The sequence below is a fragment of the Anomaloglossus baeobatrachus genome, chromosome 2, assembly GCF_048569485.1.
Source record: "Anomaloglossus baeobatrachus isolate aAnoBae1 chromosome 2, aAnoBae1.hap1, whole genome shotgun sequence".
NCBI classification, from domain to species: domain Eukaryota; kingdom Metazoa; phylum Chordata; class Amphibia; order Anura; family Aromobatidae; genus Anomaloglossus; species Anomaloglossus baeobatrachus.
Genome location: NC_134354.1, coordinates 256,332,971 through 256,477,149, shown reverse-complemented (window position 1 = coordinate 256,477,149; position 144,179 = coordinate 256,332,971).

The window sequence follows — 144,179 nt, the reverse complement described above, 5'->3', positions numbered from 1 at the left end:
TTTTGAAAAAAGGGAGATTCCGCTTGGAGTAAACCTTGCTTGCTGTGTTTTTTAAAAGGAGCCAAGATTAACAAGTCATGGTTCAGCAAAGACTTTGCTACCTACCCCGGTGTCATCCTGGGGACGGTTAAGAATGGCGTATTTTTGATTGTGCTTGATGCAAATCTAGCTGTGAAGTGTACAACTAGGGCAGAAGTGCTGCCACTGAATGGGTGGGTGAGTGTGGGGCACAATTTTTGGAAAAAAGGGAGACTTCGCTTGGAGTAACCCTTGCTTGCTGTGTTTTTTAAAAGGAGCCAAGATGAACAAGTCATGGTTCAGCAAAGACTTTGCTACCTACCCCGGTGTCATCCTGGGGACGGTTAAGAATGGCGTATTTTTGAATGTGCTTGATGCAAATGAAAACATCCTGTTTGCAACTAGGGCACAAGTGCTGCCACTGATGGGGTGTCTGTGTGGCCCAATTTTTTGAAAAAAGGGAGACTCCGCTTGGAGTAACCCTTGCTTGCTGTGTTTTTTAAAAGGAGCCAAGATGAACAAGTTATGGTTCAGCAAAGACTTTGCTACCTACCTCGGTGTCATCCTGGGGACAGTTAAGAATGGCGTATTTTTGAAGGTGCTTGATGCAAATCTAGCTGTAAAGTGTACAACTAGGGCACAAGTGCTGCCACTGAATGGGTGGGTGTGTGTGGGGCCCAATTTTTTGAAAAAAGGGAGACTCCGCTTGGAGTCACCTTGCTGTGTTTTACATGATTTTAGAAGGGCGTGCCATGCCTATATCTGTGTCTCGTCCTCTTTTTCCTCGTTACGCTCTTTTGTTTTCGCATGAGAATTTGTTCTTGTCACTTTCCCATGTGTTTGTGTTGTGTTGTGAGTTGTTTGTCACCTTTTGGACACCTTTGAGGGTGTTTTCTAGGTGTTTTTATGTGTTTGTGAATGCCTGCCATTGTTTCCTATGTGGTTCGAGTTCGGTTCGTCGAACGTTCGACGAACCGAACTCGAACGGGACGTCCGTTCGGCGAACCGAACTCGAGCCGAACCGCGACCGGTTCGCTCATCTCTACTGGAGGGACGAGACAAAGCTCACCTTTCTGCTCTGGGGCTTGGGGTCTGTGAGCTAGAGCTTGGCCCAGGTTTCTTCTGCCAGTCGCTGGAAAAACAGGACATTTTCACTGACAGCGGTAACCACCTGGAACTTGCACCGAATAACCAGAGACATATCAGCAGTGAACCAGGACATTCTCAGGCAATCTCCTAACCAGTGAGTAAATACCTGAAGCGGCGCTCTTGCCTCATTTGCATTATTTACCGGCGACGCCGTCCCGCGCTCCGGCACCTATGACCCACTTCCAGCTAGCCGGCCATCCTCCCGGGGCACCCAGTCCGCCTGTAGGGAGTGACTCCATCTTGGCTGCAATATCAACATCCACCCCCCCGGTGAGAAGAACCCTGCAGCGGCAGCCCCCTTACCTGGCTGCACACCACAAGTGGCGTCACATATAAATTTTCATTTAATTCCCCTGTAAATATACCCCTTTTAAAAAGCACCTAGGGCACGGGACCAGGCAGTGGCTACCAAGTGACATTTCCCCAGTTGTACACTGCCCGGGACCGAGTACCCCATAACCCTGGGCGACACAGCTTTTTTCTGGCGCTGTGAACAGGATTGAACTGGACCCGGTTATACCGGGTGACGTGTGCCTTTATAGACTGTGTTTTACTGCTTGAAAAACTGCCGCCATTTTTGGTATAAAAAGTGACTGCTGTTGGGAATACATTTTCCAGTTTGGGGCTCCCTCTCGTGGTCAGTGCTGGCGGTGCCATTGATTTGTGGAATGAAAGACACACACCTGTGGAGGACTGGCAATCTGGCATTTCTGATTGGACTATATAACTGAGCAGTTTCCTCCTGTTACTTGCCGGTGCTCAATGGATATCCTGTGTGTTAAGGACATTTTGAAACCAGCCCTGCTCACTACCAGAACTCTTCTCAGATAAGTGGTCTTGTGCTTATTGTCTCCACTTTCTTGTTGTTTTTTTCTGCTTTAATACTATGCTTGATTCCTATTTTATGAGAAAAAACCTCCAGAGGGCAACCATATTTAATGTAATGGGCAGAAAAACAGTGTAAGTGCAGCCATCACCACCACTCGAATAAAATTATAAAGCAGGAGGAAAAGAGCCGAGTTTTAAAGGTGCAAAAATTAATTTATTATGGCATAAAAGTGACACACAAAGATAAAAACAGACAAGAGGGAAACAGATGATCATGCATAAGGGAATGGATGAACATATGAGCATAGGCACAATGGCACGATGGTATAAATGGCAGTGAATGTGGGAGAGGGGTATATAAAACAACCTCCAATATAGGTAGAAAGCTTGCCAAGTTATATTTATTATAGAGGAAAAAATCCCACCAACATCTCACAAAAGAAGGGGCAGTATAAGCCCAATTAAAGTGCCATGTGCAGACTAAATGCAAAGTGACAAGTGCACAATCAAGGGTTAACCTTCAAAGAATCCCCCCATCATCCTACCTACGTACATTTCGCAGTGTGTGGCCCAGGCCACAGCAGAGCTTCATCAGGGAAGGAGAGGGGTAGAGGAGCCTCTTCAAACCTCCTGCTATTTATATAGGATGTAATTAGTGAAATGTTCCTCCTCAGTGTATCGGCGCTTCCGCTGTCATCAGTAACAACCAGGTGGGACCGATCGTCAGGTGACGGCACATGGGGGCGGGGGCGCGCCACCCCGCCCACACACGCGCACGGGCACCACGGCGACGGAAACCACAACAGGAAGTAGGTGAGGCGGAAGCGGCGATAACAAAATGTAGCAACGTCACAGCGTAGGCGGAGCCAGTCGTCAGGTGACTGCACACGCGCAGGGGAGCAAGCAAAACAAGCCGCCCATACACAAGTGCAGGTACCATGGTGACAGCAGACGCTAACAAACGGACGGTACAAATGGTGGGAGTGCACAAGAGGGATCCTATTAGACTCAATTAAGTATGGAAAGGAAGAATAAATGCTAAAGGCATAATGTCAACATCATAAGACAATACATATGTATAAATAGGCCGCAACAAACAATTCTTCGTCTTTTTCTTCTTGTATCCATGCATCTCCACAATCAGGCTCCAATAAAGGGGAAGTCCACCCAGATGGAAGCGCATATAAAGGTATCCGCACGTGCAAAAACATGTGTACTGAAAAAGGAGAGAACAGTATAAAAATCCCAAAAGAGTCAAAACAGTACACATGTTTTTTCACGTGCAGATACCTTAATATGCACTTCCATCCGGGCGGACTTCCCCTTTATTGGAGCCTGATTGTGGAGATGCATGGATACAAGAAGAAAAAGACGAAGAATTGTTTGTTGCGGCCTATTTACACATATGTATTGTCTTATGATGTTGACATTATGCCTTTAGCATTTATTCTTCCCTTCCATACTTAATTGAGTCTAATAGGATCCCTCTTGTGCACTCCCACCATTTGTACCGTCCGTTTGTTAGCATCTGCTATCACCATGGTACCTGCACTTGTGTATGGGCGGCTTGTTTTGCTTGCTTCCCTGCGCATGTGCGGTCACCTGACGACTGGCTTCCCCTATGCAGTGACGTTGCTACATTTTGTTATCACCGCTTCCGCCTCACCTACTTCCTGTTGTGGTTTCCGTCGCCGTGGTGCCCATGTGCGTGTGTGGGCGGGGTGGCGCGCCCCCGCCCCCATGTGCCATCACCTGACGATCGGTCCCACCTGGTTGTTACTGATGACAGCGGAAGCGCAGATACACTGAGGAGGAACATTCCACTAATTACATCCCATATAAATAGCAGGAGGTTTGAAGAGGCTCCTCTACCCCTCTCCTTCCCTGATGAAGCTCTGCTGTGGCCTGGGCCACACACTGCGAAATGTACGTAGGTAGGATGATGGGGGGGATTCCTTGAAGGTTAACCCTTGATTGTGCACTTGTCACTTTGTATTTAGTCTGCACATGGCACTTTAATTGGGCTTATACTGCCCCTTCTTTTGTGAGATGTTGGTGGGATTTTTTCCTCTATAATAAATATAACTTGGCAAGTTTTCTACCTATATTGGAGGTTGTTTTTTATACCCCTCTCCCACATTCACTGCCATTTATACCATCGTGCCATTGTGCCTATGCTCATATGTTCATCCATTCCCTTATGCATGATCATCTGTTTCCCTCTTGTCTGTTTTTATCTTTGTGTGTCACTTTTATGCCATAATAAATGAATTTTTGCACCTTTAAAACTCGTCTCTTTTCCTCCTGCTTTATAATTGATTCCTATTTTGTCTGTGTGGAGTTCTTGGTGGAATTGGATCATTCCCTGCTGGGAGTGTCTGTATACGTAGCTCCATGAGTCTGCAATGTGTTTTGTCATGCTTGGTATTAATTCAGTCCCTCTTTTATATTAGTGTTTTTCGATCCCAGTAACATCTGAGTGCTGATCTAGTGGGGGAGAGGTCGTTTGGCCCCAGGGTTTTTCCATATCAGTCATGCTAAAAACCCTATTAATTAGGGTTTTTACTGCTGCAAATAGTGCTCCTTCCTATCCTTTCCTTTAAAGATAGTTTGGGCCTCACCTTTGCTGAATTTGTTTTTCTAGCTTTGTATTGTGTTTTCTTATATCACTGTAGTCTTTACATGTGGAGAGCTATCTATATCTTTGGGGCTTGCTCCAAGGCAGATTAGCTTTCTTACATCTCTATCTGTAAGAATACAGTTAGGTCCAGAAATATTTGGACAGTGACACAATTTTCGCGAGTTGGGCTCTGCATGCCACCACATTGGATTTGAAATGAAACCTCTACAACAGAATTCAAGTGCAGATTGTAACGTTTAATTTGAAGGTTTGAACAAAAATATCTGATAGAAATTGTAGGAATTGTACACATTTCTTTACAAACACTCCACATTTTAGGAGGTCAAAAGTAATTGGACAAATAAACCAAACCCAAACAAAATATTTTTATTTTCAATATTTTGTTACGAATCCTTTGGAGGCAATCACTGCCTTAAGTCTGGAACCCATGGACATCACCAAACGCTGGGTTTCCTCCTTCTAAATGCTTTGCCAGGCCTTTACAGCCGCAGCCTTCAGGTCTTGCTTGTTTGTGGGTCTTTCCGTCTTAAGTCTGGATTTGAGCAAGTGAAAGGCATGCTCAATTGGGTTAAGATCTGGTGATTGACTTGCCATTGCAGAATGTTCCACTTTTTTGCACTCATGAACTCCTGGGTAGCTTTGGCTGTATGCTTGTGGTCATTGTCCATCTGTACTATGAAGCGCCGTCCGATCAACTTTGCGGCATTTGGCTGAATCTGGGCTGAAAGTATATCCCTGTACACTTCAGAATTCATCCGGCTACTCTTGTCTGCTGTTATGTCATCAATAAACACAAGTGACCCAGTGTCATTGAAAGCCATGCATGCCCATGCCATCACGTTGCCTCCACCATGTTTTACAGAGGATGTGGTGTGCCTTGGATCATGTGCCGTTCCCTTTCTTCTCCAAACGTTTTTCTTCCCATCATTCTGGTACAGGTTGATCTTTATCTCATCTGTCCATAGAATACTTTTCCAGAACTGAGCTGGCTTCATGAGGTGTTTTTCAGCAAATTTAACTCTGGCCTGTCTATTTTTGGAATTGATGAATGGTTTGCATCTAGATGTAAACCCTTTGTATTTACTTTCATGGAGTCTTCTCTTTACTGTTGACTTAGAGACAGATACACCTACTTCACTGAGAGTGTTCTGGACTTCAGTTGATGTTGTGAACGGGTTCTTCTTCACCAAAGAAAGTATGCGGCGATCATCCACCACTGTTGTCATCCGTGGATGCCCAGGCCTTTTTGAGTTCCCAAGCTCACCAGTCAATTCCTTTTTTCTCAGAATGTACCCGACTGTTGATTTTGCTACTCCAAGCATGTCTGCTATCTCTCTGATGGATTTTTTCTTTTTTTTCAGCCTCAGGATGTTCTGCTTCACCTCAATTGAGAGTTCCTTAGACCGCATTTTGTCTGGTCACAGCAACAGCTTCCAAATGCAAAACCACACACCTGTAATCAACCCCAGACCTTTTAACTACTTCATTAATTACAGGTTAACGAGGGAGACACCTTCAGAGTTAATTGCAGCCCTTAGAGTCCCTTGTCCAATTACTTTTGGTCCCTTAAAAAGAGGAGGCTATGCATTACAGAGCTATGATTCCTAAACCCTTTCTCCGATTTGGATGTGAAAACTCTCATATTGCAGCTGGGAGTGTGCACTTTCAGCCCATATTATATATATAATTGTATTTCTGAAAATGTTTTTGTAAACAGCTAAAATAACAAAACTTGTGTCACTGTCCAAATATTTCTGGACCTAACTGTATTTAGTTCTCCGGCTGTGTCAATGCGACTAGGTCATCGTAGGCTCGTCCCACGGCTACTTCTAGTTGTGTGTCAGGATTAGGTCTGCAGTCCTTTAAGGTTCCAGCCACTCTGTTACCTTTTGGGTTTCCTCATTTTTTGATCCTCCTCGGTCTCTGAATCATAACAGACTGCGCCACAGCAGTGAAAAAGGCGGCGAAAAGAAAGCCATGCTCCCAGGGAGTGTCCAGAACGTAAAACGAAACCGTAAGCAGGGAGCGTGGAGGCCCTGCTCCAAAATACCTCCAGGACTGTTACCAGCAACACAATGTCTGCACCTGAGAATCGCGCAAGTGAACCAGGTTGCCCAGTACCCAGGGACCTGGACGGTGGAGAAGATGGAGGCAGATGTCCAACGGCTGTGCTGGTCCATGAGTGCGGAACAACTGCAGCGTATCGAGGAGTGGAGGGCAGAGATGATGGGAGTGGTGGCGATCATGCGGGTCCAGGAAAGTAGGGCACTGCTTGTCCAGGCCGCACCAACCCGTATGCCGGAGTCCATCCTCAACCAGGCCGCATCACCGCCAGATCCAGTGAGACCTGAACCGGTCACATCACATTCTCTGGAGGACAAGGACAAAGTGTCACAGACATCCCCGGCAAGATCAGACCTGGCCGCATCACCTTCTCCGAATGAGAAGAATCAAGCTGCACTACCGTCTGACCCAGCGGCGACAGACCAGGCTGCATGGCCTTTAGCACTTCCAGCTGCCAAGAAAAATTAAAGTCATGCATGCTGTATAAGTGTTTTTGTTTTGCAGGTTGCAATTGGACCTGAATACCAGCGTATTGAAATGTTGAAATCTTGATATTGCCTCCCGAAAGGGAAGAGTTTTCACAGTTATTAAGCATATTAAACATTTTCCGGTATGCACTGAGTTTTTGTATTTGCAGCCCGGGAGTGCTGCTGTTTGCTGTCGTTGAATGTACCGCCCTGAAGCTCTGGTCGCAATAGGGTACTGCAACTGAGTTAAGGAGCAGTATCTATCTAGGGTAAGTAACAGGTGGATTGCCGGTGCTTACACCAGACACACACATTTCACATGCAGATAGGTGCCTTCCCCACAGGGGGGAGTGGACTAGAGGGGGCAGGGAGAGTCAGTCATCCAGTAGCATGGGACTTCCCGGTCACCACTACAACTACTGGGAGGCGGATGCCACATGGGGTATAAGAGGAGGTAGGCATTACACATAGACAGTTTTCTTGAGGGACATCCCCTGAGACCAGACGGGGTGCAGGAGAGCACCAGTGTTGGAGGGACGAGACAAAGCTCACCTTTCTGCTGTGGGGCCTGGGGCCTGTGAGCTGGAGCTCGGCCCAGGTTCCTTCTGCCAGTCGCTGGACAAACAGGACATTTATGCTGGGACCGGTAAGGTAACCACCTGGAACTTGCACCGGATAACCAGAGACTTATCAGCAGTGAACTAGGGCACTCTCAGGCAATCTCCTAACTAGTGAGTAAACACCTGAACCATTTCCATTATTTACCGGTGACGCTGTCCCTCGCTCCGGCGCGTACGGCCCACTTGCAGCTAGCCGACCATCCTCCCGGGGCACCCACTCCGCCTGTGGGGAGTGACTCAAACTTGGCTGCAATCAACATCCACCCCCAATTAGAAAAACCCTGCAGCAGCGGCCCCCTTATCTGGCCGCACACCACAGGTGGCATCATGTATAAACTTTCCCCTGTAAATAACCTCCCTTTTTAAAAAGCACCCAGGGCACGCAACCGGGCAACGGCCACCAAGTGACATTTCCCCAGTTATACACCACCCGGGACAGAGTACCCCATAACCCTGGGCGACACATACATGTTTCAGTTCTGATATATATGTACCCCTTCTGATAAATATGCCACCATTCTGTCTCTAAGGCAAAAAACCCCCAAAAACATTGTACACACCGTCCCCTGCTCCCACGTCGACCAGTCTTATACTGTTTAGACAGTGCGCAGTGGCCACCAGGTTTCATCGGCGTCCATGCTATGGCAATGCATGACATCATTGTCATGCGTAGCCCTCAGTCACAGGGACGCCAATGAACACTGCCGGCCACTGCTTGGTTGGCAGCATATATCGCAGTACATGGAACTGACGGGTCTCTGAACCGTAATACATTTCAGCTGGATGTTCACTCTCTGATGCACATTCAGCTGAAGCAGGGGTCAGCGTCGTTGGGCCCCCTTTAACCCCAGGCCCGGTCATAGTCACAATCCCTGAGACAGCGATCGTTCTGCCCCTGGCCATACCTCAAGCCCTTAAGGTGAGTACCTTTTTCCTATTATTTTTAAAGTGAAGAGTAACTATACAAATGTAACCAATGTAAGCAAAGCTATATTCTGTATGTATAGATTAGCGTTTTCATATTTTTTTGTCTCTCACCCACTGCATATTTTTTTTTAAACCATGTGCCTCCCAAGGAGGCAAGAGGTAGCATCCAAGGTGGGTGCCACTGCCTACCCCATCTGCTGGGCCTGGATGGCGCCACATCCCCATACACACAGTATGTTAGCCCCCACACTATATAACCACACAAAGTTATTCTCACTAATTTAAAAAAACAAAAAGGCTTTTCTCACCTTTCCCCATTCATATGCTGCTCCATTCTTTGCAGCATGTGTTCTGAAGCTCAGCACAAAAGGGTGCTTTACATACTGCGACATCGCTAGCAATAGCTAGCTATGTCGAGCGCGATAGCACCCGCTCCTATCGTTCGTGAGACATTTCGTGCTCGCTGCCGTTGTAAACATTATCGCTACAGCAGCATCACGTGCACATACCTTGTCAGCGACGTCGCTGTGACTGCTGAACAATCCCTCCCTCAAGGGGGAGGTGTGTTCTGCGTCATAGCGGCGTCACTGTGGCGTCACTAAGCGGCCGGCCAATAGAAGCGGAGGGGCGGAGATGGTCTGTCATCAATAAAAACTGGCACATTATAGAAAAAGAAAAAGAGCTAGCTGACATAGCCAAAAATAGACCTCTTATTACTTACAGACGCAGCAAAAATATAGATCTGCTAGTCAAAAAGCGTTTCATTCCTCCTAATACTTGGCTTCATCGTCTCCGTCCTGCGGGCAACCACAAATGTGGAAACTGCTCATTCTGTCAATTTCATATCATTGATAAGTCCTTTAAGGTAGGCGATGTGTGGCATACAACAAGGCAACTAATTACATGCCGTACTAGAATGATGGTCTATATTGTCTACCACCCATGCGGGTTATTTTACATTGGTAAGACAATTAGGCCACTGTTCATACGGTTTAGAGAACATCGCAAATCAATTTCTTCAGGGATTGGAGCCACAAAATTAATCACATGAGAATGGCACACAATGCTAACTGCAATTTATTAACCTTTGCTGGACTGGAATTGATTGAACCCCCAGCAGGGGGTGGTGATACCCACAGATTACTATTAGGAAAAGAAGCTCAGTACATCATTAGATATAGCACTATGAGCCAAATTGGCTTTAATGATAAAAATGACTTGGTGGTCTTTTTAGGCCAATAATAATTTTTAAGCGTTGCCTTTGTTGTCCGCTCCACATTGCTGACTGTTGTTTGAATATCACCTTTTTTGGTATTGTTTTTAATTACCTTTTAATTCACTTCTGATGTCAGCGGGATCTGCTAATTTAAATATGCAGGATTTGATGTCAGACTTCGTTAGACCCATAGAAGCACTTCCATAGTGTGCGAAACGGCCATCGTCTAACGTGCTGTCCTGTCTCTCCCCCTCCCCGTTTGCCACAATATGTAACTTCAGCACACGAATAAATGCCTGCTTTTTTCTACACAGCAAAAATCGGTGAGTGCCTACTCTGTTTTCCCCATACTTATACATTTATAGGTATTGTTAGTTAGCAGTGCAAGGCCTAAAAAGTTGCTAGGGAAGTATGTAAAAAATGTTTATTGTCTGCTCAAAATGACGCAAACACATTTATAGGTATTGCTATTTGGCTGTGCCTGGCCAGCGGTAAATTTTCTAGGCAACTAGCTAAAAAGTTGTTCTTGGCAATTTTAATTGCCTACTCAAAATTCCACAGTTAAACACATTTATAGGTATTCTTACTAGCGCCTGCTGAAAATTTGCTATTGAACAAGCTATAAAGGTCTTTCTGGCACTTTTCCGTGTCTGCTCCAAATTACGCAGTGAAACGCATTTGTAAGTAGTGGTGCTTTCTAGTGCCTTCACAATATTGCCAACTCAGGCAGGAAATAAATAATTAATCTTTTATATCAGGTGTCTGGCAGGTTTGATCATAGGTTTGCAAAACATCTGTTTGAAAGGAGAAGGTAACATCAACCATGAATGGTAAATCATGACGACATTGTCGTGGAAGGGGCAATAGGTGTTGTGTTGGAGGTATACATATGGGAAGTTCTGTTAGTCAAAGCGCTATTGAGCAAACGCCGGTTCATCCTATCCCAAGAGAAATGAGAACAACTTCCGTTACTTGACAGCCTACTCCTCTCGATTTCTTTGGCAGCCACACATCGCTTCAACTTTGAAATGAGGCTGATAAACAGCAGGTCCTGGAGTGGATGGCAAGTGATGCATCAACTGGCCTCTCCTCCTCTTCCTGCACCTCAACATCACACACAGTTCGTTCCTCAGAGAAGCCACCCCAATTACACTTGTTTATGCCCCAGTCACAAATCGCCAACTGGCAAACTAACTGCAGGGAACCAAACATGGGTGAGTCTCAAGAGCTTTTCACACATTCTATCCCATGGGCATCACAGGTGCACTCCAAAGGTTCCCAGAGTGAAGAGCAGGAAAGCATCTGAACCAATGCCCAAAATCTTTGTGAGTTGGATCCTGGCCCAGAAGTAGGGTCCTGCAAGGATCCCGACCGTCGTCAAGTGATGTTAACTCCCGGGAGTGGAAGTGATGATGGTACTTGAGACGCACGCATATTGTCCTGTGATGTCAGGAAAAAAAAAGAATGGGACAACACAGTGCCTGAGGATGAAGTTGTAGATTCCAATTGGTATGAAACCAGGGGCATGCAGCTGTGTAGCTCACCATATAAGAAGGAGGAGAAAGCTGAGGAGGATGCGTTTGCAATACCCAAAAGGAGTTGTCATTCATATGTGTACGCAAGGGCAGCAATGCTGCCAAACTAGGGGGAAAATAAGTCACTCCAGCTCTGATCATGTCATTACAGTCTACATGAAAAGATACCCTTTTTATCCACCTCACACGCAAAGGGATTTTTGTCTGTAGTGTCAGTCTTCTGGGATCAAGAGGCCTACTCCGGTCACTCAAGCTTGTCTTCATTTTTAAAATTTAAATGCTGGGTACACAGCCTGTATGTTGCATGGACCATAACTCCCTGCTCTTTTCAGGCCCAATGGGGAGGGGGCAATTGATGATACTGTACTGCTGTCTGTCTGAAAGGTATTTAAATATCAAGACTCCAAGATGGGTCTCAAAGTTGTGTCTTGTGGGTTGTGCCAGTCTTCTGGGAGTAAGAAGCCTACACCGGTCACTCAAGCATGTCTTCATTTTACAGTCTGTGTGTTGCATGGACCTTCCTGCTCTTTTAAAGCCCTATGGGGAGAAGGAGCAATTGATGCTATTGCAATGCGGTCTGCCTGAAAGTATTTTTAATGTCGAGACTACAAAATAGGTGTCAAACTTGTGTCTTTTGAGTAGTGCCAGTCTTCTAGAAGCAAGAGGCCTACACCGGTCACTCTAGCATGTCTTAATTTTTAAAATTCAAATGCCGGGCCACTGCCTGTGTGTTGCATGGATCGTACCTCCCTGCTTTTTTAAGACCTCATGGGGAGGGGGGCAATTGATGCTACTGTACTGCTGTCGGCCTAAAAGAATTTTCAATGTCGAAACTACTAAATAGGTCTTAAAATTGTCTCTTGTCTGTGCTGGCTGGGGTATACAAGCACAAGCCCCACACCTTTTTCTCATCCACCGCTGTATTTCTTATGTCAATAGTCTAGGAAGCTAATGCTATGCCAAAACAGGGGTGCGGTACTGTAAAATGTATATTTGCAGTTTTGGGAGCTTTTCAACGCCCTGAAAGGTGTTTTTTTCTGCCTTATATTTGGTCTCCCATTGAATTCAATTGGGTTCGGAAAGGTTTGGTAAAGGTTCAAAGTTTGGTTCAATAAAAGTTCGACGAACATATCACTTGTTCGCTGCAGTCTGTAGCCATCTGCTTTATCTGCACTGGATATCAAAATACAGTACAGACCAAATATTTGGACACACCTTCTCATCTCTAGAATAACTGTTAAGAGGAGACTTTGTGCAGCAGGCCTTCATGGTAAAATAGCTGCTAGGAAACCACTGCTAAGGACAGGCAACAAGCAGAAGAGACTTGTTTGGGCTAAAGAACACAAGGAATGGACATTAGACCAGTGGAAATCTGTGCTTTGGTCTGATGAGTCCAAATTTGAGATCTTTGGATCCAACCACCGTGTCTTTGTAGAAAAGGTGAACGGATGGACTCTACATGGCTGGTTCCCACCGTGAAGCATGGAAGAGGAGGTGTGATTGTGTGGGGGTGCTTTGCTGGTGACACTGTTGGGGATTTATTCAAAATTAAAAGTCATACAGAACCAGCATGCCTACCACAGCATCTTGCAGGGGCATGCTATTCCATCCGGTTTGCGTTTAGTTGGACCATCATTTCTTTTTTAACAGGACAATGACCCCAAACACACCTCCAGGCTGTGTAAGGGCTATTTGACTAAGAAGGGGAGTGATGGGGTGCTATGCCAGATGACCTGGTCTCCACAGTCACCAGACCTGAACACAATCGAGATGGTTTGGGGTGAGCTGGACCGCAGAGTGAAGGCAAAAGGGCCAACAAGTGCTAAGCATCTCTGGGAATCCTTCAAGATTGTTGGAAAACCATTTCCGGTGACTACCTCTTGAAGCTCATCAAGAGAATGTCAAGAGTGTGCAAAGCAGTAAAGAAAGCAAAAGGTGGCTACTTTGAAGAACCTAGAATATAAGATATTTTCAGTTGTTTCACACTTTTTTAAGTATTTCATTCCACATGTTTTAATTCATAGCTTTGATGCTTTCAATATGAATCTACAATTTTCCAATTTTCAGAGTCCTGAAAATAAAGAAAACTCTTTGAATGAGAAAGTGTGTCCAAACTTTTGGTCTGTACTGTTTGAGGGACCCTATGTCATTTATTTTTTTTTCTTTATTTTTACACTCCATAAGGGGACCCAGACAGCCTTTGTGAGAGTAACCAGAGATGCCAGCCCACTGGCAGTCTGACTGCAACCAATCAAAGGCGCTGTCACAGATGGTGGACGAGGAAGCAGTGAATATGTATGAGATGTAATGAGCAGACCCGGAAGCAGTGTGACAGCAACACATGTGGAGACCGGTAAGTAATTCCCTCCCCTAAACAAACATTTTCTGCCTGGTCGTAATATAGCACCACTATCCTGGCCAAAGTCCTAATAAGGGAACAGTGCTCCACAACCTGTTAGGTAAATACTTCACTATTATGTGCAATTTGGTGCCGATTCTGACACTTTAATATTTATTCTGACGATCTGCCCATTGGTTGTTATTATACTGAGCAGTTTTCTTTCCTTAGTTTATACCTGCAATTAGGAAGTCTGGGTGAATTACTCTGGGTAAATCACTCTGTGTCTATATTGGTTTTCCGCTGATAACAGCTGAACATTATACTGGGGCATGACCTCTGACCACAGTTTTTACTTAGTATCTGACATTTCATCTCTATGTTGAGATCAATTTAGGCACACTTATTGATTCACCCTTGTAGTATACCCTTTTTTTTGCACAATCCCATATTTATATGCAAGTTACCTTGTGACGCCCCTTTTCTAGTCAATGGTTGTATTTTTTAAAAATAACAATTTGTATGAGATATTTATTGTGTTTCTTTTAATTGAATATTAATAAAGACAATTCCTGTGACCCCTTGTTCGTTTTTTTTCTTCTTTGGTGTTGTAAAGTCCTAATAAGGTAGAAGAAAAGTGCATTAGTTGCCGAACAAAAGCCACATTTTGCCGATTTTGAGACAAGTTTTAAGGAATCAGACTCCAAATTAATGAGGATGAAGGAGGCTGAGGAGGAGGAACAGCATATGGTTGCCTGCGCTACAGAGGGTAATACTCACAAAAACTTTATCCTGTTTGTTCAACATGGATGGCCTAAAAAGGAGGAGCAGGAGGAGGAGAAAGAAGAGAAGAAAATGCATAGTCATCCCTCTGATGGGGACAGGGAAATCTTACCTGTTGAGAGTCTGGCACACATGGCAGACTTTATGTCCCTCTGCCTTTCCAGGGACCATCACTTTAAACGCAATTTGAGCAACACCTATTACTGGTTGTGCACCCTTCTGAAGCCATGCTAAAAGTAGAACTTTACATCACTCATTACTGCAGTCGAGATGGCTCCTAAAGTGGTGCAATACCAGAAGGCCATAGCTGTTGAATAGGTAAAAAAATTCCCATCTGGCAATACTGGCGGCAGAATTCATAGTTCTTTGGACAAGCAAAGAGTAGAGAGGAGGGAGGCACACAGCAGGACTAATAGAGGCAGGGGAACACTATCAAAGATCAGTTTCATTAGACCTTGCCAGTGCCGATGTCCTGATGCACCTGGAACTCTGAAAAGCAAAGAAATGTTTTGGAAAATGATAAAGGAGTTCCTAGCCAATCATAGTACCATCCTCTGGGATTCCTCTGTGCCGTACAACTATTGAGTATCCAAACTGGACATTTGGCATCAACTGTCCCTCTATGCCTTGAAAGTGCTGGGCTATTCTGCCACAAACATTTTGTCTGAGTGAGTTTTAGTGCCACTGGGCATAATAACCGATAGACATATCCGCTTGACAACTGACAATGTTGACCATTTATGAAAATGAACAAGTCGTGAATTAGCCCAGAATTCTCAACTAGAGATGATTGAACCTTTTAAAGTTCGGTTCGCTGAGCATTACTGAACAAACGCTATATTCACCAAACTGTTCGGCGAACCTTTCAAACCTCATTGAATTGAATAGGAGGCCAAACCTAAGGCAGAGAAAACACCTTTAGGGGGGTTGAAAAAGCTTACAAAACAGCAAAAATATGTTTTAAAGTGCAGCCCCACTGTTTTGGTATAGCCATTAGCATTCCTACACTATTGACAAAAGAAATATAGAGGTGGATAAGAGACAGGTGTAGGGTTGGTGCTCCCGTACCACTGCCCGTACAGACAAGACCTATCTTGGAGATCCATCTTGGATTTTTGCAATGGGCCCTGCTCCAGTAGTGCAAGCGGCAGCGCCCGGAGCCGGAACAGTGGCACCAATCATGCCGATTACCCTGCCATATGTCCCCGGAGCAGCGTGGCTGCCCCAGTATGATGGCAAACCAGATGCCTTTCCCGGCTTCAAAAAGAAAATATGCACCGTGTTGGACATGTATGCAATGACTGGCAAGCAACGAGCATCTGTTATGCTAGGACAGTTAACGGGTGCAGCAGAGCTGGAAGTAGAGACCTGGTCAGATGTGGATCAGGAATCATTGACTACCATCTTTGAAAAGTTAAAATTGCTTTTGAGACCCATACGGAGGCAGAGCTGAGAATGGGATTTTACAACTGCAGGCAGAGACTGCAGGATAACATTAGAGACTATGCATTGCGATTACAGTCAGCGCTGCGGACCTTGAAACATGTACACTCCATCAGTGATCTAGACGGAAACTAATGCTGGTTGAACAGTTCCTGCAGGGGTTACTGCAGGAGTTACAATCAGTGGAGGACCATAAGCAGCTGGGCCTGTGGGCCCTGGAACACCCAGAATTGGACTTTGTTGTTTTAGAAGACCAAGCCATAAAAGCCCTTCAATCCCCTACAACCACAAACTCTGTTTCCCAGTCCTGGCAAGCCAGCACCTCGCCTATGAGAGTGGAGCCCCTTCCATAACTGTTTTAGCAACTAATGAGCAGGCTGCACCCCCTGGTGCTCCATCTGACTTATGTTCCCAGGTACAGCAGCTGAGCAAGGATGTGGCCATGATCCTAAAAGTAATGCAGATCAAGCCAGAACCCAAGCCGGTAGAGAGGATCCAGCTAGCCGACTGCCCTGAGAATGTCCCATGGATGCGAGGAAGGAGAATCCCATCATCCAGAGGTAGGAGCAGCGACCGCTATGACTCGTCTGGACAACCCATCTGCCGTCGTTGCAACAAGGCCGACCATTTTGCACGCAGGTGTCCTTTAAACCGGCAAAACCCTGGAGCTAATAGCCAACCCCCAGGATTAAGACGACAAGGCCCATCTGACTGCCGTGACCGGTATGTAGGAGGACGTCCAGTTCTGTCCATCACCCTGGACGGAATTCTTACTTCTGCATTGCTGAATACCAGTTCCCAGGTAACCATACCATATGTACTTTACAAAAGGTTTTGGTCAGATACTGAACTTACCCCTCCGGACTCGGGCCTCGCTATTTATGCTGTAAATTAACTACCAGTAACTCAAGTTGGGTTCAAGGAAGTAACCATAAAAGTGGGGAGGGTAGAGTTAAAGAGCTAAGGCCTAATTGTAGTCGAAACTGATGTAAATGACAAGAATCCACAGATGATTTTGGGTACCACTGTGTTTGAAAATTGTTTGAGGGAAGTGTTTTTTTCTCCAACAGATTGCTGAAACTGCGGGTACTGGGAAGCAGAGGGTCCTGCAAAGAGAAATACGAGCCCTCCTGCAGAAACAACAGGTAAACCTCTCTGGTGGAGACATTGGTAATCTATAGTCCCTGACAGAAGTTCTGTCACTTATCCATGATATGTAAATAAAAGCTTATAACCTGAATTTAAATTCATCCATTGGTTTCATAAGTTACTCTTGAAAGCTGAAACCCTCACAAATTTGGTTTAGGATATGAAAATAAAGTGGCTGCAAAGCTGAAATAGTGATCATTTAATGAACACAGAAAGGCCAGATTTTGGCAAGACAAAGGTTTTGTCGCCTTGCCATATAATGCACCCAATCCTAGTTTACATCCTCACCTGTGCTTACTAAATGATCGGTTAATTAGTGGGTGTGTATAAAAAAAAAAAAGCACCCCAGACCTTCATTTGAACTGCAACTTGACCTCTGACAACATGCCAAAAATCCACCCTGCGACCAAAGCCTTAATTATCAAGAGGCTGAAGAACAGATCTACTGCAGAGGTGGCTGGCACCTTTTAGGCTATGTGCCCACGCTGCGGAAAATGCGCGGATTTTTCAAAAATCTGCAGCACAGCTACTCCCCAGCCATTTCTATGGCATTTGGGAACTGCTGTGCCCACGCTGCGGATTTTTCCGCAGCGGAAATAATGCGGATTTCCCTGCGGAATCAGCAGCATGTCAATTATTCCTGCGGATTTCTCCGCAGGGTCCCATATACTTACCTGCCTCACCGGAGTCACTTTCTCCGTCCGGTGTACAGCAGCGTGGTGGATCCAGGTATAGGAAGAAAGAGTTGGGCGGGGCCTGCACGAGCTCCGGTCATATGACAGCTGGAGCTAGTTCAGGCCCGCCCACCTTCTTCTGCAGACGCTGACAGAGTGACCCGGCCGCCGGAAAGCGACGTGCTGCGTGATGGAGGTGAGTATGAACTCCCGATCACTGCAGCACTTGTTCTGCATTGAGGATGCAGTGCCGAAGCCATGGTACTGTATCCTCAATGCAGAATGCCTGCACCATATCCGCAGGACATTCCGCAGCATGGAAACAGACAAAAGTTGTGGTGCGGTTTCCTGGGAGCTCCTGCGGAATGTCCTGCAGATATATCCGCAGAACACTGTCCCCATGGGCATCTAGCCTAAATGTGTCTCAGCATCAAGTACAAAGAATTAAAAAAGATTTGAAGAGACTGGAGATGTTTTTGACAAGCCCAGGTCCGGCAGACCCCGCAAGACAACTGCTCAGGAGGAACGTTTGTTGGTTAGAAAATCCAAAGCCAGCTCCTCTTCCACTGCAGCAGAGCTCCAAAAGGTCTGGTCACCTCAAGTCGCCGTGTCAACTAGAACAGTTTCTAGGATTCTGTCTCAAAATGGCCTCCATGGTCAAATGGTCAAGTGCCCAGAAGCCAGCACTAAACAAAAGGCAATTAAAAACTGTGTGGCATTTGCCAAGTCCTACAGCCTGCTAAACAGATGGACGCTGGAAAAGTGGCAGAAAGTGGATTTCTCTAATAAATCTTCAGTTGAATTACACCACTGCCGCCGCAAATACTGCAGGAGACCTAATTGAGCTCGTATTGATCCAGAAAACAGTTAAGTTTGGTGGTGGAAAGATTATGGTCTAGGGTTACATTCAGTATGGGGGTGTGCGAAACATTTGCAAGGTGGAAGACAATATCAATAGCCTAAAATATCAAGAAGTATTAGCTACCTCTTACATTCCCAATCATAAAAGGGGTCAAATTTTGCAGCAGGATGGTGCACCATCTCATACATCCATTTCTACAACAAAGTTCCTCCTGGCAAAGAAGATCAAGGTGCTCAAGGACTGGCCAGTCCAGTCACCAGACATGAACATCATTGAGCATGTTTGGGGTAGGATGAAAGAGGAAGCTTGGAAGACAATACCAAAGAATCTAAATGAACTCTGGGAGGCATGTAAGACTGCATTCTGTGCTATTCCTGATGATTTCATCAATAAATTGTATGAATTATTGTTGAACTGCAAGGATGCAGTCCTTCAAGCTCATGAAAGTCACACACAAAATATTAAATATGGCTCTAATAGCACCACAACTTCATTCACCAATGTTAGGCAACACATCTTTGTATTAGAAGTTAATTTGTTTTAATTTCACATTCCTTTCTGTGGGCGACAAAACTTTTGTCTTGTCAAAATCTGACCTTTCTGTGTTCATTAAATGATCACTATTTCAGCTTTGCAACAACTGTATTTTCATAACCTAAACCAAATTTGGGATGGTTTCAGCTTTCAAAAGAGTAATTTATGAAACCAATGGATGAATTTAAAGTCAGGTTATAAGCTTTTATTTACATAACATGGATAAGCGACAGAACTTCTATCAGGGACTGTACGGGTAATAGACTCCAGTCCCATTGTGATACCTCCCAGAAGTGAAATGATGATAATGTGTTGGGCAGCCATAGGCTTAAAAGGGCAGGACTACTAGGTAGTAGTGGAGCCCATCTATTCAGAAAATTGGTCTACAGTCCTGACAGCCAGGGGAGTGGTTGATGTTCACAGAGGGAGAGTACCCATGCGAGTGTTAAATTATGGGGAGGAGGAAACCAAATTGCCAAGGTACACCACCATTGCCAAACTGTTCACTGTACAGATGACTTTATCCAGGCAATGGAATCCCTGACCCCATCAGAACAAGCAGAGGTTGACAACCCCCAAAAGCAGTTAGAGGATTGGTGCCAGGAACTGCATGTAGGTACTGATTCCACCACTACACACCAGAAAAACGGGGTTTACAGGGTAGTGCAGGAATACGAGCAAGTCTTCAGTAAACACCCACTAGACTTTGGGAGGATAAAAGGGGTACACCATCACATACCCACAGGGAACCACCCTCCTAGTAAAGAAAGATACAGACCTATACCACCTAAGCATTACGAGTGTGCCAAGAAGATGTTGAGGAACATAAGGGAGGCTGGGGTTATCAGAGACAGCTGTAGCCCCTGGGCAGCTCCTTTGGTTCTAATAAAGAAGAAGGATGGCACCAAGAGGATGTGCGTGGACTATAGCCAGATCAACCAGATAACAAACACAAAGATGCCTATCCACTACCCCTTATAGAAGAATCCCTGGCTGCATTGAAGGCTGCTAACTACTTTTCTACCCTAGATCTCACCAGTGGCTATTGGCAAGTCTCTGTTGCAGAAGAGAATCGAGAGAAAACTGCATTTGCCACCCCAATGGGACTGTGTGAATTTAACAGCATGCCGTTTGGACTCTGTAACCCACCTGTAATGTTTCAAAGGTTGATGGAATGTTGTCTAGGACACCGCAACTTCGAGACAGTATTGCTCTACCTGGGTGATGTGATCGTATACTCGAAAACCTACGAGGAACATCTGGAACATCTGGCCGAGGTATTTGAGGCATTGTACAAGTATGGAATGAATATGAAACCATCAAAGTGTCAACTGTTGAAACCCAGGGTCCAATACCTCGGACACGTCAGCGCAGAAGGAGTGGCGCCAGATCCAGAAAAGATTACTGCCATCAAGAACTGGCCAAGACCGACCACCATCAAAGACGTACGCCGGTTCCTGGGCCTGGTAGGATACTACATGAGATTCATCAAGGGCTACAGGAGGTTTACAAGAGCTCCTGGTAGGCCAGACCAAAAAGGGTAAAACTTCTGGTCCTCCATTCAAATGGGGTGAGGGACAAGAAAACTTCTTCAGACAGATGAAGTTGGCCCTGACAGGTGACGAGATTCTGGCGTATCCTGACTACAATCTACCCTTTGTGCTTTACACCAATGCCAGCAACGTGGGATTGGGAGCTTTGTGCAGAATAGTAAAGAAAGAGTAATTGCCTACGCAAGCAGAAAGCTCCATCCTACAGAGAGGAAATCTGAATATTACAGCTCCTTCAAGATGGAGTTCCTGGCATTGGTATGGTCTGTCACAGAGTGGTTCAAACACTATCTGGCAGCCACAAAGTTTACCGTCTTCATGGATAACAACCCTCTGACCCACCTGAATACAGCAAAATTGGATACACTGGAGCAACGTTGGGTAGCTCGACTAGCAAATAGAGATGAGCGAACCGGTCGCGGTTCGGCTCGAGGTGGTTCGCCGAACGGAGGTCTCGTTCGAGTTCAGTTCGTCGAACGTTCGACGAACCGAACTCGAACGTATAGGCTAGAATGGGAGGCAATCACAAACACATAAAAATGCATTATAAATGTACACAAACAGTTAATAAACATTGCCATAACACTTACCGGTCCTCGCGATCCCTTCTGCACTCTGTCTCCTGCCGCTATTCCATCCAATGATCGCTGAATCCTCCCGGTGACCTGCACTGCCAGCAGAGATGCAGGACCTATCGTGACGTCAAAATAGCCATGTGACCAGTCATGTGGCTATTATCTCATTGGCTACAGACTGGTCACATGACTATGACACATCATGTAGGACCTGCGAGTGCATCTCTCCGGTACACGGTGCACATATGTGTATCGCCGTGTACCGGCGACATGCTCTAGCAAACGGTCGACTCCCCGTTCCGTTAGGGACCGGCTGACACAGCCGGTCATTAACGGAGATCACCGTTGCCATAGCAACGCAGTTAGCGGTGACGTCACCGCTAACCGCGGCTCCGAGAGCACCGTTGCTATGGTAACGCGTCTGTCAGCGTTACCGCTAGCAGCCAGCAGTGATCACTCACGGAGTGAAGGCTGCACGCTGTTGCACGATTGTAGTGAGTATTGTAGTGAGGATGGAGGTTCCCCAGCCCCAAGTGATGAGCTGGTGAATCTCATCCTTCCTCACTACAATCGTCACTACTACTACACTAGAAAGAAAGAAGACAGAAGAGCAGGGTCGTGGAGGGCTGACAGGGGGTAATAAAGATGGAGTCTCTAATGTGTCTGTGTATTTATTTCTATTAAAGTATTTTTCCTCTGTGTGGTGTCTTTTTTTTAACCCTTTATTGGAGATTCTTAATGGCCGGGTCAAACGTGCCTGACATTAAGAATCTCTGGCTTAATACTGGCTAGTAAAACAAAGCCAGTATTAACTCATGATTACCCAACAAGCCACCCGGCTCCAGGGCTGTTGGAAGAGTTGGATACAGCGCCAGATGATGGCGCTTCTATGAGAGCGCCATTTTCTGGGACGGCTGCGGACTGAAATCCGCAGCAGAGGCGCCCACAAACCTCGGGCTAACCTGTGCTGCGGATTCCAATCCCCAGCTGCCTAGTTGTACCCGGCTGGACACAAAAATAGGGCGAAGCCCACGTCATTTGTTTTTTAATTATTTCATGAAATAAGTGAAATAATTAAAAAAAACGGGCTTCCCTATATTTTTGGTTCCCAGCTGGGTACAAATAGGCAACTGGGGGTTGGAGGCAGCCCGTGGCTGCCAGCTGTACCTGGCTAGCATACAAAAATATGGCGAAGCCCACGTCATTTTTTTGGTGGGCAAAAAACTTCTGCATACAGTCCTGGATGGAGTATGCTGAGCCTTGTAGTTCTGCAGCTGCTGTCTGCTCTTCTCCATACAGACAGACAGCAGCTGCAGAACTACAAGGCTCAGCATACTCCATCCAGGACTGTATGCAGAAGTTTTTTGCCCCCTGAAAAAATTATGTGGGCTTCGCCATATTTTTGTATGCTAGCCAGGTACAGCAGGCAGGTACGGCTGCCCCCAACCCCCAGTTGCCTATTTGTACCCGTCTGGGAACCAAAAATAAAGGGAAGCCCTTTTTTTATTATTTCATGAATTTCATGAAATAATTAGAAAACAAATGACGTAGGCTTTGCCCCATTTTTGTGTCCAGCCAGGTACAACTAGGCAGCTGGGGATTGGAATCCGCACCACCGGTTGGCCTGAGCTTTCTGGGCCCCACTGCTGCGAATTGCAGTCTGCAGCCACCTCAGAAAATGGCATTTTCATAGAAGCGCCATCTTCTGGCGCTGTATCCAACTCTTCCAGCACCTGCCTGCTATACCTGGCTAGCATACAAAAATATGGCGAAGCTCACGTCCTTTTTTTGTAGTTTTTTGGCAAAAAAAATAAAAAATGCTTCCCTGGATTTTCCATTGCCAGTGAAGGTAACACCAAGCAGTGGGGGTTAGCAGCCAGTAGCTGCTTGGATTACCCTTAGCTAGCAATACAAAAAATGCAGCGGGAGCCCATATATATTTTTTTTAATTATTTATTTAAATAACTAAAAATAAAATGGGCTTCCCTGTATTTTGATTGCTGGACATCACAGTGCTGTAAAAATAAATCTTTAAAAAAATGACGTAGCGCTCCGCGGTATTTTTGATTCTCAGCGCAGATAAAGCAGACAGCTATGGGTTGCCACCCCCATCTGCCTGCCGTTACCTTTGTTGTGAATCAAAATACAGGGAAGCCCATTAATTTTTTCTATTTAAAAAATAGTTAAAAAAAAAAATTACGTTGGGTCCCCCCATTTTTGATAGCCAGCTAGGGTAAAGCAGACGGCTGTAGCCTGAAAACCACAGCTGGCAGCTTTACCGTGGTTGGGGATCCAATGTGGAGGTCCCCTCAGGCTCTTTTTTATAATTATTTTATAAATATTAATAATTACACAATAAAAGTAGGGTCCCCCCCAAATTGGATCACCAGCCAAGGTAAAGCGGACAGCTGTGGTCTGGTATTCTCAGGGTGGGAAGGTCCATAGTTATTGGGCCTTCACAGCCTAAAAATAGCAGGCCGCAGGCACCCCAGACGTGGCGCATCCACTAGATGCGCCAATCCTGGCGCTTCACCCCAGCTCATCCCGTGCCCTGGTGCAGTGGCAAACGGGGTAATAAATCGGGTTGATACTAGCTGTAAAGTCACCTGAGATCAAGCCCAGCAGTTTGTGATGTCATGGCGTCTATTAGATACCCAACATCATAAACTGTCAGTACTAACAAAAACAAAAAATCGACAAAAGAAATTTATTTGAAAAAACAGTCCCCAAAACATTTCCTCTTTCACCAATTTATTGTAAGAAAAAAAATAAAGGGGTCCCACGACGACTCTGGACCGTCTAGAATATGGGGGGGAGACACTCAGGGAACGTATCCCCCATTTTCTAGGAGTGCGGACCCTTCATGTGAGGAGTGTGGGTGCAATGAATCTGCACTCACTCTCCCCGGGTCCACAGCAGCAGAGTCCATGTCGTAATGGTTGCTACCAAAGCTGCAATGCCCTGCTCATGAGGTAAGGGCATGCCTAATCAGGAGAACTACTGTAGAGGAAGCTCTGCTCACTGGTATATAGGTGCTCAGAGGTAATAATAGATAAAATTAGTGAGTAACCTCGGCACTCTAAATCTCCCAGACTAAGTCAGTAAGTCCCAATGGATAGTAATGCAAAATCACTCTTTATTGGTCCGTATTAAGAACATTTTTTTTTCAAAAGCATATATGTTTTTGTCCAAAACAAGTTACAAATGACGTTTCGGCCTGAGCCTTCGTCAGATTGGACTTATCTGCATGTAATCATGAAAAATGACAATAATCAGTATCACATAAGAGTGAGAGAACAATAACATAAACTCGAACAATGTAGAGGTACAATTGGGATGCAGCAAAAAAATTGCAACACAGCAAGAAATGAAACACATGATACAAATGTCATAATACAGTACAAGGACAATATAGTAATGACAAATATGGGGTCAGAGTAGGCTTAGACAGCTCTGGTACGAAAGAGATGTCAATCATAAAGTAACATGTGTAGTAGGTGTAGAGCTACAGTATGCATGGCAGAGCTAATGGGTAGACTGACCATAGAAAAAGAACGGAGAAAAAGTGGAGAAAAAGTGGAGAAAAAGTGGAGCATAAGAGGAGAAAAAGTGGAGAAAAAAGTGGAGAAAAAGTGGAGAAAAAGTGGAGAAAAAGTGGAGAAAAAGTGGAGCATAAGAGGAGAAAAAGTGGAGAAAAAAGTGGAGAAAAAGTGGAGAAAAAGTGGAGCATAAGAGGAGAAAAAGTGGAGAAAAAGTGGAGAAAAAGTGGAGAAAAAGTGGAGCATAAGAGGAGAAAAAGTGGAGAAAAAGTGGAGAAAAAGTGGAGAAAAAGTGGAGAAAAAAGTGGAGAAAAAGTGGAGAAAAAGTGGAGAAAAAGTGGAGAAAAAAGTGGAGAAAAAGTGGAGAAAAAGTGGAGCATAAGAGGAGAAAAAGTGGAGAAAAAGTGGAGAAAAAGTGGAGAAAAAGTGGAGCATAAGAGGAGAAAAAGTGGAGAAAAAGTGGAGAAAAAGTGGAGAAAAAGTGGAGCATAAAAGGAGAAAAAGTGGAGAAAAAGTGGAGAAAAAGTGGAGAAAAAGTGGAGCATAAGAGGAGAAAAAGTGGAGAAAAAAGTGGAGAAAAAGTGGAGAAAAAAGTGGAGAAAAAGTGGAGAAAAAGTGGAGAAAAAGTGGAGCATAAGAGGAGAAAAAGTGGAGAAAAAAATGGAGAAAAAGTGGAGAAAAAAATGGAGAAAAAGTGGAACACCCTTTGGTACCTTTCATGTGGCACTAAGGGGTGCTTAGCTTTGTATTTAGCCAAAAAAATGAAAAAAAAATGACGTAGGGTTCCCCCTAGTTTTGTAGCCAGCTAGGGTAAAGCAGACGGCTGCAGCCTGCAGACCACAGCTGGCAACCTCACCTTGGCTGGTAATCCAAAACTGAGGGCACCCCACGCTGTTATTTTAAATTAAATAAATAATTTAAAAAAAAAACATGTAGGGGTCCCCCAAAATTGGATCACCAGCCAAGGTAAAGCAGACAGCTGGGGCCTGATATTCTCAGACTAGGGAGGTCCATGGTTATTGGAATCTCCCCAGCCTAAAAATAGCAGGCCGCAGCCGCCCCAGAAGTGGCGTATCCATTAGATGCGCCAATCCTGGTGCTTCGCCCCAGCTCATCCCGCGCCCTGGTGCGGTGGCAAACGGGGTAATATATGGGGTTAATACCAGATGTGTAATGTCACCTGGCATCAAGCCCTGGGGTTGGTGAGGTCAGGCGTCTATCAGATACCCGACATCACCAACCCAGTCAGTAATAAAAAAAAATAGACGACAAACACATTTTTATTTGAAAAAACACTCCCCAAAACATTCCCTCTTTAACCAATTTATTAGAATGAAAAACAAATCCAGGTCTGCTGTAATCCAAGGGGTTGCCATGACGATCCACACTGTCCCAGTCAATGAAGAGCAGAATGTTCCCCATTGGCTGGGAGAGCAATGCAGTGACCTGAGCTAACATCAATGGGTCAGCCCAGGTCACTGCAGGGGATGACAAGTGCTGCTGTCAGCGAGGTACATTACCTGCGCTGATCTCCAGCACTGCCGACAGCCCCTGTCACTGAGGTCAATGACCGGCGCCTTCACATCAAGTATCGCGAGAGGTCCGTGACGTCTCGGGTGGGAAGCGAGAGGTGATGTGACAAGCGGCGGCCATAGAGGACAGTGACAGCGCTGAGGTCTGGATGGCGGGACTTCATCACCGCAGGTAAGCCGAGCGGGGGGGGGGGGAGGGGGGGTGCGTGTGTGAGAGTGTGTGTGTGTGTGTGTATATGTATGTATACATGCTGCGGGCAGGAGGGGGCGGAGCGAGCTGAGCGGGAAGTGTGGGCTTCCTGCACGTAACTAAGATAAACATCGGGTTACTAACCAAGCGCTTTGCTTGGATACCCGATGTTTATCTTGGTTACCAGCTTGTGGCAGGCTGCCAGCGATGGCTCCTGCACACTGTAGCTGGGGGGGGGGGTGTGCGTGAGTGAGAGTGTGTGTGTGTGTGGATATGTATGTATACATGGGTGATGCCCGGGTGGTGGATCCTCTGGGCCGTGCACCGGACTCCCCCAGTGAGGCAACACAGAGCTAACCCCTATACAGGGACTGTCCGGTCACCCCACTAGAGGGCCTAGGTGCACGGTTGCCGGAGCACTAATGGTACTGGGTCAGCGTCCTTCAGGGGACTGGTAGCAAGATGTCTCTAGAGTCACAGAGTTCCTGGAGGCAATGCAGATGACGGAGACCAGGTTCAGGTACCAGGTAGAAACATCAGGCGGGATCTGGATCCTGCTGGACGTGAGGGCAGAGGTCACCAGGTGAAGTCGGGGATCGGAGACAGGTTCAGGCTGAAGGCAGATGATGGGATTCACAGCCGACAGTCACCGGAGGACTTCCTGGGCAATCCGCAGTCAGGACCAGGTTAAGGTGGCAGGGCTGGCTCTGTGGAAGACACAGGGTTAGAGCGAGGCAAGGCACTAGGAGACCTGAACACCTAGCTTACAGAAACACGACGAACAGGCGACGCCCTCCAGGCAGGGGGCTCCTAATATACCTGACCCTGACTGATGTAATATCCTGTTTAGGGAGTGCAGGGCCTTTAAGAGGAAGTCAGTGACCGCGCGCGCGCCCTAATGCACATGCGTGACGCCCGGGTGCCGGAGGCCAGAGCAGGGAGCGGTGCCGAGGAGGACGTGTGGCTGGAGGCAGGAGACCCGGGGACAGGAGCGGTGAGTGAGAAACGACGTCGGGACCCGGGGAGCGTGACAACATGCCGCGGGCAGGAGGGGGCGGAGTGAGCTGAGCGGGGAAGTGTGGGCTTCCTGCACGTAACTAAGATAAACATCGGGTTACTAACCAAGCGCTTTGCTTGGATACCCGATGTTTATCTTGGTTACCAGCTTGTGGCAGGCTGCCAGCGATGGCTCCTGCACACTGTAGCTGTAAAAAGCCCTGCTTTTTGCTGCTAGAACCGTTCTCGAACGTTTCTAGAACTATCGAGCTTTTAGCAAAAAGCTCGAGTTTTAGTTCGATCTCGAACAGCCCAAAAATCACTCGAGCCTAGAACTGGAGAACCCGGAACCGCGAACCGCGCTCAACTCTACTAGCAAACTATGATTTCACCATCAAGTATCGGGCTGGACGCAAGAATGCCAACAAAGATGTATTATCCAAAATGCCTCTCATACCAGAGGAGGGAGAAGATGTGTATGACCTAAAAGAGATTGAATTTCCAGCTTTCCACCGCCCTAGTGCCTCGCAGTACCAGCAATCCTGTAACAAGCATCAAGAGGCTGCATTAAACCTGTTACCTCATCACGGTTGGAAGGAAACCCAGGATGGTGACCCTGCAGTGAAGTTTGTCAAAGAACTGATCACTCAACCAGGTTCATGCCCAGGACCTGATGCTCCACCTGAAGCTCAACAGTTGTGGAAAGAGAGGAGCAGGCTATGCATCCACCGAGGTAAACTATGCAGGAGTGTTACAAACCCTAAAAGCCATGAACGAGTATATGAAGTGGTAATACCCAAAAGCCACATTCAAATGGTGTTGGAAGCCTACCATGATCGAGCAGGACACTTTGGCTGGAAGAAGTTGGAAGCCTTGCTGCGTGACCGGTTCTATTGGATTGGAATGAGAACCTCCATAGAAAACTGGTGCAGAAACTGTGGTCCCTGTGCCCTGAGAAGGAAAGATCATGACAGTCAAAGAGCACCACTGCAGCTCATTGTTACCAAACAGCCCTTAGAGCTTGTAGCCTTGGATCATGTGAAACTAACACCTAGTCAAACAGGCTACACCTATGCCCTCACAATGGTAGATCACTACTCCAGGTTCTTAGTGGTCGTCCCAGTAAAGTACTTAACAGCAAAGACTGCAGCAGAAACCTTTCTGGCTCATTTTTGCAGACCACATGGATACCCAGAACAGGTATTGACAGATCAAGGACCTGCATTTGAAGCTGAGATATTTCAGGAATTCTGCAACTTATATGGGTGTAAGAAGATTCATACCACCCCTTACCATGCACAAACCAATGGTATATGAAAGAATTAATCAAATTGTCATTGAGTTGTTGAAGACTCTACCACTAGAGGAAAGAAATATGTGGCCAGAAAAGCTACCTGACTTAGTGGATATATACAATAACATCCCAGTAAGTTTAACAAACTGTGTGCCTGGATATCTCATGAAATTAAGACCTGGAAGATTACCAGTTGATCTTGAAATGGAAGTTGTCATGCCAGAACTAGATTCATCAGAGACTGATTGGAATTCTAATTGTCAAGCACAGTACAAAAAAATACAAGAATGCGTTGAAAAGAGCTTGAACAAGAGTCAAGAAAAACAAGAAAAGAACTATAACAATAACGCAAGAACTGTTCCCTTAACACCTGGAGAAATAGTTTTGAAAAGGAAGAGAAGAGTCCACAAACTCAACGATCAGTGGGAAACAGAACCCTACACAGTGCTACCTTCTAATACAACAAAAAGAAACCTTGTGTAATTACCAAAGATAAAGGAAAAACTACTTCCACAGTATCAGGGGATCATTTGAAGAAATGCCCAGAACAGTTAAGACCGCAAGAAGAGATTTCCAGTATACCTGAAGTAGCAGAACAAAAAGAAAAGGTGATACACACAATACTTGGAGACTTTCCTGAGAACTGGCCTCAATACAATGGAGCCATAATTGTACCAGTGATCACATTCCCAGAACCAGTGGAAGAAGTCAATCAAGCTCCAGAAGAACTACCTGCTGTAGTAGAACCATAAGAGCCTACCAACTAGAGATGAGCGAACCGGTCGCGGTTCGGCTCGAGGTCGGTTCGTCGAACGGAGGTCCCGTTCGAGTTCGGTTCGTCGAACGTTCGACGAACCGAACTCGAACTGCATAGGAAACAATGGCAGGCAATCACAAACACATAAAAACACCTAGAAAACACCCTCAAAGGTGTCCAAAAGGTGACAAACAACTCACAACACAACACAAACACATGGGAAAGTGACAAGGACATATACTCATGCGAAAACAAAAGAGCTGGACAAGGAAAAAGAGGAGGACACACAGATATATGAGTATATGCAAGGAAACATCGATGCCATTACTGTGCAACTTGAGCCCTGCTCATTTTAGGCTTCCAATCTGGATAAATTGCCTGAGATTGCCACGTACGCCTTGGGGATCTTGTCGTGTCCTGCAGCCAGCGTTCTCTCGGAACCTGTCTTCAGTGCTGCTGGGGGTCTGCTGGCAGATAAGCACACGCGTCTGTCCACTGACAATGTGGACATGGCTCTCAGAGGACTTTTCTTCCCCTGGGTCAGCCAGGGGAGGCAAAAGGCACTCGTATTTTTGAGAGTGCTTCATGCAAAGCATCTTTTTCTTTTTCAAAAGGGGGTCAACTGATGCCAGTCAAGTGGGGTGTGTGTGGCCCAATTAGTGGCAACGAGGGAGACTGTGGTTGGAGTCCCCTCGCTGTATTTCTAAAAGAACCAAGATGAACAAGTCATGGCTCTGAGAGGACTTGTCTTCCCCTGGGTCAGCCAGGGGACGGGAAAGGCACGCGTATTTTTGAGAGTGCTTCATGCAAAGCATCTTTTTCTTTTTCAAAAGGGGGGTCAACTGATACCAGTCAAGTGGGGTGTGTGTGGCCCAATTAGTGGCAACGAGGGAGACTGTGGTTGGAGTCCCCTTGCTGTGTTTCTAAAAGAACCAAGATGAACAAGTCATGGCTCTGAGAGGACTTGTCTTCCCCTGGGTCAGCCAGGGGACGGGAAAGGCACGCGTATTTTTGAGAGTGCTTCATGCAAAGCATCTTTTTCATTTTGAAAAGGGGGGTCAACTGATGCTAGTCAAGTGGGGTGAGTGTGGCCCAATTAGTGGCAACGAGGGAGACTGTGGTTGGAGTCCCCTCGCTGTGTTTCTAAAAGAACCAAAATGATCAAATCATGGCTCTCAGAGGACTTGTCTTCCCCTGGGTCAGCCAGGGGACGGGAAAGGCACGCGTATTTTTGAGAGTGCTTCATGCAAAGCATCTTTTTCTTTTTCAAAAGGGGGGTCAACTGATGCCAGTCAAGTGGGGTGTGTGTGGCCCAATTAGTGGCAACAAGGGAGACTATGGTTGGAGTCCCCTCGCTGTGTTTCTAAAAGAACCAAGATGAACAAGTCATGGCTCTGAGAGGACTTGTCTTCCCCTGGGTCAGCCAGGGGACGGGAAAGGCACGCGTATTTTTGAGAGTGCTTCATGCAAAGCATCTTTTTCATCTTGAAAATTGGGTCAACTGATGCCAGTCAAATGGGGTGTGTGTGGCCCAATTAGTGGCAACGAGTGAGTCCCCTCGCTGTGTTTTACATGATTTTCGAAGGGCATGACATGCCTAAGAGGTTGAGTTTCATCATCTGCAACTTGTTGGCAACAGAAAGGCTGCCTTTACACCCTTTTGAGACCGAGGATTTTTGAGACCTTATGCCCATTGCAGTGCCCCAAGAGCCGATGGCCAGTCGTCACTCCTTCTCCAAGAAAGGCGTGCCCGCGCTACCACAGTAGGTCGCACACAACCTCACCGCTTCCTTGAGAAACTCTGTGTGTGACAGGGTGCATTTCAACACAGATACTTGGACCAGTAAGCATGGACAGGGGAGTTACATGTTGCTGACTGGGCACTGGGTAACTATGGTGAGAGATGGAGAAGGGTTTGCTGTACAAGTCTTGCCGTCCCCACGACTTGTGTGTCAATCCTTCCTCTGTATGTACAAGTTCCTCCACTGCTTCTGCCTCCTCAACCTCGTGTGGTTCCTCCACCTTGGCCCAAACCCTGTGTGGTCAGGCCACCCTTCCTTGTAACTGCGCCCAAGGAATCCCACACACCTCCTTACTATGCTGGCAGCAGAGCTCAAGGCCATCAGGCGGTCAAATGTTTACTTTGAAATGTAGGGGAAATGTGAGACACCGCTGAGGAATTGTGGACGGTTAGTTCTGGAGAGTGAGACCGAGTTTCATCAATGGTTGTCTCCACTCAACCAGCAGTCAGGGAAGGTCGGGTGCGACAATGATGCAAACCAGTCTGCGACCCTTCTTCAGGGCAATGTGACACACGTGCCTTGTATGGCTCCCGTGTTGAACCTGGTTGTCCAGCAATTTTTAAAACACTATCCCGGCCTACATGGCCTTCTGCAGAGGGCACGGTGTAACGCCTGCCTGGATCGACACACTCAGATGGGCTGTAAAGGATAGGCTAGAGGCAAGTCAATCACCAAGCTGGACACCCAGAACCCTGAAACCCTTTAACCCCTATACAGTGATTTGGAATTACACAGGGCCCAAGTTGAATACTAGTTCAATACCTGTGGAAGGCTGCAGTTCCAGAGAATAGTAGTCATGCAGGGTCAAAAACATTAATTGAGGAAGAGGAACAGAATGTGATGGCCAGGACTTAATCAGAAAACAAGCAGAGGTGAAATGCGGATCGGCCAACAAGGTACATAAACAGCAAGCAGGAAACGTAGTCAGGTAACAAGCACACAAACTCATAAAACTGAACTGGGGGTAACAGTAACAAGAGGTTCATAGCTTTGTCTGGCAGTGGTCTGCAGACAGGAGGGGCCTAAAAAAGGGTGTGGTGTCTTCCCATTGGGACCATAGTACAAATTCATTGAGTGGACTACGTTGGTGACTTAACAGCCGTGTGCGGCAATGATGCAAACCTGTATGCGGCCCTTCGTCAGGGCAATGTGACACACGGGCCTTGTATGGCTCATGTGTTGAATCTGATTCTCCAGCAATTTTTAAAATACCATCCCGGCCTACATGGCCTTGTGCAGCGGGCACGCTGCTATGTGCTCACTTTCATCCTTCGCACCCAGCAGCTCAACAACATTCATCGCTCTGGAAGTCTTAGGGTCTGGCGGTTAAACGACACGCAGGAATTGGAATCTGCACATGTTGCAGCGTGTGTGGCAGCACCGCAGAGCCCTGCTGAAATACGGTATGACGTATACCCTGGGCTAACTTGATCCAGAGGTGGTGCAGATCACGCTGCTGGAGTGGTGTCAGATCAAGGACCTATGCACCCTTCTACACAGTTTACAAATGTCGACGAAGATGTTTAGCACTGGCAATGCCATTCTCAGCGTGACAATTCTGGTCATCTACATGATGGAGCACACTGTAAGCATTATTCGGAGTCAGGTATTGGCCCAAGAGGAAGGTGAGGAAGTACAGGAGGAGTCATATGCAGAAGGGATAATAAGATCTACAAGGTCCATACGGTAAACGGCACCTAGGCAGCAGTTATGGTGGGGGATAGGGATTAACAAGGGTGCATAGTATCAGCAAAAATTGTTGAGGAAGGTGCAGGAGCCATGAAGAAATGGAGGACGAACTTGCGATGGGCATGGAAGACTCAGCAGATGAGTGAGAGCTTGCTCACATTTTGGTTGTGCGAGGTTGGGGGGAGAGGGCAGAGGAAGGAGGCACGATTGTCACCTCTCTGCCACCAACACACCAAGGACTTGGTCCTCCTGGATGCACAAGACACATGAGCGTCTTCTTGCTGCACTACCTACAACATGACCCTCGGATTGTACGAATTCGAAGTAATGCTAACTACTGGGTTGCCACACTGTTAGATCCCCGGTCCAAGACAAAATTTGGCGAAATAATTCCTGCCATAGAAAGGGACGCACGTGTACAGGAGTATCTTCAGAAGGTGGTACGCAATCTTCGATCTGCTTTTCCACTAAACACCAGTGCTGCACAGAGTGAATCTCAACGCTTTGTCATGGATAGGAGGAAATGGTCTTTTACTTGTCCACATCTGAGGGACCGAGGGCTGGCTGCTGTGCTGAGATGGCATTGAGTACGGAGTCCCTGCAGAGTTGCACTTTTGGTCATATACAAAATGAGTTGAAAAAGGACAGATGCTGGTGGAAAGGGGAACAGGTGTGTTGGAAAGGGGAAACAAGTTTTGGTCCGTGGGTTTGGTGGTTAAGCAAAAGTAACATTTGATGAAGAAACACCATCTGTTACGGTGGGACTGGCAGATTTGGATAAGGTGGTATATACTATGTTACCGCTATATAACGAAAATTAATAAGAAAATAAAGAGAAAGGTATATATCCCCATCAGCAGTCAGTGTCCACCATGCTCTCAGATGGAAAAGGAGAGGTTGGCAACTGGAAGGTTCGGTGGAGGATACAGAGCTGTGTGGCTATGAAACTAATAGTAGCCTGAACCAAGTTAGACGCCACTCGGATCTTGAGACTGGGAGCCCTGTTAGCGTCACAGGGTCCACACGCCCACCCAGCCCAGGAACTCCCTGTTAACATCACAGGGGCCATTCAGTACGCTGACTGTGTGCATTGGGGCCACACCTGTGGACAGCAGGCGCATCAGCAGCAGCAGGCCTGTTAATGCCACTGGGCTGCACAAGCAGGACTTGTAGGACAGGAGCTGGTCTTAACCGTTCTGCGTTACCAACTGTGGTGGCGGCCTGCATCAACGCCCTATCCCTGCCTACCTCTGGCCTAAAGCCGCAATGGGTTCAACACATGGATGTGTGCTCTTTCGGAGCATAATAGAAGACTGCGCACCTCCTTGTTTTCTCCAGCCCCTTTTATAACCTGGGTCCGCCCCAATCCAGGGTGGACCACAATGCACCTCCTGGAGACAAAAGCAGAGTGATACGTCATGAGTGGCATAACTAGCATCCTATTTGGAACCGCAACTTCAATGATGACCTCATGGCTGTCATGACCCAAACACCTCAGCAGTCATCGTCTGACCATCAATAATGAGGTGACAAGTCATAGGGGCGGGCCTCTGCAAGCCATTTGGGAGTGGCCTGGCCACATCGTCAGGACACCTGATGCCCTGTGGTCTAAATGGGCCCCCCACATCAGGGGCAGGACCAAAGAGTTCATTACCGGACCTAGTTTCTGATGCAGTAAGTGCCTGACCATGGTCAGTTGCATGAAATACAGTCTCTGAAAAAAGACTATCAGCTTTAGCATGGTGTCTAGGCACAACACAGGACTTAGACCCGGCACGGAGTGCAAGTACCTGTGCAAAGAGGCTTTTCGCACTAAGTGTGGGAACATGCGCTGTAGCCCGAAATGAAGACTTAGCCTCAGGAATGGCACAGTCAGGCTGAGCATACTCACTAAGCGAAACACTGGAGTTAGGCTGCGGCTGGGGTAAATCGGCACACGCATGCGCACTAGCTGCCTCTCCACACTTAGACGTGGAGGAGAAAGCAGCCAGCTGGACAACCCGAGGCACAGGCCTAAATGGCAGCTGATGCCTGGGCGCAACTGAAACCGCAGCAGGCTGCTTGCGTTTAAGGCGTCACCGTTTTGTAACAACAAATACCATCCAAAAGAACAGGTGTACTTCTTCCCATGGATAATCTGATATGATCCCTTTTTTCATGGACACGACCATCGCTAACAAATGTAGATGAGGCCAAAACAGCAGCTGCTTCAATGGATCTGAAGTGCTCCATAAAGTGGCCTCTCCTCCACCCCAATTTCAAGATCCCAAATACTCCATTCCTCTGTGGTGTCAATCCAATCGCACTTGCTTCCTAACAGCTCTCAAGTTTCCACCAGCCCTGCTGAGTATGGGGTAACAGAGATGGTTGAGTTTGCATAGCTGTTCAGTCGCACTATAGCCTGGGAATCAGAGGTCTGCTCCAAAGCTGCAATGAGTACAGACAAGGAAGTTATTATTATTTTTATTATTATTGATTTATAGAGCACCATTGATTCCATGGTGCTGTACATGAGAAGGGGGTTACATACAGAATACATATACAAGTAACTATAGACAGACTGGTACAGAGGGAAGAGGGCCCTGCCCTTGCGGGATTACATTCTAAAGGATTTTTGGGAGGAGACAGTAGGAGTGGTGTAGGTTGAGCGTCAAGTACGTATGGTGGTGGTCTCATTGAAGGTTATAGTCATTTCTGAACAGATGAGTTTTCAGATTCAGTTTGAAGCTTGCGGGTGTAGCAGATAATCTGACGTGTTGAGGTAGCGAGTTCCATGAGACAGGGGAAATGATCTGCGCAGATGGCCAGAAGCTTTGTGAGTGGGATCCAGGCCCCGATGAAGAAGGTGCTGAGCCTAATCTACACCCTCATTTCCAAAAAGTCAATCCTCCTGGTGGAGACAATGGGGAACATGATGAGGAGCACAGATAACTGATTGGAATGACAACTTTACTATTCGGTCAGGGCAGGAAGAGGTTTTCTCGGAGGACTCAGGACGAGGGGAATGAAAACACACAGGGTTATTGATGAGGTTAGAGACCACACTTACTGTCAAACCAAAGTCAGCCAGTCGATGAGGTCAGCAGAGGAGGTGGAGGAGGATGCTACTGACGACGAGGTTACGTTGCGTCTTCCTGGCAAGAGACAAAGTACTGGAAGCACGTCAACAACTGAATCCTGGACCACAACTTTGAATCTGAGCAGAAGTCGTGTTGGCTATGCAGGTCACATGGGCTGTAAGCCTTGCCTAGCCTGTGAATTTTTGGACATCGCAAAGGATCACCCAAGTCATGGAATCTGTAAGATTTGTCAACAATCTGTAAGTAGAAGGCAAAAACTCACACTTTTGAGTACTTCCTCCATGAAGTATCACATGGATATGAATTGACAGCGTGAAGGTGTATTGCTCAGCTTTAGCAACTGTCAACGCAATATGCTTATTTACCATTCATTGCATGCATTGTTGCAGACTACACACAAGGGGCTGCTGTTTTTTTGGATCTGCCTTTGGTCACTATAGCAATATAAAATTGCTCTTCGGGTGTGGACTTGGAGATGCTGTCTATGAACAGAAGGAAAAGCTAAAGGTGTGTGTTACAGCAAGGAGCCACCGCGGAAACAGTTCGTTCAATTGTGAGAGGAGTTGTGTTGTACTTTGATGATGAGCACTGTAACGTCAGTGAGCAGCATCCTGTGCCACAGACCAACATTCTTACGGTGCTGTCTATACCGTTTACCGTGAGAGGAGCGTAAAGTCTGTATTTCTGGCAACTGGACATCACAGTACCCGGGTACGGTAGGCTGTGCCCAGACAATAATGCGTGCACGCAACACTTTGTTTTATTAGCAAAACACATATATTTGTTCTGGGTAGGCCGACTATATAGACAATAAGACTTGCTGCCTCTGCACTGTCAAATTGTCACGTACAGTTTAAATCATAGAGGGACAGCGACACATGTTTGCATTGACTGTTGCTTTTCAAGATTTCCATGACTGTGTTGCAGAGCTGTGTGGTTTGCATTCACACTGTTATCATCTGCATTATCTGTGAGGCTTCAGCTAACAAGGGTATTCAGGGGGGGTAATGTGGTTTGACTATGTTTAGGTAGATAACTTGGAAGCTCTTGTGATGCGCCACTGGTAAGTCGTGTTCGCACACACACACACACAAACACACAATTACTGCTACACAGAGGGATTAGCAGGTAGTAGGCAACAGAATAGATTGTTCAATTATTTAAATTGTATGCATGGTTCTTATTGTTTGTTTTGGTAAAGTTAAACAATCATTTATCAACCCAACTGCCTAGAGTCCTTTTCCTGTTGCCTGGTTTTGCTACATACTGGGTAGCCCACCCTGTACACAAGTTAAAATGAAGCATAAGTCGCAATGTGAATTTCACTGTGCTACAATGCGGCCTAGCGTGCCTGTGCAACCACCGCCTGCCCCATCAAGTGCATCTGCGTGCTCTTCATCCTCTGTGACTGTGGGGACAGCAGTCACACATGGTTTTTCACACTGAACTTCCACTCCTTTACCCGCAACAGGGAGTGTGATTGGCAGGTCATCACTTGTTTTGGAAGTGGAAATAGAAGGTATTGTTGAGCTGTCAGACATCGAGAGAACCATCATTGGATGCAGGCTACATTATATCCACGCCTGCACCTTCGTCACAGATTGGCTGGACTACCTGCAGTTAATAATTGCATTCCAGAAATGGAAAGGAGTGTAGAATGCACATGTGTTGTACCTTGCTTGGCAGCAAAGGAACACTAACTTAGTATTCCAGACAATTTTAGGAAGGCAGAAAAAGAGTCAGCTCTTTGTGCAAATTAAATAGCGTGGCAAAAGTGGACAGATGGGTACAGTGGCCGTGTTCTGTGGGTACCAGGACAGTAAAAGAAGACTCACTTTCTATCCCTCCTAATGATCAAATGCAGCAAGGAATTCCCTGAGTTTGCTATAAAATTAGCATAGCTAAATGTGCATGAGGGTAGAATGCAGAGGTGCTGCACATAGCTTGGCACCAGTGGGGCAGAAATGGAATACAACAGACAGTTCTATGATGCCACTAAATGGCAGTATTTTTTGCTATCATTAGAGCTTATTAAAAACAGAGCAGGAGGGTGTCATGCAGAGGTGCTGCACATAGCTTGGCACCAGTGGGGCACTAATGGAATACAACAGCCAGTTCTATGATGCCACTAAATGGCAGTATTTTTTGCTATCATTAGAGCTTATTAAAAACAGAGCAGGAGGGTGTCATGCAGAGGTGCTGCACATAGCTTGGCACCACTGGGGCACTAATGGAATACAACAGACAGTTCTATGATGCCACTAAATGGCAGTATTTTTTGCTATCATTATAGCTTATTAAAAACAGAGCAGGAGGGTGTCATGCAGAGGTGCTGCACATAGCTTGGCACCATTGGGGCACTAATCGAATACAACAGACAGTTCTATGATGCCACTAAATGGCAGTATTTTTTGCTATCATTATAGCTTATTAAAAACAGAGCAGGAGGGTGTCATGCAGAGGTGCTGCACATAGCTTGGCACCAGTGGGGCACTAATGGAATACAACAGCCAGTTCTATGATGCCACTAAGTTTACTCAATTTTTGGTATTATAACGTCTTAGTAAGTAACAATGAGTTTGAGTGTGCAATGCAGGCAGACGTGCTGCAAATATCTGTGCACTACTGGGACTATACAGAAGTCCAACAGCCACGTTTAGGATGACACTAAGTTCACTCAGTGTTTGCTAGTATAATGGCTTAGTTATAATGAGTTGGAGTGTGCAATGCAGGCAGACGTGCTGCAAATATCTTTGCACTAGTGGGACTATACAAAAGTCCAATAGCCACGTTTAGGATGCCACTAGGTACACTCAATGTTTGCTAGTATAATGGCTTAGTAACAATGAGTTTGAGTGTGCAATACAGGCAGATATGCTGCAAATATCTTTGCACTAGTGGGACTATACAGAAGTCCAATAGCCACGTTTAGGATGCCACTAGGTTCACTCAGTGTTTGCTAGTATAATGGCTTAGTTATAATGAGATTGAGTGTGCAATGCAGGCAGACGTGCTGCAAATATCTTTGCACTAGTGGGACTATACAAAAGTCCAATAGCCACGTTTAGGATGCCACTAGGTACACTGAGTGTTTGCTAGTATAATGGCTTAGTTATAATGAGTTTGAGTGTGCAATGCAGGCAGAGGTGCTGCAAATGTCTTTGCACTAGTGGGACTATACAAAAGTCCAATAGCCACGTTTAGGATGCCACTAGGTACACTCAGTGTTTGCTAGTATAATGGCTTAGTTACAATGAGTTTGAGTGTGCAATGCAGGCAGAGGTGCTGCAAATGTCTTTGCACTAGTGGGACTATACAAAAGTCCAATAGCCACGTTTAGGATGCCACTAGGTACACTCAGTGTTTGCTAGTATAATGGCTTAGTTACAATGAGTTTGAGTGTGCAATGCAGGCAGACGTGCTGCAAATATCTTTGCACTAGTGGGGCTATACAAAAGTCCAATAGCCACGTTTAGGATGCCACTAGGTACACTCAGTGTTTGCTAGTATAATGGCTTAGTAACAATGAATTTGAGTGTGCAATGCAGGCAGACGTGCTGCAAATATCTGTGCACTACTGGGACTAAACAGCAGTCCAACAGCCACGTTTAGGATGCCACTAGGTACACTCAGTGTTTGCTAGTATAATGGCTTAGTTACAATGAGTTTGAGTGTGCAATGCAGGCAGACGTGCTGCAAATATCTTTGCACTAGTGGGACTATACAAATGTCCAATAGCCACGTTTAGGATGCCACTAGGTATACTCAGTGTTTGCTAGTATAATGGTTTAGTAACAATGAGTTTGAGTGTGCAATGCAGGCAGACGTGCTGCAAATATCTTTGCAGTAGTGGGACTATACAAAAGTCCAATAGCCACGTTTAGGATGCCACTAGGTTCAATCAGTGTTTGCTAGTATAATGGCTTAGTTACAATTAGTTTGAGTGTGCAATGCAGGCAGACGTGCTGCAAATATCTTTGCACTAGTGGGACTATACTAAAGTCCAATAGCCACGTTTAGGATTCCACTAGGTTCACTCAGTGTTTGCTAGTATAATGGCTTAGTTATAATGAGTTTGAGTGTGCAATGCAGGTTGACGTGCTGCAAATATCTTTGCACTAGTGGGACTATACAAACGTCCAATAGCCACGTTTAGGATGCCACTAGGTACACTCAGTGTTTGCTAGTATAATGGCTTAGTTACAATGAGTTGGAGTGTGCAATGCAGGCAGACGTGCTGCAAATATCTTTGCACTAGTGGGACTATACAAAAGTCCAATAGCCACGTTTAGGATGCCACTAGGTACACTCAGTGTTTGCTAGTATAATGGCTTAGTTACAATGAGTTGGAGTGTGCAATGCAGGTGTCAGGGCCAGGCGGTCGGGCAGACCCAGGAGGTGGATCCACTGGGCCGAACTCTAAGATGGTGGTAAGGAGTCCGGTAGCTGAAGCACTATGGGCAGTAGAACAGTCCGTGCCAGTGAGTGTAACGAAGGAGTCCCTGGGACCGCGGAGTCACAGATGGTAGTCCGGGTGACGTAGCTCAGGTTCGGAAGCCGAGGTGATGTCAGGCGGGGTCCGGAACCTTTGGAGCGAGATGACGGGTCACCGCAGGGATCCGAGATGGTACGGACTGTCAGATGGCAGACGGACAGCGTGCGGGGTTCGGGATTCAGCAGGACCGGATGGCGAGGCAGGATCAGCTCTAGAAGAGAGATACGTGAGTATGGCAAGACGACACAAGGAGACCTGACTCCTAGCTTGGAAAACACGAAGATCAGGCCCCGCCCTCTTGGACAATACACCCCTATATACCCTGTACCTGTTCAGCCTCATTTCCTGTTAATGGACGCTGGCCCTTTAAGAAAGGGTCAGTGACCGCGCGCGCGCCCTAATGCGCATGCGCGCAGCCCGGGTGCCAGAAGCCAGGGAAGGAGGCTGAGAAGAGGACGCAGGGGAGCCGGCCAGGGCCTGGGAGGCCGTCGGGCGCCGCGATCGGAGACCAGGGGGCCTGGGAAGGACGGGCACCGGAGCCAAGGACCCGGGGAGCGTGGCAGGTGAGCCGGGGAGCGGGGCTGAGGACCCGGGGAGCGGAGCGGAGGACCCGGGGAGGGGAGCCAAGGACCCGGGGAGCGTGACATTACCCCCCCCCCCCCACGCCCCCCTCCCCGCAACCGGGACATGAAGGCACGGATCAGAGGAGTGCCCACGTTCTCCCTGGGCTCCCAGGACCTATCCTCAGGACCATACCCCTCCCAGTCCACCAGGAAGAACTGTCGACCTCGTACGGTCTTCATGGCCACGATATCCCTTACCGCATAGACGTCGTCATCGGCAATAGGTGGAGGAGCCGGACTGGCAGCAGCGGAGAAGGGACCAAGGACAACCGGCTTGAGCAGGGAGACGTGGAATGAGTTGGGTATCCTCATCGTGGCCGGGAGCTGTAGCTTGTAGGAGACCTCATTGATCTTGGCGAGGACCTTAAACGGCCCGATGTAGCGAGGACCCAGCTTGTAGGAAGTATCTTCAATCGGATGTACTGGGAAGCAAGCCAGACCAGGTCACCAGGAGAGAAACACGGAGGGTCCAGACGCCTCTTGTCAGCGTGTTTCTTCATCCGCTGGGAAGCGCGTCCAAGGGACGCCTTGACAGAGTCCCAAATGGTAGCGAAGTCACGGGCTACAGTATCAGCCGCAGGAACATCCGAAGAAGTGGATATAGGCAATGGAACGGAGGGCTGAAGTCCGTAAACGACATGGAAGGGAGATTTGGAGGACGACTCACTGATGTGGTGGTTATGTGAGAATTCAGCCCAAGGCAGAAGCGTGGACCAGTCGTCGTGATGGGTGTTGACATAGTGACGTAAGAAGGATGTCAAGATTTGATTGACCCTCTCCACTTGGCCATTAGACTGAGGATGGTATGCGGAAGAAAAGTCCAGAGATACTCCCAGGTGTTTGCAGAGCGCCCTCCAGAAGCGATGTGGGATGGAAAGCCATGCAAGCGGAAGATGTGATGGATATAGGCTTCCGCGAGTTCCTGAGCAGAGGGCAGTCCAGCCATGGGGATGAAGTGGGCCATTTTGGAGAACCGGTCCACCACGACCCATATGACTGTGTGTCCAGAGGATAATGGCAAGTCCGTAATAAAGTCCATCGCAATGTGTTGCCAGGGAACTGAGGGTATAGGCAGAGGCAAAAGACGGCCATAGGGCAGGTGTTTGGGCGTCTTGTTTCTGGCACAAGAGGAGCAGGCAGAGACAAAAGCAGCGACGTCCTTGCGAAGGGATGGCCACCAGTAATGGCGTGCAATCGCACCCCATGTTCTCTTCTGGCCTGCATGACCGGCTGTTTTTGAGGCATGACCCCAGTGTAACACTTTTTGCCTGTCAGTCTCAGAGACATAGGTCTTTCCGGGCGGTATCTGGGCCAGGGTGACAGGGGCCACCGAAATGATCTTGCTAGGAGAGATGATGGGTTGGGTAGTCTCTTCCTCCTGTTCCATGGGCATGAAAGACCTAGACAAAGCATCAGCGCGTACGTTCTTGTCCGCGGGTCGGAAATGGAGCTGGAAGTCAAACCTGGCAAAGAATAGGGACCACCTGGCTTGCCGTGGGTTCAGTCGCTGAGCGGACCGCAGGTATTCCAGGTTCTTGTGGTCCGTGTAGATAATCACGGGGTACACTGCTCCTTCCAGGAGGTAGCGCCACTCCTCCAGAGCCAGTTTGACCGCCAATAGTTCTCGGTCACCGATGGTGTAATTGCGTTCAGGTGCTGAGAAGCTCTTGGAGAAGAAACCGCACGTCACCATCTTGCCGGAGGAGGACTTCTGCATGAGCACTGCTCCGGCTCCCGAGGAGGAGGCATCCACCTCCAAGGTGAACTGGCGGTTTAACTCCGGACGGTGGAGTACAGGCGCGGAGGCAAATGCTCGCTTCAGTGAGCAAAACGCGGCGTCGGCCGCAGGTGACCAGTCCTTTGGATTAGCCTCCTTTTTGGTCAAAGCGGAGAGAGGAGCAGTCAGGGCAGAGAAGTGAGGGATAAACTGGCGGTAGTAGTTGGCGAATCCCAGGAACCGTTGGATTGCCTTCAGTCCAGAAGGGGGAGGCCAGTTGAGTATGGAGGAGACCTTCTTTGGATCCATCTGCAGTCCAGTGCCCGAGATGATGTATCCCAGGAAAGGGAGAGAAGACTGCTCAAAGACACACTTCTCATATTTGGCGTAGAGACGATTCTCTCTCAGTCTTTGTAGAACCAGCTGTACGTTCTCTCTGTGGGTCTGGAGGTCCGGAGAGTAGATAAGGATGTCATCCAGATAAACTACTACACAGATGTAGAGAAGGTCCCGGAATATGTCGTTCACCAATTCTTGGAAGACTGCTGGTGCGTTACACAAGCCGAAGGGCATCACGCAGTATTCATAGTGCCCATCGCGAGTATTAAACGCGGTCTTCCATTCGTCCCCGGAGCGGATACGAACTAGGTTGTATGCACCCCGCAGATCCAGCTTGGTGAACACACGGGCTCCTCTGAGCCGGTCGAACAATTCGGGGATGAGCGGCAGAGGGTACTTGTTTTTGACGGTGATCTGATTCAGACCCCGGTAGTCGATGCATGGGCGTAGGTCACCCTCTTTCTTCTTAACGAAGAAGAAGCCCGCTCCCGCAGGAGAGGAGGATCTCCGGATGAATCCCTTTGCCAGGCTCTCTGTGATGTAGGTAGACATGGCCCTGGTTTCGGCGGGAGACAACGGATATATCCGTCCTCGAGGTGGTGTTGTTCCTGGGAGCAGGTCGATGGCACAATCGTAGGGACGGTGTGGCGGAAGTACCTCAGACTCCTTCTTGTCAAAAACGTCTGCGAAGGACCAATAGGCCGAGGGCAGTTCCGGTAGGTTCTCTGGAACCGGAGGTCGTCGGATGGGTTGTATGGATTTCAGACACTTCTCATGACAACCAGGGCCCCATCGGGTGATTTCGCCAGTACCCCAGCTGACTGATGGTTCGTGTGTCCGCAACCAGGGAAGTCCCAGCAGGATTTGATGGGACATGTGTGGTAGGACGTAGAAAGCGATGTTCTCGGTGTGCAGGGCACCGATACGCAGTTCGACCGGTCTGGTGACCCAGGAGATGGTATCAGAGAGGGGTCTCCCATCCACAGAGGCAATCACTAGGGGCTTCTCGAGTAGAGTAACAGGCAGCTGGTACTTGTCCACAGTGGCCTGCTGGATGAAATTGCCTGCTGCTCCAGAATCGAGGTATGCCTCAGCCGTGAAGCGCGTCTCTCCCGTAGACACTTGCACAGTCCACATAACCGGATCTGAGAGAGTCCCAGCACCTAGGGTGGCCTCTCCTACCAACCCTAGGCTTTGGAGTTTCCCGGCCTTTCTGGACAGGAGCGTAGGAGGTGTGTTCCCTCTCCGCAGTAAAAGCAGAGGCCCTTGGCGAGCCGCTCTGCTCGACGTTGTTCAGACTGTCGTACTCGGTCGATCTGCATGGGCTCGTGGACGGGAATCCCAGCTGTTGATGACTGAGGTACGGAGGGCTTCTGTGGAGGAGAAGAATGCCGTACCGGACGTCTCTCACGAGACAGCTCTTTGGAGCGCTCCTGAAAACGAATGTCCACTCGAGTTGCTAGGGCAATCAGGGCATCTAGGGTGGAGGGCACGTCACGACCCGCCAACTCATCTTTGATGCGACTCGAGAGTCCCTCCCAGAAGGCGGCTGTTAGGGCCTCATTATTCCACCCGAGTTCTGAAGCCAAAGTGCGGAAACGGATGGCGTATTGGCCCACCGTCAGTGTTCCTTGACGTAATCGGAGAAGAGATGAAGCAGACGCAGAGGCGCGTCCTGGCTCGTCAAAGGTGCTGCGAAAGGCCTGCAGGAACTCTTGAAGATCCTTGGTCATAGGATCCTCCTTCTCCCACAACGGGTTCATCCACGCCAGTGCCTCGCCCTCCAGGTGAGACATGATGAAGGCGACCTTGGCTTGGTCGGAGGCAAACAGATGTGGCAGCTGCGTGAAATGGAGGGAGCATTGGTTTATAAACCCCCTGCAGGTCTTGGGATCTCCGGCGTACCGGGGTGGTGAGGCCAAACGCAGTCGGGAAGCATCCGAAGAGGCAGCCACGGGAGCGGGGGACGTGGCTTGACTAGTGGCGGCTTTGGATGTTGAAGACGTGACTGCCGCTTGTAGCGTGGTCAGGCGAGTGTCCACGGACGTCATAAAGTTCAGCATGCGGGTCTGGACTTCACGCTGGCTTTGAGTTCCTCTTGCAAGGCCGCTAGTGCTGCAGCGGGATCCATGGCCTGATCTTGCTGTCAGGGCCAGGCGGTCGGGCAGACCCAGGAGGTGGATCCACTGGGCCGAACTCTAAGATGGTGGTAAGGAGTCCGGTAGCTGAAGCACTATGGGCAGTAGAATAGTCCGTGCCAGTGAGTGTAACGAAGGAGTCCCTGGGACCGCGGAGTCACAGATGGTAGTCCGGGTGACGTAGCTCAGGTTCGGAAGCCGAGGTGATGTCAGGCGGGGTCCAGAACCTTTGGAGCGAGATGACGGGTCACCGCAGGGATCCGAGATGGTACGGACTGTCAGATGGCAGACGGACAGCGTGCGGGGTTCGGGATTCAGCAGGACCGGATGGCGAGGCAGGATCAGCTCTAGAAGAGAGATACGTGAGTATGGCAAGACGACACAAGGAGACCTGACTCCTAGCTTGGAAAACACGAAGATCAGGCCCCGCCCTCTTGGACAATACACCCCTATATACCCTGTACCTGTTCAGCCTCATTTCCTGTTAATGGACGCTGGCCCTTTAAGAAAGGGTCAGTGACCGCGCGCGCGCCCTAATGCGCATGCGCGCAGCCCGGGTGCCAGAAGCCAGGGAAGGAGGCTGAGAAGAGGACGCAGGGGAGCCGGCCAGGGCCTGGGAGGCCGTCGGGCGCCGCGATCGGAGACCAGGGGGCCTGGGAAGGACGGGCACCGGAGCCAAGGACCCGGGGAGCGTGGCAGGTGAGCCGGGGAGCGGGGCTGAGGACCCGGGGAGCGGAGCGGAGGACCCGGGGAGGGGAGCCAAGGACCCGGGGAGCGTGACAGCAGGCAGACGTGCTGCAAATATCTTTGCACTAGTGGGACTATACAAAAGTCCAATAGCCACGTTTAGGATGCCACTAGGTACACTCAGTGTTTGCTAGTATAATGGCTTAGTTATAATGAGATGGAGTGTGCAGAGGACAGGAGGGTACAGTGCCAGGATTGTGGGGCTCTGGGTAGAGGAATGGAAGCCTGCCTTTCTATTCCCTCCTAATGGGGAAATGCAGCGAGGAAATCCCTGATCTTAGCTACACAGACGCTGTCTCTGTTTTCAGGACCTGTCACCTATGGCTCTGACCCTGCCGGTATGAGCCCTTAAAAGGACTGATAGAAAGTGCTCTCCCTAAGCTGTCCAGCGCTGTGTATGGAGCGCATACAGCTGTATCGGCGATAGGACTCAGGACGGAGCTGCGCCAGTGATGTCTGACACCAAGGACGCAGAAGGCAGATAATGGTGTGCTGGAGGAAAATGTCCGTTTTTATAATGCAGGGACATGTGACATGGACATCCTATCACACATGCCGTTGCTTCTCTGGCTAAAATTCCACTTAGCTGTGTGTGTCTGGGATTGGCTGCCGTAATGGCCCTCCCCACTACACGCGCGCGCTTAGGGAAGGAAGACAAGGAAAAAAAAAAAATTATACAATCAGCAGTGATCTGAAGGCGCTGTTCCCGCACACTATACACTGAAATTTCATAATAGTGTGAGTCACAGAGTGACTTACACTATTACAGCGGAAAGCTAGCTAGGAATTAGCTGTTTTTTTGCTGCTAGAACCGTTCTCGAACGTTTCTAGAACTATCGAGCTTTTGCAAAAAGCTCTAGTTCTAGTTCGATCTAGAACAGGCCCCAAAATCACTCGAGCCTAGAACTGGAGAACCTCGAACCGCGAACCGCGCTCAATTCTACTACCAACAGCATATCTGCCAATCTAACCAGAAAATTGAGAAGTCACAGACAAACACTCAGTTCAGCTACAGACACTAGGGTAACACTCGCACCAGACACTAGAGTACCACACAGACAAGTTGACACACCAGTGTTACGTAGGTCTACCCGTAGAAACCTAGGTCAACCTCCGCTCTGGTACCAAAGATAGGTGCTCAATACAGTACAATGTATAATATAAATGTTGAAATGTAAATAATAGTGTAAATATGGACAGTAAGAACTGAAAAATGTTGAGTTAACCTGTTTGCAAAATTGCTAAAAATAGACCCAGACTGCAGGACTGGCAGCAGTCAAAAACTGTAACCTGTAAATAGTTGCACCAGTTGTGCAGCACCAGAGTGCAACCAGTGGACCCTAGCTGACACCACCACCAAGGAGAGCATGGATGCAGGAAAGGTCTGCGGCAGAGGCGGCCGAGACCTGTTCACCAGAGAAACCGGTGACCTGCCTCCTAGAGGGTTTTGGGACTAGGACCTTTGGATGGTGGGTGAAGGGAAAGGGATACTTCATATTGAAACGTTGAAGCCAGAGCTTCCCCTGCATGAGAAAATTGCTTATGTTTATTGTGAAAAATAAAAAGTTTTAACCTGTATTATGTTGCAGCCCGAGGACGTACTGAAATTAACCAAGGGGGAATGTAGCGCCCCTAAATCCATCAGGGAGCTACAATGTACTGCATCCCCACCAGGATGCAGGGCCTACCCCCAGGGACCCAGAAGACTAGTGCCAGTAACAACAAAAAACATTCCAGTTAATCCCTGTTTTTCCCCAAATTCCCCATAGATTGGTACCAGGCTAGGGTTGGACCAATGCATGGCCACTTAAAGGTGGAGTCAATCCAGTCCACTAGACGACCAGGTGGGAGGGGAAGACAGTGGACAGTCAGTTAGTCGGAGTTGGTGACATAGAGAGGAAGTGAGCAGACGCACTGACAGGAGTGAGACAGTGACCTGAGGGCCCAGATGGATGGTTACCAGTGGAGTACGGTGGAGTACTCCCAGAACCACAGCACCAACAGGGTACAGAATCCTAGGTCAGGCAAACGCTCTAGGCAGACCTGATAAAATCTGCACAGTGAGGGGACCATCAAGTTCGGGACTCAGTAGCAACGAGAGAACTGGGGAACAAGGCCAAAGACTCCAACCCCACAGGGTTAACACTACCGTCATACGGACTACTGTTAAGAGCCTACAAGGAGGGGACCCCCAGCCACTTCAAGCCACGGGGACCCACCAACCAAAGAGAGGTGCAGGGGAAAGAAGCCACCAGGTCACTAAACCGGCACTGGGACTAAGGGAACCTGCGGTCAGCACCAGCCTTCCTCGGATGACTAGTTTCCACCTTGCCATGAGTAGAAGAACCCATTACACTGCAAGCCCTTGTGTGGCCTACTTTCTTTCAACACCCATCTACCTCACCTATCCTCTGGGGCCTGTCCCTGCTTGCAGAGGGCCTAACATCCAGGCTGCCACTAACACCAGCCCCAGTAGTGAGAACTGTGCAGCGGCGGCTCTATTCACATAGCCGCAACCTGCAAGTGGCGTCACGTGATAAACTTTCATTTAATTCCCCTGTAAATATACCTCTTTTAAAAAGCACCCAGGGCACGGAACTGGGCAACGGCCACCAAGTGACATTTCCCCAGTTATACACCGCCCGGGACCGAGTACCCCATAACCCTGGGCGACACAGAAGCCTCAGAGGCGCCACATATACTATGTTATGTACTGTAGTCATAGGGGATGGGGAAATATGGTGAACAATGGCATGGCTATTATAGCTATGTTCACAAAGTTGCAGTATTTTTGGCAGCGTTTAAAAGTTGAATTTACAGTACCAGCAAAAGCTATGAGATTTCAAAAAGCTAATGCACACAATTGTTTATTTTAGCTGACTGAAATGTAAAACTTCAGCATTTTGGAAATAAAGCTAAATGTGAATATAGCCAAAGGGGTGGAGCAGGTGGATTTTCTTTCTAGTTAAATTTGCCTTAGAAACATGTCATTATTCAGTAAAGAAATGTGTTACACAGGAGGATGGTTAGAGCTGAGAATAGTAAAAGCTCAAACGTCTTCCAAAGTCCACTGAGCAAGTGGTAAGGCTACAGATGGACAAGTGGACGGAAGGCACAGCTTCAGAGAACACAAAACACACAAGGCACTGTTAACTAGAGATGAGCCATCCCCCTAGTGCTCAAGTTCAGTTCAGTTCATCGAACGGTGGCTCAGTTCGGCGAACATTCGACAAACGGTCGAGGAACACCTTCGAACCCCATTGAAAACAATGAGAGGCAAACACAAACACATGGAAAACACCTTCTATGGTGTCCAAAAAGTGACAAATAACTCACAAGACACCACAAACACATGGAAAAGTGACAAGTACATATACTCATGCGAAAACAAAAGAGCTGGATGAGTAAAAGGAGGAGGAGACATAGATATAGGCATGTCAGGCCCTTCTAAAATCATGTAAAACACAGGAAGGGGACTCCATCCAGAGTCTCCCTTTTTTCCAAAAATTGGGCCACAGACATCACTTAAGTGGCATCAGTTGTCCCCCAGTTGCAAACTTGACAGGTTGATTTGCATGAAGCACATTCAAAAATCCACAAGCATTTACTCTCCCCAGGATGACACAGGGGTAGAAAAGTCCTTGCAGATCCATGACTTGTTCATCTTGATGAATGTTAGTTTGTCCACATTGTCACTGGACAGATGCGTGTGCTTATCTGTCAGCACACACCCAGCAGCACTGAAGACACGTTCCGAGAGAACACTGGCTGCGGGACACGACAAGATCTCCAAGGCGTAAGTGGCGAGCTCAGGCAATTTTTCCAGATTGGAAGCCCAAAATGAGCAAGGTTCCAGTTGCAGAGTCATGGCATCTATATTCACTTGGAGATACTCCTGTATCATCCTCTCCAGCCGTTGACTATGTGTCAGACTTCTTGTCTCTTTTGGCCTTGAAAATGATGGTCTAAAAAAAACATGAAACGATTGCATAAAATTGCTGTTACCACCAGATACGGTGTTGCTCGTACGGTTTGACTGATGATGACTCGACAGTCCCATGGTTAGCAAGTTACAACTGTGAGATTCACTTTGTACACCACTGGTGTTTAGTGGAAAAGCCAAGCTAAGATTGCATAACAGCTTCTGCTGATACTCCTGCGTACGTGCGACCCTTTCTATGGCTGGAATTATTTCGGCAAATTTTGACTTGTACCGAGCATCTAAGAGTGTGGCAACCCAGTAGTCAGCATTACTTCTAATTCGGACAATCCGAGGGTCATGTTGTAGGTAGTGCAGCAAGAAGGCGCTCATGTGTCTTGCACATCCATGCGGACCAAGTCCTTGCTGTGTTTGTGTCCCCGAGGTGATAACCGTGCTTCCTTCCTCTGACATCTCCCCCCAACCTCGAACAACCGAAATTTGACCAAGGTCTCCCTCATCTGCTGAGTCTTCCATGCCCATCGCCAGTTCATCCTCCATTTCTTCCTGAGCTCCTGCACCTTCCTCAACAGTTTGGCTGCTACCATGCGCCCTTGTTAATCCCTCTCCCCCACTGTCCCATGCCTGCCGCCTTGGTGATGCTGAACGCCTGGACCTTGTAGATCTTGGTATCCCTTCTGCATATGAATACTCCTGTACTTCCTCCCCTTCCTCTTGTCCCACCACCTGACTCCGAATACTGTTTAGAGTGTGTTCCAGCATGTAAATGACTGGAATAGTCATGCTGATAATGGCATTGTCAGCACTAAACATATTCGTCGCCATGTCGAAACTGTGCAGAAGGGTGCATAGGTCCTTGGTCTGAGACAACTCCATCAGCGTGATCTGCCCCACCTCTGCATCTCGTTGGCCCAGGCTATACATCATAACGTATTGCACCAGGGCTCTGTGGTCCTGCCACAGTCGCTGCAACATATGGAGAGTCGAATTCCAGCGTGTTGACGCTAGAGTTGAGCGATGCTCGAGTCGAACGGTTCGCCAATTTCAAATTCGAGTGATTTTTGAGTCGGTCGATGAACTCAAAAGATTTGCTTCAAGCTCGACAGTTCGAGTTACCGTTTGATAACCGTTCAATCACCAAAAAGTGTAGCTAGTTACTAGCTGGCTTTTCACTGTAATACTGTGAGTCACTGTGAATCACGCTATTATCAAAATTCAGCGTATAGTGTGCGGGAGGGTTGGGGTTTAGTTCAGTGCTGCTGCTGAGTGCTGAAAGAATGGCGATCGCCATTTTTTTTTTCCAACCGCGCGTACAGTGGTGCGGGCCAGGCTGTCAGCCAATCACAGACACACACACAGCAAAGTGGATTTTTTCCAGACAAGCAAGGGCTGTGCATGTCACATGTCCTTGCCCTATAAGACCCGGCAATTTTCCCCGTCGCCGCCATTATCTCTCTGCTGTGGGTGGGTGACAGAGCCACTCCCGCTGCTGCTGCTGTGTGTGCTATAGACATACTCTGCAATCTACACATCGCTTTAGGGATTAGGGACTACTTGTAATTTCAGCCCTTTTCAGGGCTACATTACAGCCGTTCATAGCCATTTTTGCTAGGCAGGTCTGTGCCAGCTAGAGTTGAGCGCGGTTCGAGGTTCGCCAATTTCATGTTCGAGTGATTTTGGGGGGTGTTGAACTAGAACTCGAGCTTTTTGCTAAAAGTTCGGAAGCTAGAGTTACGTTCGAGAATGGTTCTATCAGCAAAAAGCCTAGCTAAATACTAGCTGGCTTTTCACTGTAATAGTGTGAGTCACTCTGTGATTCACACTATTATCTAATTTCAGCGTATAGTGTGCGGGGGGCGGGATTTAGATCTGTGTTGCTGAGAGAATGCCAATCGCCATTTTTTTTATTTCTTCCCTAAGCACGCGTGTAGTGGGGCGGGCCAGCATGTCAGCCAATCCCAGACACACACACACAGGTAAGTGGACTTTTTGCCAGACAAGCAAGGGCATGTGTCATAGGTTGTGAATGTCACATGTCCTTGCATTATAAATACGGCCATTTTCCCTCACGGCGCCATTATCTGCCTTCTGTGTCTGGGTGACAGTCACCGCTCACGCAGCTCCTGTCGCCAGTCCTGCTGCTGCTGAATCGTCACATGAATAGCTATCATAAGTGTCAGTGGGAAGCTTACTGTGCTGCAATGCGGCCTAGCGTAGCGGGCCAACCACCGCCTGCCCTTTCCAGTGCATCCGCACGCACTTCATCTTCTATGACTGTGGGGACAGCTGGCACATCTGTTCTTCCACGCAGACCTTCCACCTCTTTAACCACAACAGGCAGTTTGCTTGGCAGGTCGTCAGTTGGTTTGGAAAGGGAAACAAGTGCGGGTGTACAGCTCTCTCAGACATCGATAGCACCAACTTTGGATGAAGGCAACATCATGTCTCCGCCTGCACTTTCCTCACAAACCTGCATTTTTCCAGGGACACACTACTCACCACCATCTCCACACAGCAACCAGATCTCTGTCCCTCAGATGTGGACAAATAAAAGGTCATTTCCTCTGACCCACGACAAAGCTAAGAGGTTGACTTTATCCCTCTGTAAGCTCTTGGCTACAGAAATGCTGCCTTTCCGCCTGGTGGACACAGCGGATTTTCGAGACCTTATATCCGTCGCTGTGCCCCAGTACCAGATGCCCAGTCGCCACTACTTCTCTAAGAAAGGTGTGCCTGCGCTACACCTACATGTTGCACACAATATCACCGCTTCCTTGAGAAACTGTGTGTGAACGGGTGCATTTTACCACCAATACTTGGACCAGTAAGCATGGACAGGGACGTTACATGTCGCTGACTGGGCACTGGGTAACTATGGTGATAGATGGAGAAGGGTCTGCTGAACAAGTCTTGCCGTCCCCACGACTTGTGCGTCAATCCTCTTTCTGTCTTGGTTCCTCCAACGCTTCTGCCTCCTCAACCTCGACTGGGTCCTCCACCGCTGCCCCAAGCCGGCCTGGTCAGGCCACCAGCGTTGTAACTGCGCAGAAGGAATCACGCACACTTCATTATTATGCTGGCAGCAGAGCGCAAGCGACTTCTGGAGCGATGCAAGTTGTTCAGCTGCGGGGTGTGAATGGTGGAAGTGAGCACATAGTGAGTGTGACCTCTGCAGAAGGCCATGTAGGCCGGGATAGTGGTTTAAAAATTGCTGGATAACCAGGTTGAACACGTGAGCCATACAAGGCACGTGTGTAACATTGTCACGGCGGAGGGCCGCACCCAGGTTTGCATCATTGTCGCACATGGCCTTCCCTGGCTGCTGGTTGAGTGGAGACAACCATTGATGAAACTCGACCTCCAGAGCAAACCGTCCACAACTTCTCAGCGGTGTGACTCACATTTCCCCTACATTTAAAGTAAAGATTTGACCGCCTGATGGCGTTGAGCTCTGCTGCCAACATAGTAAGGAGGTGTGCGGGATTCCTTGTGAACAGTTACAACGTGGGTGGCCTTACCAGACAGGTTTTGAGCATGTGATGGTGTCTCCGCGGCATTTCTGTTTTGCATGTTTTCCCAGGGAGCCTTTTTCTAGTGTCACTGCGTTGAGAAACACGTGATGGTGTCTCCGCGGTGTTGGATGTTGATCTCCCCGAGGTCAACCATCCTTACCTATGTAGTCTTCTACTAGGCATTGCTTCCACTAGCCAGTTTCCTACTCCACACTGATGAGGGGCAAATACCCTGAAACAGATGTCTGTGGATGGATACCATGGTTTGGTATAGACGGTCTCCTTGACTGCAGACTGCCCTTCCCATGGTTGTTCCTTCACAGTGAAAGACCTGGCTAGTTTCCTGCCAGCATTGAGAAATATGTGATGGTGTCTCCGCGGCATTCCTGTTTTGTTTAACCTCTTAGCTTTGTCAGGCTAGGAGGAAATGGTCTTTTTTTTGTCCACATCTGAGGGACCGAGGGCTGGCTGCTGTGCTGAGAGGGCATTGAGTAGGGTGTCCCTGGAAAACTGCTGGTCTGTGAGGAAAGTGCAGGTGGAGACATAATGTTGCCTTCATCCAAAGTTGGTGCTCTCGATGTCTGAGAGAGCTCAACACCAGCAGCTGTTTCCACTTCCAAAACAACTGATGACCTGCCAATGACACTGCCTGTTGTGGTTAAAGAGGTTGAAGGTCTGCGTCAAAAAGCATTTGTGACTGCTGTCCTCACAGTCATAGAGGATGAAGAGCGCGCGGATGCACTTGAAGGGGCAGACGGTGGTTGGGCTGCTCCGCTAGGCCGCATTGTAGCACAGTGAGCTTCCCACTGGGACTTATGCTTGATATCCATGTGACGGTTCATGGTCGAAGTAGTCAAACTAGTGAGATTTTGGCCTCTACTTAGAGATTGGCGACAAATCTTATAGATGACATGAGTTGGGAGATCCTTTGCGATGTCAAAAAAGGACCAGGCTAGGCAAGGCTTAGAGCCCATGCGCCCTGCAGAGCCACCCCTACTTGTGCTCAGAGGCAGAGTTGTGGTTGAGGAGGCAGTTGTTGACGTACTTCCAGTACTCCGTCTCTGTCCAGGAAGGTTCAAGCTAACCTCGTCGTCTGTCGCATCCTCCTCCACCGCCTCTGCTGACCTCATCGAGTGCCTGACTGTGGGTTGACAGTAAGTGGGATCTACAACCTTGTCATCACCCTGTGTTTTTGAACTCCCCTCGTCCTCAGAGCTAACCTCTTCTTGCTGTGACTGAATAGTTAAGTTGTCATTCCAGTCAGGTATCTGAGTTTCATCGTCATCAGAATGTTCCTCATTGTCTCCACCAAGGGGAGTTCCAATTTGGGAATGAGGGTCTACATTATGCTCAGAAACTTCATCAGGGCCTGAATCTGACTCACAAAGCTTCTGGCCATCACTGCAGATCATTTCCTGGTCTGGACTCACTGTAGCTTTGGAGTAGACCTCGGATTCCCAGGCTATAGTGTGACTGAACAGCTCTGCAGACTCAACCATCTCCGTTACTCCATACTCTGCAGGGCGGGTGGAGACTTGAGAGCTGTTAGAAAGCAAGTGCGATTGGGGTGACAACTCAGAGGACTGGAGTCTTTGGGATGTTGAAGTTTAGGTGGAGGAGAGGTCACTTGATGGAGCACTTGAGATCCATTCAAGCATGTGCTTTTTTATGCATCATCTACCTTTGGTAGAGATGTTCGGTTCCGTAAAAAGGGGATCACATCAGATTGTCCATGGAAAGTAGTAGACATCTTACTTTTGCTGGAAGCTGGCCTTTCTTCAGCAGATGTTACTGTTGCTTTACCACCTACCCCACGGACACAAACACGCCTGTTCCCCTTTCCACCAGCATCTGTCCTTTTGCCACTCATTTTGTTTGTGAACAAATTGGACACTAAAAATGTCGTAGCAAAAATGGAGAGGTGGTGTAGATTGCAGAGGTGGTATAGCAAAATTGTCAGCAGAGGAACCCTAACATAGTTATCCCAGACAATGAAAGTATGGCCCTAAAAATGGCAGCACTTTTTGCAATTAAAATTGCGCAGCAAAAATGGACAGGTGCTGTACAATGCAGAGGTGGTATAGCAAAATTGTCAGCAGAGGAACCCTAACGTAGTATCCCAGACAATGAAAGTATGGCCCTAAAAATGGCAGCACTTTTTGCAATAAAAATTGCGTAGCAAAAATGGAGATGTGGTGTACAATGCAGAGGTGGTATAGCAAAATTGTCAGCAGAGGAACCCTAACGTAGTATCCCAGACAATGAAAGTATGGCCCTAAAAATGGCAGCACTTATTGCAACAAAAATTGCGTAGAAAAAATGGACAGGTGCTGTACACTGCACAGGTCAGGTGCTGTAGTTTGCTTGTCAGCAGAGGAAGCCTCACTTTCTATCCCTGCCAATGAAACTATGCCCCAAGGAAGTGCCTGAGCTGATGTAGCTAGACGCTGTGATATAAACCCCTGCACAGCGCTGGCACAGACCTGCCTAGCAACAATGGCTATGAACGGCTATAATGTAGCCCTGAAAAGGGCTGAAATTACAAGTAGTCCCTAATACCTAAAGCGATGTGTAAATTGCACTGTATGTCTATAGTGCACACAGCAGCAACAGCGGGAGCGGGAGTGGTGACTGTCACCCACGCGCAGCAGAGAGATAATGGCGGCGATGGGGAAAATGGCCGGGTCTTATAGGGCAAAGGCATGTGACATGCACAGCCTATGACACATGCCCTTGCTTGTCTGGCAAAAATCCACTTTGCTGGGTGTGTGTCTGTGATTGGCTAACAGCCTGGCCCGCCCCACTTGTACGCGCGGTTAGGAAAAAAAATGGCGATCGCCATTCTTTTAGCACTCAGCAGCAGCACTGAACTAAACCCCATCCCCCCCGCACACTATACGGTGAATTTTGATAATATCATTTTTAACATTGACTCACAGTATTACAGTGAAAAGCCAGCTACTAACTAGCTACGCTTGTTGGTGATCGAACCGTTATCGAACAGTAACTCGAACTGCCAAACTTGAAGCAAATCGTTCGAGTTCGTCGAACGACTCAAACACCGACCAAAATCACTCAAATTTGAAATTGGCGCACCGTTCGAATCGAACATCGCTCAACTCTAGTGTTAACATCACACACTCCGGCAAACAGGACCTCTCTTGTTAACTGCACAGAGAGGACCCTGCAGGTGACTGTCGGTGCATAAACAGGGCACTCCTGGACAGGAGATACAGCTCAATTAACTCCAGTGAGCTGCCACTGAAGGAATGGATTGGTGGTGGAGAAGTGGGGTGACTAACTCTATTAGTACCTTCACCACTTAGTCTTGACATAATGGGTACTGGCGCCGTACCCTGCCTACCACTTCCAGACTACTGCAGAGCTCTGATACACTCAACAGAGCAAAAGTGACGCATGCGTAGCCATGTGCGTCATCCAGGATCTTTAAAAGATTAAAGCAGGCTTTACACGCTACGATATTTCAAGCAATTGCTAGTGATATCGTACGCAAAAGCACCCGCCCCCGTCGTGCATGCGATATTGTGTGATCGCTGCCGCAGCGAACATTATCGCTACAGCAGCGTCACACTCACTTACCTGGTCGGCGGCGTCACTTTGACTGCCGAACAATCCCTCCCTCAAGAGGGAGGTGCGTTCGGCATCACCACGACGTCACCGCGACATCACTAAGCGGCCAGCCAATCAAAGCGGAGGGGTGGAGATGAGCGGGACGATCATCCCGCCCATCTCCTTCCTTCATCATTGCGGGTGGGACACAGGTAAGGAGAGGTTCCTCGCTCCTGCGGTGTCACACACAGCGATGCGTGCTGCCGCAGGAACGAGGACCAACATCTTTAAACAACAACCATTAACAATTTTTGGTTTTAGGACGACCTCTCCATGGTGAACGATTTTCACCACTTTGGAGGACGTTTAAGGTCGCTGGTAAGTGTTACACGCTGTGGTACCGTTAATGACGCCGGATGTGCGTCACTAACGACGTGACCCCGGCGATAAAACATTAACGATATCGTAGCGTGTAAAGCCCCCTTAAGTCCTGCCCATAGGTCCAGCGCCATATGGCAATGGTGCCGGCGACAGTCAGTCATAGACCGTCATGTCACCGGTAATGTCACCAGCAGCCAATGCGGAACCGCCACATCATTGCTGACATCAGTGGCGGCCAATCAGAGACTGCCGCGTTACTGGTGACATCAACGGTGACCAATCAGAGACCCCTGCGTCAGCGGGAACCTGCTCATGCATGGTAGAGCAATTCAGGGACTTAAATGCAGAAGACACAGAGACCCTGGACACCTGACACCTAGCAGCCAGGCACCTGGTGTTGCGGACAGGTTGCGCAGGAGAGTCAGCAGGCACCACAGAAGGGGATGGAGACCGGGAAGCCACGGTTTGAGGCTTGGTAGAACCCTGAACCGTTAGAGAACGTTTCCTAACATTTTGTCCTTTAACACTAGAAGTCCGAGAAATTTCAAGCTTCCCCCTGAAGCCCTAAAAGAGGGTCAAATGACCCTTAGTCCAAACTGTATAGAACTAACTAGAAACTAAATGGCTAAACTCAATGGAATGGAAAACAACAACCTCCTGTGGTGTAACAGTAATGGCCTTAATTACAGAACAAAAGACAGTGATTATAGGATGTTAGCTAAAATCCTTCAGGTCATTCGACCTGCCTCTGGGTTCCAAAGGTAGAAATGTTAAATGACCCCTCTCTGGGACTTCTAGTGTTAAAATAAATGTTGTCATCAGTTTTGTATGTTTTATTGTCAGTCCGTAAAAGTGGCACAATACTCTGAAAATATTGTGGCCCAAATGGTACCAATAAAAACTTCAGCTCATCCCGCAAAAAACAAGTCCTCTGCCTTCAAGATTTGGTGATGCAAAAAAACCCTTTATTATGTAAAACAGCGTTTTTAGTGTGATAGTAGCCAAACCTAGAAAAAAAGATATATAAATCTGGTATCTCTGTAATGCTAGTGACCTGAATAATAAACCACATAATAACACACGGCAAAATGAATGGCATAAAAAATGGTAATAAAGCCGCAATTCTTCAACTGTTGTTGATTTTTTCTGGACAAGTTCTATAGCTCTCCTAAGAAAGAAAATCAGCAAACTGTGCTCCCAAATCCCAATGCCCCTCTCTTCTGAGACTCACAATGTGCCTAAACCACAGTTAACATTCACATGTTTGGCATTGTTGCAGTGAGGAAGCCGGCTGAATTTACAGGGTTTGTGTCTACTGAAGCACGTGCAGGGCACAATGTACGGGCACTACAATGTACTGTGCACAAAACAGAGGAAGCGGAGTAATGTAGGTACAAAGGATGTAAAAATCACTTTTATTTATTGTTATTTAAAATAGTTTCAAATAATAAACATGTAAACAAGTGGACATGTCATAGAAGGTACAATAGCCAACAAGAGTTTAACAATAACAATGTGTCAATGAGGTAATTAGCATGACACAATTGGGAACTAGATAAGCACTGGAAACATTACACCAAACTATTGTCAAATAGACAGAATTCCTCAACGCTGAGAGCAACAATGGCTGAATTAAATAATTAAAGCAGGGAAATAGTAAGGATAAGTTTTGCCTATGAAAGTGTCAGTGCGAATAAAGTGCAAGATGCAATATCTCCCCATGAATAAGCGGTCAGAATTATAGGCGAAACGTACGTTGTGAGTCCTCCATGTGGAGTCCTATTGCATCTTGCACTTTATTCGCACTCGCACTTTCATAGGTAAAACTTATCCTTACTATTTCCCTGCTTTAATTATTTAATTCAGCCATTGTTGCTCTCAACCTTGAGGAATTCTGTCTATTTGACAATAGTTTGGTGTAATGTTTCCAGTGCGTATCTAGTGCTTACCCACTGTTCCCTATTGTGTCATGCTAATTACCTCATTGTCACTTTGTTATGGTTAACCTCTTGTCGACTATTGTACCTTCTATTACATGTCTACTTGTTTACATGTTTATTTTTTTAACCGATTTTAAATAGCCATAAATAAAAGTGATTTTTACAGCCCTGTATCTAGAGATTAAAAATTATGTTAGAAGGAATAGTTGGATAGGAGCAAGTGCGTTGTACTTACTGAGGCTCCGTCGCAGCTGTACACTGCTTCCAGGCCACTCATTTACTTCCAGGGCTGCGCATTAGCCTTCATTGCATAAGCACTGCTTTACACGCCCACCAATGTCTCTGATTGGTTGCAATCGCTGAGTGACAGCATGTCTGACACTCCCAATCACATACCCTGTCTGCGGGTCTATATCATACAGTAAAAGTGAATAAGAAATAGTTGTAAAGGTACCCCATTTTATGATATCCAGCACAGATAAAGCCTACGGCTACAGGCTGCAACCCCAAGCCATGCACTTATCTTGGCTGTGTATCAAAATAAAAGGAACTGCATGCGACTTTTTTTATTATTATTTAAATAAATAATTAAAAAAAACAACATGCGGTCCTCCAATTTTGATGCTTAGCCAAGGAAAAGCCCAACAGCTGGGGGCTGGTATTCTCGGCCTGGGGAGATGAATGCTTAGTGGGCTGCCCCCAGCCTAAAAAATAGCAGCTTGTAGCTGCCCAGAATTGTCGCATCCATTAGATGCAACAATCCCAGCACTTTACCTGGCTTTTTCCAACTGCCCTGGTGCGGTGGCAATTGAGGAAATAAGGGGTTAATAACAGCTCACAGCTGCCACTAAGCCCTAGATTAGTAATGGGGGGGTCTATGAGACCCTGCAGTACTAATCTACAAGTGCAAATAGACTATAGTTCAAAAGTTTAGGGTCACTTAGATATTTCCTTATTTTTGAAAGAAAAGCACTTTTTTTTCAATGAAGCTACAATTAAATTAAACAGAAATACACTCTATACATTGTTAATGTGGTAAATGACTATTCTAGCTGCAAATGTCTGGGTTTGAATGCAATATCTACATAGGTGTATAGAGGCCCATTTCCAACAACCACCACTCCAGTGTTCTAATGGTACATTGTGTTTGCTAACTGTGTTAGAAGGCTAATGGATATTTAGAAATCCCTTGAAAACCCTTGTGCAAGTATGTTAACACAGCTGAAAACAGTTTTGTTGATTAGAGCAGCTATAAAACTGACCGTCCTTTGAGCTAGTTGAGAATCTGGAGCATTACATTTGTTGGTTCCATTAAACTCTCAAAATGGTTAGAAAAAGAGACCTTTTATATGAAACGCGACAGTCTATTCTTGTTCTTAGAAATGAAGGATATTTCCTGGGAGAAATTGCCAAGAAACTGAAGATTTCCTATAACGGTGTGTACTACTCTCTTCAGATGAGAGCACAAACAGGCTCTAACCAGAGTAGAAAGAGAAGTGGGAGGCCCCACTCACAACTCAGTAACAAGACAAGTTCATTAGAGTCTCTGGTTTGAGAAATTGACACCTCACAGGTCCTCAGCTGGCTGCTTCTTTAGATAGTACCAGCAAAATGCCAGTGTCAATGTCTACAGTGAAGAGGCGACTCCGGGATGCTGGCCTTCAGGGCAGAGTGGCAAAGAAAAAGCCATATCTGAGACTGGCCAATAAAAGGAAAAGATTAATATGGGCAAAAGAACACAGACATTGGACAGAGGAAGTGTTATGGACAGACGAGTCAAAGTTTGAGGTGTTTGGATCACACAGAAGAACATTTGTGAGATGCAGAACTACTGAAAAGATGCTGGAAGAGTGCCTGATGCCATCTGTCAAGTAAGTTAGAGGTAATGTGATGCTCTGGGGTTGGTTTGGTGCTGGTAAAGTGGGAGATTTGTGCATTGTAAAAGTGATTTTGAATAAGGAAGGCTATCACTCCATTTTGCAACGCCATACCATACCCTGTAGACAGCGCTTGATTGGAACCAATTTCATCCTACAACAGGACAATGACCAAAGCACACCTCCAAATTATGCATGAACTATTTAGGGAAGAAGCAGGCAGCTGGTATTCTATCTATAATGGAGTGGCCAGCCCAATCACCAGATCTCAACCCCATAAAGCTGTTGTGGGAGCAGCTTGACCGTATGGTACGCAAAAAGTGCTCATCAAGCCAATCCAACTTGTGGGAGGGGCTTCTGGAACCATGGGGTGAAATATCTCCTGATATCTCAGCAAATTAACAAGTAGAATGACAAAGGTCTTAGACCATCTATGTAATACCTTTAAAATTTATACTTTATTAAATATCATAAAAACAGACACAGGGTCTCCTTCCAAACAACATAAAACAAAGTGCCAGTGAATGCTAGGTGGGTATAGGATAGCGTGAGGGATTAGATCAAAAGGTTATTAGGATAGATCAATAGATGCTAAATTACATCCTATGTTGCCCTTCCTACCGACGGAGGGTGTCATAATTTTTTGGACATCCCCCGTTCCAGGTGGCTGACCCTCACTGCCCCTATAACTAACTAGCAGTGTTTCCACCACCAAAAGACCAGATGTAAAAGTGTAAGACAAACCACATATACACAAAACAGTTGTGTTAAATATATTATGGAAAAAATAGACTTTTCCTGAACTGGAGATAATCAGGTAATTAACTTATCCAGTCACTGCCTCTCTAATGTTGAAATGCGAGTTTTGATCTACGGGTTATCGTTCGTCCCCACAACTAGGTTTGACCCCTTTAATTGGGTAAAACATTTTGAGTTATTTTTGAGAAAATTAAAATGGAAAAAATTCTTCTCACATAATGATGAGACAGAGTGTGCACGACTTGGCATACAAGCTGACATGTTGGAAGATGTTAGGTTATTGTCAAATCTAAGTGATGTTAGTGGTGAGTGTATAGGAACGGGGCCCTTTACAAATTTGAGACCAAAGAATAAAAGAATTCCACCCACCTTGGAATAAAAGTAAATAAAATAAAAAAAATAAAATATCCTCCACTATCATGAAGTACAATATGTCATGAAAAATCCCAGAATCACTCGGATCCATTGAAGCGTTCCAGAGTTATTATCTCAAAAAATTACACTTTTCAGAATTGAAAAAAATGACCAGGTCATGAAGATGAGAACCAGATTAGCGTGTAAACGGGTTATTTTTTTTTTTACCTTTTTGATATCTAAGGACTCCTACTGACCCTAGAGAATCATACTGCCATGTCAGTTTTACTATACAGTGAACATGATAGATAAAACCCCCAAAAAGCAATTGTGAAATTGCACTATCTTTTACAATTTCAGTGCACTTGAATTTTTTTTCTTGTTTTCCAGTACACTATGTGGTAAAATGAATGCTGTCATTCAAAAGTACAATTCGTCCTGCAAAAAACAAGCAATGATTCAGCTATATCGACAGAGAAATAAAAAAGTTATGATTCTTGGAAGAAGGGAAGGAAAAAAATGAAAGCGCAAAAATGAAAACTGGCCATGGCGTCAACGGTTTAAGCAATATAAAAAAAATAAACCAAACACCTTTACCTTTGTACCCCTTTGTGAATAAAAAAATACAGGCAATGCAAAACATTCTTCAAGTCATTGACAGTAGCAGTAAAGGTCCTCTCAACAAATATAACCCCTTTTGAATATTGTTACCCCATGTGCTACAGTGATATTTGAAAGTATGTGTTTCACGTTGTTTGGCTCAAAACTCGCCAAGTGTCATGGTGGCATCACATGCTGTTCATACAGACCAAAAGTTTTGACACACCGTCTCATTCAAACAGTTTTCTTTATTTTCATGACTGAAAATTGTAGATTCACATTGAAGGCATCAAAACTATGAATTAACACTTGTGGAATGAAATACTTAACAAAAAAAGTGTGAAACAACAAAAAATATGTCTTATAATCTAGGTTCTTCAAAGTAACCACCTTTTGCTTTGATTACTGCTTTGCACACTCTTGGCATTTTCTTGATGAGCTTCAAGAGGTAGTCACCGGAAATGGTTTTCACTTCACAGGTGTGCCCTGTCAGGTTTAATAAGGGGGATTTCTTGCCTTATAAATGGGGTAGGGACCATCAGTTGTGTTGTGCAGAAGTCTGGTGGATATACAGATGATAGTCCTACTGAATAGACTGTTAGAATTTGTATTATGGCAAGAAAAAAGCAGCTAAGTAAAGAAAAACGAGTTGCCATCATTACTTTAAGAAATGAAGGTCAGTCAGTCTGAAAAAATTGGGAAAACTTTGAAAGTGTCCCCAAGGGCAGTGGCAAAAACCATCAAATGCTACAAAGAAACTGGCTTACATGAGGACCGTCCCAGGAAAGGAAGACCAAGAGTCACCTCTGCTGTGGAGGATAAGTTTATCCGAGTCACCAGCCTCAGAAAATCGCAGGTTAACAGCAGCTCAGATTGAAGAGACCAGGTCAATGCCACACACAGTTCTAGCAGCAGACATATCTCTAGAACAACTGTTAAGAGGAGACTTTGTGAATCAGGTCTTCATGGTAAAATAGTTGCTAGGAAACCACTGCTAAGGACAGGCAACAAGCAGAAGAGACTTGGTTGGGCTAAAGAATACAAGTAATGGACATTAGACCAGTGGAAATCTGTGCTTTGGTCTGATGAGTCCAAATTTAAGATCTTTGGATTCAACCACCGTTTCTTTGTGTGACGCAGAAAAGGTGAACGGATGGACTCTACATGCCTGGTTCCCACCGTGAAGCATGGAGGAGGAGGTGTGATGGTGTGGGGGTGCTTTGCTGGTGACACTGTTGGGGATTTATTCAAAATTGAAGTCATACTGAACAAGCATGGCTACCACAACATCTTGCAGCAGCATGCTATTTCATCCGGTTAGCGTTTAGTTGGACCATCATTTATTTTTCCACAGGACAATGACCGCAAACACACCTCCAGGCTGTGTAAGGGCTATTTGACTAAGAAGGAGAGTGATGGGGTGCTACGCCAGATGATGTGGCCTCCACAGTAACCAGACGTGAAGCCAATCGAGATAGTTTGGGGTGAGCTGGACCGCAGAGTGAAGGCAAAAGGGCCAACAAGTGCTAAGCATCTCTGGGAACTCCTTCAAGACTGTTGGAAGACCATTTCCGGTGACTACCTCTTGAAGCTCATCAAGAGAATGCCAAGAGTGTGCAAAACAGTAATCAAAGCAAAAGGTGGCTACTTTGAAGAACCTAAAATAGAAGACAAAATTTCAGTTGTTTCACACTTTTTTGTTAAGTATTTCATTCCACATGTGTTAATTCATAGTTTTGATGCCTTCAATGACGATCTACAATTTTCAGAGTCTTGAAAATAAACATATCTCTTTGAATGAGAAGGTGTGTCCAAACCTTTGGTCTGTACTGTACGTCATGGGTCATCTCCCTGCCTTTGACATGGGTTGATTAGCCGATATGTGCCTCTGACAGAAGCCAGTGTATCGGATATCTGCCCACCCGCAGCTGTTAACCAGCTAAATCCAACTGTTAAACTCTGACAGCGGTATTTAATATGTGCCAGCAAGGGGACGCGTCATTCCCTGCTTCCATCGGTGCTCCCATTATATGGGTGTCAGCCCTACGAATGGTTTAAGCACACTAGGACATTAAGAGACGGTGCTCCTTTGCGTGCTGTGTTTTACTTAATTAGCCGGCAATGTCGGTGCTCCCCTCTGAACTGTGCAGTTGTTCTAACCATGCCCAAAAAGTGCGGCAAGCAGAAAAAGAGTGGAAGATGAACTTAGGGTGCGAACAAGAGAAGTCAGGTCGCCTGAGAGAGTGAGTGAAAGAAAGGAGACACTTCCTGAGAAGTGGCCGTGAATGATACTGTGGGAAGAGGCACAGTGCCGGCTGTGAGAAAGACTGCGAGTTGCACCATGAGAGAGAGAGCCCTGATAGCCACCGAGTAATTACGAGATGGAGAAGCTCCTGAAGTCAGCGATTCCAAAAAGGATGTGATACGGAGGACCCAAGAGACCCCGTGACCATGAAACAAGAAGAGTTCCCCCCTTCCCTGCAAGGAAAAGTGTGCACTGACAAGCATCACAGCACACAGCTCCCGGGAGTGGACTTGTTCCTCCCAACAGTACAGTCTTTTATCTGTGTGCGCACTTAATAGTGCATAGAGTAGGGCACAGTAGTCAGAGCGTGGTATCTGTGTGGCCCAAGTAACAGAGGCCAGTTAGGTTGTTAGTGCAGTGCAGTTGTGAATATATTCTGCTTTCTGAGTTAACAGTAATTAACTGTAATTAACTGTATATTTATTGTATTAGCTGGGTCGATATGGTGTTGGAGGGCCCAACTATAAACTGCAGTATTTGTTAAACTTTACCACTGCCACATCATAATCCTCCGTTGACTTGCATACATATATTTTTCCTGCCTGTTAATAAAAACTGTTCTCTTGTTTCTGCAACCTCGTCTTGTGCACGATAACTGAACTCTGCACAGCGATGGTTGCTCATGATAGCCAGTAGTCAGCTGATGACACCTGTGTCTGTCTGCGAGCCGGCGATCATAGGAGACCGTGATTTCTACTTTACAGAACAGTGCTGATGCCTTGCTGTGTATAGTGTGACGCCCCTGGACTATCAGGTCATCAGAGGGTATTGTACAATCTGCCCTTCCGTGCAATATCCAAATCCTTCTTGGTTATGGGTCCCTAATTACATGGTGTTGCCTACATCAGCTAATCAAAATCCTAGGTACACTCTGCACCACACACACCAAGAACACCAGTGGACGGCCTGAGTAGAATAGGGTCGCCCACTTGGGGGGTTGGTTAGGGGAGGTTAGGAGTGTCAGGAGTAGGGAGAAGTAGTCTGGAAGTGAAGGAGAGAGGAGGTCAGGAGCAGGGCTCCGGAGCAGTGACCTAGGTGGCAGACGGTGGTCTGGGCCTAGAAGAAGCTGGACCCCCGGTCGCAGGGGATCGTGGAAAAGGGTCACGGAACTGTCTGGGCCTTGCACCGTCACTAGCCTGGGACCAGGGCACGACGGGGTACATAAACCCTAGGTCAGGGAGTAGCTTCAGTCAACCTGACAATTGACCCAACGAGGACGGAGCCTTCAAGATCTGCTCTCCACTTACTCCAGAATCAGGGTACTAGCGCAACAAGAGGGATAGGACTTTCCACTAAAACGGTCCAGGAAAACCCAAGCGTGAACCCTGAGAGCAAGCTCCCTCACTTAGCCAGAGTGGGGAGTGGGACCCGATTAGTTCTATACTACCGGGACCAACAGAGAAATAAAATTAGTACAAGGAGGCAGGTCACGGATCACCAGGCAACACTGTCGGGGACGGGATCCGAACTAGCTCCCCTAAGCGGCAGCGGTATCCAGAACTTTGGTTTATCCAGTTGCCGGTGTCAGCTTATTGGACTGAGTGACTACGCAAGTACCCCCCAGAACACCATCATCGAGTCCCGGGGCATCCCCCCCACCCGTGGAGGGGTCTAACACTTGGCTGCCCAGTCCATCGCCCCCGGGTACTCCCAGCTGCAGCGGTGGTACTCCATATTACCACACACCATGGGTGGAGTCACGTACTCTAAACACAATTCCCTGTAAATATTCCCCTTCATTTTGAGTAGCTGCACGACCCCTGGGTCCGGAGACCCTCGAGCCACCTCAGATCCGGATCCGAGCAGTGCGGTTTCTGGCTCGGGGGCGGCACATATAGCACAAGCAATCACAGCTTCAAGTTCCCTAATGAGACTTGTAAGAAAAAAAAGTTTTAAAGAAAGAAAAAAAAAAGAAAACAGTTCAAATTACCCCCCTTGTGCCCCATTGAAGATAAAGTAATATTTTAAAAAAAAATGCACATATTTGGTATTGCTCTATTCAGAAATGTTCAATCTATCAAAATATAAAATAGATTAATCCAATCAGTAAACAGCATAACGAGAAAAATAACTCAAAACTCCAGAAGTGCAGTTTTTTGTCCACCACACTAATAAAAAAAAGAAAATAATTCAATAACAGGTGATAAAAATATTTTATATGCCCCAAAAGAATTAAATAAAATCATCAGCTCGGGGTGCAAAAAACAAGCCCTCACACAGCTACAGATCCTAAAAATGGAAAGCCTTTTTGGTCTCAAAAAGTCGCAACACAAGCAAGATTTTTTTTTTTCAAAATTTTAGAATTTTTTTTTTACACTTCTTAAAATAAACAAAACTATGCATTCTTAGTATTTTTGTAAACATACTGACATGGAGAATCATAAAGCCAGGCCAGTTTCATGGTAAAATGAACACTGTAAATAAAAAAAACAATTTCAGAATTTTACTTTTCTTTTTTATTTCACAGTACTTGGAACCCTCTTACCGTTACATCATATGATAAAATGAATGGTGTCATTCAAAAGTAAAGCTTATCCCGCAGAAACAAGCCCTCCCTCACACGACTATCTTGATGAAGAATAAAAAAGGTTATGGCTCTTGGACAGCTGGAGAAAAAGAGCAAAAATGAAAAATCACCCTGTCCGTAAGAGGTTAAAGAACAAGCATGTTTGTGAGTCTGGTCTTCACAACACATATTTGGTGAAGTTTATCATGGCATGAACAAAGGAGACTTCTGAGGACCTCAGAAAAATAGTTCATTATGCTCATCGGGCTAGAAAAGGGTACAAATCTGTGGTGCCCCTGAGGCTTCAGTCGCCACAGAGGTACTGCATCTCAGCCAGAGGTGTAGTATCCCATTCCTGGGTAAGGAGGGGGTCACAAACCGGTATACACAAAACACAGACATTCTCACTCAGCAACACCTCATCAGACCATGGTAAGGGCCTAGTGACAGTTCAAGGCCAGGCTGGCAGGTGGAGTCTAGTTATTAGGAGCAGCCTCTAGAACGTGAGCAGTCGAGTAGGAGCAGTGGAGAAGTCAAGACCTGTGGTCTGGAGCTGCAGCAACTTGGTCCAGGCACACGACAGAAAGGGTCCTAGAGCCCACGGGAAGCGACCATACTCCCGTGGCCTCGTTCCACATGCTACATACCAGAGTGGAGGGACTTGGCCGCAGAAGTGGACCGGCCCCTCAACTAGTGGAGAACTTCAAGACTCACTAACCGGAGGCTGTGGTTACTTCAAGTGCCGAAGCCAAATCCACACACATCCAGTGAAAAGGTGACCACATAGGGCAAAAGGGATAGAGCTTGAAACCACCCGATAGGGCCCGTGGACACCGGCTCGGGAGTCTGTGTGTGCAGGTGTGACACCCTGGACTAGCCAGGTAGTCACAGATAGGCCCCTCATAATACCTGTCTCCTAAAAAGGTAACAGCAGCCAACCACATTAAAACCTAGTCACCTCCCTCAGAGCTTAATGGCCACACCAGGGGGTTGGCCACGCCCTCCGAGGAGTCCAGAGGGCCGGAGGCAGGAGAAACAGTAGTTGTCAGTAGGCAGTTGTCAGTGGCAGTCGCTAGCTGAAAGTTAACAGTGGTCAGTTGGAGTTGAGAGGAGTAGAGTGCAACAGGCCTATGGTGACAGGTCTGCAGCGGAAACTGACAGGTGTGTCGGTCGTAGCCCACATACCTTGGCTAGGAGGCAGGCGGTGGCCTTAGCCTGCAGGAGCCAAGAAGACGGCCAGGTGGAACCGTAAGGGACCGGGACAGGGTAGTGGCCCGCCGGTACCGAACCGGGGAACCGACTGGAAACCGGAGCACCAGGGGGGATCTCAGACGCGGAACGAGGCCCAGAAGCCACTGGACCACGTCGAATTTACTGATTGAGGTCTGGACTTTAGGTCCATTCCCATCCCAAGTCCTGACTGAAGACAACAGCCCACCGAGGGGGATAGAAAGCGACCGCACAGGCAGCGAGATCCCACGGGCCAGCGTCTGCGGGCAAACGGACTCCACCAACACATACATAGCCGGAGAGTGGACTGCCATGGTTGAGGCACAGGCACAGGCAGTCCACACAGACAACACGGTGCAGGAGAAAGGCCAAGACCACCAACCCAGGTGAGGGACCAGATGCAGCCGGCTGCGGGCACCGACCACCATCAACTTTGTTTACCAGAGACTTGTGTGTGTCAATAATCGTGAGTACAATGGTGCCATCCGGCCGCACGCCGCCCTGCACCACCCAGCCACTACTCTCCCCAAACAGGTCCGGGGGCCACCATCCCTGCCCACGGAGGGGTTAACATCTTGCTGCACGACCATCTCCCCCGGGTGCCCCCGTAACTACAGCGATGGTGTCTACACTTTAACCACGTCCCGTGGGTGGTGTCACGAACTCAAACACGGCTCCGCCCGTACACCTACCTAACCACCCCCAATCGAGATCGCCAGCAACCCCCTTGCAGAGCGACGTGAACCCCGGGTCCGGAGGCGCTTGAGCCTCCCACCAAACGAGCCCAGATCTGAGCGGCTCTGCTGCAGCCGAGCGCGGGGCGGTACACAGGCATGGGACAGGCAGGAGAGGTCAGCGCAGGCAGACGACCAGGAAAGGGACACAGATGGGTGTATCGGGTTGTGCCTCTGAACTATCTGGGATCGGCTGGAGCCCATAACAGCAGGACTCAGCACCCCGAAGGCAGCATTTGTCTGGACGTGCACCCTGCCATTACAGACTACTACTCCCAACAGCCCTGGGGCCCAGCTCTACCTGTGGAGAGCTATTCCAACTCTGTTGCGTCACCACCGACCCCAGGGGAACTAAACAGAAGCGGAAGCACCTATCTTGCTGCATACCACAGCATCTTCCTTGTTAATATTACCCCACAACCATCATCTTTATTGAACGACACCACCGGGGTCTCAGAACCGGTGCATGTGTGTCATTTTTGGCGTCACAACCAGGATTGCGTGCCCGCTACCACGGGTAGTGTGCACCTCAAAGACTGTGTAAATAGCATTCATTAAAACAATATTCGCCATTAACCACGCAGCGCGGGAAGGAAGGGGGCGTGCTATCGTGGGCGAGAAACCAGAAAAGCATGCGAAAGAAAAGCCCGGCGCTGGAGCTGCTGTAAGTTTACACCAGATTCCCCAAGAGAGACCAGGAAGGAAGAACATGTCCAACCCGATAGGAGATCAAACTGCCACTGCCTGTAATGCTGCTCTCTATGACTTACATACCCACACTGTGTGCAGAATTGTTAAGCAAATAAGTATTTTGATCACATGATAATTTTTATACATTTTGTCCTACTCCAAGCTGTAGAGGCTTGAGAGCCAACTACCAATTAAGTAAATTAGGTGATGTGCATCTCTGTAATGAGTAGGCGTGTGGTGTAATGACATCAACACCCTATATAAGGTGTGCTTAATTTTAGGCAACTTCCTTTCCTTTGGCAAAATGGGTCAGAAGAAAGATTTGACGGGCTCTGAAAAGTCCAAAATTGTGAGATGTTTTGCAGAGGGATGCAGTAGTCTTGAAATTGCAAAACATTTGAAGCGTGATCACTGAACAATCAAGCCAACAGGGTCGCAAGAAGCGTGTTGGGAGAAAAAGGTGCAAAATAACTGCCCACGAATTGAGGAAAATCAAGTGTGAAGCTGCCAAGATGCCATTTGCCACCAGTTTGGCCATATTTCAGAGCTGCAACGTTACTGGAGTATCAAAAAGCACAAGGTGTGCCATAATCAGGGACATGGCCAAGGTAAGGAAGGCTGAAAAACAACCACCTTTGAACAAGAAACATAAGAAATATCTTAAGACTGATTTTTCAAATGTTTTATGGACTGATGAAATGAGAGTGACTCTTGATGGGCCAGATGGATGGGCCAGAGGCTGGATCAATAAAGGGCAGAGCGCTCCACTCCGACTCAGACGCCAGCAAGGTGGAGATAGGGAACTGGTATGGGCTGGTATCATCAAAGATGAACTTGTGGGACCTTTTCGGGTTGAAGATGGAGTGAAGCTCAACTTCCAAACCTACTGCCAGTTTCTGGAAGACAATTTCTTCAAGCAGTGATACAGGAAGAAGTCGGTATCGTTCAAGAAAAACATGATTTTCATGCAGGCCAATGCTCCATCACATGCATCTAACTACTCTACAGCGTGGCTGGCCAGAAAAGGTCTAAAAGATGAAAAAATAATGACATGGCCCCCTTGTTCACCTGATCTGAACTCCATAGAGAACCTGTGGTTCCACGAAAAATGTAAGATCTACAGGGAGCGAAAATAGTACACCTCTCGGAACAGTGTCTGGGAGGCTGTGTTGGCTGCTGTAAGCAATGTTGATCGTAAACAGATCAAGCAACTGACAGAATCTATAGTTGGTAGGTTGTTGAGTGTCATCATAAAGAAAAGTGGCTATATTGGTCACTAATTTTTTTGGGTTTTGTTTTTGCATGTCATAAATGTTTATTTCTAAATTTTGTGCAGTTATATTACTGTAGTTTACCTGTTGAAAATAAGCAAGTAAGATGGGAATATATTTGGTTTTTATTAAATTGCCTAATAATTCCACACAGTAATAGTTACCTGCACAAACAGATATCCTCCTAAGATAGCCAAATCTAAAAAAAAAACACTCCAACTTCCAAAAATATTAAGCTTTGATATTTATGAGTCTTTTGGGTTGATTGAGAACATAGTTGTTGATCAATAATAAAAAAATTCTCTAAAATACAACTTGCCTAATAATTCTGCACACAGTTTAGAGTGGCGTGGTTACCGCACTACTCAGGGGAATCGCACATCCTGAGCGACTTCAAGGAAAGACTGTGTAGTTTGTTTGAAGTATACCCCCTGGATGAGGGCCAGAAAGAGAGCATCCTTATTGATCAGTTAACTGGAGTGGCTCAGCGGGAGGTAAAATCCTGGCTGGACACTAACAAAGGGACGGTGAGGCAAATTCTGGCCAAGCTCAAAGAAGCCTTTGATACCCGCACGGCGGCAGTACCAAACCAGAAACCTGTCTCGGTTAGTACCCCAAAGACAGCATCCTGTGACCAAGGGACACAAACAATGGGTCGCAGCAGTGGCCTACCTAAGCACCTGGAGTGCCCTCAGCTGGAAGGCTGCAGACAGGGTGCAAAGCTGTTGTGAAAAGTAAAGTATTGTACAGAGTGTAAATAGTGTAAATGCTTAAAGATGATAACCTGAATAGTTGACCGGTTTAATTGAAAGTAAAGATAATGTTTTTTTTCCTTTTCCTTAACAATGGACAACTGGGCCACTGGACTATATGTGGTCAGGACTACCTTTGTAAATAGTTTGCACTGATTACAGTACCCTCTATCGCAAAATTGTGTGATCACAGGAGTTAAAACCCGTCTGGTGTGGCCGAAGCAATGAAGTGTGGTCAGGAACGCTCTGTCGCCCGCCCAGAGCCTACATTGGGGGTTTGTTGGTGGCGGGTCTCCCATGTTATTGGTCAAATTGCTGCTTTTATAGTTAATAATCGGAGCGGTGAAAAGAACCTTGGCATCAAGGGCTCCCTGAAATGTTGATATGTTTTATATTACAGAGTCTTATATTGTATTACAAAAATGTTTATCATGTTTGCAACATTCAAGAAATAATGCCTCCCATAAAGGGAAGAAAAATGTTTGCAAATCACTCAAAAATTTGCATGTCATAACACTGTATTTTTGATCTGTTCCAGCTCGAGGATGTGCTGAGATTTTCTGTGGGGGAGTGTAGCACCTCTGAGGCTTCAGTCGCCACAGAGGTACTGCATCTCAGCCAGAGGTGTAGTATCTCATTCCCGGGTATTGAAGGGGGCACAAACCGGTCTACACAAAACACAGACACTCTCCTTCAGAAACACTTCATCAGACCATGGTAAGGGCCTAGTGACAATCCGAGGCTAGGCTAGGGGGTGAAGTCTAGTTAGTGGTAGCAGCCTATAGAACGTGAGCAGTGGAGGAATCAAGACCTGTGGTCTGGAGCTGCAGCAACTTGGCACAGGCACACGACATAAAGGGTCCTAGAGCCCATGGGAAGGGACCATACTCCTGTGATACCCCTATTCAGGTCGTCACAGGGTACTGCACGCTCTTTATCTCCCAGTGCAGGACTCAACCCCCCATGGTTATGAGTTCCCAACTTGCAGTACTGCCTCCATCAGCATGCACAAATCCTAATCACACCTCGCACCACACCTTGTCAGGCACACGAGTGGGCTGGTAAGGCCACCCACCTAGTGGTCAGACAGGGAGGTGGGAGGTGACAAGTCAGTTCAGTGGTAGCCCTCGTGCAGTGAGGAGGTAGAGGAAGCTGGGAGTTGAAGCTCCCAGGAGAGAAGTAGATTAGGTTGCAGACGGTGGCCTGGACCCGGAGGAGTTGGAGACCCGGTCGCAGGATTTTGAGACTGGGTGCCTGGCTGACTCTAGGAGGACGGTCGGCAGCTGCAGTACATTAGCCGGGCTGGGGCCGAAGGTACGTTGGGGTACTGGACCCTAGGTCGGGGAAAGGCTTTAAGCAACCTGGCAATTAACCTGTGGAGGATAGGGCCTTTACGGACTGTTCCAGTGAAGCTCAGAGATCGGGGTCACTAGCGCAACGAGGGGGGATAGGGCTTTCCAAGCAAAGCAGCCCACTGAAATCCCAAGCATGAGCCCCTGAGAGCAATCTCCTCTGTTACCCATAGCAGTGAGCGGGGCCTGGACAGCTCCAAGCTTACGGGCTACAACGAACACTAAAATTCTGTGCACGGAGGTAGGATCCAGACCACCAGGCAGTGCTGCAGGGGACAGGACCCAGACGAGCTCCCCCAAGAGGACAGCGGCACCCAGAGCCTTGGTTTACAATGTTGTCAGCATCTGCTTTCCTTCTGAGTGATTACCTGATCAGCCCCTGCTACCAGCAAGCCTGCGCTCCCCCTGCAATCGATCCCACCATCCAGAGTCCCGGGGCCTTTCCTACCCGTGGGAGGGGTAACGTCTTCTGGCTGCCCCACTTCATCACCCCGGGTACTCCCAACGGCAGTGGCGGTATTCCCTATTACTGCACACCACGGGTGGTGTCACGAACTATCTAATCCCCTATAAATAACCCGCTGGTCATGTTTTGGAGTGACCCTGAGCACCCGGGTCCAGAGACCCTCGAACAACGAGTAGCGACACCCGGATCTGAACGGTTTTACTGCTCTTGGGGCGGTACACTCCCGTGCCCTCATTCCACATACGACATGCCAGAGTGGAGGGACTTGGCTGCAGAAGGGGACCGGCCCCTCGACTAGTGGAGAACTTCAAGATTCTGCTAGCTAACCGGAGGCTGAAGTTATGTCAAGTGCCGAAGCCAAATCCACACACATCCAGTGAAAAGGTGACCACATAGGGCAAAAGGGATAGAGCTTCAAGCCACCCAATAGAGCTCAAGGACACCGGCTCGGGGCTCTGTGTGTGCAGGCGCGGGATAGGCGGGAGAGGTTAGAGCAGGAAGACAACCAGGAAAGGGACACAGAGGGGTGTACCGTGTTGCGCCTCCAAACTATCCGGGATTGGCTGGAGATCATCACAGCAGGACTCAGCACCCCAAGGGCATTATTTGTCTGGATGTGCTAACCTGAAACTCTTAACTGTGAGTAAAGACCTTGTAACTGCATCCCTGTGTCATCCGGTTATTCCCTGCACCTCCGGTCCTGCGTCCCACCATTACAGACTCTACCTGTGGCGAGCTATTCTATCTCTGCTGCGTCACCACCGACCCGTGTGGACTGAACAGCAGCAGCGGCACCTATCTTGCCACATACCATAGGTGGCGTCACGGCATCTCCCTTGTAAATATTACCACACAACCACCACCTTTATTGAATGACACCGCCGGGATCACAGAACTGGGCCACCACAGCATTCCAGAACGGAACCGCAGCCCGGTAACGAGTAACCCCCAGGTTCCAGTGCGGGTAGGGGCGGCCTGGGCCGAGGGGCGGCCTGGGCCGGGGGGCGGGGGAACAATTGTCCCCCGGGCTGCTCTCCCAGGTATTGTAGAGGGCCGGCCGCCTGCTGCATAATGTCATTATAACACACATGGCCGCGCACAGTGAATTGCGCGTGGCCGTGTCTCATGTACTGTGGCCCGGCACACTGACACTTCTACCGGCCGTATAGTTCAGGAGACCCGGCCGCTCGCAGTGCGCGGCCACATGTGCTATAATGACGTCATGCATCACGCGCTGCCTCCATCCAGCCGAGGAGCATCAGACAAGGGTTGCAGCTACATGCCAGTTTCTAGGAGCTGCCTGGGTAGTGTGCGTGACCGGCTTTGTTAGTGGGCGTGGCCATGTTTCCTCCCGTCCACTATCATCATGCAGGCTGCGCCCCCCACTACCCTCCCCCCCCCTGCGCTCCCCTGAACGCCCCATCTGGAGGTCTTACCTCAGACCCCCGCTTCTATTATAAAGAACTCCAGGACACCTGGAGTTTCTTTCTGTTTTCAGCTGTATTGCTGAGGCCCCGCCCCTTATGATCACATGAGCGTGACATCTCCACAGGTCTTTTAGCCCTTGGGATTTGATTTTACCATCAAAGAAGTCTGTGGCTGCACGGGAGAGAAGAAGAGAGAAGTGTCCCCAATCATCAAAAGTGAAAAGCCCTCCAGTATGTGTCTGAGTGTATAGGATTGTGTCTGTGTATGAATTTTTGTATGTGAATGTTTTCAAATATGTATACACTTTTATGTGACTATATCTGTCTGTGTATATGTGTGTGTATATACAGCTGTACGCAGGTGTGTGTATGTGTATATGGCTGTACGCAGGTGTGTGTGTCTGTGTATACGGCTGTACGCGGATGTGTGTGTGTGTGTGTGTGTATACGGCTGTACGCAGGGGTATGTCTGTGTGTGTGTATACGGCTGTACGCAGGTGTGTGTGTCTGTGTATACGGCTGTACGCGGATGTGTGTGTGTATGTGTATACGACTGTACGCGTATGTGTGTGTGTATACGGCTGTATGCAGGTGTGTGTGTCTATGTGTATATGGCTGTACGCGGATGTGTGTGTCTGTATACGGCTGTATGCAGGTGTCTGTATGTGTATACGGCTATACGCAGGTGTGTGTGTGTCTATGTGTATACGGCTGTACGCGGATGTGTGTGTATACGGCTGTATGCAGGTGTCTGTATGTATATACGGCTGTACGCAGGTGTGTGTGTCTATGTGTATACGGCTGTACGCGGATGTGTGTGTGTGTGTGTGTATACGGCTTTACGCAATGGTTTTTGTGTGTGTGTATACGGCTGTACGCAGGTGTGTGTGTGTGTGTCTGTGTATACGGCTGTACGCGTATGTGTGTGTGTATACGGCTGTATGAAGGTGTCTGTATGTGTATATGGCTGTACGCAGGTGTGTGTGTCTATGTGTATACGGCTGTACGCGGATGTGTGGGTATACGGCTGTACACAGGGGTATGTCTGTGTATGTGTATATGGCTGTACTCAGTGGTGTGTATACGGCTGTACGCAGGAGTGTGTATGTGTATATGGCTGTATTCAGTGGTGTGTGTATACGGCTGTACACAGGGGTGTGTATGTGTATATGGCTGTACTCAGGGGTGCGTGTATACGGCTGTACGCAGGTGTGTGTGTCTATGTGTATACGGCGTTACACAGGGGTGTTTATGTGTATGTGTATATGGCTGTAGTCAGGGGTGTGTGTATACGGCTGTACGCAGGGGTTTGTGTGTATGTCTATACGGCTGTACGCAGGGGTTTGTGTGTATGTGTATACGGCTTTACACAGGGGTGTATGTGTGTGTGTGTATACGGCTGTACGCAGGGGTGTGTGTATGTGTATATGGCTGTACGCAGGGGTGTGTGTGTATGTGTATACGGCTGTACTCAGGGGTGTATGTATGTGTATACGGCTGTATGCAGAGGTGTGTGTATGTGTATATGGCTGTATGCATGGGTGTGTGTGTATGTGTATATGGCTGTACGCAGGGGTGTGTGTATATGTGTATACGGCTGTACTCAGGGGTGTGTGTATGTGTATATGGCTGTATGCAGAGGTGTGTGTATGTGTATACGGCTGTACGCAGGTGTGTGTGTGCAGGTGTATAACGTGTTGGTGTATATGTCTATATATGTGTACACATCTCTGTACTGTATGTTTACATGTCCCTGTTTCTGGGGTTGTGTATGTGTGTAAGATGCCCGTATGTAAGGCTGTGTGCCCACCATCAGGGTTCACAGCGTTTTGGATTCAGAGTGTTTTCGCTGCATTGTACAGTACAAACACAGTGGATGGGATTTGTACAAATCCTGTGCCCACTGTGCGTGTACAGCCCACAGCGAAATCTGACTTGGGTGCTGCTTCCCGAGCCCTGGCATGTCAATTTATTGCTGTGTAGCCACAAGTGTCTCCACAGAGAGAACAGAAGAGAGACCACAGCGGCCCGAACTTTGACTGTGGGCACAGGCTGCTGTGGTCCCTGCGGAGAGCAGTCATGGCCCTGCAGGAGAGGACATGCTGCTTCCAGGACACATCATGTGTGGCGCCCCTGACCTGGTCAGGCACCACTGAGTACTGCACCCATGCTGGGGACAGTACAACACAGGTAATCCAGAAGGCTGACCGAGGTGTGACTACACAGGCGCATAGTGATCAGGTCTCACACATGTACCTTTGAGAGGACCCCTGGGGATCCCAGGAGGGGGCAAAGCCTTCACCTCCACTTGAGGAGTGGAGGGGGCGAAGCCTCCATCTCCACTCAAGGGGCGTGGTAGAGAGCCTGGTTGCTAGGTGGCGTAGGCAGGCACAAGGGGAAAAGAGAAGGAGGAGAAAACGGTCTGAAGCAGAGTGTGGAGGAGTGAGGAGCATGGAAGTGGAGCTCAGACAGGAGCAGCAGTGCAGGTCCCACGAGTGAGCCAGTTTAGTGTGCAGCTCAGGAAGAGCAGAAGCAGACCCTGGAGCTGTTGCAGTCTAACAGCGTCCGCGCAGTGACTACCGACGGGGGAGAACGGTCACCTGGTAGTGCTGCCCGAACACCACACACAGCTGGAGAGAGAGCAGTGTAGTGGAAAGTAAGGAGACTGTCAGGGAGTACCAGGCCCAAACGGGCGGCAGATCCCGGTGCGGGGATAGATCCACCTTTCCTTGCTAAACCTGCCGGTGTGGGGCCCTTAAAGCCCACGCCACAACACCACAAAAGCCGCAGCCACGTAGCCACAGTTAGGGCCCATAGTTCACAGGAGGCAAGCAGCTGGAGTGATCTGGTCCAGGCGACAAGCAAACGGCAAACAAACGAGGGGAGCAGCTACTTCCCTGGGTGACCCCCATAGGGACTAAAAGTCGGGGTTACCACAAACCACAGAAGGGCTAAGGAAGGCGAGTCGGTAGCCACCCTCATCAGTCAGCCTGAAGGATACCTGGTTCCAGCCTGGTTCATCCCAGCTACGCCCGGGTTACTCACCCTGCCATCAACAGTGAGTAAAACCCCTGAAAGACATTCTGCTTGTGTTGAGTTATTCTGCGCCTTGTGGTTCCACACACATACACAGGGCCCTGGGGCTTGCCTCACTCTCAGGAGGCTTTTTACAACTGACTGCACCCACCATCAGCCCCAGGCATCCCTTAACCTGCAGTGGCGGTCACCACTGACCGCAATTCTGAGAGTGGCGTCACGACAATCCTAAATAGAAGATCTCCTACCTGTGACAAGATCCAGCCGAGTGGAGTCCCTGAAGGTAATGCACCGACACTGCACTTGTGGGGCTTCACATCTGGCGTCACGAACAGGATAAGGACTAGACCTGTTCAGACAGGTGACCATGTGCCTGGGCGGTCCGCTTGAAAAATTGGAAGCGCCGCCATATTGCCACCATGAAAAGCGCGCTGAAAAACAACAGCAGCCCGCGCTGGGAGAAGTTACCGCCCACGAAGAGGTGTGGCTACCCAGAGATCCCCTGCAGAGTCCTGACCTCGCAAGTGAAGAGAGCGGAGGCGTTCAGAGACGTCGGGACAGAAAGGGAGCCAGAAGCCTGCTGCTGGAAGAGGCAGAGCAGAAACTGAAGAGCCTGCAACTGGAGGCAGCGACGAGTCCACTGCTGGGAAATCGTGCAGAAGAAGGCGCAGAGGAAATGGCGTCTGAACGCAGAAACCCAGAACCAGGCTCCGCTGCCTGGTGGTATCGGGAGCTTGCCCAGTTCTGCGACCGACTGGAGACCAGGGTCGTAGAGCAGATCAGAGAGGAACGCACGGAGCTTCTGGAGATGGCTGCAGCGGTTCAGGCCTATGAGAGGGGAACCGCACGACGAGTGCCAGACCGGACGGCGACGACTCAGACCCCGAAGATACCACCGATGGGTGAGTCCAGTGTTGCCCCTGCCAGCGCGAGTGCTCCGACCCCTGCTGCCACGCCCGCGGTCCCTGAAGAGGCGCCCGGCGCGGCGACGCCGAACCAGACCGCAGCCACGCCAGGTGCGGCCCGCCAAGTCCAGGCCGCCGCAGAGATGCCCTGCCCGGCCCGCAAAGATCCGACTGCCGCCGCGACCCTCATCCACGCCGCAGGTGTGACGCTGACCCAGGCCGCCGCCATGCTAGGCCCGGCCCGCCAAGACCCCACCGCAGCAGCGACGCTCATCCACGCCGCAGGCGAGGTGCTGAACCAGGCCGCAGCCACGCCAGGTGCGGCCCGCCAAGCTCCGATCGCTGCAGCGACGCCCAGCCCAGCCTGCACAGATCCCATCGCAGCTGCGACGCCAATTCAGGCCGCCGCAGCGATGCCCTGCCCGGCCCGCCAAGAACCGGCCACAGTAGCGATGCCTGCTAAGACTCCAGCTGCGACAGCGACGCTGATCCAGGCCGCCGCCATGTCGGGCGCGGCCCGCCAAGACCAGGCCGCCGCCATGTCAGGCGCGGCCCGCCAAGACCAGGCCGCCGCCATGTCAGGCGCGGCCCGCCAAGACCAGGCCGCCGCCATGTCAGGCGCGGCCCGCCAAGATAAGAATGTACCTCTGTTTACCCCGGCCTGCAAGGCCAGAGCAGACACCGCTCCCCAGTCTAAGGAAGTCCCTGCTAGGAAGTCCCTGATAGGAGAGGACCCCGAATACTGGAAGCTGAAGGCTGACCTAGAGGCCCAGTTCCCACAGGAGATGGTGGATCGGTACCTGCTCCCTCCGCACACCCCCAGGAGGATTCCGGCAATATCCACGCCAAAGAGTCCCCCGTCCGGGCCTGCTGATGACCACCCATCCCCGGCGCTGCCACAACAGGAGTGCTCCGAAGAACTAAGGGGAAGAGGAGGCCAGGAAGCTGAGGAGCTGACCCCGGAGCCATCAGCAGTGGATCCATGCCCAGAGCCAGAGATGCTGCCGTATTCCCGCTGGGATGAAGAGGAAGAGTTGCCTAGAAACCTCACCTGGGGGCCTGCAGGCAGTGAAGTAACAGCCCAGCAGAATCCAGCCCGTAGGACACGGCGCCGTAGCAGAACCAAGCTTTCCCCTGCACCGCAGTCTCCAGAGCAGAAAGACGAAGTCATGGCCAGAGACTTGGAAGAGAAACGGTTCCTGAGAAGGGCCAAATCCCAGGTTAGAGGTCCACTTTGTCGTGGTGTAGTAGAGGATTTCAGCTTGAAGAGTGGATATGGTTTCATAGTAGCTCCTGGTATGAAGGAAGGCATCTTTGTTAATAGAAGAGACGTAAGAGCCCATTTGCCCAGAGGACATCCGGGAAGGAACTTACAGATGGGAGATACAGTGGAATTCACAATGCATCAGGGAGAAAGAGGATGGTATGCACTTGACGTTACGCCATGTACCAGAGATTCCTATAGAAACCCAGTTGTCTCCATACCACAAGAAAAAGAAACAGATACAGAAGAAGAAAGGAAAGATAAAGGACCCACTGATGAGACTACCTCCGATGATGAGAGAAATGAAGAAAACAACAGGTGCCGCAGCCCTACAGGCCCAAGCCCTGGTGAGGAGGAATCTATGTAAAGTAAAGAAAGAAGTACAGAAGTTACCAGTTTGACAAGTTTTGACCAGTTTGCAACGTTTATAAGTTTAAGCATGTGCCCACATGAACTAATGTGAGAAATCCATGAACCTTAAGGCTATGAACTGGCTATAGCCACAAACTCTCGCAGTGTAAATAGTTACCCCAGAGGTACCACCACCAGAGCCAGCCTGTTTAGGGGCTTGGCTCACCTGCAACCAGGGAGCACGTCCGTTTATGGGGCCTTGGCTCGCCTGCAACCAGAGAGCATGCCTGTTTATGGGGCCTGGCTCTCCACCACAAAGAGGGTACCTGGTCAGCACCAACTGTGAAGGCCGCCTCTGGATCCTGCCAGAAGAGGCTGAAGGCGCGGCTTCACCAGGCCAGGTATGCCCTGAAGACCACCAGCCCATGAAAGCCGCCTCTACATCCTGCCAGAAGTGGCTGAAGGCGCGGCCAACGTGAGAGGGTTTAGGGTGGGTTAACGGACTTGTGGGTGGAGGGTGGTGATGTATGGTACCTGGTGGTTTTAAAAGTTTTACCATGTTTTAATGTTTTATGCATTTTAAAATGTTGTCTTGCAGCCCGAGGACGTGCTGGTGATAACTAAGGGGGAATGTGGCGCCCCTGACCTGGTCAGGCACCACTGAGTACTGCACCCATGCTGGGGACAGTACAACACAGGTAATCCAGAAGGCTGACCGAGGTGTGACTACACAGGCGCATAGTGATCAGGTCTCACACATGTACCTTTGAGAGGACCCCTGGGGATCCCAGGAGGGGGCAAAGCCTTCACCTCCACTTGAGGAGTGGAGGGGGCGAAGCCTCCATCTCCACTCAAGGGGCGTGGTAGAGAGCCTGGTTGCTAGGTGGCGTAGGCAGGCACAAGGGGAAAAGAGAAGGAGGAGAAAATGGTCTGAAGCAGAGTGTGGAGGAGTGAGGAGCATGGAAGTGGAGCTCAGACAGGAGCAGCAGTGCAGGTCCCACGAGTGAGCCAGTTTAGTGTGCAGCTCAGGAAGAGCAGAAGCAGACCCTGGAGCTGTTGCAGTCTAACAGCGTCCGCGCAGTGACTACCGACGGGGGAGAACGGTCACCTGGTAGTGCTGCCCGAACACCACACACAGCTGGAGAGAGAGCAGTGTAGTGGAAAGTAAGGAGACTGTCAGGGAGTACCAGGCCCAAACGGGCGGCAGATCCCGGTGCGGGGATAGATCCACCTTTCCTTGCTAAACCTGCCTGTGTGGGGCCCTTAAAGCCCACGCCACAACACCACAAAAGCCGCAGCCACGTAGCCACAGTTAGGGCCCATAGTTCACAGGAGGAAAGCAGCTGGAGTGATCTGGTCCAGGCGACAAGCAAACGGCAAACAAACGAGGGGAGCAGCTACTTCCCTGGGTGACCCCCATAGGGACTAAAAGTCGGGGTTACCACAAACCACAGAAGGGCTAAGGAAGGCGAGTCGGTAGCCACCCTCATCAGTCAGCCTGAAGGATACCTGGTTCCAGCCTGGTTCATCCCAGCTACGCCCGGGTTACTCACCCTGCCATCAACAGTGAGTAAAACCCCTGAAAGACATTCTGCTTGTGTTGAGTTATTCTGCGCCTTGTGGTTCCACACACATACACAGGGCCCTGGGGCTTGCCTCACTCTCAGGAGGCTTTTTACAACTGACTGCACCCACCATCAGCCCCAGGCATCCCTTAACCTGCAGTGGCGGTCACCACTGACCGCAATTCTGAGAGTGGCGTCACGACAATCCTAAATAGAAGATCTCCTACCTGTGACAAGATCCAGCTGCGTGGAGTCCCTGAAGGTAATGCACCGACACAACGACTGTGGGGCTTCACACATGTCTACACCGTGGGCACGTAGCCTTATAGTGTATTATGTATGTGTAAAACATTTGTATCTGTAGGACACAACACTAAATCTATACGGGTGAGTGCCCACCATCAGGCGTCCTCACGGTCTGGACGCAGCGTGCTTTCTCTGGTGGAGACACTAGGCTCCTGGGCGGGAGATTGCGCTGTCGGTGCACACCATCAGAGTAACTGTCAGCGGATATTCGCTATGTTCTCCCGCTCAGAGCACTAGCATCCCTGTTAGAATAAATTGACTTGCTGAGGATAGGAAAGCAGCGCCACAGCTCAGTTTATGGAGCGTCTAAAAGAGCCCAGGAGGCCGGAGATTTCTATAAATCCATCCACTGTGCCTGTACTGTACAATGCAGCATTGTGGACTCAGTGAAAAACACTCTGCGTCCAAGACGCTGCCGACACTGATCGTGGGCACGCAGCACTAAGGGCTCACTCACATATGTGTTAGGGAATGTCATGAAATGTTTATGAAAAGAAGTGAAATTAACCCCTGCACGGTGAGGTAGCTATGTCCCCACCTTATGGCCTCCTTCACATGTCTGTGTATGTGATATGTTTTGTGTCCGTTTTTTTCATGGTTACAACAAATACCTATTATAATCTATGGTGCTGCTCACTTGTCTGTGTGTTTACACAGACCGTGTGCGATCCCTACGGAGACATCTATTTTTTTTTTACGGGAGCGCAGATGACAAAGGCCAATAGAAGTCTATGGGGCTGTGAAAAACACACACAGCACACAGATGGCATAAATGTATAGTCCGTGTGCCAGCCGTGTTCTGTACGAGTTTAACATTGAAAATATAGGATAAGCTTTGTAATTGCTGTATATGTAGTTAGCTTGGTTATGGTACTGTATCTAGGTAGTTTTGCTCCTATATCAATACAGTAAGCTCAGTTATGGTACCATATTTAAGCAGTAAGCTTAGTTATGGTACTATGTCTATGCAGTAAACTTGTTGTCCTTGCTTGGTGTCCTGTTGCTGTTTCTATGTAGTAGACTAAGTAAGTACAATTTTGTTCCTGTATGGGTACAGTAAGCTCGGTTCTGCTCCCATATCTCTGTAGTAGGCTCGGTTCTGCTCCTGTATCTCTGTAGTAAGCTCGGTTCTGCTCTCATATCTCTATAGTAAGCTTGGTATTGATTTCCTTATCTCTGTAGTAAGCTCCATTCTGCTCCCTTATCTCTGTAGTAAGTTTGATTCTGCTCCCTTATCTCTGCCGTAAGCACAGTTCTGCTTCCTTATCTCTGTAGTACAGTAAGCTCGGTTCTGCTCCCATATCTCTATAGTAAGCTCGGTTCTGCTTTCATATCTCTGTAGTAAGCTCGGTTCTGCTCTCATATCTCTATAGTAAGCTCGGTTCTGCACCCATATCTTTGTAGTAAGCTCGGTTCTGCTCCCATATCTCTATAGTAATCTCAGTTCTGCTCCTGTATCTCTGTAGTAAGCCCGGTTTTGTTCCCATATCTCTGTACTAAGCTCGGTTCTGTTCCCATATCGCTGTAATAAGCTCCTTGCAGTTCCCATATCTCTGTAGTCATCTTGGTTCTGTTGCTGTATCTATGTAAGCAGTAAGTGTGGTTCTGTTCTTATATATGTACCAGCCTGTTCATAAAGTCTGTTACTGCTGCTTTAATGCAGTGGCCAGAGATCAACAGACCAAAGGTGGGCCGCCGCAACTTGAGGGCCACTGCCTTATGATTGCCCCCCAGGCTACAATGTTCCAGCCAGCCCCTGGGTGCGGGCGTGTCAAATCCATTTCTAAATAGTTTGAACTCCATCAATCCACAGTCAGATTGTGTGCAAATAGCAGAAATTCAACAGCATTATAACCCTTTCCAGGAGAGGTAGACCAACAGAGATTACTGTAAGAGCAAGACTTTTAATAGTTCACTATCAAGGAGTACACTGAACAACAATGGTGTGAATGGCAGAATAACAAGGAGAATGCCACTGATCCCCAAAACACATTGCTGCCCATCTGTAGTTTGCTAAATATGACCTGGATAAGACAGAAGGTTATTTGAACAATGTGTGGTGAACAGATATAACCAAAATAAAGCTTTTGTTTAAGGAGTATCCTTTGGAGAATAAAAAAAAACACTGCCAGAGGTGAGCAGATCGTATAAAATGTGAGTTGACTTGTTCACATGGATTTTTAGAAGAAGTTAGATTCTCAGAGAAGTTATTCTTCACAAACTTAATACCACCCCAAAGAATAATAGATGTAGGATGTAAAAAATAAAAAAAATTACTTATACTCACCTCATCACTCTGCACTCCATCCTCCATGTCTGCTTTGCGTTGTCTACTCTACTAGTATGCACTGTAGACTGGAGCTTTCAGCTGAGAGCAGAGAACCAAGTTTACTACACATGCGTAATGACCTCTGGGGCCTACACACAGAAGTTGTGGCCTTGTGTTTACTCATGGTAGGAACTTGTGGTCACAAGTAGGCCCCGGAGCACAGGCAGTGAACACTCAGCACGACGGAGGCAGAGAAGACCGGACAGCAGGCAGGGAGCAGCTAGAGAGATGAGAGGTGAGGTATGTTTTCTATCCTTTTTACTGCTCTCTACTATTCAGCAAGATGGCTGTGTATCAAAATACAAGGGACCTCATGCTGCTTTTTTTAAAATTATTTAAATAAATAATTTTAATAAACAGCGGGAGGTCTCGCCCAATTTTGATACTCATCCAAGATAAAGCCGATAGCTGGGAGCTGGTATTCTCAGGCTGGTGAGAGGTTCATGGGTGTTGGGCCCCCACTCTAAAAATAAAAGCCCGCAGCCACCGAGAATTGTCGCATCCATTAGATGCGACAATCCTGTCACTTTATCTGACTCATCTCGATTTTCCTAGTGTGGTGGCAATCAGGGTAATATAAGGCATTAATGATAGCTCACAGCTGCCACTAAAGCCTAGATTAGTAATGGGAGGGGTCTATGAAACCCCCATTACTAATCCTGTAAGTAAAAAGAAAAAACACAAACGCCGAAAAAATCCTTTATTGAAATAAAATACTAAAAATCCCACCCTCCTTCACCCCTTTATCAACCCCCAAAACACCCAAGTCTGACTAAATCCACAGGAGGTCTCACGACAATTCCGACTCTGCTAAATCCTGAAGTTGCAGTGCACAGGCACAGCACATGACCATCTGCTGTGATTTCAGACAAATACTGACTGAGCCACAACTCAGAGCAGTGACATAACTGACTTTGTGTACAGTCGCAGCTAGAAGTTACAACAGCACCCCATCTGTGTCCGCAGGTAAACTCACCTCGGGTGAACTGCTTGAACTCAGTGATCTCCCCTAATGTGAACTGAGTTCAATCAGATCTGCATCTCCTGGCAGAAAACCATACTTTTTTTGCCAAGAAATGAAGATTTGGTGCTGAAATTTATACACCAAATCTGTATCTCCTGGCAAAACATTGCATCAATAGTGCATCAAAAACCGCATCACGTTTAGATGTAATTTTTTGCCAGAAGATGTAGATTTGATGCAGGAAGTTGATGTATAAATTTCAGCACTAAATCTGCATTTCTTGGCAAATAAAAAGGACAAAAATAGTTTTGATTTCATCTCTCTGTGGTTTTCTGCCAGCAGATGCAAATTTGGTGCTGAAATGTCTGCACCAGATTTCTGCATCAAATTTGCAACTCCTGGCAGAAAACTGCACCAAAATGGCATCAAAATTGGGTTTTTTTTTACGTTCTTTTACCAAGAGACGCAGATCTGGTGCTGAGATTTATACACCAAATTCCTGCACCAAATCTGCATCTTCTGTCAAAAAATGCATCTAAACACGATGTGGTTTTGATGCAGTATTGATGTGGGGTTTTTTGCCTAAAGATGCAGAGTTAGTGCAGGAATTAGGTATAAGATTCAGCACCAAATCTGCATCTCTTGACAAAAAAATGCACAAAAATGGTGTTGGTAAAGGCTAGGGGGGCTGGTGTTAGTAAGGGCTGGGGCAACTGCAAAATAAAGAATATAAGGAATAACGCAGGACAGTTATAACTATAAGCCAGGTGTACTCTCTCTGGCTTCACTGATGCACAGGGATACCATATGCACATTGAACATTTAAAGAGAGCTGATCCGCGGAGGCTAGTGGAGCATTAGTGCAACCAATCCATGACTATTTTGACAGCTATGAATTAAAGATCCTCTTGCAGGGATCAAAAGCACAAGGGATAAAGCACAAGGGATCCCTAGGACTTTACAACCAAATTTAGCTAGTGCTAATTGGATTAATACCTATAGAGTCAACATGTCTGGTATGTAACTAAACATATGTATTAAAGGGAACCTATCAGGTACAATATGCACCCAGAACTAAAGCTGGTGTCACACATAACGACGACGGCAACGACGTTGCTGCAACGTCACCATATTCTGTGACGTTGCAGCGACCTCAACAGCGACGTCGCTGTGTGTGACATATAACAACGATCAGACCCCTGCTGTGAAATCGCTGCTCGCTCCTGAATGTTCCAGGTCATTTTTTGATCGCTGTTATCCCGCTGCGCCATGCTGATAAGCGCTGCATCCTTGTGTTTGATACCACAGCAGCGACCATCGCTACGACGCTGAAAACAGTGACGTAGGACTGAAGGCAGGATAAGGGCGTGTTTTTGCGGTCTATTTTACAACGCCCCTACGACTCCGATTGGTGGTTACAACAGCGTTCCGATTGGGTACCTTGCCGAAGGCGTCACTGTGATTACATCCATTTTTTGTTCTACGAAGTACATTCTCTGTCTGGCGTCGCTAGTGTGTCGTGTTTTCTGGATCTTTCATCAGACCTCTTATCAGACCTTGTGATTGAAAAGGTAGGTATGCTTTGAAATTGTTGTATATAGGATAGTACTTTTGTATACGGGAACAGTATTGTACTACTTGAATTCTTGTACTTAGGGAACCAATATTATAATATTTATATTCTTATACACAGGGAGCAGTAGTTATATTCTTGGATATAGTGGCCAATATTATAGTTGTATTCTGGGTCAGTATTATAGTAGTTATATTCTTGGATATAGGGGGCAGTATTATAGTTGTTATATTGTTGCATATAGGGGGCAGTATTATAGTACTTATATTTTTGTATATAGGGGGCAGTATTATAGTACTTAGATTCTTGTATATAGTGGGCAGTTTTATAGTTGTTATATTGTTGTATATAGGGGGCAGTATTATAGTACTTATATTCTTGTATATAGGGGGCAGTATTATAGTTGTTATATTAATTTATTTACATAGCTGGAAGTATTTTAGCTTTTATATTCCGGTATATAGGAATATACATACATATTGTTGAAAATTCTCTTATTACGTTTTATTTTTGCAGTTTGCACATCATGGATGATATGCAGTGTGCTGTTGTAGTTGCTGCAATGCTGGTGGAGGAAGCTCGGCGACAAGATGAGGCACGGATGCTAGAGAGGCGTTCAAAGCGAAAGCGTCGCATGTGGACCAGAGAGTGGCTGCAGAGGAGGTCCGAATTCTCACACATGCAACTTATAAGAGAGCTGCAGGAGAAGGATCCTCATGATTTCCGCAACTATCTGCGGATGTCAGAGGAATCCTTCAAACTGTTACTGGAAAGAGTTACGCCACTCATTCAACGGAAGGATACAAAGATGCGTGCTGCCGTCCCCACAGATGAAAGATTGGCAGTCACACTGCGATTCCTGGCCACAGGACGCTCCCTCCAAGACTTGCATTTTTCTGCTGCTGTTTCAAGGTCCCTGCTAAGCGTAATAATTCCTGAGACATGTAATGCAATTGTTCGCAGTCTACGCAGCGATAATCAGTTTCCTAAAACAGTGGAGGCATGGAAAAAAATTGCCAAGGATTTTGAGCAGCTCTGGCAAGTTCCCAAACTGTGGTGGGGCTTTGGATGGAAAACATGTGCGCATCACGCAATCACGGAACAGCGGATCCTATTTCTACAATTACAAGGGCTATTTCAGCCTCATCATGATGGCGCTTGTTAATGCAAACTATGAATTCATAAATGTCGATGTTGGCATGAACGGCAGGGTTTCTGATGGTGGTGTTTTGGAGCACACAGCATTTGGTGAGCATTTGCAGAACGGTGCCCTGCACTTGCCACCCAACTCTGAGACCACAGGAAACCTTAATTTTGTTTTTGTCGGCGATGAAGCCTTCCCGCTTCATGCCAATCTTCTGAAACCGTTTCCACAAAACGCTCTTACGCAGGAAAGACGCATTTTCAATTACCGCTTATCAAGGGCACGTCGGGTAGTAGAAAATGCCTTCGGGATCATGGCCAACCGCTTCAGACTTTTCCACACTCCGATTAACCTAAAGCTACAATCAATAGACTCTGTTGTTTTGGCCTGTTGCACGCTGCACAACCTCCTTCGTCGTCAAGATGTAAATGCGTACAGTCCGCCTGGTTTCGTGGACTCTGTGGAACCAACAAATGGGGAAGTGGTTCTTGGTGAGTGGCGTGCTAACGCTCCCGCAATCGCAGGCCTTCAACCGGTCATACATGGCAGAAACAAGGATGATGCGAAGGCCTGCCGAGAAAACTACTGCCAATATTTTAACGGTCCTGGTGCTGTAAGTTGGCAGCAACAGATGTTATAGAGGCCTACTGAGCATTTTGCTGTCTATACTGTTTTTTTAATAATATATTTTTGTTGTCCGTTTTATTTTAATCTTTCTGAATTTTATAATGTTTGCATTTGTTCAATAAAATGTTATATATACTATTATGGTTGATGACTTTTATTACATTGACTGTCATTTGTACCAACAACCATTTAGGTCCTCTGTACCGATACCCCATCGAGTATAATCCCATGTCCGCTCTATTCTCCTTCCCATAATAGATTTGTAAATCAAAATGATACCACTAACACTTTATGCCATTGCTATACCCAGAAAAAAGACATTGGGCCCCGGGACAACCATCCCTACCCGCGGAGGGGTTAACATCCAGCTGCCACTACCTCTCCCCTGGGTGCCCCACAACAGCAGCGGTGGTGTCCCACCTGCCCCGATGTACAAGAATAAAACTACTATAATACTGCCCCTATGCACAAGAATATAACTACTATAATACTGCCCCTATGCACAAGAATATAACTACTATAATACTGCCCCTATGTACAAGAATATAACTACTATAATACTGCCCCTATGTACAAGAATTTAACTACTATAACACTGCCCCATGCACAAGAATATAACTACTATAATACTGCCCCTATGTACAAGAATATAACTACTATAATACTGCCCCTATGTACAAGAATATAACTACTATAATACTGCCCCTATGCACAAGAATATAACTACTTAAATACTGCCCCCTATGTACAAGAATATAACTACTATAATACTGCCCCTATACACAAGAATATAACTACTATAATACTGCCCCTATGCACAAGAATATAACTACTATAATACTGCCCCTATGTACAAGAATATAACTACTATAATACTGCCCCTATGCACAAGAATATAACTACTTAAATACTGCCCCCTATGTACAAGAATATAACTACTATAATACTACCCCTATGCACAAGAATATAACTACTACAATACTGCCCCTATGCACAAGAATATAACTACTATAATACTGCCCCTATGCACAAGAATTTAACTACTATAATACTGCCCCTATGTACAAGAATATAACTACTATAATACTGCCCCTATGTACAAGAATATAACTACTATAATACTGCCCCATGTACAAGAATATAACTACTATAATACTGCCCCTATGCACAAGAATATAACTACTATAATACTGCCCCTATGTACAAGAATATAACTACTATAATACTGCCCCATGTACAAGAATATAACTACTATAATACTGCCCCTATGCACAAGAATATAACTACTTAAATACTGCCCCCTATGTACAAGAATATAACTACTATAATACTGCCCCTATGCACAAGAATATAACTACTATAATACTGCCCCTATGCACAAGAATATAACTACTATAATACTGCCCCTATGCACAAGAATATAACTACTTTAATACTGCCCCTATGCACAAGAATATAACTACTTTAATACTGCCCCCTATGTACAAGAATATAACTACTATAATATTGCCCCTATGTACAAGAATATTCCATAACTTTCCATTCCATAATTCCATAACACAAAAATCCAATACACAAACATAAATCAAAGATTTAAGTGCTATCTATGCCTTTTGCTGTCTGACTCGGTTACAGCCGGGATCGCAGACGGGAACGCTACTGTGACTCTGTGCTAGCTTTATTCAGACCGCTAGTTTCATGAACGGGAACGCTACTGTGACTCTGTGCTAGCTTTATTCAGACCGCTAGTTTCCTGAACGGGAACGCTACTGTGACGCGGTTCGAGCGGCTCGTTGACAACGAGACCGCTAGCGGGATCGCTACTGCGACGTTTTTCAGAACGTGACGTGATGGCACAGGGATACACATGCACTGGAAACTAATGGGAGGGGCATACTAGTACTACAAGATATGAAATGTCATTACACGGTATGAAAATAGAGTGTGGTGAAACTAGTAAAGGAGTATACTTATCTGAACTGGAAGGGATACATTTTGAAATCTGCAACAGTAATCATAGAAAACCGTAGTAACTATTTTCAATTAAATAATGCCATGTACATCAAAAGTTTCACAAAGGTACTTACATCTCCAACTGGGGTGTCAGACCGGACCTCAGGCTGTGTTTCGGGACCAAAGGACAGCGAGGTTATTGTACGTGGGACCTCTTGGTCTCTGATGAAGGCCAGCAAATCGTAGTACCAAAGCTTTGGAACGTAAAGTTCCTCCGTTCCGGCACCAGATTTGCTGGCCTTCCCCACCTTATTGAGTTCCTTTTTAAAAACGGTCCGAAGACCCTGGATTTTCTTTCGCACAATCTCAGACGTAATGGTCTCTGTAGGGTTATGCCTCTGGAACAATTCAACAAGCTGCTCATAGGCCAGCTTTTTCTTGTATCGATTGCTGTAATCTACTGACTTAATCTTCCACAAACAAGGCAGGGATCGATACATATCAATCACCTCCCTTATAAATTCTTGCTTATTGGAAGACATCTGAAAAAAAAGAAAATTAATGTATTACTACATTGTTATAAACTACGCACAAGAATATAGCTGCTATAATACTGCCACCTATGTACAACTACTTTAATACTGCTCCTATGTCCAATAATATAACTACTATAATACGGCCCCCTATGTACAAGAATATAACTACTATCATACTGCCCCCTATATACAAGAATTTAACTACTATAATACTGCCCCTATGCACAAGAATATAACTACTATAATACTGCCCCTATGTACAAGAACATAACTATATGTACAGCGGTATTGAATATATAAATATTTATACATATATATCTATAGATATATATATATATATATATATATATATATATATATATGTAGAAAATAGCTATATGTTCAAGAATATAATTACTATAATACTGGCCCCATATATATATAATATATATTTATATATATATATATTCCTATGTACAGGAATAGAAAAGCTATAATACTTCCCCCTATGTACATAGATAAATATAACAACTATAATACTGCCCCAATATACAAGAATACAGTTGCTATATTAATGTCACGATGTACTAGAATATTGGTATAATACTGCCCACAAAAATTACTTACCTTTAAGTCAGAAGAATATTCAAAATCCAAGAAGAAATCAACAAATTGATAGAATCACTGCAGCAAACTGCGTTCTGAAAAAGCTCAGGTAGAATGAATGGAAGCGCTACTGCGTCGTCCTTTGTTTGATACGGTCACCCAATCAGGCGACGCTGTAGTGATGACCAATCGGAACAGAGGGGCGTGAAGAAAGGCAACACAAAGCGCTGTAGCGATCACCAATAGGAACAGAGGGGCGTGAAGAAAGGCAACTCAAAGCACTGTAGTGATCACCAATAGGAACAGAGGGTGTGAAAAGAGATAACGCAAACCGTGTCTAGGGGTTAAAACCACGCCTCTATCAAAGTCTGACTCGTCGTGCAATGACATGTCTGAAACCACACAACGACCGTCGACGTCGCTATGATCGCTGCTCCGTCGCTGCTTTATATAGCATGTTTGACAGCTTACTAACGATCATCTATGGTCGCTGCAACGTCACAGAATATGGTGACGTTGCAGCGACGTTGTTGTCATCGTCGTTATGTGTGACACCAGCTTAAGAGCAGTTCTGGGTGCATATTGCTAATCACTGCCTAGCAGTCCCTGTATACATTAGCATATATAAACAGATCTTTAGAAAAAGTATTTCTAAAGATCATATATTATATGCTAATGAGCGCAGGGACTAATCCCGAGGGTGTTTGTTCCTTAGCTAGTTGGCCCACATAGTATGCTTGCACACCCCTGTGGGCGTACTAACATGCTATTGAATGCGCAACTTCGCCGCACATACCTAACTGTTCATGGCGGCCGGCGGAGGATGGATGCACTCTGCACATGATCTGGAGTCCTTAGCACTTCCGGTCATGCACACTGTACCTCACTGAAGCTAGGAAGCTTACACCCAACATCAGTTTGGTACGCATGATCGGAAGTCCCGGGTACTCCAGATCATAAGCAGAGCGCATCCATCCTCTACCGGCAGCCATGAACCCTAGTCCCCGTGCTCATTAGCATATAATATACAATCTTTAGAAATACTTTTTCTAATGTTCTCTTTATCTATTCTAGTGTATGCAGGGACGGTTAGGCAGGGATTAGCAATATGCACCCAAAACTGCTCGTGGTTCTGGGTGCATACTGCACCTGACAGGTTCACTTTAATTCATTTTGTCACAAATCCCTTATTTAGTTCTTCTTTTCTGTCTACAAATTCATGATATGTTTTTCATCAGTTAGGTCATGTGATCTGATTGTGACCCACTTTGTATTCTTTGAATGGGATCATCACCTAAATAATTCAAAGGTTGAATCAGAAGTTCCTATCACAGATGCTGATAATGACTGCACAGCTTCTGTCACAAAGATATAATGTAGATGACAACTCAGTCTCTCTGAATGTAGAATAATAATATCTTATTAGGAGAATATAAAGGGAAAAATAATCACAACTACAGTCAAGGATGATTCTGACTGTAGCTGATCATATGATATTGTACTGAAGCATCAGGGGATTGATCGCAAAGCATAGAGAACTAAAATACAGGATGAAATCTGAGATGGAGACTAAAGAGAAGCAAAGAAGAAACTAAACTGGTGGAAGTAAGTGCAATATACTGTATATAAAATGTGCAGAATGTGATTGATCAGTTAGCGGGTGTCGGGATGGAAACGTTGCTGGACTTATCCAAGAAATTCTAGAAAGTATAATTTGCTGTTTGTATGTGGTATTAAAAGATGTTTATTTTTCTATCATACTGTCATGTGAGAGATTCTACAGTACATATGAAAACTAGAGCATTAACTTAGTGAGCATAATAGTGTACATAAGCCTCTTGGCTCAGATAAATGTAGAGCAGGCAGGAAAGAAAGTTAAATAGTGGGGATATAATTAAAATGATGAACTGATGATTCTAATTTAGCCGTGGGCTCTCCCTCGGTTGGGCAGCTTGATTGCTCTTTCACTGATGGTAGCTATTAATTACACTTGTGTTATAACAATGGCCTAGCACTCACTGGAGAGACGAGACTAAACGGCTAGTACTAACGGATTGAATCTTGTGCAGTTAAACAATACTGGATGCAAACCAATCTGTGATAGTGAGGTAAGTCTTCAACCAGGTTTCAAACAATTACATTTCACTAGACTTTGCAGCAAGTTTTAGAAGCCGACATTGCAAAATCCCTGGTTAGATTCCTTCCTAATACTAAATCCCTAATATTCACTTTTTATTCACAAATCTTTGCTTCTAAAATCTTAACAAATAACTGGTGTGGCATAGTTATTTATACATGTTACATTGATATTAGTATTCTCAGCTAAAAGCAAAAAATAAACAAGAATTACATGGAACGATCATTTCCACATTGGAAGGTAGGCTCAAATGATAACAATGTATCTGGAAATGTCTACCAAAGTGCAGGTATGATTGACAGGTATAATGCAAAGTGCTATTGTTAGGAATAAAACAGGTTCTCAATACCTGTCAGCCATATTCGAGGCAGACCCCATCAGCACAGATAACCTCCTGATGGTGAAGTGAGGTCAAACAGAATTCTTTTGAGCCACTTAAGAGTGCTTTACACGCTGCGACATCGCTAGCGATAGCTAGCGATGTTGTGCGCGATAGTACCCGCCCCTGTCATTCGTGCGATATTTTGGGGATCGCTGCTGTAGCGAACATTATCGCTACGGCAGTGTCACACGCACATAGCTGTTACAAGCTGTTACGCGATGTCGCTGTGACCGCTGAACAATCCCTCCTTCAAGGGAGAGGTGCGTTCGGCGTCACTCCGGCATCACTGCGATGTGTGACGCCACAGGAACGACGAACAACCAGCGGCATGCACCACCAACGATATTATGAAAAGGAGCGACGTGTCAACGATCAACGATTTTTGACGTTTTTGCGATCATTGATTGTCGCTCTCCTTGGTGTCACACGCTGCGATGTCGCTAACGGCGCTGGATGTGTGTCACTAACGACGTGACCCCGATGATATATCGTTAGCGATGTCGCAGCGAGCGTGTAAAGCACCCTTTATAGTAACCCTCTGATAGAGACACACATTTATTTATAATAAAATTGTTGAGGCAGATACTTCAGATTCCTGAGCCAGAACCATACAATACTTGTGTGATATTATGTAGGTCCTTTTGGAGCTATGACATCTGTGATATCTTTTGGAGCTGTGACATCTAAAACACTACCAACTGGTAGAGATGGTGCAAATCAATACACAAGACCCAGTCCAGCAGTCACGCACGACACTAATTTGTGGCTGCCATACCTAGGCCACTTTCCTGATAGTATCACCAGCCCTTCTTTTGATTAGTTGGCCTGGCATGACGTCATCATTGTGTCAAAAGAAGAGCCGAGGATGCTGACAATTGGGTAATAATTTTCAAGTGGTCTCAGCCTGCAGCCACCAATTACTAAAGTAGGTGCTGCTCAAAGTCCTGAAAATTAATTTTCACCATCTCTAGCACCAGGGATTGTACAAAATTATAAAGTTATCATATATTTATAGTGGCAGTCTGCTTTTTTTCCTGCTAGAACACTGTAAATCTCAACTCTTGGAATCTAAGGGGATATCTAAAAAAATCAGCAAGTTATCACCTATGAACTCTTTTTTTATGGTCCTCACACAATATTTACATTGTGCTATGGTACATTATCCTGCTGATGAAGGGCCACTGCCATTAGGAAAATCCTCCTGCCATAAAAGGGTGTAATTGGTCTTATTAGTTAGATGGTATGTGTCTTCCACATGAATTGCAAGACCCAAAGTTTCCCAGAAGAATATTTTCCAGAGTATCACACTGCTTCCGCTAACTTGCCGTCTTTCCATAGTATATTTTGGTACCTTCATTATTCTATAAGTAAGTGAGCACATGCAACTGGTTGTTCACATGATGTACCAGACCACCTTTTAGCATTGCTTCGTGGTCTAGATCTGATTCTATCTATAATCCCATTGTAGACACTTGAACAGTGGACAGGACTCAGCACCAGGTTTGGACATATCATTGGTGTAATCTGTGTAGCCCCACGGGGGCCCAAGGAGTAAGGTGGTCCCTTTCTACCTTCAAAGCAGGTGGAATTGTGTGTTTTGATAAGTTATTGTCAGTCTTTCTAGCATTATTTTTTTCAGCAATTTGTGCTATAGTAACTTTTTTATGAGTTTCCACATATCCCTTGTCCAAAGTGGAGCTTTTGGTTCCCTTAACCCTATTCATTGATAATACACTGTTTCAAAATTGTTCTTTATTGGACCAATTTTTGCAGCTACTAGCCACAGTATACCATGAACACTCCATGAGTCATGCGATATAAGTACTCAGGCCAAGATATCTAGCTATCTAGCTAGCACAATTTTGCCCTTGTCGAAGCTGCTCAGGTCCTTACACTTGCCCATTATTGCTTATAACACATCAATGTAAAGATTTAGCTGTTCACTTGCTGCCTAATATGTCCCACAACTTTGATAGCTGCTACCAGAAAATCATGTCTGGGTAGCGTTGCACAAAGATTATATATATCTCTCTATTCTAAATCCCTTACTGCTATAATACACAAATATGCACTGTATATCCTATGACAATTCTCAGAGCAATCCAATTACTTTTCAGTATGTTTTAAAACCTTTTTAATCAATTTTTGGATGAAATTGCATATGATTGGGAAAATCGGACACTGTAAATTCCTGAGCATTCTGATCAGTGTGATTTGGGAAATGCTGAAAATTTGACCTTTGCCAGTTTTGCTCTCCAAACATCTTAAAATAATGTTTTATGACTATTTTGACATTTTCTTGAAAAGATTTGTAGTTTTAGACTTTGAAACTTTGAAAGCTTTATTGCACTACTTAAATTATGTGCAGCAGAAAAGCATAAGACATGGAAAGCAAGGTGTCGAATATTTGATGCCTTCACCCCGAGCACCCAAGGAGTCCAATTGTGACTGGAGCTCTCAAGTCAAGAAGTGTCCACAAGGAGGTAATGGGGTCAGTGCGAGGTTATGAAGGACTTTTTTTTGTCCAGTCCATCTGTCCAGCACAGGACAGCTTTCACAAAGAAGCGCTGTATTGATCAGCTGGACCCCAGCTCCTTCCCCCCCTTCCCCTGCTGCCTCAGACAGCAGCAATTAACATAATCAAGCAGTTGACTCCAATTAAGGCTTCCTCTTATAACAGCGGATGGAAGGGCCATGGCAGGACTGAGAGAAAATTAGCAGCCGCCTCGGTTTTGCATATCTTAATTTAAAATGACAGGGTGTGTCACGGGGGGGATGGTGACCCTGCCAGTGCTCAGAGGCTTTCGTGTGGCAACAATTTCCCTGCACTAAAATGACTCCTCTTAGTTCACTCTCCCCTGGAAGATGGAGGCCGCAGGAGACAGCCAATGGAGGCCTCATCTCCCCCACCTCCCTCAACAGGCTCATTTGCATTACGAGCCCCTTCTCATTTCTCCATAATTAAAAATGATATTATCATTCGCCTGTGTGTTTATAAGATTACCCAGGACGCAGTGCTGCTCCTCTCATTGTGACACTGAGGAGATTTATAACTGTCACCAAAGCCATTCACAGCAATTACACTGACAGAAACTTCCCTGAGCGTCTTGAAGTGGCTCCGTTCAGTGGATTTTCGACTGATTATAACACGAAAGGCACGTTAACACAAGACGATTATCGTTATTCTCGGGAGTACCAGAGGCATTTGTAAGAATTCTCACTGAAAATGCACAAAATAGCAAAAGTATTGTTCAACAGTGGGGAAAATCAACGAGTTTGGATTGATCAATAACCATGTAACAAAAAATCCTCCTGTATAATATTTACCTTTTAGCGCATTACATTTTTGTTATGGTTTTATCTTAGTTGCTGATCTGCTTTAAAATTTTCCAAGGGAAATGGCATTATAATGTAAAACTTAAAAAAATTGGTTGAAGTCTTCCAATTCATTAAAAGATCAAAAATGTCACAAATGTGATATGTTACGAGAATGCATCGTACTCTGAAGCATGCAGTGTATAATTGCACTGTGCAACTGAGAAGGATTTCATAAAATGTACCCTCAGCTGCGAGTGAACTATTTTACATGTGTCAAAATGAACAATCTACCAGAATGGAACTGAACTTTCATTTTGTATACAGTATATCAGAACATACTCATTTAGAGTACTGATGCTGGCAGTGAAAGGGTCTGCACCTGTCTACTCCTCTGAGTGTTGTGCTTATCAGGAGTCTCCTGCAGCAGTGTATCCCCATAGTTAGTGAGATGCAGGTGCTGATCTGACCCTTTTGAAGAAAAGTGCAAGCCCCGTAGCCCTTCGCCAGAGAGATTCAATGCCCATGGATCACTTTGGGATGGGTGTGCAACACTTACTTTTCTCTGCAGGGTGGTGTCCATCACCCTGCAGCCAGTCACCATGATAGATGCAGTATGGAAACACAGGACAATGGGATTCTCTGGGCAAACCAAAGTAGAAATTTTATTTTTTTTCTTTCATCGTTGCGACAGACGTCGCCTCCCTTTCTACGGTTCTGCTACTGCTACTTTCCGGAGTACTTTCTCTCGGCCTATCCTCGCTTTCCTGGACCATATGTCCGCAAGCTGCCGGGACTGTGCCACCGATCCCCCACTCTTCTTAGCACCGCTCTCCGCTCCCCCGACATCTGAACAGTCGCTTGACTTCCCTAAGCTCGTCCTGGGAAAGCCATAAGCTCTGGACCTACCAAGGGTACCTTCGGCTTCTGGACTGGCTAGAATACTTCACCATGCTTCCCTTACTCGAACCCTTGTGCAGAACTGGCATATCACAATGCCCATCTCTCCAACCAACCCACTGGCCATCTGTGACTCCTCCACTCTTGACTCTAAGCTTCCTCCTTACCAGGAAGTGCTTTCCACTGTTACGCATACTAAAACCTTCATATCACCCTAACATTTATCCAGCTAACATATTTCACCATACATCATTAATACATTTACAGCACATAAAATATGACATAACAATACTTGGTCTTACCAGGCCTCAACACTAGGTCTCCACAGTCTCAGTTATACTGCATCAACGCCCCTAACATGTATAATGCATTCTTCTTTAAGAACACAGGGAATAGCATACCACGAAATGGGTGGGGGTAAATCAGACTAATTCCTTCACTTTCACTGCCATTATCTGTACTCCAAATGAGGGCATTCTGCTATCAATGCAGCTAAAGGCTGACTAATAGACTTGGAAAAAGCATGGGATTAGATGCGCCTTTTTTTTTTTTTTTACAAGTTTGAAGGCAAATCCCCTAAAAATGTATTTGCTTTACACAGTTTCATAACTTCCAAATTGAAAAAAATAAAAGTTTGGTTACTCTTTGAAACAAATGTTATAGCCACTATTAGTAACTGTTAAAGTGATTGTCTCATAATGAACCTGTTAAACTAGAAGCTGATCAGTAAATCATAGTCTGTTTAACTTTATTATTAATTAATTATGTATAGTATAAAATAAGATACCAGTGAGACTTGGATTCACAAAAAAAATGAAAATAATTAAATAATTCCAAGTACACGAGCTGAACAAATACAAAGAAGCAATGAAAACATTGTGTAAATTAAAAAGATATATGTTTGTATAAAAACTTTGAATTATCAGGACAATATGGCGCTGTTTTAATACTAGTCCAGAAATCATTCAAGGACATAAGAGAAGAAAAGCAAAAGCACAGAAAGACAAGCTATAGGGGGCCTGGTCTGAAAAGCAAATCATCCCCATCAATGAAGAGTGGTGGAATTCATGCATGTATCCCATATTTTGTGAAATTTATTTTTTCTTCCTTTTATACACACATTTCCTTACTTGGAGTGAGGCATTCACCGATCGCATCCACTAAGTCAAGGATGGTGCTTGTTATGCAAGCCACATTCGAAATGTAGTCTTATGTGGCTGCAAAAACTCTCAAATTTTAAGGTTCTGTCTGCTCAAGAAGGGTAGAATTATGTACAATATAGGCCCCTATTCCCAATTTTTTTTGCACCAGAAGGAGTTGCACAAAAATGTTGCTACTTTTAGCATTTTCATGTCAGTTTTGACAATTCCTGCCAGAGTAGGTGGAGCTACAGCGAAAAGGAGGTGGTATAGGGTGTGGTGATTCTCACTCATCTAATTCACGAAGAGATGTGGCATACTTTAAGCCAGAAATTTTACTCCAGTCTATATCCCTGACTGCAGTATGATTTGTGGCTAGGACCACACCACTTTTAAGACATGCCTGATTCATTTAAAGTTGTGAGCCTCTTCCTAAATCAGGTGTATCTGACTCCAACATGACACCTCATCAAAACCAATGTAATACAAGGGCCTTAATTTTTATAAGAAAATTAAAAGCAAAGCCACAGAAAAAGCAATTAAAATTCCCCCAAAAAACTTCAAAGTATAATACAGCAAAAAAAGAGGGAAACAGTCACAAACTATTCCATTAGTAGGATGCAGCAGCCCTCCTCGATGCAGGTGAAGACTGCCCCCTCCACAGGTTGTGTGTGGTTATCTCAACAGTATTTTGCATGTGTGTTTTTGTACCGCCCCGTGCTCGCCAGCCGAGCCGCTCGGATCCGGACCTTTAGTGGGTGGCTCGAGGGTCTCCTGACCCGGGGGTCTTGCGGTCACTTCAACTGAAAGGGGGGTTGTGGTTTGGGGACGTAGGTACACGGCCGTAGCCGCTTTAAGCTCGTGACGCCACCCATGGGATGGGGTGAAGGTGAACACCATCGCTGCTGTTACGGGGCACCCGGGGAAGATGTTTGGCAGCAAGTTGTTACCCCTCCGTGGGCAGGGATGGTGGCCCCAGGACCCGTTGGGGGGGATGCTTGGCAGTGCAGGGAGATGGACGGCCGGAGGGCACTGATGTACTTACTATTAGTAAATACACGAGTCTCTGGTAAACCAAGGTGATGGTGGTCGGTGCCCGCAGCCGGCTGCAGTCTGGTCCCCCACCCGGCTGGTGGTCTCTGTCTTTCTCCCGCATCTGTTTGTGATGGTGGACTACCTGCGCTTGCAACTTCAGGAGTCCACTCCCGGCTTGTGGTTGCCTGAAGAGCCCTTTGCCCGCAGACGCTGGCCCATAGGATCTCTGAGCCATGGCTGCTTATCCCCCTCGTTGGGCTGTTGCCTTCAGTCGGGACTTTGGGTGGGACAGGACCTCTAGTCCTGGCTGCAATAAGTTAATTAGCTAGCCCCCAGTAGCTTCTGGACCTAGCTTCAGGGTCTGAGTACCGCCCTTTGTACTCCAGTTTCTGAGTCGGTTCCCCTGGTCGGTACCGACGGGCCACTACCCTGTCCCGGTCCACCTCGGTTCCACCGAACCGTCTTCCCGGCTCCTGCAGACAGTGGCCTCTGTCTGCCTCCTAGCCTGAGGTACCAGGGCTCCTACTCCGTCACCTGTTCAATTTGGGTTTTCTCTCCGCTGCTGCACACACCTCTCCAACTGGAACTCTCGATTCAACTCCACTCTCTTTACTATCCTGCCTCAGGCTGTCTGAAGTCCTCGGTGGGCGTCTTCCAACCACCTGGTTCCGCCCCCTGGTGTGTCCATCCAGCCCTGAGGGGGGTGACTAGGGCTGTATGTTACCTATGAGGGACTGGTGTAATGCGGGGCCTTATCTGTGACTACCTGGCTGGCCAGGGCATCACATTTTAATTTGGGGTCTGTTATTCTGTTGTCTTATATGGGGTTTGAATATAGTTGGGGATCTGAAGTCTAAATTTCTTCTGTAGTCCGGACTGAATTTATTTTCAAAAATGGGGTCTATATTTTTCCTGCAAATTGGTCAAGGCATAAAGTTTATTCTATAGGTTTGTCCAAAGTTGGAATTTAGTCTGGGGTCTAAATTACTTTTAGGGTTTATATTTAGGGGGGTTCTGAACTGGAGTCTGCACTAACATTGAGGTTCAAGGTGTGTATTTGTTTTAGAGACTGCTCTGGGGGTCTGTATTTATGGGGGTCTGAGGTGGAGTCTGCGCTAACAATGAGGTCTAAGGTGTGCATTTGTTATAGAGACTGCTCTGGGGGGTCTGTATTTATGGGGGTCTGAGGTGGAGTCTGCGCTAACATTGAGGTCTAACGTGTGCATTTGTTACAGTTACTGCTCTGGAGTCTGTATCTGTATTTACTTCAAGGTCTGACCTGAATTTATTTTGGGGTGTGGCCTGTGGTCCGTTTTAGGGTGAGGGCCAATATGCGGTCTCTATTTACGGTATATCTTTATATCTGAGATCTATTCTAAAGTCTGTGTTTAAAGTTTGTGATTATTTTGTTCCTTTCGGGGGTTTTCATTATTTTTAGATCTGGTCTTTTTTGTAATCTTTTTGGGGTTTGGCCTCTAGTCTAAATTTATTGTGGATTACGACCTGATATGGGGTTTGTAATTAATTTGGTCCAGATAAGAACTATTCCAATGATACCAAACACATTTTGTTTAAATTTAAGCTTAGAAAATAATGAAAACATTTGTAAAAAAAAAAATTAAAAAATACCATTTTCTAAAACAAAACATTTCCATTTTTATGTCGATGGAGTTGTGGGAGGGTTCATTTTTTTTTTTGCATGATGGCCTGGTGTTTTATTGATTCTATTTGAATGTTCATATGATGCTTCGATTGCTTCTTATTGCATTTGTTGTTTAGTTGTGGCAACTAAAACACACAATTCTGGCATTTTATTCTTTTTCTCTTTACAGTTTTTGCAGAATTTTGCAAAATTTTATAATTTTATAGATCGGACATTTCTAAACAGTTTGATGCCAAATGTCTGCATTTTTTATTTTGATCTATATCTTTATTGTTAACTGTGGAAAAAGGGATCATTTGAACTTTTATGTCTTTTTTATTTTCTAAAACCTCTTACTTTTTACTTTATTTGTTAGTCTCCTTAGGCAACTTGAACCTTCGATTATCTAATTGCTTCTACTATACACAATTAGTGTTTATAGTATATTAGTATATATAGTAAAAATCACTGTCTTCTATGGTGCCGAGCTACAGGTTGGACGTCACAGAAGCGATCATCATAGCAACTCATCAGTTCCCTGCTAGCATACAGATGGCTGCCTGAACGAACCCTCTCCTTCCTCAGGAAAATTACCTTTACAATGAGGTGTACATAGCTGGGAATATACAGTGTGTCCACCCATATCCTGTCCACCACCATTACCTTGAGAATGGCGGCAGCTATAGGCATAGAAGTGGTGTCTAGGTATAGTAATGTATCCATGCGCTACGCAATGAAACCACCTAAAGCACCACCTGGTAGAAAACAACGACGTTAGCCTTTTTATCTCGAAAATGGAACGAGATAGAGAAAAAAAGTTTATTACAAAGTTGTAGGGCATCATCAATTCAATACGACTCGACACCTTGCATACAGAAATGCTATGATTAGAACATAGAAAACTTACAAGGCTGCGGACGTGAAGTGATACCTCATAGAGACCTTCCTACAAGTCATTGGGTATGGTGGCTGCATGGACTGGCCTGCACGCTCACCTGACCTGACCCCATTGGACTTCTTTCTGTGAGGTCACATCAAACAGCAGGTGTATGCGACCCCTCCACCAACATTGCAGGACCTACGACGACGTATCACAGATGCTTGTGCAAACGTGTCACCTACCATATTTCACAACGTGCAGCAAGATACAGTATGCTGTCCAGAGTCCAGATGTGCATTGAAGCTGACGGAGGCCACTTTGAGCATCAAAGTTAAATGAATGCCATATGTGTGACCAGCATTCAATGCTTTGGGGATTTCATGGGTTTCAAATCTTAGCATTTCTGTATGCAAAATGTCGATTCGTATTGAATTGATGATGCCCTACAATTTTTTAATTCACTTTTTTGTCTATCTCGTTCCGTTTTCGAGGTAAAAATGCTAACTCCGTTGTTGTCCACCAGGTGGTGCCATAGGTGGTTTCAATGCGTAGCGCATGGTTACTTTACTATACCTAGACACCACTTCTATCCCTATAGCCGCTGCCGTTCTCAAGTTAATGGCGGTGGACAGGATATGGATGGGCACACTGTATAGAAAGCAGGTATCTCAAAGCACCGCCCCTCTAATTTTGAAAAAAAGGCTGCAGTATGAGACAAACCAGTATCAGAAAACACAAAATATCACAATTTTATACACCGATAATTGATATGATACAAACAATAACTAACTAAATATCTAAAGCACGCAAATGAAAAATTGCATCTGTACAATTTTATTCATGTAGAAACTACTAGACACAAACAACCCCCCAAAAAGTTAATTTAAAAATATATGTGTGCCGCCCCCGAGTCAGCAGCCGAGCTGCTCGGATCCGGATCTGCGCTGGCTCGAGGGGCGTCCGGACCCGGGGGTCTCACGGCCACTCGAATGAAGGGGGATATTTACAGGGGGTATGGTATATTGAGAGTTCGTGACGCCACCCGTGGTGTGTGGTAAGATGGAGTACCACCGCTGCGGTTGGGAGTCCCCGGTGGCGATGGAGTGGGCAGCCACGGGTAGGGGGGAATGCCCCGGGACTCGGTGATGGTGACAGGGAGGTGCTGTTGGGGAGGTAAGGGTCACTTGCCTACTCACTCAGTACAATAATGCTGACACCGACAACTTTAGTAAACCAAAGTTCTGGACACCGCTGCCGGTGAGGGAGAGCACGTTTGGGTCCCGTTTCTGTTGGTGTTGCCTGTTGATCTGTGACCTTTTCCCGTGGCACCTTGTTTCTTTCTGGTTGGTCCCTGTAGCCTAAAACTAGTCAGTATGGCTAACTGAGGGAGCTTGCTCTCAGGGTTCACGCTTGGGATTTCTCGGACCGTATTTGTGGAAAGCCCTATCCCTCTTGTTGCACTAGTACCCCGATTTTGGAGCGGGTGAAGAGCGGATCTTGAAGGCTTCATTCTCATCGGGTGAATTGTCAGGTTGCCTGAAGCTACCCCCTGACCTAGGGTCTATGTACCCCGTCGTGCCCTGGTCCCAGCCCGTTGATGGTATAAGGCCGGCGGCTGTCCTCCACAACAATGCTGTGCCCCTTGTCACAATCCCCTGCGACCGATGGTCCAGATCCTACCAGACCAAGACCAACGTCTGCTACCTAGTAGTTCCATGGAGTTCAGCTCCTGACCTCCTTTCACTTTCACCTCCCTTTCTCTGAATGACTTCTGATGTTACGGGCGGGGAACAGACAACGGCAGGGGGCTGCTCGAGACGCTCGGATCCGGGCGGTTGCTGTGGCTCGAGTGGCAGCCGGACCGGGGCCCGCGCAGCCGTCCATCGCCCACAACTGAATAAGGGGTTTATTTACAGGGGAAAGTTTGTCAGTGACGCTACCCATGTGTTGCGGTGATTGTTGGTGACACCGCCGCTACCTTGGTTTGGGGTGCCCGGGGCTGATGGTGCGGGGCAGCAGGATAGTATCCCCTCCACGGGTAGGGGAGGTGTTGTCCTGGGGCCCAGGTGTAGGTGGAGTGCTGGGACACAGCCCGCAGGGCTGGACCGGATGATATCAGTGTACTCCCTATTTGAATAAAGTCACACAGAGTCCAGATAGTAAACCAAATGCCGGATACCGGTAGTCTCCAGAGGAGTGTGCTCTGGTCCCGCACACCGGTAGACAGGACAGGGGCCATTCCTCCTGCACTTCTGTGTTGTTGTCTTGTGTGTTGACTAGTCCGCATGAAACGGGGAAAGTCCACTCCCGATGACTTTTCTGTGGGAGCTGTGGCCCACGAGATCTGACCCTTGGGATTTTAACAGGCACTTGCAGACGCACTATCCCCCGCGTTGGGCTTCCGTCTCGCTCTATCTGGGCTGCTAGTGGGACAAGACTTGGAATCTTGTCCCCTGCTGGTTAATTGGAGAGGTGCTTGCAGCTGTCCTTGCCCTAGGGTCCAGGTACCCTGACTGTGCACGGCCTCCGGACCGGATTCCCGCTGTTGGCACCCGCGGGCTACAACCCTGCCCCGGTCCACTTAAGGTCTCCCGCGACCGGATTTCCATCGCCTGTGGCCTTGCTCTGCCGTCTGCCACCTAGTCAGGTCAGGTAGTCCGGTAGTCCAGGAGCTACAACCCGCGACTACCACTTCACTCCTCTCACTTCCACTGTCTAAACTTATCTGACTTGTTCCCTTCCCTTGACACCTCAGGACCCCTAGGTGGGCGTCACCATCTGGCCGGCCCCACCCACTGGTGTGTCCCTATTGTCCTGGGGGGGACTAGGCTTTTGTGGCTGGTCTATGTTCATGTGTCGGGTTGTGTTGGAAGGCCAAGGAGGAGGGAATCTTGCATCTGGAAGATGGATGCAGTCTTCTGTGACAACCTGATTTTGTCAGGGCGTCACACTCCCCCTTGGTAGAACACAGCCCGTCCTCGCGCTGTCCGGCACCGGTTTTTCTTTTTTTCTGCTTCTGAAAAAGGTAAAAAGGTAAAAACATAATATTGCATAAAACTGTAAACATTTCGTCCCTTTACAGGGAGGCACTTTTCTTGAACGTTGCATAAACACAGTCCCTTTCCCACCAGTCCACCCCAAAAAGTCCCAAAGTCCAGAACCCTTTGGCCTGGAGGTTAGCCACTGGTTTCATTAGTGACTGGGCCTTGGCCGACTCTACCGCAGGCCCTTCCTCCAACCAGTCCTCTCCAGTGGGTGTTACAGTCCTGGTGGGTAGAGGAAATGTTTTGCTATATTTTATCACTAAGGTTCAGATACGGCTTTAAAGAAGGCAATTAAGTAATTTTATTATAAAGGTTAATATGAAATACAAACTTAAAAGAAAAGTATGATATTGTGTACACTTTTGTATATTGAACATACAAAGGTTAAGTACAGTTAAATACTTACATCACCAAGGAGCATTGAACATCATCTGTCTGGAGGTCAGAGAAGCATGACCTAGACAGAGAACTCCTGGACATCACTGCCCGGACGTCTCATGGAGCAGCAAACACGAGCTTCTGTCTGTGCTATACTTTATCTGCTCTTAAATAGAGGCTTGAACAATATTACAAGCCTTAAAGTTAATGTGTTGTAGTCTTATTGATCCATGCCCTTTGATGGCCAGTCATTGGGCATAGATGAATCAGAGATACACCACACATCAGACAATCTATATATATAATTGCCTTATTCTGTCTTGCTCCAAAATTCTGTCCTTACCGCGACAAGCGTCTCATTAGCCGCTCGACTCGCCTCGGCTCTGCCCCCCCACACGGATTGGCCGCTCGCCTCGGCTCCGCCCCCTGCACGGATTGGCCGCTCACCCAGGCTCCGCCCCCCCACGGATTGGCCTCTCGACCCGGCCCCCTGCACGCATTGGCAACTCGGCCACACCTCGCCCCCCTCACACATTGCACGCTCGCTCTGGCCCCGCCCCGGCACGCATTCCCCGAACTGATAGGAGCCCCGACTCCCAGGTCAGTGCTGTACCCCCGGGTGCCCACGTCAGCGTACGCCGCCAACCCAGCCGACACATACCCTCACATTGCTGGGGTTGCCGGCGTACGCTAGTGTGGGCTCCCGTGCGAGCGGGGGACGGGGTATGCTGGTAACCATGGTACACCGAGTAATATTGTGTAGCATGGTTACCAGCGTACACCGGCTCCCAGGTGAGCGCATCAAGGTCCTGCAGCGGCGGAACACACACACACGCACACATATAACAACAGACACACACACACACATCAGATCACACTCACTCTCACACATACTTCACACACACATCAGATCGCATCCACACACTCACAACATCCCATGATATCGCTTGCTTCTCGGCGGCGATACTGTGCAGTGACCTTCCAGGACCTGCCGGAGGATCACATGGCCAGAAGCATGTGGTATCTCCGGATGTTGTGATTGTGTGAGCGCGTATGTGCGATATCGTCAGTGTGTGTGTGTGAGTGTATGCGATCGGATGTGTGTGAGTGTGTTCTGATGTGTGTGTGTGTGAGTGTATGCGATCAGATCTGTGAGTGTCGGCAGAGGAGCATGGCGTGCAGCACAGCTGCTGGGACCGCCCACCGGTGGGCACAGGGAGAAGTGGGGTGTGTGTGTAAGTGTATGCGATCAGATGTGTGCGTGTATACTGTCTGATGTGTGACTCTGGAGCACGATGGGGAGTGTGCAGCATGGGGGATGGAGCACGATGGGGAGTGCGCAGCATGGGGGATGGAGCACGATGGGGGGTGCGCAGCATGGGGGATGGAGCACGATGGGGAGTGCGCAGCATGGGGGATGGAGCACGATGGGGGGTGCGCAGCATGGGGGATGGAGCACGATGGGGAGTGCGCAGCATGGGGGATGGAGCACATTTGGGAGTGCGCAGCATGGGGGATAGAGCACAATGGGGAGTGCGCAGCATGGGGGATGGAGCATGTTTGGGAGTGCATAGCAAGGGGGATGGAGCACGATGGGGAATGCGCAGAATGGGGGATGGAGCACGATGGGGAGTGCACAGCATGGGGGATGGAGCACAATGGGGAGTGCGCAGCATGGGGGATGGAGCACATCCCCATTGTGCTCCATCCCCCATGCTGCGCACTCCCCATCGTGCTCCATCCCCCATGCACAGCATGGGGGATGGAGCACGATGTGGGGTGCGCAGCATGGGGGATGGAGCACGATGGGGGGTGCGCAGCATGGGCAATGGAGCACGTTTGGGAGTGCGCAGCATGGGGGATAGAGCACGATGGGGAGTGCGCAGCATGGGGGATGGAGCACGTTTGGGAGTGCGCAGCATGGGGGATGGAGCATGTTTGGGAGTGCGCAGCATGGGGGATGGAGCACGTTTGGGAGTGCGCAGCATGGGGGATAGAGCACGATGGGGAGTGCGCAGCATGGGGGATAGAGCACGATGGGAAGTGCGCAGCATGGGGGATGGAGCACGTTTGGGAGTGCGCAGCATGGGGGATGGAGCATGTTTGGGAGTGTGCAGCAGGGGGGATGGAGCACAATGGTGAATGCGCAGCATGGGGGATGGAGCACAATGGGGAGTGCACAGCATGGGAGATGGAGCACGATGGGGGGTACGCAGCATGGAGGATGGAGCACGTTTGGGAGTGCGCAGCATGGGGGATGGAGCACGATGGGGAATGCGCAGCATGGGGGATGGAGCACAATGGGGAGTGCGCAGCATGGGGGATGGAGCACGATGGGGAGTGCGCAGCATGGGGGATGGAGCACATTTGGGAGTGCGCAGCATGGGGGATAGAGCACAATGGGGAGTGCGCAGCATGGGGGATGGAGCATGTTTGGGAGTGCATAGCAAGGGGGATGGAGCACGATGGGGAATGCGCAGAATGGGGGATGGAGCACGATGGGGAGTGCACAGCATGGGGGATGGAGCACAATGGGGAGTGCGCAGCATGGGGGATGGAGCACATCCCCATTGTGCTCCATCCCCCATGCTGCGCACTCCCCATCGTGCTCCATCCCCCATGCGCAGCATGGGGGATGGAGCACGATGTGGGGTGCGCAGCATGGGGGATGGAGCACGATGGGGGGTGCGCAGCATGGGCAATGGAGCACGTTTGGGAGTGCGCAGCATGGGGGATAGAGCACGATGGGGAGTGCGCAGCATGGGGGATGGAGCACGTTTGGGAGTGCGCAGCATGGGGGATGGAGCATGTTTGGGAGTGCGCAGCATGGGGGATGGAGCACGTTTGGGAGTGCGCAGCATGGGGGATAGAGCACGATGGGGAGTGCGCAGCATGGGGGATAGAGCACGATGGGAAGTGCGCAGCATGGGGGATGGAGCACGTTTGGGAGTGCGCAGCATGGGGGATGGAGCATGTTTGGGAGTGTGCAGCAGGGGGGATGGAGCACAATGGTGAATGCGCAGCATGGGGGATGGAGCACAATGGGGAGTGCACAGCATGGGAGATGGAGCACGATGGGGGGTACGCAGCATGGAGGATGGAGCACGTTTGGGAGTGCGCAGCATGGGGGATGGAGCACGATGGGGAATGCGCAGCATGGGGGATGGAGCACAATGGGGAGTGCGCAGCATGGGGGATGGAGCACGATGGGGGGGTGCGCAGCATGGGGGATGGAGCACGATGGGGGGTGCCCAGCATGGGGGATGGAGCACGATGGGGGGTGCGCAGCATGGGGGATGGAGCACGATGGGGGGTGTGCAGCATGGGGGATGGAGCACGTTTGGGAGTGCGCAGCATGGGGGATAGAGCACAATGGAGAGTGTGCAGCATGGGGGATGGAGCACGATGGGGAGTGCGCAGCATGGGGGATGGAGAACGATGGGGGGTGCGCAGCGTGGGGGATGGAGCACGATGGGGGGTGCACAGCATGGGGGATGGAGCATGATGGGGGGTGCGCAGCATGGGGGATGGAGCGCGATGGGGGGTGCGCAGCATGGGGAATGCAGCACGATGGGGGGTGCGCAGCATGGGGGATGAAGCACGATGGGGGGTGCACACCTCCCCCCAAAACACACACACACACACCGCCACACACGCACTGCACAACACACCACACACACACTGGGAACCACAAACACTGCCCTACGCAGACACCCACACACACACAACACCCAACACACAAACACCGCAGCACACACAAATATACGCACATACCGCACAACACACACATTGCACAAAACATACCTCCCCCCAAAACACACACACACACACCCCACACAAATCGTGCAACACACACACAATGCTACAGACACACAGCGCTCCACAAATAACGCAACACACGCAACACACAAACAACACCATTCTCACCCCCCGCCACACCCAGACAACACCCAGAACATGTACAGCGCCCTACACAAACACTTGGTAACTACACACAACAACATCTATATATATATATATATATATATATATATATAACAAAAATCATACATTAACTACACAATACGTAAATTCTAGAATACCCGATGCGTAGAATCGGGCCACCTTCTAGTGGGGTAATAAACCCACAGCATTCAAATCTCCCAAGAATACACATCAGGTATTTGAGCTAGGTAAATGGATATATTGTCTGTCTGTGTATATAGCAAACCCATAAAACATCAGATATTTGAGGTAAGTAAATCAGAAGGATTCTGCTACAATGGTATATTGTCTGTCTGTATATTCAAGACAAACACACAGAAACCCTTAAGGATACACAAGATTTTGTAACCATATACATTTTGTCTGTCTGATTAAACAATATGTTATAGTATAACAATGTATGTGCTCAAAAATAACCATTTTTATATTTGCAATACAGGTATATGTACAATAACCCAAGAAAGTCTTTGGGCGGCCTCTGCCATTCCTGAGGCCATGGTCCATGAACAACAACAGGGGTAGAGCTGGGTTAAAACAGGGAAAAGGGGGTAGCCGGCTTCCGCTACCTGTTACTCATCCTTTTCATTTTGGTGAAGGTGAATCAGGTGAGGTACATGGTTAATTGGCATTTTAACATTAACAATTCATCAACATTTACAGTTTGTATACATAGATACATTACTATATACAAGTACATATGAGCATCACTCACTCCCTGTATCTGAGTGGTGGCTGACCTAGGTTAGGGCGTGTAGACCTTCTCAACCCTAAGTTCTCTCCTAGGCCCGGTAGTGTTGTACTATCTACGGGCTCCTCACTCCTCGTGATGGGTATTGTAGGTAGAGACCTATGGAGGCGTGGCATGGGTTCAGGTGCGAATCTAGGTGTGTGTATTGGTGCAATGTCAGCAGGCCTCTCTGGTTTTGGCTCTTCCACGGGTTGTGGGAATGTTAGAACGGGAACAATCACTGCTCCATTTTGCATAGGCCATTCTGCTGGGAAGTCACCTAGGACAGTCTGGATCACCTCCTTCCGTTTCTCGACACCCAGGGCTGGAGTGGGAACTTCTTCCAAGATCTTCAGGGGTGGGTTCCAAATACCTTTTCAAGTGGTCCCTGGAGACTGTAGCCGTAGTTCTTCCTTGGTCTTTACTGATAAGACAGGTCTTCTGATTATCAAAGCCAGAGGGTTGCATGACATAGGGGATCTTTTCCCACTGATCATCCAATTTATGCAGCTTCCTTTTTCTCTTCTGCACCACTTCTCCCGGTGCAAAAAAGGCAGCTTTTGCCTGTTTGTTGAAGTGCTGCTCTTGCTTTCCTCTGCTTTGGTTCAGGTTCCTTTCCACATACTCCTGAATTTGTTTGTACTGCATGTGACATTTGGAGTCACAGTCAGTGGTCGGGGAGATGGCTTCAGGTACTTTAACATCCATATCCAAGTCCACCGGCAATCTTCCAGGCCTTACCCTCATGAGGAAAACACGCGTACACTTATTGGAGCTGACTGGGATGTTGTTATACATATCCACCAGATCGGCCAATCTCTGAGGCCGCTGGTTCCGTTCTTCAAGGGGTAGAGTCTTAAGCAGGTTGATGACTAAATGGTTCATCTTCTCACACATCCCATTGGTTTGGGAATGGTAGGGTGTAGTACGTATCTTCCTGTATCCATACAGGCTGCAGAACTCCTTGAAGATCTCCACTTCAAAGGCAGGGCCTTGATCAGTGAGGACTCTCTCTGGGTAGCCATGAGGTCTGCAGAAGTGTGTTTGGAAGACTTTCACTGCAGTGTGGGCTGTTAGATCTTTGACGGGTACCACAATCATAAATCTTGAGAAGTGGTCTACCATCGTGAGCGCTTTTGTGTATCCGCTGCTGCTTGGTGTGAGCTTAAAATGATCCAGAGCAACGAGTTCCAATGGCTGGTGTGTGATGATTGGCTGTAATGAGGCTCTCTGGCTGGTACCATCCTTTCTTCTTAGCACACAGGGACCACAATCCCTACACCATGCTTCAATGGATTCTCTCATCCCAGCCCAGTAGAAGCGCTCCCTTAGTAGCATTTCCAGCCGAAGTTTCCAGCTCCATTGTGATAGGCTTCCAGGACCACTGTCACGTATGCTTGAGGTACAGTATGACTATCTGGCAGATCCACTCATGCGTCTTGGGATTGATCAGTCCTCGGCACAACTTGCCTCGCTGCAGATACAACCGGCTTCTTTCTTTCCACAGCCTCTGTGCTTCTGCCGGGTCAGTGGGCTCCAACCTGGAATCAGCCTGGGAAATCAGTGTTTTGATCAATTTGACTGGAGGATCTCTATCTTGCGCTTCTTGACAACCGTGATGAGGTAAGGGGTTGAATGCTGCCTCCTGCTGACCGCTGTAATATTTGGTGTTTTCCAAACAGTCAGGTTGATGGAACTCGGGCAGTTCAATCTCTTCCAACTCGTCTTCATCTACTCCACCATCAGGCAGGTGTGGCATTCTAGACAGCGCATCAGCATTGGTGTTTTTACGACTGGCTCTGTAGTTTATGGTGAAGTCATAATTCGCCAGTTGGGCTACCCAGCATTGTTCTAGGGCTCCAAGCTTCGCTGTATTTAGGTGGGTTAAAAGGTTGTTGTCCGTATATGCAGTGAACTTCGCAGAAGCCAGGTAATGCTTAAATCTCTCTGTCACAGCCCAGACGAGTGCTAGGAACTCCAACTTGAAAGAACTGTAATTCTCAGGGTTCCTTTCTGTTGGACGGAGCTTCCTACTTGCGTAAGCTGTCACCTTCTCCTTGCCATTCTGCATTTGGGATAGGACAGCCCCTAGTCCCACGTTGCTGGCATCCGTATACAGTATAAACGGGAGACCTTAGTCTGGGTATGCCAGGATCTCTTCTCCGGTCAGGGCTGACTTCATCTGTTGGAAGGAACTTTCTTGCTCCTCACCCCATGTGAAGGGAGGACCAGAAGTCTTGCCATGCTTGGTTTGTCCGATCAGGAGATCTTGCCTAGGAGCTGCCATTTTGGTATAGCCCTTGATGAAGTGGTGGTAATAGCCCATAAGGCCCAAGAACTCGTCGTATCTCCTTGATGGTAGTGGGTCTTGGCCAGTTCTGGATGGCTGTTATCTTCTCCAGATCCTGAGCCACACCTTCTGCACTAACCACTTGCCCGAGGTATTGGACTTTAGTGGCATTTGGATGGTTTTAACTTCATCCCGTACTTGGAGAGGGCTTCAAAGACTTCTGCAAGATGTTCCAGATGATCTTCATATGTTTTTGAATAGACAATGACGTCATCTAGGTATAGCAGTACCGTCTCGAAGTTGCGGTGTCCTATGCAGCACTCCATCAGTCTCTAGAAGATTCCTGGTGTGTTGTACAAGCCAAAGGGCATGCTGTTGAACTCACAGAGACCCATCGGGGTGGCAAAGGGAGTCTTCTCACGGTCTTCCTCAGCAACGGACACTTGCCAGTAGCCACTAGTGAGATCAAGGGTGGAAAAGTCATTTGCAGTCCTCAATGCAGCTAACGATTCCTCAATACGGGGGAGTGGGTACGCATTCTTGTGGGTGATCTGGTTGATTTTTCGGTAGTCCACACACATTCTCATGGTGCCGTCCTTCTTCTTTACCAGGACCAATGGAGCTGCCCAGGGGCTACAACTGTCATGGATAACCCCAGCCTCCTTCATGTTCCTCAACATGTCCTTCGCCCACTGGTAATGTGCAGGTGGTATTGGCCTATACCTCTCTTTGATGGGTGGGTGTGCACCTGTGGGGATGTAGTATTGGACCCCTTTTATTCTCCAAAAGTCTAGCGGGTGTTTACTGAAGACTTGCTCGTGTTCTTGCACTACCCTGTAGACCCCCTTCTTGTGATGTGAAGGTGTGGAGTCAGTGGCTATGTGTAATTCTTGACACCACTCCTCTGACTGACTTGGTGAGCTGTCACTGACTGGTTGGGGTGAAGTGTTGGTGGATGCTGCTGCTTGGATGGCATGTGTATCTACTGTGAACAGCTTGGCAATAGTGGCATACCTGGGTAACTTAACCTCTTCCTCTCCACAATTCATCACACTCACGGGCACTCTCCCCTTCCGGACATCAATCATTCCTCTGGCTATCAAAATTGTGGGCCAGTGTTCTGAAGGCAGAGGCTCCACCACTTCCTGATAATCTTGTCCACGGGTACCTACTGCTGCCCTACACCAAATCATCATCTCACTTCGCGAAGGCACTAGAAGGGGTGCTACATCCATCACTCGCACACCGCCAATCTCTCCACCAGACAGATTCACCTATTGCCTCTGCAGGAGGGCTCGGATCTCACGTTGCAGGACTCTTTGCCGCCCCGCTCCTGACATTGCAGACAGCTGCTGAAGCAAGTACAATACTTTCCCCATACAATTTTCAATAACATTGGTTCCTAGGACCATTTTTGGATTACGGTCACTAGGGTCATTCTGCACCACTATAAGTCCTTGATGCTCCAACTCCACTCTCCCCACCTTAAGAGTCACTTCTTTAAACCCCACTTGGGTCATTGGCTGCAATAATAGTAAGGCCAGAATCTGGCGGGGTAAAGCCCACTTTACACGTTGCAATTAGTTGTACAATCGCATTTGCGATGTGACACGCCCAGGTTGCATACGGGATCTTATGAGATTTCACGTTGGTCGTTCATTTGCTGTCACACGAGCGTTAGTAGTCTATGTTAAATTGGTCAATTTTGTGTGCGATCCTTTTTAGATCATGTGTTCTGTGACGTATGCATTGGGCACCTTTTTTTTTTTTTTTATTTATTGACTTGCCAAGCGTGTGTAATGTGTAGGGATGTGTTTTTACTATGTCATCTGCCATTCAGCTCTGCTACATGGCCGCTAACAGCAGACACAGACAGCCATGTAGCAGAGCTGAATGGCAGATGACAGCAGACACAGACAGAGCCGCACTGTCAGAATGAACTCGGGTGAACTTCACCCGACTTCATTGTCATGCTGCGGCTCTGTCTGTGTCGCGCCCTGATTAGCGGTCACCAGTGAAGGACTCACCGGTGACCGCTAATCTCCTAAGTTACTGAAGTTAGCAGCCCTCTCTCATACTCACCGATCCCCGATCCCCGGCGCTGCACGGCGTTCACACTGCTCCGGCGGCTTTTACTGTTTTGAAAAAGCCGGCCGCCCATTAAACAATCTCGTATTCCCTGCTTTACCTGCCCACCGGCGCCTATGATTGGTTACAGTGAGACACGCCCCCACGCTGAGTGACAGGTGTCACACTGCACCCAATCACAGCAGCCGGTGGGCATGTCTATACTGTGTAGTGAAATAAATAATTAAATAATTAAAAAAAACGGCGTGCGGTTCCCCCCAATTTTAAAACCAGCCAGATAAAGCCATACGGCTGAAGGCTGGTATTCTCAGGATGGGGAGCTCCACGTTATGGGGAGCCCCCCAGCCTAACAATATCAGCCAACAGCCGCCCAGAATTGCCGCATACATTATATGCGACAGTTCTGGGACTGTACCCGGCTCTTCCCGATTTGCCCTGGTGCGTTGGCAAATCGGGGTAATAAGGAGTTATTGGCAGCCCATAGCTGCCACTAAATCCTAGATTAATCATGTCAGGCGTCTCCCCGAGATACCTTCCATGATTAATCTGTAAATTACAGTAAATAAACACACACACCCGAAAAAATCCTTTATTAGAAATAAAAAACACAAACATATACCCTGGTTCACCACTTTAATCAGCCCCAAAAAGCCCTCCATGTCCGGCGTAATCCAGGATGCTCCAGCGTCGCTTCCAGCGCTGCTGCATGGAGGTGACCGGAGCTGCAGAAGACACCGCCGCTCCGGTCACCTCCACGCAGGTAATGAAGACAGCCGCGCGATCAGCTGCTGTCACTGAGGTTACCCGCTGTCACTGGATCCAGCGGTGGCCGCGGGTAACCTCAGTGACAGCTCAGGTGATCGCGCAACTCACCTCAGTTGCTGCGTGGAGGTGATAGGAGCGGCGGTGAGTAGCGCGATCAGCTGAGCTGTCACTGAGGTTACCCGCGGCCACCGCTGAATCCAGTGACAGCGGGTAACCTCAGTGACAGCAGCTGATCGCGCGGCTGTCTTCATTACCTGCGTGGAGGTGACCGGAGCGGCGGTGTCTTCTGCAGCTCCGGTCACCTCCATGCAGCAGCGCTGGAAGCGACGCTGGAGCATCCTGGATTACGCTGGACATGGAGGGCTTTTTGGGGCTGATTAAAGTGGTGAACCAGGGTATATGTTTGTGTTTTTTATTTCTAATAAAGGATTTTTTCGGGTGTGTGTGTTTATTTACTGTAATTTACAGATTAATCATGGAAGGTATCTCGGGGAGACGCCTGACATGATTAATCTAGGATTTAGTGGCAGCTATGGGCTGCCAATAACTCCTTATTACCCCGATTTGCCAACGCACCAGGGCAAATCGGGAAGAGCCGGGTACAGTCCCAGAACTGTCGCATATAATGTATGCGGCAATTCTGGGCGGCTGTTGGCTGATATTGTTAGGCTGGGGGGCTCCCCATAACGTGGAGCTCCCCATCCTGAGAATACCAGCCTTCAGCCGTATGGCTTTATCTGGCTGGTTTTAAAATTGGGGGGAACCGCACGCCGTTTTTTTTAATTATTTAATTATTTATTTCACTACACAGTATAGACACGCCCACCGGCTGCTGTGATTGGGTGCAGTGTGACACCTGTCACTCAGCGTGGGGGCGTGTCTCACTGTAACCAATCATAGGCGCCGGTGGGCGGGTAAAGCAGGGAATACGAGATTGTTTAATGGGCGGCCGGCTTTTTCAAAACAGTAAAAGCCGCCGGAGCAGTGTGAACGCCGTGCAGCGCCGGGGATCGGGGATCGGTGAGTATATGAGAGAGGGGGATAGACTGACATGGACAGAAAGTGAGGGACAGAGATAGTGACCGACTGACAGAGATTAGTGACTGACAGACATTGTGAGGCGCTTCAGAACGCAGCTTTTCAGCTGCGCTCTGAAGCAGACCTTTTTTAAGCTGCGGTGCAGAGCGCACACCTGCGCACATAGCATCAGACACCAAAATCGTATGAGGGATGTCACACGTTACAATTGACTAGGTTCGTGCAACAAAACGCTCAATTCTAGAGAATGATACGATGTGTTTGCGATCAACGGTTTTGCGTTCAATCCTGATCGCACGTAGATGTCACACGCAGATACCTCACAAACGATGCCGGATGTGCGTCACTTACAACTTGACCCCAACGACGGATTGTGAGATATATTGAAGCGTGTGTAGCGGGCTTAAGGTCATCATCAGACCAGTAATGCTTATACAGCACATAGGGTATAGTTGTTATCTGCGAGCCGGTGTCCAGAAGTGCAAATATCGGAATCCCGTCTACGGTGAGGGAGATGATGGGGTGGCCTCCGACATACCGCTCACACCAATCAGCTGGGCCTTGTTGGTCTATTCCTGAGGATTGGTCCTTGGTCTCAGGGGTTCCCGTTTAAAGGACATCGTCGGACGTAATTACCGGTCTTGTTGCACCTGTAACAAACGGGTTGTCCATACCAGTTGCTGCAAATTCTCTGCATCCAGGGGACATCCTCAGGGCTGTCGGCGAGCTGGATCTTCTCTACCAGCTTGGTCTTTGGCTGGAGCTACATGGCCTTGAGGATCCTGGCGACGTCCTTGCTCAGCTGTTGAACTTGGGATGACAGATCACCAGGAGCTCCAGGGGGTGCTGCTGGCACTGCAGGTGCTGGTAAAGCTAATAGAAAAGGTTTCACCAGCAGGTGAGAGGTGTCAGCTGACCAAGATGATGGTATAGAGTCATTGGCCTCAGGGGTCAGTAGAGCCTTTATGGCCCGGTCCTTTAAAACTGCAAAATTTAAGTCCAGATGCTCCAGGGCTCACAGCCGCAGCTGCTTGCGATCCTCTGCTGAACCCACCCCCTGCAGGAACTGCTCCACAAGCATTTTATTGCTCTTGGGTTCATTGATAGAGTCTATTAGCTTTAGGGTGCGCATGGCGGTTTGTAGCCTCAGGGCATAGTTTCTAATGCTGTCCTGGGGATGCTGTCTGCAGTTGTAAAATTGCATCCTCAGCTCCGCTTCCGTACGGGTTTCAAAAGCTATTTGCAGTTTATCAAATATGATAGGTACTGAGGCCCATTCCTCGTCAGTCCATGTCTTTAACTCTTGCTCGGCTGCGCCTGTCAGCTGTCCAAGTACCACGGATGCGCGCTTCTTTTCAGTCATTGCATACATATCGAGATCAGTACATAGCTTTTTCTTAAATACATGCAGGGCATAAAGTCGGCCATCATACTGGGGCAGCCAGGTGGCACCGGGCACGTGAGGTAGGGTAATCAGCATAACTTGCGTGACTGCCAGGACCGCAGGATCCGCCGCTCCTGCGACCGGAGCGGGACCTGCTGCTTCCCTGTCATCTTGCACTGCTGCGGGAGCCATGGCTCTGCAATCATCATCAGGCGCCGACATCTTTCCGGTGCTTCCCCCTTGGTTTTCAACAGCAGTCTCACGGGACCCACTGTCCTTTGCGACTTCCTGCTCTGGAGATCACCGAGTTCTGGCTGCGTTCACAGGAAGGTGGGTGGAGCTCCATACTCGCGCTCATTTCGGGGATGAAGATGGTGAGGTAGTTTTTTTGGCGCCAAAATGACGGTGGTCCGAAATATTTCAGCGTCTCACGGGTCAACAGTCTAGAAAAGGCGCTCTTCACCCAGGTTAGTGGATGGGGTAAGTATCCTGTTCGTGACACCAATTTTTCTGTTGCGGGCGGGGAACAGACCACGGCAGGGGGCTGATCGAGATGCGTAGATCTGGGTGGTTGCTGTGGCTCGAGTGGCAGCCGGACCCGAGCCTGTGCAGCCGTCCGTCACCCACAACTGAATAAGGGGGTTATTTACAGGGGAAAGTTTGTCAATGACGCCACCCGTGGGTTGCGGTGATTGTTGGTGACACCGCCGCTGCCTTGGTATGGGGTGGCCGGGGCTGATGGAGCGGGGCAGCACGATGGTATCCCCTCCACAGGTGAATAAGGTGTTGTCCCGGGGCCCAGGTGTAGGTGGAGTGCTGGGACGCAGCCCGCGGGGCTGGACCAGATGATACTCACTATTTGAATAAAGTCACACAGAGTCCAGATAGTAAACCAAATGCCGGATACTGGTAGCCTCCGGAGGGGTGTGCTCGGGTCCCGCACACCGGTAGACAGGACAGGGGCCCTCCCTCCTGTACTTCTGTGTTGCTTTCTTGTGTGTTGACTAGTCCGCATGAAACGGTGACTTTTCTGTGGGAGCTGTGGCCTGCGAGATCTGACCCTTGGGATTTTAACAGGCACTTGCAGACGCACTATCCCCCGCATTGGGCTTCCATCTCGCTCTATCTGGGTTGCTAGTGGGACAAGACTTGAAATCTTGTCCCCTGCTGGTTAATTGGAGAGGTGCTTGCAGCTGTCCTCACCCTCGGGTCCAGGTACCCCGACTGTGCACGGCCTCCAGACCGAATTCTCACTGTCGCACCGGCGGGATACAACCCTGCCACTTAAGGTCTCGCGCGACCGGATCTCCATCGCCTGTGGCCCTGCTCTGCTGTAGCAGGTAGTCTGGTAGTTAGTTGGTTTTGGCAACACTACTTGTTAGGGACCCGTAACCAAGGACGAGGTGGATATTGCACAGAAGAGCAGATTGCACAATACCCTGTGACGACCCGATAGGCCAGGGCGTCACATATGTCTATGGTCTAGAACCCCACTGTGATATGGAAGGTTTTTTTTGTGTTTCAGTATGTTAGCTGACTGAGCTACTTGGATTAGTGGTGTCTCTGTGAGAAAAGCAGAGTGATCTGTAACTTGCAGTGTGGAGGTGAAATTCTAAAAAGTGAATAAAATTGTACAGATGTAATTTTTCATTCACGCATATTTATTGTTTGTGTCATACCAACTACCCGTGTATAAAATTGTGATGTTTTGTGTTTTCTGGTACTGTTTTGTCTCACAGTGTTGAGGAGAGCCATAAGATTAAATACTTAATTAACCTCTTGACAAGGGATTGTGGGAAATGTCGATTTGCCTTACATAATTCAGGTTTCAGATCATATACATGACACAGATATAAAGATGGCCGCTATTTCCTGTTATCCACACCTTGCTTGGAATGCAAGGAATGTCCAGATGAAAGAAGACCTCCATATAAGGGAAGACCTCTGGTCAAGCTGGAAATCACAGACCAAACCATCAGCATGGATGCACCAGATGACGTCCCTCCCATCGTCATGGTTTCATCCACTGGAGTCAGACCCGCCCATCAACAGCAACACGGATCTCCCCATTCGCTAGCCCATGAACTGTCCCACTAAATGTGCATATCTGAACTTGTGTACGCCCCTAGCCTATATCAAGAGGACGCATGCTCTTCTCTGTCTGTTTGGTGCCATTTTTCTACTGTGACCAAGAAGAGATTACACATCCGACTGTGTCTGGTGTGGATTCTTTTATGCATGCACTTGGTATATACCAATTCGGCCAGGCAGTAGGCAACTAGTGATCTCTGGTTAAGAGTTCACCTTAACATTATTGGTGCCCAACGTGCGGCCAATAGACGGAGACACCTGAAATCCTGATGAACCGGCAACTGGAATGGCATGACGTTCTGGACACCCCAGGAAACTGATCACTTCCTAACGAGAGTATGGTAAGTCTGCTGATTTTTCATAATCTGTAGTCTTTCCGTGGTCTTGGTGGGGTGTGTGGCATTGATTGCCTGACTGTGTCCGGTTTGTTGGGGTATCTGTTGACGGGCAGACGGGTCTCACGGCTATTGGCCATATTAATCTCGGAAGAACCGTCACATATTCAGTTGCCTGCTGCCTGTTGTGTATTTGTGAAGAGAGCATGTGGGTTTGTGAGTGGTGTCTGTAAAACGTATAAAGTATATGGTTTGTGGTTGCCTGTGATACGGTTTGTGGTTTTTGTAGTGCCAAGCTCAGATTGAGTGCAGAGCTTTTTGTAGTGCCAAGCTCACTGAGTGCAGAGCCAGATGTAAGTGCCAAGCTCAGATTGAGTGCAGAGCCAGATGTAAGTGCCAAGCTCACTGAGTGCAGAGCCAGATGTAAGTGCCAAGATCAGCTAGACTTAAGTGCAGAGCCATATGTAAGGGCCCAGCTTTAGCTAGACTGAGTGCAGAGCCTTACGTTATACATAAATCTAACCTTTTTAAAGTGTTTTCCTGGAGTGAATTGGCCGGTATAGACACCTTGTAGTCAGGGGTGATACTAGGTGGTTTTTTATTAGGCTAGTTATAAGTCCTCCAAGAGAGGCGAATCAGCCGGTATAGACACCTTGTAGTCAGGAGTGATACTAGGTATTTTTTTGTATATTACGGAACGCAGAAATCAGACAGGGACCACGTGGCAGTATAAGGAAGGATTTGGAAGTGTGTGCTGCAAACTGCAGGTTTTCTTTAGTGTTTCAGTTATTTGTCATCTCCCCGTCTTTTTGTTTGTCTGTTTTTATCTGGTATGCATAGAGAAAGATTGCTTGTTTGGTGTTGTTCATCTTGAGAGAAAGATGGAAAAATTGATGAAGCGGTGTCTAGTTGTGCCGGAAACATCCGGATGAGTGGACTTTGTTGGGATGTGGGGACTCTAGGCTGCAATCCTGTGATAAACCATGTGCTAGTCATGGAGGCAGACATTTTAGGTAAGATTTTAAAATGGTGGACGAGGCACATGGCTACAGCATGATTGAGACAAAGAAAACAAAGTGAGTCAGGGGTTTGTGTGAAGAAGACCATGTGCTCTGTAAATGTTTGAGCAATGGATTGGACGGAGTACTATATACTTAGACTGAAAAATAAGTGTTTTTATCTATAATTAGACTTAGATCTAGGACATATGTGTGTGTGTATATATATATATATATGTATGTATAAGTACAGACTATAGAAAATGGGGAGACAGAGTTTGAGCAGATGTGAGGTCAGTTTTCCCTTTTCTCTGCCACATGTTCCTACAGATTTTAAAATGAAGGATGAAGCACATGGCTGAATGGAGTAGTACATACTTAGACAGAAAAATTAGTGTTTTTAACTGTAGTTGGACCAGGACTGTGGATATGTAAATCTGTGTGTATATGTATAGAGTATGGAATATAGGCAGGAAGGATAATTGGTTAAACTTGTAAGTTTAGCAGAAGTAAAATCAGTTTCTCCCTTCCCCCTCTCATGTGGTTCAACCGCCCTTACACAAAGAAGCCATGCGCTATTCTGGCAGTGGCCATTTTGTTAGTAAATCTGTATGGAGCCCTCCAGTGGAGCTGACAAAACTGCAGCCACTGAATAACATGAAGTGTTAGTAAATGTTTATAGCACTAAAAGATGGAATATTGTATGATTGGGTAGTTGTGGAAGACACTTAATATAGATCCAGTGTGCAGGTTGGATTGAGTCAGGACAGTCACAAGGAGGAATATCTTATTAATTAATATGCAATAAAAGAATAAGAGAAAAACCTTAAAATAAACGTACCTTTGCGGCAGATGTCATGATAAATAATACATATTCCAATTACGAATGTGGCGAATAATCCTGAGAGTTGAATGTTTTAAGAAAATAAATAAATAAATAATAATAATAAAAAAAAAAAAAAAAATCCAACAGAAGGAGGGAAATTGATTTCACTTGTGTCCAGGGAAAATGAACAGTGTGTTTCTGGCTTTTGGGGGAAGGAGCAACTTTTAGAGATAAAAAAAAAAAAACAAAACTTGTAGTGCAGGATTTTTATCTCACCTTCGATCTATTGTGAGTCAGCTGTGGAAAAAAAAAAACAAAAAAAAAAACAACAGGCCAAACATGGGGGGTTTATCCTGCATTTAATTCATTGCAATTTATATTGGAAAAAGGTCATTGACAATAGTTTTATTTTTACTAATTTTATCCCAAAGAAATAAAAGTCAACTGTGGACATGTTTACATTCATTGATAGCTTTTCAAGCATAGAGGTCTGTTAGATAATTTTTCTATGGCAAATCAACATTTTGTTTTCCCACATGGCCAGTTTATTTGTTCTAGATTCTTTTATCCCTTCAAGTTATAGGACAGTATCACAGAGATGCTGATAATCTCCTCAATGTTTCAAATATGAACGCCCCTACATCCAATATCCAGAGGTTGTGCTACGTTATTATTATAGTTATTAATAATAATAATAATAATAATAATAATCATAATAATAATCATAATAATCATTTATTAATAATTACAATAATTTGATTTAAGGAATGTGGATTATTTATGGAATTCTGTGTTTTATATTTAATGTATTGAATCATCTGCTTTCTTTTTATAGAAAGAATGATTGCAGTGCAGATTTCTGTGGTCCAAGCAAAGGTTGTAAAAGCCATTGAAAGGGTTTTCCATTATTAAGTTACAGATAAAAACAATATTTCTGCTGTTCCTGATTGGGTACAATCTATACAATGTGACTTTCATGCCTAAATGTAGAGCTCCGGGGCCACACAGTTTTTGAATCTTGTTATGTTTTGGATAATAGATTCAAAAAGGGGGGGAAAGATGATGTGGAAAGTCACACATTATTTAAGGTTTTAATTTGTTCATCGATTGAGTTTTTCTATTAAGTTGTCTTTATATTTTTATCTGTAAGGAGGATACAGCAGTCACACATATATCTCATGATTGCTCTGATGTAACAATTGTCAGGTTTTGAACATGTCTCAGATGAGCCCATTGCTAATGCAGATTTTGAGTTTTTCCGTAGATGGATCCAGATACCAAGATGCTGGTTGATTCTGCACTGGATATGCTGAGGTTACACAACATGAGGTAATAAAAATCAAACCACACCTCTCCCATCGGAATAGGAGAATGAGATGAAGATTTGCGATCACTGTGGTTTGTAGAGCGGAGGGGGGTAAGATAGTCAAAATGTGGATATAGGCAGCAGCCGGAGGAGATGCTCGCACAGGTGCACAACAAAGAAGCAGTGAATGGGCCTAGAGTTGAGAGTCCTTATACAATGCAGACCAGTACCTCGGTGGCTCCTGTCACGTCGTCCGTGACATTGGTCACTCCTTGTGTTCTTAAATCCTTACAGGAACAAGCGATTCAGCAAGGAACGGCGTGTGAGACGCAGGGAGCCAGTGACTGAGGAAGGTCTGTGGATAAAGGGCGGTAAGCTTTCTCTGCCGTGAGCGTTCTACTCAATAATGGCCCAGGTAACCCATGTGACAAAGGTGTTGGGATGGACAAGATCTGGGCGGCACCACTGCTCAGTACCCAGGTGGCCAGACACCTCCAGTCTTGTAAGATGTGTGCCTAATAAGGTAGAAAAACTGTAAAGACCTCGTAGAAACACCCCCCTCATCCGCTCTACTGCTCCGGTGATTGCAGATTAGTCATATACATCTACCATGAGTAGGTTTATATGAGTTTTGTGCGTGTTGTGTGAATTTCTTTTCAGGCCTGCTCTGAAACATATCCAGTGTGGAAAACGTTACTGCTGAAAAACTCATGATGCTGGTGGTATGTAAAGATGGAGTTCCTAAAAAGCGGTAAAAGTACATATCCTATAGCAGAGGTCATTATAGAGATCAGTACCTGATGAACCCATCTGCCATTGTGAAGAGGGGAGAAACGCGTTGCGCTTCTTTCATGCTACGTGTCTGATAAATATGTGTTTATTTTATTAGCCGGAGTGTGAATTGGACAGTGGAGAGTCTGTGATTGGACGAGATCTCCTCATGACTTTACCTGGCCTTATTATTATTATATTGATACAGTGGGTACATGTTATACATGTGAGATATTTAATTTATTTTAGGGTTTGGTCCTTGAATTTGCTGTATCATATTGATTTAAGCTACAAACAGCTATGTAAATACAGAGTGTGAATATGTAATCTTTGGGAATGAATTGGATATATATAATTGCATATAGACGCCTCTTTATCCCCTGTATCTCACGGTTTCTATATTCCCTCACTGACATTAGCAGCACGTATTAGCTTAGCAGTGTAGGGATAGGGAGGGTGAGCCGTCGGGGAGCGGGGGCACCAATTCGCCTTATAGGGTGCCGACCTCCGCTGCGAGGTAGGGAGAGTTTAGGGCTATTGCCCCAATCCCTGCCCCCTCCTTTATTGGAATATTTAGTTGTGTCTATAGTTACTCACATGTATGTTGTTTGGAATTTTAATGATTATAACATAAACATGTAACGATCCACAAGATAATGGCGAACGCTGCAAATCATGTAACAAATGTTCGTTTTCCTTAATAATTCGATCTTTATATAAGGAATTTTTGGTTTAGTACCTAGAACGTGATTATATTTCTCACACATACTGCAGATACAGTGTGATATCCTGACCAGTGATGTATGAGCCGTATACAACTGCCTATATAGTGTGTTAAACATGTGTATCATCCAATTCCAGATCCTAAATCAGTGTTAGGAGCACATGGTCTCCAGCCAGGAGACTGGGTGATCCTAAAAAGACAAGTCAGAATGATCCCTGAGTCAGAATCAGGTGGACCGATCCAGCTTTTCCCAACCACAGCATCTTCCATGAAGCTTGAGGGAAAACCCATCTGGAGACAGCAGCCGCTGTAAAGAGTCCATCGTACCAGCAGAATGAGGGTCACAACACACATAGTGCTGGATTATCTCACATAGAACCTTATGGAGAATTTCTAGATTGGGGATGAAACATGGGAAATAACCATGATAAGGGAACAATGGGTACAGGAACATTACACAAATAAGGGCTCATGGTGGAAAAAAACATTATCTTACCTGAACCAATCAATTATTTTAAGGGTTTAAGTGACTTAAGGATAACATACACTTGTAGGTAACTGGTATTGTTTTATTTGATGGTATTTGAAGCCGTAAAAGTGCTGCTCTGTGTTACTGAAGGTAATCGAATCCATGCATAAGGGAGATCTTGTTAAGGGCCTCCTGGTGGTAGATTATAGACCCGAGACAAGAAGAGATCCATTAGTGTTGTGATACAATCAGGTGTATTCGGGTAGAAAAGTCTCGAAGACGCGGACAGCACTCAGATGTTGACTGAGAATCAGTCTTTCAGAAACAGTAACGCTAAAAGCTGCAGCATAACGGTAAGAAGCTTATTCTTACAATTGCCTTACTCTTTCTAATCGATTAATCTCGAAATCTGAGTGAGCTCGTCAGCATTAAATAGTCTGTTCTAGTTACCTGTGCCTCTGTGAACTGTGTGTGCGGGATGTGATCAACTCTCTGATCAGCAGTCTGTATCAGTGGGGGCAAAGGCTTAGTATTGCTTGTATAGCGGATAGCAAAACGAAAAAAGGTTGCAGTTAAAGCATTAGAGCTGATGTGTTAGAGGACCACGGTAGGGTCAGAAGGTTAATAAAGTATTTAGGGGGGACTGTTGAGGAGAGCCATAAGATTAAATACTTAATTAACCTCTTGACAAGGGATTGTGGGAAATGTCGATTTGCCTTACATAATTCAGGTTTCAGATCATATACATGACACAGATATAAAGATGGCCGCTATTTCCTGTTATCCACACCTTGCTTGGAATGCAAGGAATGTCCAGATGAAAGAAGACCTCCATATAAGGGAAGACCTCTGGTCAAGCTGGAAATCACAGACCAAACCATCAGCATGGATGCACCAGATGACGTCCCTCCCATCGTCATGGTTTCATCCACTGGAGTCAGACCCGCCCATCAACAGCAACACGGATCTCCCCATTCGCTAGCCCATGAACTGTCCCACTAAATGTGCATATCTGAACTTGTGTACGCCCCTAGCCTATATCAAGAGGACGCATGCTCTTCTCTGTCTGTTTGGTGCCATTTTTCTACTGTGACCAAGAAGAGATTACACATCCGACTGTGTCTGGTGTGGATTCTTTTATGCATGCACTTGGTATATACCAATTCGGCCAAGCAGTAGGCAACTAGTGATCTCTGGTTAAGAGTTCACCTTAACAACAGTACACCCTTTTTTCTTCAAAATTGAAGGGGCGGTGCTTTGAGATACTTGCTCCCTATATATACCCAGCTATGTACACCTCCTTCCTCCTTATATATGTGATTTTCCTGAGGAAGGAGAGGGTTTTCTCTGAAATGTCTAGAAATAAATCACTATTGAGCTACTCCTGGATGTCTCTCTGACTACAGCAGCGAGGCAATCATACCCATAATTCTTTGTCTGGTGTTTCCTGTTACATCCAATAAAAAGAAAATGTAACACAGAAAATGAAATCTGTATCACTATTGCATAACCCAAACAGAACCAGAAGTCAATGCACAAAATATAGCCTCTGGTCTGTTTCCGCTTAAGTTACCCTAGTCACCATTACTGAATACCATCCATGCTACTTTAGGGGAATATTTAATTCTTTTATAGAATTGCTGCAAAAGTTGTTTGGCCACTTTGCCTTCCATGTATTATTCTGGAGTTTCCTTTGGGTTATCCTTTAGTGGTACAGACATTTGTGCATTCTACTGCCATAGTCTTCATCTTTAATGTCAGTTTTTAATCATGTATTTTCTGTGAACTATGAATAAAGTTAATTATCTTTAGCGCATTTATGCTTTCTATGTTTGCAGGGGGGGGGTTTACATTTGATTGTACCTTATATTTATGCAGACATGTATAGATTTTTTGTGTCTATATTTAGTTTAGTATTTGCATTTATTTAACCCCTTCAGCCCCAGGGCACTTTCCGTTTTTGCTTTTTGCTCCCCTTCTTCCGAGAGCCGTAACTTTTTTATTTTTCTGTCAATCTTGCCATATGAGGGCTTGTTTTTTAGGGTATCAAGTTGTACTTTTAAATGAAACCATAAGAATTACCATATGGTGTACTGGAAAACAGCAAAAAAATTCCAAGTGTGGAAAAACTGCAAAAAAAGTGTGATGGCACTTGATGTGAAGTTTTTCGGATGTTTTATTCACGGTGTTCACTATATTGTAAAACTGATGTGTGGGTATGATGCCTGAGGTCGGTGCGAGTTTGTAGACACCAAACATGTATAGGTTTAGTTGTATCTAAGGGGTTAAAAAAGTATTCACAAGCTTGTTCAATAAAAGTGGCGTACGTTTTGCGCCATTTTCCAAAACCCATAGTGTTCTCATTTTTTGGGATCTATCGCTCAGTGATGGCTTATTTTTTGCGTCTCTAGCTGACGTTTCTAATGGTACCATTTTTCTGCAGATGCTACGTTTTTATCGCCTGTTATTGCATTTTGCGTAAAACTTGCGGCGACCAAAAAACGTAATGTTGGCGTTTGGAATTTTTTTGCCCCTACGCCGTTTACTGATCAGATTAATTGATTTTATATTTTGATAGATCGGGCATTTCTGAACGCGGTGATACCAAATATGTGTATATTTTTATTTTTATAACCCTTTAATTTTCAATGGGGTGAAAGGGGGGTGATTTGAACTTTTAGGTTCTTGTTTTTTTTTAATTTTTTAAAACTTTTTTTTAATTTATTTTTATTTTACTAGTCCCCCTAGGGGGCTATAGCGATCAGCAATCTGATCGCTCTGATCTATCTGCTGATCACAGCTATACAGCTGTAAACAGCTGATACGGTCACTTCTTGCTCCACTGGCCTCTGGGCTGAGTGAAAACGAAAGTGAAACGTCATAGCTGCAGGCATCATCACATGACCCTGTGCTACCATGGCAACCACCGAAAGTCACGTGATCACTCACGTGACTTCCGGTGGGGGCGGCGGTAAGTGAAAATCTTCACCACGCGTATATACATCTCGCTGCCAGACTTTGGCAGCGAGATGTAAGGGGTTAATGTTACGGGTGGGATGCGATTCCACTCGTAACATGCAGACACAAATGTCAGCTGTTGAAAACAGCTGATATGTGCGCCGATCGCCGCACCCTCCCCCTGGCAGGGGGCGGGGCTTAACAGCACACGATCCATGACGGATAGATCCATCCATGGTCGTGAAGGGGTTAAAGGTAAGTTTTGGTCTAGAGTAAGAATTGGATTTCTTTCCTGCAATATAGTCAGGGTCACAGAGATCTTTTGAAAATGTGAAAACGAGACATCTGGTTGGAAAACTCTTCAGAGACCAGTTTTGGGAGGAAGAAGTCATAATAAAGGTCAGAAACAAGTTAAAAATAAAGTAAGAAACAACTCTTATCAGATGGGATGTCAACGGATGTCCCTGGATGTAAATATCTACTTCATATCTAAAGTATATGGCCTGCAGAGAGATGTTGAGTAGTCTTGTTTATAAAGCTGCATCCTTTAATTGTGTAGCACTGTCTTGATTAATATCGTGTCCTCCCTTATTTTGTATTGCACTTCTCCGCTTATTAGGCCTCCGACACACATCCGTGCCGCCGTTACGTGTTTGGTACGTTTTTGTACGTACCGGCGGCATGGAGACCAATGCTACCCTATGGTAGCAGGCACACACACGTAAATCCACACGGAACGTGTGTCCGTGTCGTTTGTACGTGTTTGCGTTTTCAAACACGCTGGACATGTCCGTTTTTCTCCGGGATCACGCAGGCACGGACCCGCTAAAGTCAATGGGTCTGTGCCTGCACGGACTGCACACGTAGCATGTCCGTCTGCTAGACATACCGGCCGTGTGCGTTTTTAATCCAAACATCAGCAACACTTGTTACCAATCTATCAGGTCAATTTAAGGTCATTAATTCTGGCGCCAAAGACTCATATCCTGTCTCATTTGCACACCAGACAGCAGCTGGGCACCTTTCCTCTCACTGCAGGGGCAAACTGAGCACTCTGAACCCCACATGTCTTTAGAATGGCTCCAAGGATATATACAGAGAGGCTGATTGGGGAAGTAGAGAGGCATCCAGAGTTATGGGACACCCATGTGGATGGATACCACGACAGGTTGATGGTGGAGAGAGCCTTGATGTCTGTGGCTGAACAAGTATACCCCAGAAATGGATGGTCTCAATGCACCCCTGGAAGGAATGCTAAATACTGTATGGTGACTACAAACATTTTCATGGCTTCTCTCATTACCTAAATGTGCTCAATCAGTAGGCAGAATGTCTATATATTGAAACAGAATATTAGGCTTGTATTAACCCCTTCACGACCGGCCGATTTTTCGCTTTCCGGGTTTTTTTCGCCATTCTTTTTCTGAGAGACGTAACTTTTTTTATTTTTCTGTCAATATGGTCTATAGTGGTATAGGGCTCATTTTTTGCAGAACGAGCTGTACATTTAAATGAAATCATAAGTTTTACAATATAGTGTACTGGAAAACAGCAAAAAATTCCAGATGCAGAAAAATTGCAAAAAAAAGTGCGATAGCACTATTGTTTTTGAGATATTTTATTCACTGTGTTCACTATATGGTAAAACAGATGTGTGGGTGTGATGCCTCAGGTCAGTGCGAGTTCGTAGACACCAAACATGTATAGGTTTACTTTTATATAAGGGGTTAAAAAAAATCAGAAGTTTGTCCGAAAAAAGTGGCGCACGTTTTACGCCATATTCCGTGACCCGTAGCGTTCTCATCTTTCGGGATCTATGGCTCAGTGACGGCTTATTTTTTGTGTCTCGAGCTGATGTTTTTAACGGTACTATTTTTGCGCAGATGCTACGTTTTGATCGCCTCTTATTGCATTTTGCGCAAACGTTGTGGCGACAAAAAGACGTCGTTTTGGCGTTTGGAATTTTTTTGCCGCTATGCCGTATACTGATCAGATTAATTCATTTTTTATTTTGATAGATCGGGCGTTTCTGAATGCGGTAGTGCCAAATGTGTATTTTTTTATTTTTTTTAACCCTTTAATTTTCAATGGGGCGAATGGGGGGCGATTATTGTATGGTTTATTAATTTTGTCATCTACCCAAACAGTACCGAGGATAATCTTGAGGACAGTGAAGAGGCGCAGTCCACAGTGTTGTTAGCAACAGCTACATCAGCATCTGAGATGCAGCCTACCTCCTATCAACAACCATCCAGCCAGAAGCAGACGAAGTGTCATCAGATTTGGGTTTGGGAACCAGTCAATCCACTACCCAAATCACAGGCCAGTCTACAGGGCTACAAAGTGGCCCATCACCAGTTATTGGCGAGAGTAGTCCACAAACACATGCAGGCACACAGCCTAGAAAAACAACACATAACCTTCGGTCTCTAGCCCAAACTTTCCGTGGTCGCAAACAGGAGTCATGAGGATTTACGTTCCCTACCAGAGATCATTGATACCAGAATAATGCACATGATGAATTCACTAATGCCAGAGAGTGATGGAGAGAGATTTTGTCACTCCCTCTCTCCCTCTCTTGCATTGGTTGCACCTGATAGGCAGGACAGGTTGAAGGCGTCTGTAATCACACTGATTTCTGCATCCCAACGTGATCCTGAGCCGATATATGTTTTTGAAGTGATAGAGCAATGGAGAGCTAATCCACGTGGCCCTCACACAAACACTACACAACACACTGTGGAAACCCAAACTGATGAACAGACAAATAATTCACAACAACATACTGTACTGCAACAAACACTTATACCGTGGACATCTTCTTCTTTGATAAATGAAACACAAAATAGGCCTACAAGTCTACCTCAACAATCAGGTACATTATTTCCTCAAATGCCATCACAGCAGCCATCTTTTTACCATCAAGGGCCACAACAGACACCTCTGCAAACCTCAATGACCTATCAAAGTAATGTAAGTAATGTTCATAGACTCCCACAAATGGTACATCAACCTGCATCATACCATATGCAACATAATCTACAGCAACAGTACTAAACAAACAAAATCAGCCTTACCCAACCAACTTCACATACACACATCCTCAGCCTGTACCATCGCAACAATATCTACCACCTACACTAGGTCAACAATCTGTTCCAACAATGACAGCAATGTTTGCGCCAAGCACAACAACAGTCACAGGTGGAAACACTATTCAGTCACTTACTACAACATCTAGTGTTGTGCAGCCAACATATTCAGTAGGTGACAATGCCATGGAGACTACACAGGAAAGCATCACTAGCCTTGAGAATTTAGTTGACACATAAATGTTATTGTTAAATTCAAAAACAAAGTTATCAATGTTAACAATGTTCTACATGTTTCGTAAACATTCATAAATGTTAAAGAGTCCTAAAACCATATGTAAGGGTTTGTATTTGTTAGCATAGGGTCGGATTTGACTTGTACGTTGCTCTATCACTTCTAAAACATGACCTGCATTTTTAGATGTTGGCTGGCTCTTGACATGAGGTTATGACCATCCAAAAACCCCCCAGTGTTCTGTAAAATTATGCACGCACATAACCAACTACATTTACATTCATACACCTTTTATCTAAAAAAAACAGCAGAAAATATGCAGTATCTGCATAAGTTCTGGACCCATACTTGTATTCCCATAGTGTCAAACAAATTATGTTTGCGTGACATTATGGCATAATACAGTATGGTGTGTTGTCTGGGAAAATGTCTCAGAACAACATTTTTACATATGTTAATAATACAGGGTGTTTTACAAAAGGTAACATGCATACACAGTTAACTAAAACATAAAATTAGATTAGCTTTATTACAACTGTGGAAAATCAAGTTTATTACTTTATAAATCTTGGAGAAAAAAATCCACAAACATAAAAATTTGTAACCTCAAACAAACAAAAAACCCCAAACGTTTTTGGTTAACACATCGAATCCTTATTAAAAATTAGAATATATATCTACTGTAACGATGTGAGCCCCGAGTGTATGGGGGCCACACTTCACGTATCGGGATTGACGCACACCGGAACAATTTGTCTCTTTAACAGACCATATGGTTTATTAACAGCTCAAATAAACCATACTAGGTCACATAACAGAAAGATGCCATGCCTTGCCATTATCCTCAAAGTCCAACACATAACATAAAGTCCACACACTCTTGGACTTCCTCACATGTGTCACTGACCCTTGTCAGTACTTGGCTTTATCCTAAAAGTCCAATCCAGGTTACCTTCTTCTGAAGGCGGTTAGTGTCCTTACCAAGTTCCCCTGGCTCCAGCCAGGCTTTGCACATGGACCTAAAAGCCCCTTCCTTCAGGAGAAGGTCTCCTGAGCAGAGCAAAACACCCTGCTTCTGCTCTCGACGTCTCCAGCACACACACTGGAATTCTAGAGCCAGCCTCTCCCTAGACTGCCCTAGACACACTCTACCCAAGTTCAGAGACAGGATTGCTTTAACCCCTGGAGCCACACCCACAGGTGGTAAGGAGTGTGTAATCAGCATCACACACCCTTCCATGGCTCTGCATGTAATGCAATCCTGTGGAACCACAGGTCCCAGCCAACTTCACATTGCAGAGCACCCACGCTTCTGCAAAACATACCGGCCCTTTGTAATACAGCCGGTTGATACCTCACATACCCTCCCCCTCTGTTCAAACCCGTAGGGGAGAACACTTGCCAACGACCCGGGGCCATGAGACAGGGCATCCCCGCTGCCATGCCCCACCAGTCGAGAGGGCCGTCCAAGAGCAGTAGTCCCTGAGACATCGCCCGACACTGTCACCAAACCCGGTCTTGTCAACCTAGGGTTAAAGGACGTCCCCTTTCCGAACCGTTCTCTCCTTGACCCCCTCTCAGGGTCACCGTAGTAGAGAGAGACACTTCCCCAGTCAAACCTACAGTCTTGTCCGAACCTAGGCTTTCTCGAGTACCCCCAGGGGTACTGTCGGGAACTCTAAGCTCATAGCGGCCACTATCTACAGTACATCGTAGGTTACCTCTCTGTCGGCGATTCCTTTTATCGCGTGTCTTTACTACTGGACCGACACGCTATCTTCCACTACGTTCCCCTGAACAACGGGTGGAAGACGGCTGCTGTCCCCCACACAGATGGCGAAGCTGCTCCTCAATTTTCAGTTTTTCTTGCCTCAACCGCTCCATGTCACATACATGGTGTACCCGATATTCAAGAAGGCTTCGAACGTTTCCAAGACTCTCTACAGTCCCGACACAGATGAACGGAACCATACCAGCTTCCCTGGGTATCTTGCTCTCGTTAGCAGCAGGGATTCTTAATCTCACCAATCCCGACTTATTCACTATGTCTTGCATGACTCGTCCGGTTTTTCCAATGACTCTCCCCACCAGAGCCCAGGGTACTTGGACGATATCTTCCGCAAGACTCTGCGCTTTCCTTTTATACTCTAGCTGTCTAGTGGCTTCTTCATTTTGCAGTTGGACCTGCCACTTCATACGAACACATCTGAAGTGCATGTCCTTTAGAATAGCCACCCGCTGCCCAGTAATTTCACTGGTGGACAATATCACTAACTGTTCAGCCTCTGGGGTACAGTAGACCTCACACGCTTCCACAGCTCTCTTAAATTCGTCATGCATGCACTCGGTAGCACACACTTCTCTTAAGTCCTCAGGTATATCCACCATGCACTTGACTACAGAAGTCTCATTCATCCCTACTGCTTCCACATGCTTGTCCAGTTTAGCTTCCAGAGTCAGCTCTCTTTGGGCCTCCCCTGCTTCAACAAGTTTGGTCAGGATCGACACTCGCTGCTCCATCTGCTCCAAGGCTACCTGAGACTTGGACTGGTACTCTGCCAAGCGACTTCGGAGCTCTGCCACTTCTTTCTCCAACTCCCTTACTTGACTCTCAGTAGCCTGCCTAAGAAGTATCTCTTGTTGCAGATGGTCTTTGCTCATCCTCTTGAATGAGTCTTCACTTGCGGACCTCTCCGGTCTACGACACACTTTTTCCGCGGCTTCTTCCACCTCTACACCTTCGGCCTTTTCATGGGGTGCAACTTTGTCATAGTCACCCCTCTCTTGGGTCTCAGCTGCTTCACCTTCAGCCGCCTCACAGATAAGTGGCTCATCAGCTTCCTCAGAAGCGGGAGAGGATTCAGCTTTCAACTCTGGGGTCGGCTCCTTCTTCATGGCTTCATCGCACGAACCACTGTTGTCCCGATTTATCAGTTTCTCTGGCAGCACGTCACCGCTTGCCAGTGTACCCGCCTCAGCTTCGGAACCTTTGGGTTTCTTGCTCTTCTTACCCACAACCTTCTCTATATCCTCCATCTTGGTTTTACCAAGCAGGTCAGGCAGGCTCTCAGTCCTGGATGAGACCTCTGGTCCAGACTTCACCTCCTCAGAGGCTCTTCACTTCAGCGCCAGCTGTTTCTTGGGTCTTCACTGCATTACCTTCAACTTCCTCTAGGGTCTCTGCAGTGTCACCCTCAGCCTGGGTGTCACACCCTTCAACATGGCACTCTGTTCCTTTTAAAGATTTGGAGCTGAATTCGCTGTCATCCACCCCAGCACCAGGTAGTTCACCAGTCTGCTCACCATGACTGTTGTGGATTATTCCTCCTCCCTCACTCTCTAGGATTCCATTTCCTATACCACTCTCGCTTGACAGACTATTAGCTTCACACTTGGTAATCATAGGGACCACCGCCATTATGTCCTTGGTTGGCTCCTTCTCTGCAATTGCAGCCCGCTGATTTCTGTCGTCACAATGTGTCAGTCCAGTCTCTGATTCCTCTGACTTTTGTAGGATATCACCGTCTGACTCCACCATAACAGTTTTTACTGGCACCATGTCTTCATTAACCAGGCATGTCACTTTCTCTGCACCCTCAGACGGCATACACTATGCCCCCTCTCGGCGCTTATTACGTCTTCGGCGTCGGGAGGAAGTTTTACCCTTCTCGCCCATCTGTACCTCACTGTACTCGTTTGTCACCTTTCTAGAGTCAGTGTCTTTACTGGAGTCATCATCACTCCCCCTGGCATCCTGGACTAACATGTCCCCGCTTGACCAGGTGTCAGTCTCCTCCCCTGGAACTACTTGGGTTTTAGTGGTCACACTGTCACTTCCCTTTGGAGACGTCACGCCACTAACTTGGGGAGACCCTCTATGTCCTTTGGTCACCCCTAACTCTGGACAGTCATTATTTGGAGGTACCATCTCCTCTTTGCACCTCAATATACCACAGGGAATCTCTATAACCTCATACGGTAAAAAGGCTTTTTTAGGTGGAGGCCGACTCATTCCTGTGCAATCGGTCCCGACCTCTGTTTTCCATAAGTCCTTAAACCACTCAAAGTCCCGTCCTATGATAACAGGATAGATCAAATCCCGAACCACACCCACATCTGGGCGCCCCATACGGTCAGGCGTCTGAATCATCACTCTGGCCAGAGGATATTCTTTAGTGGTCCCATGCACACAGCTTCCTTCTATTGTCCTACCATCCATAAAATGGAGATTGGGAATGGGTCTCACTAAGGTCAGCTAGCTCCCCGGGTCTAACAGACCAGACACACGTAGCTCATTCAAGTCCACGGAGCACTTCTGTGGCCTCACATCGGATGGATAGCCTATACCGCAGGTAGGACATAGGTAAGGGGAACCCCATTGCCCTTGCTATAGTCCACCTGTTCGGCTTGTGAATGCTCCACCCCCTTGTGGGTCACCAGCGCTTTCTGAGGCTCCGCTCCCTGTTGGGTAACCACCCCCTTCCGGGACTCCGCCCCCTTTTAGGAAACCACCCCCTTCTGGGAGTCCACCCCCTTTTGGGTAACCACCCCCTTCTGGGAGTCCACCCCCTTTTGGGTAACCACCGCTTTCTGGGAGTCTGCCCCCTTTTGGGTAACCACCCCCTTCTGGGAGTCCGCCCCTTTTGGGGTTTCCATGCAATGTCCTTAGCCCCCAGTTCACACCATTCGCCCTTATCTCCCTGGGCACCCAGTGTCCATACTGGCCCCCGAAGGGAACTCTCAAACTAGGTCATGGCTGCGACATCGCTACACACTGACAAGTCCTGCTGTCCCCGCACCAGGAACTGGTACAGCTCCTTCACAACGTCTGCAGGGACCATTCCCTCTTTTTGGCTTTCAGCCCCCACTGCTGTTACTGGACCTCCTGGCACATGATGTTGGTGTTGCTGGCTCTGCAGCAGCTGGTTCAGAAGCTCCTCCATGCTGCAACGAGAAGAGGAACAGGTGGGGTGCTCAAATGAGTAATACCCGGTGGTCAAAGACAAGGGGGAGGGTTAGAGAACCACTAACCTTTCCGGGTTGTACCGCCTGTACAACCAGGATCTCCAACCTGTGGTGTATCACTGCTCACCAAGCAGGGCCCCGCAATTCTGGCTGGCCTGTTCGTGGACCCGCCGATCCACCGCCAGCTGCTTGAGTGCGCCGACACGATTTTCGTGGACCCACCGATCCACCGCAAACTACTTCTATCCAGAGGAATACGTCCTAGACCGTTACTCTCAACAACCAGGCTGTGTTGCCCCTAGCAACCAGACCGCATGCCCGCATTCTCCACCATATGCAACAATGTGGGCCCCGAGTGTATGGGGGCCACACTTCACGTATCGGGATTAACGCACACCGGAACAATTTGTCTCTTTAACAGACCATATGGTTTATTAACAGCTCAAATAAACCATACTAGGTCACATAACAGAAAGATGCCATGCCTTAGCATTATCCTCAAAGTCCAACACATAACATAAAGTCCACACACTCTTGGACTTCCTCACACGTGTCACTGACCTTGTCAGTACTTGGCTTTATCCTAAAAGTCCAACATATAGTATACAGTCCACACACTCTTGGACTTCCTCACACGTGTCACTGACCCTTGTCAGTACTTGGCTTTATCCTAAAAGTCCAATCCTTCTTCTGAAGGTGGCTAGTGTCCTTACCAAGTTCCCCTGGCTCTAGCCAGGCTTTGCACATGGACCTAAAAGCCCCTTCCTTCAAGAGAAGGTCTCCTGAGCAGAGCAAAACACCCTGCTTCTGCTCTCCCCGTCTCCAGCACACACACTGGAAGTCTAGAGCCAGCCTCTCCCTAGACTGCCCTAGACACACTCTACCCAGGTTCAGAGACAGGATTGCTTTAACCCCTGGAGCCACACCCACAGGTGGTAAGGAGTGTGTAATCAGCATCACACACCCTTCCATGGCTCTGCATGTAATGCAATCCTGTGGAACCACAGGTCCCAGCCAACTTCACATTGCAGAGCACACACGCTTCTGCAAAACATACCGCCCTTTGTAATACAGCCGGTTGATACCTCACACTACCTATGTATGGTCATTTTCCCTTTTGCAATACATATGTGTTTGTGAATATGTAACCTACTGTTAGTAGAACTTTGACTATGCAGATTTAAACTAAAATAATCTTTAAACTGATTCCTAACTTGGAGACCAGATATGGCCAAATTGGTTCTTACACTTCCATTACCTACTAATGGGGCATTAAAGGGAACCTGTCATCAGAATTTTGGCTTTCAACCTAAATGTTTCCCCCTCTGCAGCTCCTGGGCTGCATTCTAGTAAGGTTTCTATACTTTTTGTGCCCCCTTTTAAACCAAAATAAATACTTTATAAAGTTGTACCTTTTGGTATGAAAATCTTGCAAATTCTCCATGAGGGCGGGCTCTCTGGTGTCCGTTGCTGTCCCTTACGCCGTCCCCCCACGCTCCAAATCATCCCTCAGAATGCCGCCCACTGCACCCGAGGTCCCGCATGCCAGGACACCTGGTGACGTGGTCGCAGGCACGAGAGTATGGGTGGCGCTGTGATTGCATCGCAAGTGCCCGCCCATACTCTCGTGGCCACGCTCTCCCCTCTGTACGTCGTTCAGATCCTCTCTGCTTCTCCTGTGTTGGCCTGCTCCGCTCCTCCCATCTATTTCCTGCTGCAGGGTACGGTCTGGTCATTTGGCCGGCGCAGAACGCTGGAGGAAGAGGGGAAAGAGTCACGAGGTTATGGGCGGCACTTGCTGATGACACTCACAGCACCGCCCATAACCTTGTGCCTGCGCAAAACGTCACCAGTGGTCACACGTGCACGCAGTGCACAGTCCCGCTACAGTCCCACAGCGCATGCGCTGGACCTCGGGCGCCCAGGGGCGGCGTCCTGAGGTTTGAAATTCAGCATTTGGGGGCGGCGTAAATCGGCAGGAGGACAGTAACGGACATCAGGCAGCCCGCCCCCATGGATAATTTATGAAATTTACATACGAAAAGGTACAACTTTATAAAGTGTTTATTTTGGTATAAAAGGGGCCAGAAAAACTAGATGAACCTTGCTAGAATGCAGCCCAGGAGCTGCAGAACGGGAAACTTTTAGGTTTATAGCTAAATTTCTGATGACAGGTTCCCTTTAAGACCTGGCAAATCTTCGAAATCATCGTCATTGCTTTCATTCAATCTACAGTAATTATGTAAAATTACTGTAGCTTTAATGACAGCCTTGACAGTGGTTGGTTGCAGCTGGATGGTGGTTTGATAAATGCGCCATCTTGAAGCCAAAATGCCAAAGGCCCATTTAACATAGCAACGTGCTCTGGCCAAGGTGCTATTAAATTGGGCTTTTGATCTGTCTAGTCCACGTCTTGGATATGGACGCATCAAATGCCTCGACAAGGCAAACCCCTGATCTGCAGCCATGACAAATGGTGTATTTGGTCCATTTGTACCAGGTAGAGGCCTTGGTGCTGGCAAATTTAGACTGTCTGACATTAATCGACGTGATAAGTGTGAACTTCTGAAAATTCGTGCTTTAGAGGCACTGCCATAGGCCCCAATATCCACAAAAATAAAACAATAATTAGTGTCAACCAAAGCAAGAACTACTACAGAAAACAACTTGTGAAAATTAAAATATCTAGAAGCAGAGTTAGGTGGTTTCTTCACTCTAATATGTTTGCCGGCTATGGCGCCAATACAATTATTAAAGTTTGTTTTCTCAAAAAAATCATCTGAAATGCGCATCCAATCCTGTGATGTTGGCTGCTGCATGACATCATGCTTAAAGGGGTGGTTCACCCATATTTTTTTATTGTCTAGTTCGATATTATGTTGAGAAACAATGTTTCTCTCAAATACCTTGTGTTGGCAATAGTGCCTGTGAGAGGCGCTATTGCAGACCGCTATTCCCCGTCCAGTGACGTACCCGTCAAATGCTGCCACGTCACATCCGTGCAGCTGGCTACATTCTGAGCCCATCTGCTCCCTGCTCCTCCTCCCTCCCAGCACAGCGCGTCTCTTGCTTGCAGCGTTCTGCGAGGAGGGAGAGGGAGAGAGGAGGGAAGAGGGAGCAGGGAGCAGCGAACGTGCCGTACTAGGAGGGAGGAGGGAGTAGGGAGCAGGGAGCAGCGGACGCGCCGTGCTAGGAGGGAGGAGGGAGCAGATGGGCTGTGACAGCAGTGAAACACCGCTCACAGCTCAGAGTCTGGAAGAATGTAGCCGGCTGCACGGATGTGACGTGGTAGCATTTGACGGGTACGTCACTGGACGGGGAACAGCGGTCTGCAATAGCCCCTCTCACAGGCACTATTGCCAACATAAGGTATTTGAGAGAAACATTGTTTCTCAACATAATATCGAACTAGACAATAAAAAATATGGGTGAACCACCCCTTTAAGGGTCTCCCATAGCACAGTGCATGTATGCAGTATTATTATGCCAATTGTCGATCTTCCCTATAAATATTCAAAATGAAGACTGCTGATGGATTGTCCAGTTGCAAGTAATCTACAAATGACATTGAAATGATATTAGTATGTGTATTACTTATTTTGAACATGTTTTTTACCAAAATGAGAATTACAATGTCAGGATACAAATATTTCTTTATTTTTGATGTATGCATGTAATAAACAAACACAAAGGAAATGCAATATTTTCCATATTGGAAAATTTAATTAATGTTAAATAAACAAGTTTGATCAGATCTACATTTTCTTTGATTTTTTTCATAATATGGCTGAAAGGTATGACTGATGTAACAAACCATGTCATTACACTGATTTTATTTTTTTTTATTTTTTAATTTAAATGACAGCTACAAAAAATAGGATTATGAATTTACATATGGGTCTATACTGAATGTTTAAAAATTACTCCACATTATAAACCAAGTTTATCAAGTATCAATATGCAAAATAACACATACCGTAAAGTCACCAACAAGCGTTCCTCTGGGGAGATGCTGAGATGCATATAGGAGTTCTGATGTTGCAGATGGTGACCCACAAGGCCCAGGATGGTATCAAAGGACGTTAAGGTTATACGGCAGTAGGCATGGAATTTTGATGGAAATTTTCTCATTTCATCATAAACAGTGTGAAAATGTCCATGCGCTTTCCGAAGCATAACCAGGGGGTGGATCCACATCCTTTTTTCAAAAATAGGGTTATATTCAAGCATATGTCACCTAAAAGCCGCTTTACACGCTGCGACATCGCTCAAGTGATCTCGTTGGGATCACGGAACTTGTGACGCACATCCGGTCGCATTAGCGATGCCGTTGCGTGTGACACCTTTGAGCGATTTTGCATCGTTGCAAAAACGTGCAAAATCGCTCATTGGTGACATGGTGGTCCATTCTCGAATATCGTTGCTGCAGCAGTAACGATGTTGTTCCTCGTTCCTGCGGCAGCACACATCGGTACGTGTGACACCACTGGAACGAGGAACCTCTCCTTACCTGCCTCCCGCCCGCAATGAGGAAGGAAGAAGGTGGGTGGGATGTTCGTCCCGCTCATCTCCGCCCCTCCTGTTCTATTGGGCGGCGGTTCAGTGACGCAGCTGTGACATCGCTGTGACGCTAAACGAACTGCCCCCTTAGAAAGGAGGTGGTTCGCCGGTCACAGCAACATCGCAGGGCAGGTAAGTAGTGTGATGGCTCTGGGTGATGTTGTGCGCCACGGGCAGCGATTTGCCCATGTCACACAACCGATGGGGGCGGGTACCCACGCTAGCGATATCGGTCACGATATCGCAGCGTGTAAAGCGGCCTTAACACCAAATCTCCTAGATATCAACCATAGCAAACACATTGTTGCTTCATTTGATATAGACATTTTGGAGTCTGTATAATGAGTGAAAGGACCCAGTTAAAATGAGTTTAAATAATGTTTAGCCCAAAAAAACAATGATGGGAGGTAATTGACCAATTAAACACAGCAGTATCTCATGAGGATGCATTAAGAACGTAATTTGTAATGGAAAACGGATCTATAAAAACGGAAGTCACACGGACACCACACGTATGTATTTTACACCAACACGGACAGTAGACACGTACACACGGCAAGCATACGCCATCACACGAATTTCACATGTACCGGAGAAACACCCTTA